The 144179-nt window shown below is 34.6% G+C and overlaps 2 protein-coding genes across 4 annotated transcripts; both read left to right on the forward strand.

Annotated features, from left to right (window-relative positions):
• Positions 1–315: 315 nt before the first annotated feature.
• Positions 316–71799, forward strand: LOC128997113 (facilitated trehalose transporter Tret1-like). 3 transcript variants are annotated; one of them, XM_054422690.1, is made up of 5 exons: positions 316–429; positions 65013–65087; positions 65880–66015; positions 68020–68205; positions 70305–71799. In XM_054422690.1, the coding sequence occupies exons 1-5, from the start codon at positions 379–381 to the stop codon at positions 71354–71356; spliced, it is 1500 nt and encodes a 499-aa protein (XP_054278665.1). In that variant the 5' UTR covers positions 316–378; the 3' UTR covers positions 71357–71799. The 3 variants fall into 3 exon arrangements, with proteins under 3 accessions (XP_054278665.1, XP_054278667.1, XP_054278666.1); XM_054422692.1 differs by lacking the exon at positions 316–429 and adding an exon at positions 24130–24182; XM_054422691.1 differs by lacking the exon at positions 316–429 and adding an exon at positions 50509–50768.
• A 25202-nt stretch (positions 71800–97001) lies between these two features.
• Positions 97002–128754, forward strand: LOC128997204 (growth arrest-specific protein 1-like). The gene is made up of 6 exons (XM_054422808.1): positions 97002–97136; positions 104956–105015; positions 123813–124064; positions 125575–125823; positions 126232–126464; positions 127158–128754. Exons 3-5 carry the CDS (start codon positions 123816–123818, stop codon positions 126457–126459), a joined length of 726 nt encoding a protein of 241 aa, XP_054278783.1. The 5' UTR covers positions 97002–97136; positions 104956–105015; positions 123813–123815; the 3' UTR covers positions 126460–126464; positions 127158–128754.
• Positions 128755–144179: the final 15425 nt, after the last annotated feature.

Below are 144179 nucleotides of genomic sequence, written 5' to 3' on the forward strand. Positions count from 1 at the left end.
TCTGTTCTGGCTGGTTAACCAGCCTAATGCCTGGTTATATGGAAATATTTATAAAATATGTAAATAGTTTTGATAGAATATTTATACTTGCTCAACCCACAATTACACCTATTTCTTTTAGTAAAAAAATCACCGGGAAAGCTAAAGTTTTTCCATCCAATCTAAAGTTAGAAGATAATAACCGATACATCCGCCTCAAGTTCAATGTGACATGCGCGTCAATTCCATGATAGGTTTCTGCTTGCAGACGAAAGCAAATATTTGCTTGTTTGTTCTCTCGAAAGCTTAACCATCTGTAATGCTAAGAGTTCATATCTTCCATTACAGGTTACAAGTAACCGTGACTTAGCAGTAACAGGTTCTCGTTAAACGTCAAGGATGGAGAAGCAAACGATACACGGCTTAAAATCTTTGCTCCGACGGTTTTCTGTGAGTTTTGATTAATCATTTTTATCTATCAACTAATTGGAATTGTTTACTTCATTGTGATGTTAGCCTCTGGATTGCCAAATAATAATAAAAAGATTTAAATAGGCTACCTGCTATTAGGCTACCGCTACCGTTACAACAAGTGGAATATACTTGTAGTGAAGCTGGCTTTTATTCTTGAAATGAGGGACCTCTTTCATATGGTCATGCGGCTTCATTGGCAACAAATAATGCAAATGAAAAAGTAATGCTGCATTTCCAAAAAGCAAATACTGTAAATTATCACATAAATAGATTATATGCATTGTTGTTGATCAACGTATCTTATAAAGGATGAGGAGATCTAGTTAAAAAGGAGCATGACTTTTCTGTCTTGACAGTAACTGCTTGAATGGTAATTAATCTTTGTGAAATTTGTTTTACAGTCAAAGTGTAGTGTTATTTTCAAAAATCTCACTTAAGGCCAACCAAGTGGGCCACGGTCCGTAATAGGCCAATGCAAACCATCTGTCAAGATATAGGTACTATTTTAAGGCAAGGTTTCTGTGTTTGGATGTTATCAGACAGGATAAGAGCACAATGAACTTCTTCTGCAGATGAATAATCCGTAGCTTAAGAGTAATATAAGCCAAATTAATAAATATAATATATTTAAATGGCTCTGGTCTGATCTGAACTTATTTTGTAGTATATGGTTTGGGAATTTTTTTATGTTACTATCTGGGTAAGTTACCGGTGTACTTAAAAACATGTCTTTTAGAGATAAATTAAATGGCTTTTGTTGCTGAGTAGCGCTAGTAAACATGCACAACCCTTTTCATTAGTTTAATAACATTCAAAGGCTCTATTGTGTTTTCACTAACTGAATTAATACATCTCTAGATAACAAGTGTGCAATAAATAGTAATTTTGCAGATTAATGGCTTTCTAAATTGTGCACATATTTCTTCATACAAATTATTAAAAATTTAATCCAGTTGCTGTAAACTACTATTAATTTAACAAAATATGGACACGGCTCATATGGGCAACGTGCCCTTCTGCACTTGTATTATTTTGTATTGTATTACACAATCGATATCTTTTCCAATAATTGAAAACATGTATGAAAATAATGTCATGAACCTATGATGATTTGTCTTGAATATGACCAAATATTGGTCAAAAAGGCAGAAACCAACCCGTACAATAGATATAAGTTAACTCGATAAGAAATAGTTTTAAGTGTTACGATTTTTACGATATTATATTACGATTTTCCACTGATTTAAAAATAAAATAAATAAATAAGGTCTTTATTCATGAGCGAATTTCAGTAACAATACTGTTTTACAAATTGACTCAAACATTATAAAACAAAATTTCGTAATAGAACGTTATATTACAAAACATGACATGATTCAGAAGAAAATCAATGTTAAAATCTGAAAAAAATTGCTAATGCATCATTTTGACAAATTCAGTAGGTAACTCCCTATAATGTGTTCATTAAAATACAATTTAAATATTAACAGCTGTTTCATTAAAAAGTAGTGACAAATTATCCATATGGCCAAAATGTAAACAAATCTGTGGAGGGATCTTTAAAGGCTTCTGGGGCAGAGCTATAAGGGAATTTACTTTGTTTTTCTTTCGATGGCTCATCTACAGATTGAGACCATTCTTTGGACACCTCTACCAAGTTTCTACGCCCAGCCGTTCTCTCAAATTAGTGGAGACAAAGTTTCCAATTAAATATTTAGATTCCCATGTTAATCTTTTGGGAGAAAACCCAACTTTGATGGAAGATTCTACCCAAACTAATAAAGATTTCAAATGAAAAACTCTTTGCAAAACTACAGATCAGGGCCATTTTTTTACACTTTAATCATCAAAATCGGTCCATAAATGAGGGAGGAGTTCTGTTCACAAAAATCGGCTTAGCGTACTATATATACAGGGTGATTGATATAAGTGTGCCAGCCGTTTTATTCGAAAACTATAAGAGATATCAAAAAAAGTTAAATGGTAAGTGCCTTGGATTTTTTATTTAAAAAATTATAGTCAAATCAAAAAAATTATTTTAGCCGCCATTTTTCCAATATGGCCGCCAACTTTGATTTTTCTTGTGGAACACCCTGTATTTTATGATGTATTCTGGTAGAAAAGGTAATTTTAAGACAATTTTATTCTTGTGATTTTTTTCATAAACCTAACCGTTTAAAAGATAATAATGGTTTAAGTTGTGAAATTTTGAATGGTTTTCGAGCAAAACAGCTGGCATGCTTGCTTCGAAACTCTTTCTCATGCAGAAATTTCAAAACTTTAACCATTATTATCTTTAAAACGGTTAGGTTTATGAAAAAAATCACAAGAATAAAATCGTCTTAAAATTCCTTTTTCTACCAGAATACATCATAAAATACAGGGCATTCCGTAAGAAAAATCAAAGTTGGCGGCCATATTGGAAAAATGGCGGCTAAAATAATTTTTTGACTTGACTATAATTTTTTAAATAAAAAATCCAAGGCACTTACCATTTAACTTTTTTTGATATCTCTTATAGTTTTCGAATAAAACGGCTGGCACACTTATATCAATCACCCTGTATAGATAGATATACACATATGTATCTGCAAGTTAAACAGATTAATATTTATACACACAGGGTTTAATGAAGTAATCTATAATATTAAAACGTAATAGGGTTTTGTATTTCACGATTCTAAATCTACCACTCGACGGATTTTCATGATTTTTGTGTTGAAAGAAAGATAATTTTGAGAACTAGGGAATGTCTAATCCATAATTTGAGTTTAGGGTCCCAGTTATTTAGAAATTAAGTTTTAATTTTTGAAAAGTCTAGCAGCCGACGCTAAGATTCTAAACTAGCTTTTGGTATAATATAACAGCTGTAAACATCCAGTGTTTGTAACACAAATTCTGCATTTGGATAAGACTAAAAGACATACTAAGGGTTGACTTATTTATACTATGTGTGATGCTAATCCTTCGATAAGAGGATGACAGATTATTTAAATATACAATAGTAAAATACTAGGATGTTCAAATTATTATTTTAAGTATTCTTTGTAATCTTTGGTTTGTTTTAGCGCAATATAATTTGTTTTAACTAACAGCTGGTTAAATATAAAAATGCTCTATAGAACTATGAGGTTATTTTATTTACTCAGATTTTGTCATTGATTATAGGAAATAAGTAAGATTAGTAGACCACCGGGATAAGTAACACCATCGAAGTATACAAGTCGAGGCTCTGTACACGAGTCTTAAAAAATGATATGCAAATTATTTTACTGCTCAACTTTTTTAGGAAAGGGTAGAAAAATCAAAATTTTTACATGTTTTAATTAATCTTGGTGGCTTTTTGTTTGCAATCAATGTTTTTGAATGCTTAAAATTTGTTTGGATTAGGCCCGGGAATATTGATGTCATAAAGAAGGAGATCAAGAATCATCAGGAATACGATTTTAAATTACCACCACAACCTCAGACGGGTTTTATCCAAAGATATACAGATGAATGACATAGATTGAACCATAGACTAACCAACACAAGTAGACTTCTCATCCCATTGTAAATTTTGAAGCACGTTTTTCGTGTCTATTTCATGTACGTGTCACGAAGGCGCTAGTGTCAACGAAACTTTGTTTCTATTATTTTAGGGTTAATTTCTTGATTTGTGCTTTACTGTTTGGTTATATAACTAGGGGACAAGTTATTGTTTATGATTAGATCGTATTATTTGGTTAAACGAGGTTTTAAATGGCTCTAATAACGGGAAACAAATTGTAAACAAAACACGATCTCTACAGTTGGACGTACAGAACTAACAATAAAATTGGCTTCAGCTGTTCCATAAGGATGAGAAATCTACTAAGGGAGTATGTTTTATCTATGATTGAACACAACGTCATCATTGACCTAGGATACTGCAATTATTAGACTTACCATCCTTTAATGAAATCTAAAAAGTTGTTTGGCGTGTGTTTAGTTGTGGTTACGTTTGGAGGCGCTGAATATTTTATAGTTTTAATAAATTAATATGGAGAATTACGATGTACATTGATTCAATGAGGGTGGTAGGCCTAAAATTATCAGGTTATTAGAAGTGACAACGGAATGGATAATATACATAGACAATTAATTACGTCACTAGCTTTACTAGCGTGTTTACGTGTTAAATTCCTTCAACAAGTGACCAGTTCTTTTTTTCAAATGAATATTATTTTATTTTCGTTTCAGCTGTTTACAAAAAAATTATATGTTGTTGTTTTTACTTTCTTTGTTTACACTTATTTATTTAGCAATTGATGCAGTGAAATTGATATAAAGGATATGTTTGGACGATTCGTTTGATGTCAGGACACCAACTTTATAATTATGTGTACTGTGAATTTTATTGGATGTTTTCGTTATATTTTAGGGCGATTCTATTCATACCTACTGGTAATTGTGTATAGTATGAGTAATTGTATTTTGGTGATATTGATTATGGAAGAGGCAGGTATGCGATGGAAGGTGATATCATTGACTAAGCCTATACACTTCTCAATTGATAATTACTCTTTCTACTGTAGGCTGCAATAAAATTTGTCTTTATACGTGTAAACTAGCTGTTCTGAGTTATAGGCCTACACAGTTTTAACTGACTATTCCCGTACGTAGGACGGGCTAACACCTCGTAAGAATTAATTACAATCCATCCAGTGCATCGATGAAACTTTATATAAGAATGATTACGGCCTCAAGCCAACACTTATAAATAAAACAAACACAATTTTAAGTAACTAGCACTAATAATAATATAACTAAAATTAATTACTTACACTCGGAATTAAATATTCAGGGTTTCTGGAACGATTTGTAACCTTCTATTGTATGTAAATATCCAACGGTTACAACGGTTACGGTAATGGCTGACCTGTTATAGCTACAAATCCGGGAAAGAAACTAGTTTAACGGCTGATCACGAAGAACCGTTCCACTCGGCCGTACATGTCAGTTTTATGCTCGGTTTAGGTAAATTACAACTAGTGAGTAAATAATTATTTCAGTAATAATCTTAGACAACTTTGTATTTACAGTTCCGAGTATGCTGTTCACAGAGTAGATTTTTATACGTCAATGTGGCTGCTATATTTTTAAAATCGCAGGAACGCTGTCCTGACGGTAACGGTTCAAGTCCTGTCTATCACCAATGGATTTAAGTTGAATAAAAATGACATTAACAAATTGTTTTGAGTCCAGTTTAATTTGGTGTATCCAGAAATCAAAATCCAGAGGTTATCAATTATAGGGGGAGTATCTCCAATTGAAGAACTCCTCCCACTAAAAGTCGACAATCATCCAAAGCAAGCATCTTGTTGCAACCAAGTTATTGGTATGATGCACATAAATATATGCAATATGAGATTTCCTTTAATTGACTATCTTATCGCTTTGGAGTTAGTTCCCTAATGCAACTAATAACGATAAAGGTCTGCTCGCATAAACACTTATCAAAGTTTGGTTTCTTCTGATAGGTAAGGCTTATATCTGGAATGGGTATTATAGGGGGGGGGGGGGGGCTATATAATAAAAAAGAATAGTTGATTGACTGAATGAGTTACTGGTGTAAATTACAATTAAACCACGCCAAACTGACAACTACTACCTATACGAAACAACAACTTTTATCTCGAAATAACTACACAGCAAGATAGTGATCGATTGATATTTAAAAGAACTAAAACTGTAGCATTAACAACGTTTCACTATATTTGAGTAACACAAATTCCTACAGCTGGTCCATGTTGATGAGATATATGTACTTCAGTATCCAAAGTCTATGGTTGGACAGAAAAAAGGATAACTACTTGAGGAATGGAGAGGTGAAATTGCAAGTAAATTACAGTGAAGGTGCACGAGCGGAACGTTAATTGTGTAAACAAAATGAGAAACGATTGTTGAAGTTTCAAAACATTAGTGACTTGGAGAAAACGTTAGGAAGAGTAAGTTAGCGCAGTGTTAAAAAAATAAACTTAAAAGTAGATTTCATTACGACTACTGAAATGTGGCACAAAAATTCATTATTAAGGCCTAATGTGGATCTATTTAACGAGTCCAACTTTACATCGATAAAGTTGGACTTTAGATGTATTTTATATGGATAGACTAGCTGACCCGGCGAACTTCGTATCGCCTAAGTTATAGGTTTCCCCTAAGACAGACCGATGGAAAGAAAGTACCGTTACGTTTAATTTTCAAGATGATCTCGTTCGCATCGCTCAATCACGTCCTGGTTGAAGTTCGTTCGCTACGCTCACTCACCTTTAGGTTGGAGCTCGTTCGCTGCGCTCACTTGCCTTCAGGTTAGCTCGTTCGCATCGCTCAATCACGTCCTGGTTGAAGTTCGTTCGCTACGCTCACTCACCTTTGGGTTGGAGCTCGTTCGCTACGCTCACTCACCTTTAGGTTGGAGCTCGTTCGCTGCGCTCACTTGCATTCAGGTTAGCTCGTTCGCTACGCTCACTCGCCTCCAGGTTGAAGTTCGTTCGCTACGCTCACTCACCTTTTGGTTGCAAATTAGCTGTTGTCATAAATGTAAAAGAAATAATAGTGCTGCACCCTGTTGGTAATCCTTGTAACTTTAATGCTATTGAACATCATAGAACAGAACCAACTTGTTTAATTGAAACAGCTGTTAAGATTCATTAATTCCATTTCTCATAAGGTTAACATGGGAAACTCCAGAGCCACTGGGGCGGAGCCCTTTTAAGAATTTCGAAACGGGAAATAGTTTACGTCCGATTTGCATACCTACAGAATTTACACACCAAATTTCATAACGATCGGTGAAGTCGTTCCGGAGGAGTTTGCAGACAAACACTGTGACACGAGAATTTTATATATTAGATATTTATAATAAATAGATAAATACTTAGATAGATTTTAGATTGTATCGACATTCTAGAACGAGATTGGAAAATGAGCAAAGGTTGAAAGATTCTTCTAGTCCATGTTATGATGACAAACCTTTCGCCACACTGCATCATCCGAGCTTATTAAATCACATTACGATAATTTTCCTATTTTTTGCGAGCTGCAGCCAAGCCATAAAATAGGCTTGGCATAATACCATGCCATAATACCATGACACCACCATCCATGCTTTTGTAGCATAGTATTCATTGGTTTTTGTAAAAATGTTTTTTTTTAATATTTTAATTTGTTTCAAACAAATTTCCTTCTTGTTTCACTCTTGTGTACTGTATTTAAAAGCAACACGTATTGCTACCCCAACTCCTCAACTAGAAGAGCTTCGGAAACCGAGGTCCTGGGTTTGAATCCCGCGACCATCTAGAACTAGCCTGAAGTAATAAGTTTTAAACAGTTCCGGACTAGAACCTAAGGTCCTAAGATGTGAGGTTAGAATAAAAAAAAATAAAACTATGTAATGTTAGCCAAACATAGCGTGTGCCCCACGATAACTAAAACAACATGTTGATAAGGCTCAATTTAATTTTTATAAATCGGGACTATTTTCTTCGGTAAATCAGCAATCTAATTTAAAAATCAGATTAATTCCAGTACAGCTGATTCCTTTTCAATACAGAAAAATTTGAGTTTAGACTACTAATTTACATTCCACAGTCTAAGTATAGCCATTGACTATCGGATACAGGAGCATGTTGTTGTATTAATAGTCAAAGGTATAGCCAAAGGGGAACTGTGATGGTGGTAAAAAATATACAACGCAATAGGAATGGAAACACAAATCCATTTTAACAAAGATATGATAATATACTGTAAGTGCAACTATATTCTTCGTCACAATCGGTCTACCTTGATTATGTTGATTCATTTTATTATTAGTACTCAAAACCCCTAACGCAGTTATCAACAACCAATTTTTCTGCACTATGACACTTTAGGTTTTATAGATAGAGGAGCCTAGTACATCGTACTATTGTGAGGTGGGATGCAATGAGGCGTATTTTAACCCAATCTGAATAACATATCAGTTGTAAAACGCAATGCGTCTAGAGGCCGCATGTTTCTGCGGCTCGTGCATCTATCCAGACGCATGGAATAAAAGCTCTCCAATGCACTTAACCGCAGGTCGCATTGGAGTGCGGCGCCCCGCAGAGTAGAAACTTTTGGAGCCTACTTATCGTTATTTTACCGATTAAGATCAGTTTGATCACGATCAGCTATAGCCATTTAGCCACCTCTCCAACACCGCGCCCCTTCTCTTCTTTCATCCGAATACTATGATCAGTGAACTTTCAATAAACGATGCCCAAAGAAACGTAGTCAGTAAAAAAACTGGCATTTCAACCATTCTATATTTATTGTTCATCTTTGTTTTAAAATATGCACCCAGATGGGTTTGCGTTTTAAAATATCTGTATACCTCTATCTTCCTAAAGTACCATGCTGTCACATCGTGTCAATACATACACACCTTATTATACATTACATCGAAGGTGCCTTTGGCATCACGAGACTTGGATCTATTATTAACCCGATTATATGTTTACTGCGATTGCGCAAGTGTGGAAAAGTTTGAGCGAAGGTTTATAATCATCAAATCGACACTGGTTACATAACGAATGTAGGCAAAGCTGGAAGGAAATGACGAACATTGTGAAAACACATAATTGAGTCGACAAAAAACGGCGGACATCACAACTCAAGTGTGTACAGCAGTGTCTCGTGCGTTGTAGCATTTGACTTGGCGATTAATTGGGTTGAATTAAAACCAAATTGGACGAGTTTTTGTTTACGGGTTGACCTATGCATGATGTGAGAAATCGATTTGAGGGGAAGTGATTTTGGACTAAAGGACATTCCACCATAAGTGATTGTAGGTATGTGATTTTATTTGGGTAAGGTTATAGGAAATTATGATAATTATTTATTTCAACACAAAAACATAATTTTAATTTCAAATGTTAGGTTATCAGCTCCTCCTAAAATAAAAACTGAAACAATCATTAATAACGGGAAAATGAGTTTATTTTAAAATAATTTATTGTTATAGATGCATGTTTGATGATCTTAAATTTATTTTTACAAAATGGTTAAATTAGCAAGATTGGTATTTTAAAAATGTATTACGACATAGTGGATTTATATATATATCTATATATATAAAATCCAATGTATGTTTGTTTGTCCTTTATGGACTCCAAAATCGCTCGACAGATTGTAATGAAACTTTCAGGCATTGTTAAGCATTATTCAAGGATGGTTTGTGTGAAGTTTGGTGCAGATCCGTCAAAAGGGCTCCGCCCCAGTGGCTCTGGAGTTTCCCATGTTAACCTTATGAGTACCGTACTCATATTTAAATGGAATTAAAGAATCTTAACAGCTGGTTCAATTTGATTCTGTGATGTTCAATAGCATTAAAAAGTTAATAGGTTTACCAACAGGATGCAACACTATTATTTTTTTAAATTTGTGACAACAGCTAATTTGCAACTAAAATGTCAGTAAGCGTAGCGAACGAAATTCAACCTGGAGGCGAGTTAGCGTAGCGAACGAGCTAACCTGAGGCAAGTGAGCGCAGCGACAAAAAACAACTATAACAAATTTTTACAAATTATAAAAAATTTTTATAATAGTTTGATTAATATAAAGGTGAGTGAGCGTAGTGAACGAACTTCAACCAGGACGTAATTGAGCCATGCGAACGAGCTCATCTTGAAAATGAACGTGCATTGACATAAAACCACATTAGGACAGGACGACGTCTGTCGGGACAGCTAGTATTATAATGAAATTGAATAAAAATCAGTCTATTCAAAGAATAGACACACCTCTCGTTCGATTTAAGTATTCTTCTGATGGTAAAACGTTGTGCCATTTTACATAAGTAATGTAAACTGAAATAAAATTACTATCTCAACTATTCGAGTAAAACTAGTTAGACGTGTGTTCCGATTTTCAGGCAGTTTTACTCAGACAAAAACTGAATGGATACTTATTACTTACTTGAAAGTAAAGCATTTTACTTGTTTATCATATTTATTTTGAAATATCTGTTTTGAATTGCGTTAGAAACTATTGAATTTATTTTGCATTTATTCTTTTTAAATGCGTTTTTGCTATAATACACAGCTTTCCAAAACATTCTTTAGTAAGGTCAAAATACAATCTAATAAATGACATTTCAAAAGTATTCGTTGATTTAACAAATATTGTTTAACTATGCCTGCTTGGTACTAGATTATTAATGTTTAGCATTTTTCCACATATTTTCTACAGAGTTAATTGTTGTTAATCAATGGATTCATGAAATCAGATACTATATTGAATCCGTGATAAAATAGGCTACCCTTACCTTTACAGGATCATATCTTTATAAGTCGTCAGTAAAGATTTGTTGAATGAAAGGTGTATTTTTGTGTAGATGAAACTACAAATGACGTTAAAGTTAAATTATAGCAATTAAACTATTCACGAGTTATACTTTAATTAAATGTAATTTCTTATCACCACATACGTGTAAACATAATAAATATAGTATTTTACAATCAGTACAAACATTTTACCACGCTCTTGAGTAACAGTGTTGCTTTTCGAAATGTTTAAAAGCGACTATGTTATGTTGAGATCGATTGAAAGTAATTATGATATCACCGGTTGTCAGACAATTAGGGGAAATTAGAGTTGGCAGTCAGTAAAATCGCGAATAGTGATGCGAGTGACATCAAGATAACGTTGACTCAGTTCTGCTAGCAAAATCGAGATATTTAAGATACTTCTGCTATGTAAGTAGGCCTAGTAATAAAAATCAATTCCTCGCCAATATTTGTATTTATAAATTATAAATCGTGCGATATTATAGTAGAATCAACCTGTTTAGTGCTTCGGTAAATTAATAAGCAATAAAGTCGTCTGACAATGTTAGTGGGGATATAAAGCAAATCAGTGATATCGGGACTTTGTGAGTAAAGGTATTCAAATCCGGGATCACAGTTACTAGTTTTAACGAACTATTTTCTATCGGGACTATTTAATTGTAATTTTATGACATGAGGACTAAATGAGAAGAAGAAATAACCATTTCCGCACTATCAGGACTAATGTAGAGCAATGCAGTTATCGGAACTAATGTAGAGCAATTCTGCAAATCAGAAATAATACACTGTAGATAATAATACTATAATAATAATAAACTACTGTAATGATAATAATAAACTGTAGAAATAATACTACTGTAGAGCGATTAAAAATAAAAGGACTTACGTAAAGCGATTCTACAATAGCAGGTTTAATGTAGAGCAATTCCAAGATTTCAGGATTAATGTAGAGTAATTCCACAATATCAGGATAAATGTAGATCAATTTCACGATATCAGGTCTAATATAGAGCAATTTTACGATATCAGGACTAATGTAGAGAAATTTCATAATATCAGGTCTAATGTAGAGCAATTCCACAATATCAGAACTAATGTAGAGCAATTTCACGATATCAGGACTAATATAGAGTAATTCCACAATATCAGGACTAATATAGAGTAATTCCACAATATCAGGACTAATGTAGAGCAATTCCGCGATATCGGGATTAATGTATTCTACAACCCAGTTTCACGACCGAGGCTGCGAATCAAGGTTTGCAAACAAAGAAACACGTCGGCCTCGCGAGATGTCATGGGCGTCGGTGATATTAGGATGGGGATGGTCTGCAATTAGAGTCAGCAGCCGCACGTGAAGCAGTGGTCGTGACTAGGGGTGAGGGGGCGCCGTGGAAGTTCATGTAGAAAGTTCCTCCAAGACGTCCAGAAATAAACCTGTGCGTTGTATGAAAGTAACTGTTACAGAGTAAATCAATATTTAAAGTTTTAATTTTTTTAAGTTGGAAATTTGACAATTTCAGGTATACGGCACAAAATAACTTTAATTTCAAAATAAACCTCAAGTGTCCATTTACAGTTCATGATGAATCAAACTCCAAGACTACTAATTAAGATTCTGAACTTAATTTTGAATAATTCTTCGGACGATTTTGTCGTAAAGCCCCACTGAGAAGAAATTCTTCGATCATATTAACAGTAAATTGGCCAAATACATTTAGTTGAATGAATGAATTTACAAAGGCAATTTATAAAATGTTAGGGTTTCTTAACTTATTTAACATAAATTTATTTATCTTTTTCAAAGCAATTAAGTTTTTCCTATCTACACCACAGGCTGTTTAGCGTAATGCAAAAATTTCTTTTCCTACAGTCACCCGACAAAGTTGGCTTCCTTGTACTGTTTATAGTACAGAAAGCTGCTAATTGCTGCATATTTATACTTTGCCGTACGGTTTATACTTTGCCGTACGGTTTATACTTTGCCGCACATCAGGATTCCAACGAAACAACACAAAACAGCGTGGTTCTATTATGCACGTAATCCGTGTACGCTTGGAAATAGGTTGGCAACACTTAACGATAATAATACTATGAGCAGCTGATTGACTATTATTACTACGATTTAACCTGTCATTTCGTGTTTATAGTTTCGGTATTTCTGAACTTTCTGGACTTTTCTTTTAAACGTTTTTAAAACATTCCTACGATCTTAATAAACAAGAAAATACCTTTAAAGCATTTTTTTTAGGCGCGGAAACCATTTCAAATTACAAAAACTTACGGAACTATATTCTCAAAACGCGGAGCACATTTCTTGCCGAGGAAAAATAGCGGAGTGATACGGACCGCGGGTACTACTTTCTCTAGGGCACAATTTGTGTTGCCAGCTGAACCTAAAAACGTGTTGTATAGTGTTTGAAAGACTAATTATTTATATGCTTTATAGTGACTGTAGGAAAAATATAATGTGTAACACGAGTGAAAAAGGCCTTTGCTGCACTCGAGATCATTCCGCACTCGCCTGCGGCTCATGCGTAAACATTGCTCTCGTGTGCAGCAAAGTGCCACTTTCACCACTAGTTACACAAATAACTATTGTGGCCTAAATAAGTTATTTGGTGATCGAATTTTCCTGGCATGAAATCATTATCCAATTAGTGCCATTCAAAATATTATTAGCACTGAATCGGATTGTACTCATATCGGAATCCTTACAACACATCACAATGTCTACAAGTACAGTGCTTTAAGAACCTTTATAAGTCAAATAAATACAAACAACGTAAGTAGTAATATTAGCTGCATGAGTCAAAATATTTAAATGGTACTTAATCAAATTCTCAACACTAAGCGTGAAATTTTAGCAATTTTGAATGGTTCTGTTCTATCTGTGAACGTGCCAAGTTTTTTATGAAGAACATCATGTTTATAAACTGTGATACTGTATTCCAATTTCAAATTTAAATTTTAAATTCAAGTATATTTATTTATGATACATATATGGCTTGGACATTAATAACTTTAACCCCTTCCTTTTGGAATATGAGCAGGTATTTTACTCCTTCTGTTAAAGTAAAAATTCCGTTTTAGAATATAAAGTACTGGATGAAGATTGATGCTATTAACTTAAAATCCAACTTATCCATTTGGTATTATAAGCAGGATTTATACATTAGGCATGGCTTTTAGTAGAGGCCTGTTACATATCCTAATCAAACCCTTCTTTCTTCGGGAATACAAGGAGGTATTGTCCATCTATCACAATCATAAGAGTATTTTAGAACACTAGCCAGATGGAGAATCTTCTTTAATCAACTTTCAATATAGGAGCTCTTTAGTTGCTATTTAAAACATATCAATTTAGCGTTACGCAACTCTCGTCGCGTGCGACAAACCACCGCTTGTCCGCGATGACCGCGCACGATCCCACGTCTTCTTCTTCAATTGTGGTTTTGCAACTTCCGGTTGGGGCCACGAAGAGTCAAAGTCATGGCCAAGGTTCCGGTCTGGTCATTGTTGAAGACAAATCACCAGGTTGGCACTAACAATCACGCCTCTTAATTATCTTCGTCAATTTCTCTTCGACTTGGGTGAGAAGTTTTTAGAAAAATGAGACATTGTGAAGCGTGCTTTTTGGGCTTTCATTAATATTCACATGAATCTTAGTTCAGGACTCTGTTTTGTGAGGTTCCGTCGAAGTTTGAGGTTGAAGAGTGGTGAGTTTGAAAATCATTGTTAGTCCATAAAGTAAAGTATTTGTGAGTTTTTTTATTATTATTACTTTGAATTGTCGTTATTGGATGCAGCTGTGAAGCCTGTAAATACCTTTACAAAACACTAACTGGAAAGTAATTTACTTAAAAATTCCAAAATTTGTTCGTACCATTTTCTCTATGTGGTCTCAGTTATTTTAAACTATCTACTATATACCTCATTTGGGATAAAAAAATGATTCTAACACATAGTCACCATGTGTGCAAATTCCTTTCAAGATCAGACATATATTTTAAAGCTAGGCCAAGGACTTAAGGAAATGGCAGGTCTATGCTTATCCCTTTATCAGCGTTGTTGACAACTGTGTAGCAGCATGTAACAATAGTCTCTAGTGCATACTTGTTCCGTAAACAAATCTGTGTAAGGCCCAAATTTGTATCGAAAAGCCAAGGTCATATGAAAGCATGATGTCATTACGTCAAAATCCAATACCGGTGCTGATGGAAGCTATAAGCATGGTAAAGATCTAAATAGTTCCGACGAATACTCTCTAAACGCAAACATTTTCTTAATAACCAAACATATGTTTGTAAGCTGGGTCAAGGACATAAGGAAGCTGTAAGCTTAATCCGTTATCGGGTATTGGCAGCAGTACAGCAGTGCGTTGGTAGGTGGGGCGGCCCTCAGGGTACGTTTGAAGGGCGGTGGACAACACAATACATATCATCACTTCCTAGAGTCTGGACTGCGGTCACCCTAGGACGGCCATGGAGTAATTGGTATTGAGGCCTCAGGGGATAAGTGTAGGTCTCAATAACATTGGGAATGCCCACCTCAGATATTACAAATGTCAAATATAAAATGGCAATTCATGATTTTCTTTGTATTTTAGATTAACTTTTCGACTTTATATTGTGCTAGCAGACTTCTCTTCCCAAACCCTGGTGTGGTTAACTGTTGGTCTCAATAACATTGGGGATGACCAGCTGTTCAAATTGTAATGAAAAGTCTAGCAAGTTGTAAAAGAGTGTTATGAATTTTATTGGCAGATTGAATGGTTGACTCTGAAGAGTGCTAGTAGACTCCTTTGTAATGCGTTTTATTGGCAGATTAAATAGTTTACTTTGAAGAGTGCTAGTAGACTGTTCACCCTATGTAAAGCGTTTCATTGGCAGATTAAATAGTTTACTTTGAAGAGTGCTAGTAGACTCCTATGTAATGCGTTTATTGGCAGATTTATGGTTGACTTTTAAGAGTGCTAGTAGACTGTTCACCCTATGTAATGCATATTATTGGCAAATTGAATGGTTGATTTTGAAGTGTGCTAGTAGACTGTTCACCCTATGTAATGCATATTATTGGCAAATTGAATGGTTGATTTTGAAGTGTGCTAGTAGACTGTTCACCCTATGTAATGCATTTTATTGGCAGATTGATGGTTGACTTTTAAGAGTGCTAGTAGACTGCTCGCCCTATGTAATGCATTTTATTGGCAGATTGATGGTTGACTTTTAAGAGTGCTAGTAGACTGCTCGCCCTATGTATTGCATTTTATTGGCAGATTGATGGTTGACTTTTAAGAGTGCTAGTAGACTGTTCACCCTATGTAATGCATATTATTGGAAAATTGAATGGTTGATTTTGAAGTGTGCTAGTAGACTGTTTACCATATGTAATGCGTATTATTGGCAGATTAAATAGTTAACTTTGAAGAGTGCTAGTAGACTCCTATGTAATGCATTTTATTGGCTGATTGATGGTTGGCTTTTAAGAGTGCTAGTAGACTGTTCACCCTATGTAATACATTTTTATGTGTGTTATACGTTGGTTTTTGTGAGAACATTGAAGTTTGATGACCAAAGTCATACTAAAGTTTTTAACTCCAAAGTTATCGAAGGATTACTGGCTTTTCACGCTAAATATGATTGCGTATTTACAGCTACGAAAGGATGATTGACAGGCATGGATAAATTATAATGGATTAGCCATTGATAAACTAAAGACAAAGATTCGAGGACCCTCAGGACAAGTTTACGTAACTTGTTTGTTTTCTTCTATTTGCAAAATCTGTATCTTTGACCTACTTACCGTTCGTTAACATCCATCCAATTGTTGACTGGAAAACCCTTTTACTGATGTTTCCGCGTTCTAAACTTACAAATTAATGTCAAGGTGAAATGCTGGGAGTAGCGGTGTGTTAGTTTTGGAAGGATGACTCATTCATTCAACACCGGGAATATTTAAAGTAAACGAGTTCAAAAATGATTTTAGTGCATCGTGATAGTATTTTGATAAATCGTCCATTTGTGGTAACAGTTGTTTTAGACCTAGCAGATTGTTGCATACTAAATAATTATTTCACTAACACGAAATTTGTCCTTTGAACTACTCCGCCATTTATTAACCGATTTTGACGCTTCACGCGTCACTGGAAACGTCCCTCAGGCTCTGCCCCAGTGGCTTTTAAAGTTCCCATGTTATCCTTATGAAGAACATATTTTTTTATTTTGCAAATTCAAGGAAACACATGTTAGTCCAGTCAGCAGGTAGTTTTGGATGGAAAAGGTCGGAAGTTAATGAAACTTGGGGATGTCTTTCAGGGATGATGAAGCAAAATTTTCCCAAAGTTTTGGACCTCGAGGACCCTGTAGAAAAAAGAGGGTGGGGGAAACTTAAACCTTTGACACTTTTTTGCTGTACTCTCAATAACTTTTCTACCTCACTTCCTAACGAAAAAGCATACCTTACACTTTGTAAAGCGTTAAATTTCCTACAATTCTACAGTTCAAACATGTTTGTACGATCCAGCAAAATATGCAGAAAATAAGCAAAATTCCAACTTATTTTTCCTATTACACACAAATTATCACGAAATTTCGTAGTAATTATGTGTAATTATTTCGTAGTAGATATTATTTTAGGAGACCATTTATTACAATCCCAATGGTCAAGAACAGCTGGGTCTAGTTTTAAAACATGAAACTACTTACTTTTCAAAAGATCGATGCTGGAAAAACTTTGTTGCAACATATTAACTCGAATTGAGGCAGATCGTTTAGCATTCATTAGAAGTTATCAGTTAAAATTGAGAGCAGAAATGATGTAGGTGAACCTTGGTGACGCCATTAGAGATATTTAAAATTAGTTTCTAATAAGTTTTCAAATAACTCTAAGATGTAACTAAAGTTACTAGAATTTAAGCATAAGGTTTTCCTCGGCGTTATGTTTCATACTAGGCGGCTCATTAAGCCGCACGGGTTCCCTAGTGTATTATATATGAGTTGAGAAGAGAGATTATGGACAATGTCAAAAAATCCCTTAAGGCTTCGTCGAAAACAAATTTTTAAGAGGACTTTTTTGATTCCGGTCCTATTCAAAGCTTTGTACTCTAATTGTCCTTTTTTTCAAGTACAGTACTATGGAGGTTAAGATTATGATAAATTCGTCTTGTAGAGGTCACGTTCGTCTTGTAGAGGTTTTGTGCTAAGAATATTCGTTGTATAGAGGTTAATCAGTCCTAGCCCTTGTCACAAACAAATTCGTATTATGGAGGTTTTTAACTTAATTACTACGTTGTATAGACGTGTTTTTAGCATTGACCTATATGAAAGTGTCAAGGGGATTAAAAAAAATTCGTCTTATCGAGGAATTCGTTTTATCGAGGTTCGTACAAACGAGGTTCAACTGTAATGAATTTCGACCCCGATTTTGCAATATTAAAAACTGTGCCTATTGTATCCACAATTCTTTGAATGCTACGAGAATACTTGGATCTTAAAGTTAAAAGGTATTTTAACTCCACGAAGCCTCATGGATTATTTAAATATATCATAGTTATAAAATCCATAACAATTAGAAAGCTGATCAATTTAAAAAAAAAAAAAATCGTGCAATCGACGTAACTCATACAAATTTACATACGTAAACAAGTGAAAAACTACTATTATTCAACCACTCTCTATATAATTATCAGCAATGCAAATTTCGCAGGCAAATCCCTGACAAGTTTTTTAATTATTTAAAAGACCAATCTTCCGTAGCCCACGTAACGTAAGTGTGATGACGTCAGAGCTATCTGCTAGGTTGTTGACAGACATTTCACGGCCAAGGACAATTACATTGTGCAAGTGCAAACCGCAACATTACCATTCTGTTTCCAGCAATTCGCTAACGATTTTATGTAACGTCCTCCGCGCATGATGTAAACAATACATTAGGTTTTATAAGTTTTCCGAAAGTGTTGCTTGGTTTTACTGAGAAATACTTGTAGACTGTTTCCTTTTTAGTTTTCATAGCTTTTACCTTTCCTACTAATCCTACTAAGGCTAATCGATTTCTTTACTTTGAACCTAGTTTTTCATTCCAGACAAAGATAACGACAAAAGTCGTTCATTCATAAAAATGAATTACACACAAGTGTAATTTTAAATTTTTTCATAGGAATTTGTCAAAAGTTTGTTTTAATAATATTTGAGGTTTTCAAGTTGTGCGAGTTAATATTTCTTTAATTTCACCATAACACAAACTAACTGAAGAAACTTAAGTCAACAAAAGTTATGGTAATTTTTACAGCCGTAGCTATTTGAACTTTGTTGTTATGTTGTTGTTTGTTGTATGAAATATAGTTTCTGTAACGATCTTATACTTACCATTCTATTATAAACAATCATTAAATAATTGATAGTCCAAAGCGGAAAATAGTGTCTGGGTCCGAAATCGACCTAACCTGCGGATTTCCAGAAGAACTCCCCAATCTTTGCATAATTTGTGTAAATGTTTTGGTACATCAAACTTTGAAATAGTTGATACAGTAGTTAGTTTATGTATTAAAAACACTAACTATAAGCATATACAAAGGTATTTTCTTATATTGTGCTAACATGGATTAAGAATTATTATTTTGAATATTATTTTTATGACAATTACTTGCTTTATGTCTTCAGTAAAATGTTATTCATTTAAGTTTGAAGCTCAAACTTTACTATATGTTGACTTTTTTATAATTCTTACTCTGAAACTATTGATTTTTAAATCGTATCAGCAAGTTTTAAAATTGCATTTTTTTATCCTAACAAGCAAAAGACATTACCTCGTTCATACCTTACGAGAGGCGAATACTCTGTTAAACCCAAAACCCTTTACAAAATCAGATACATTCTTAAAATACTAGTTGCTCTGCCCATGCTTCGCTACGGGGTGAGAATGCAGAAAAGAATGATTCGGTTTTACTTATAAGATACCTACTATAATATACTATGAGACACAGTTACAACACACTTACCAGGAAACATATAGGCAAAAGCTCAATCCTGCTTATTGATTATTTAAATTAGGATCTCTTAATGTATTACAGTACTATCATTTTATATAGTGTATAGCATTTAAAATATATGCAAAAGTATAATTCATTGACCACATGGCACCAAGAAACAATTCTCTTTGTAAACAAATTAAATTAAATAGCAGAACAGCATTTATGACAACAGCTGTAGTTTCAAAACAATGTTTTTTCCTATGTTAATCTTATGGAGAAATACGAAACTTTAAAGGGTCCCCATGCCTCACTCTCTAATTATTTCCCTAAAAAGAAAGTTTCCTGCACAACTTCACGTTACGCTCTTTCCAATGACACCAAAAACATGTCAATCGGCTCAGTAGTTTCGGAGGAATAATTGTCACAAAAAACCTGCTTGTGTATTAAATAAGTATAGAATAGACTAGCTGTAACCCGCGGGCTTTGCCCCGTTTAACTTCTTAATTTTCAAGATGATCTCGTTCGCATGGCTCAATCACGTCCTGGTTGAAGTTCGTTCGCTACGCTCACTCACCTTTAGGTTGGAGCTCGTTCGCTGCGCTCACTTGCCTTCAGGTTAGCTCGTTCGCTACGCTAACTCGCCACCAGGTTGAAGTTCGTTCGCTACGCTCACTCATCTTTTGGTTGCAAATTAGCTGTTGTCATAAATGTAAAAGAAATAATAGTGCTGCACCTTGTTGGTAATCCGTGTAACTTTAATGCTATTGAACATCATAGAACAGAACCAACTTGTTTAATTGAAACAGCTGTTAAGATTCATTAATTCCATTTCTCATAAGGTTAACATGGGAAACTCCAGAGCCACTGGGGCGGAGCCGATTGGACGGATCACGAAATTGATGGTGTATAAACCTATTCCATGACATTCTACACGTATGTACCAAGTTTCGTGGCAATCGGTTCAGCGGTGTCTGAGTTTATCACTGCCAAACAAACAAATATATATATATACTAGCTGACCCGGCGAACTTCGTATCGCCTAAGTTATAGGTTTCCCCTAAGACAGACCGATGGAAAGAAAGTACCGTTACGTTTAATTTTCAAGATGATCTCGTTCGCATCGCTCAATCACGTCCTGGTTGAAGTTCGTTCGCTACGCTCACTCACCTTTGGGTTGGAGCTCGTTCGCTACGCTCACTCACCTTTAGGTTGGAGCTCGTTCGCTGCGCTCACTTGCCTTCAGGTTAGCTCGTTCGCTACGCTCACTCGCCTCCAGGTTGAAGTTCGTTCGCTACGCTCACTCACCTTTTGGTTGCAAATTAGCTGTTGTCATAAATGTAAAAGAAATAATAGTGCTTCACCCTGTTGGTAATCCTTGTAACTTTAATGCTATTGAACATCATAGAACAGAACCAACTTGTTTAATTGAAACAGCTGTTAAGATTCATTAATTCCATTTCTCATAAGGTTAACATGGGAAACTCCAGAGCCACTGGGGCGGAGCCCTTTTAAGAATTTCGAAACGGGAAATAGTTTACGTCCGATTCTCATACCTACAGAATTTACACACCAAATTTCATAACGATCGGTGAAGTCGTTCCGGAGGAGTTTGCAGACAAACACTGTGACACGAGAATTTTATATATTAGATATACAAACATCCTCTTTTATACTTATAGATAAATCAATAGCTACATCCATTTTCATTGTTGCGTTTGGTAATCACTCAAACTTAGTACTGTAGTTAATACATGAAGATATAAATAGCAAAGCAATTAGGCCTACCCAACAATCCCGAGACGGATTAAAATGTTCACACGAAACATTAAATGTACATCAGATTGCGTTGAAGACCAGTGAGAATGCAGCATATCCTTCTTATCTTGACGTGAGAGAATCCTGGAATTACAAGTTCCCTGACTAACGAAGCCTAACCACAGAAAGTGGTTCTACTAAGATCCTGGAGGAAGAAACTGTCAGGACGCTCCACACTAGGAGGATATTAAACATAGCTGCGGCTTTTTGCCACTCCAGTGTTATGCCAAAGCTGGCTTCACCATAACATGTATATTCTTATTCGCGTGCCCTCTTCTTAATGTTTAATCCTCCTAGGTTCCACATCCTCACACTCAAAATACAATATGATTGTGTTTCTTGTTATCTGAGTTGTCATAAGGTGCTATTAATAAACAGAAAATCACCAAACATATGGGCTTTTTTTATTTATTGACCGATAAAAATCATAATTAATAATTTTTCATCCATCAAATAATCCCATATAACCAAACTTAATCATAGTTCATAACCACATACTATTTAGATAACCTATATGTTTGTAGTAAAAGAGTTATTAAAGTATGGTCAACTAATTTTATATAATACTTATTATAAATTCAATTCAGTGTTCATGTGTGCGCATTTTACCTGTATTTAAAATCCAAGTTACAATATTTGTGAACGCCACTACAACAATGTTTCAAGATTTACTCAAGAATACAGTTGTTGATTCATCTCCAACATTTATGAACATAGAAATTTATCATTGCAATCATTGAAGAATCCAAATTTAGTGAAATCTTAATTCTGTGACAGACATTTTCAAACAGTACAGTAAGCTACCATACGAAGAACTCTTTTAGTGATAATAAAATTTACTTATCTATTTTCACAGTTTTTGGTGTTTCTTATATAGCCTACATTTAAAATTTAACAAATTTTTAATCAATATTTGAATTCAAAACTAGTGTTAATCACCCACCGCATTTTAAGATTTAGATGTTAAATAACGGCTTCACTGAGAAAGCTGAAAACAATTGTAACTATAATCTGATTTTTAAATTAAAGTACCCTAATATTTCATAAATTGATCTATGCCTATGTTCTATAATCATAGTTGTAATTTGCAATTTTTGTTAGGATACAGACATCATTGTCACCAAGCCCAGAGTTCAAAACACGCCAATCACCTATGGCTTTGGCCAACTTATATTGGCATGACTCGGTGGTTCGGAACCCAAAATATTGTATTATCTAAGTTACGTACCTTATACAGTCAAAACAGTTCTAAATTCAGTCACTAAAGAATAATGACCAAATGATTGACCAAAATATTAGTCTCACTCCAATAAAGACACATTGTAGTTAAATTTAAATATTTTATGTTTATGAAATGGAGTTTACAGGGGATTATTAGTCAGTTCACTAAAAACTAGAATGAACATGAGAAGAGTTTTGGCAAAAGTAAACTGGAAATGTTTACTATTTTGTTTGGTCGTGCACTTATTAATTAAGATTTATATATGAGCTTTATAATCAGACATCGATTTTCCTTTTACCTCTTATGCATGATATTTGATTCAGAATGTTGACGTATTTTCATTTCGTATATTTTTGGAATACAAATATGCAACTGTTTGGAAAGGCCAGTTAAAAAGTAGTATTTGGCTTGGAAGTCAACTAAATCAGTTTGAATTGGTTTATTTATTAAGTTTTATTTTTCCGCGGCGAAAAATAATTAGGTTCAGTCCTAACATCCACACTAAAAATATACGGATGACACGGAAGTATACCAGCCAGGTTGAAGAAATATAAACAATTTAAAAGTTCCTACAAGAATAAATAAAAGGAAACGAGATACCATCATAATTGGCCAGCTATTTCAGTCTCGAAGTAAATAAGAACAAGCTTAATCTTTATAATTTATGATTAATTAAACAACGTAAATTATTCTGAAACAGCTATATTATACGTTCAACAATTAGCTTTCCGGTCATAAGTAGTGCTTGTCTTCGGTATTACTTTGCTTAGGTGTTGGGAAACCTGGCATTAATAATATTGCTAAAATTGGCCGATAGAACAAACCGTATGGAAACTTTTCTAGTAACTGAGATGAAAAATGTGATGAAAAACACATTTGTTCTTTCGAACACCTAATGCCAACACATTATTATCTTTAGAAAACTGCGGATCCTCCCTAAAACTACGGTGTTTCTTCTAGGATTACCTCACACTGTCAGTTAAATTGGACGATTTCGCTAATAACCAGGACCACAAATCCATAAAAACAATTCAATCCTACCCACCCGTCCTAACCATTCTAACCACCCCATCCTTTCATACCACGTATTTTTGTATTCATCCAAACCATGCCATTGATTAAATCCTTAAGATCATCTCATTAATTAAATCCATACCATTTATCCAATTAAACCAATGCCTCCAATGCATTAAGTCAAATGCCAAATCCCATGTTATCAAAGTCCAAGTTTGCACAATACTTTGCGACAAGTCGCATGGCATGTTTACATAGTTATGTAACTCGCTATCAGATTAACACTTGATATCCCATGGGTCAAGATGTGTTTTATGGTAGTATTTATACTGTTGTGGGGCGGGTGGAGCTCATCCTACTATTCATCAATCCCTAACAGGTATGTTGATGTGTTTTGGGTTTAGGTTTAGGTATACTAGAAATACTTTTAACCTAAATGTACAACATTTTATCATATCAGCTGATCAAAATTACCTGATATTGCACAACTTTATCATTGTTCAACAGTCCCTACACTCAGATATCCATATATAAAGCCCAAAGTACCCATGAACTTTTGAGAAAACAAGTCACACACCCATAAACCATATAGAGTAATTAAAATGTTTGACGAGAAACCTTGCGCAAAACTATCCATTATTTCATATATTTCCCTTTAAGGTCGTAATTGCTTTCTAAAGGGAACTTTCTATATACTGTACAGTACCTAATGTAAAAAATACCTCAGCTGTACTTATTTGTGTGTTATTCTTTCAATTTATTACCTTATTAAAATCAGGTGTGATTATTTGTTTGTATTACTGTATTCTGTTTTCATTTCAGCTTAACTTAAAACAATCAATAGTTTTATTAATACTTATGAAGTCAAACGGGGTGAAGCCCATGGGTAACAACAAGTGTTAATAACTCTACATGTATCTCTAGACTTTAGGTAATGAAAAAGATATCCCTTCTGGGTCAAATATTTGCTAGTTTGACCCAGGGCCGATTTACCGAATAGGCAAGGTAGGCACGTGCCTAGGGCGCGAGGCAATTGGCTTTTTTGGGGAGCGCCAAAAATTTGAAAAAAGAAAAAAAATTGTGGCCGTTTTTGCATGCGTTCGCGGTAAACTGATAATCCCTTGCGGCCGTGAAGACACCTTAACAGTTGTGTATTATTCCAGCTTCAAGAACGAATTATTAATAAACTAGTTTACCTTGTGGTTGCCAGATTCTTGAAATGTGTAGATATCTTGCTCGATGTACATTTCGCTACATTAATAGCCTAATGTGACAAACTGTGCTCCTGACGATGCTACACATGTAGCGAAATGTACATCGAGCAAGATATCTACACATTTCAAGAATCTGGCAACCACAAGGTAAACTAGTTTACCTCAACAGTCTCCCACATCTGCGGCAAGATGTTAATTATTTACCGCGGTTGTATATACGTCATCATCGTCCGTCTCCCGCGATCGCGTCAAAGTTCTGACTATTTCCAGCGGATGTGTGGACATAATTATCGTCTTCCTTGATCGCGGCAATATATGAACACATCCTGCGGTCGTGATAAGATTATCACCGTCTACCGCGAATGAGACAAAATTGTAATCTTTTCCCGGGGTCGTGTGGACATTATCATCTTCTTGCGTGATCACGATAAAATTCTGATAATCCCTCACAGCCGTGAAGACATCATCGCCTCCCGTGGTCGTGAGGCATTGTCATTCTCTCCCGCCATTGCGGCAAATGGTAATCATCTCCCGTGGTTGTTTGGAGATCATCATCGTCTTTCACGAATGAGGCAAATTTCTGATCTTTCCCGTGGTTGAGTGGACATTATCATCGTCTTACGCGATTGCGGTAAAATTCTGATCATCCCTCGCAGCCGTGTAGAGTAGACATCATTATTGTATAGCGATCGTGAAGACATCGTAATCGTTTCCGCGCGATCGTGAAGACATCGTAATCGTCTCCCGCGGTCGTGAAGACATCGTAATCGTCTCCCGCTGTCGTGAAGACATCGTAATTGTCTCCCGTGATTACGGCAAAATGTTAATAATATCCCGCAGTTATGTGGATATCATTATCGTCTTCCGCGATCGTGGCAAATTTCTGACTGTTTTCCGTGGTTGTGTGGACCATGATCATATCCCGCGGTCATTTAGTCATTATCATAGTCTCGCGCGATCGCGGTAAAATCATGATCATATCCCATGATCGTTTAGACATTATCATCGTATCATGCGATCGCGGCAATATTCTGATTATCCTTCACGGCTCTGTGGATCTCATTATCGTATTGCGCGATCGCGGTAAAATCATGATCATATCCCGCGGTCGTTTAGATATTATTATCATCTCATGCGATCGTGGCAAAGTTCTGATCATCAGAACCTCGAGGCCTTGTGGAGACATATTATCGCCTCCCGTCTCCCGTGGTCACGGAAACGTCACTGTTGTAAATTGACAATTCCAGGTAGAAAATTAACTCATAATTCCTGGTTCAAAAAAATTCACGCTTAGTTCCCGGATTTCCCGGTTGGTGGTCACCCTGTTATATATTGCAAAGGGGCGCTACTATTAGTTGTGCCTAGGGCGCTGACATGGTCAAAAACGGGCCTGGTTTGACCGATTATTGTAATTAGTTTTCATGGGATATCCATTGTTTGAACAATTCGATTAGCAATAACAAGTCATTTCGTTATTGTTTCAAATACAAGTCAAAACAAGAAAAAGTTTCGAACAGATATACCGTGTATATTTGATTCTCGTGGTATAAGTTGCCAAACATACCCGAGTAGAATTTTAGAAATTTTTGCCAATGGTACGCGTATATTTTATTTTTCTAAAAAAATAACGATTCCCAGTAACATTGGTTCTTTCGTCCCAGAGCCAAATCTCTTAAATATAGTTAACGGTGTACATCTGGGTTTTAGAGTTAAAGTTTATCTCCTTCACGATGGACAGTCGCTTATTATTTAGGCCATGGTCTGAGTTTAAGCCAACTTGCACAGTAATGTAAAATATTTATAAAACGAGCTGTTGGCCCGTCCTACGTACGGGAATCGAGTAGTCAATTAAAACGGAATAGTTCAGAACATCTAGTTTACACGCACAGTGACAAATTCTGGCAGTTTTAATGGGGGCCAACTGCCCCCAAAACAACCTAATTAACAATTAATTGTTATTTTTAATTGTTGACCTTATTAACAAATGTCACGTGACTACCTATTTCTTCCATCCGATTATATACCTAAAATATAGCGATATGCATTTTAAATTCGATAATTTTACCATAAAATAGCAGTTGCGTCGATTTGAAAAGACTTGAAGTGAGATTGGAGACCGATTCACACACACTGGTATTGAGTAGAGTTGCTACAATTGCATATACCACTTATATATATACTTACCGCACCTTTACCTCCGTGACCACAGACTGACACCTTATGAGGATTCTGGCCACCCATTCTCTTCCATCCCCTGTCTCTTCTAATTTAGATCCCGGTCTGAGGATTTATTTCATAACTTGGTCTTTCCACTTAATTCTTGGTCTTCCAAGTGGTCTTTTATCTTGTGGTACTATGGAATATACTTTTAAAAGTTGATTCATCTCCTATCCACCACGCATAGCCTGCCCATCCGCGCCTTTTACTTCTGGAAAGCACCCCTATATCTGGGTGTTTACACATTTCTCTTAGCTCTCTGTTTGTTTTTATCTCGACCTCCGTTATCTTGAACTGGTTAGTATATTTTGTTTGCACTTTTCAATACTGCGGGGAGAGTTATGGTATGGTATGAGTCGACTTTGGTTTCTACTGCACCTTGCAGCTCATTGGACAGTTTTATAGAGACCTACACCACTTGATGCTTTCATTACTAACCAAAATTATAGTATGACTCACATACATTCGGACATACAGAAAAAGAAGTATCAACACGTAAACCACTTACCTATATCTTAAACGATTAAGCAATAAATTAAAAAAAAAAAGATTTCCCAAATATGAGATGAAATTTCCATGGCATAAACTAAGTAACTTACTTACACAGTTTGCATTTACGACAAAACTTGATTAAACTGTTTGAAATGTATAGATCAAAATAACACATTTCCTGATAAAGCAGATCCTTCACGGTAGAAAAAAAACTAAATTTTAAAGTGAAATAGTATGCAGGCCAACACCGAAGAACAATATTTTTGTATACAAACAACTTGTAACATAAACATTTCAATGACAGTTTATAACCAGCTGTTAGTTTAACCAGCACTGAAAATACTGCTAGCGTCGGCTGCTAGACTTTTTAAAAATTGAAACTTAATTTCTAAAAAACTGAAACCCTAAATTAAAATTATGGCTTCGACATTCCCTAGTTCTCAAAATTATCTTTCTTTCAACACAAAAATCATGAAAATCGGTCAAGTGGTTGATTCAGAATCTTGAAATAAAAAAACCCTGTTTCGTTTTAATATTATAGATAGATACTAACAGTTCATTTATTCGTACAATACGAGAAGACACGGGTTTGATTTTAGCAAATTAGTAGAAACTCAGCTATTCTTTTTTACTTGGAACTTTTAATTTTCATCAATATGCATAAGGTGATAATAAACTCGACCTTCCAGGCGGAAGTGCACTTAAAGAGTGTATGGAACTAAGGTTTAGTTTAGATCACATTTATTACATATTATCAGTTTAATGAACATATTGTGTATTGGTTTTCGTCAAAATATAAATAACCATTTCTGTGTTTACATATTTTGTAACACAGCATTTACAACAGAGCGTATATTGGTACAAAACTATGAGTTACTCGTAGTGACGTGAAATGGCAATTGTTGTAATTATCTATGTAATTAATTGTTAATTATGTAAATCTCGCAAGAAGGACTAGTCGGTACTCGCTCTTCCTGAATTGAAACATAACCATTGACTTTTGCATTCCAAAGCAGACATTTCATCTATATGGCCAAGCTACAGCCAATAATCTATTAAAACAGATTATGTTTCAATTACTCACAATCTGTAAACACTATTTCTTCCTTGGTTGTTGAGATCAGTTTGGGTTGGTTAAATAGATCAAATTATTCGACATAAATCAACTGTCATCAGCAAAATAATGTCGGTGGTTGAATTCAACGGAGCGAATTAAATTCCATGGCTAAATCTTTAACATGGGCATGAAATAATACATATATAAACATTCAATAAACACTCATATAGGCCCTCTTAGATGTTATGTACACAAAGAATTTGGGGCCTCAGACCTTTCATTTGGGGAATGGTAAACTATTTTATAGAAATATTAACTGTGAATGAATCTAAAGTTTAAATACATTATATACAAGATTTTTTTTTTTTTTAAGAATTAGATGTAAATTGGATGAAAATAAATTTAAAGCTTTGGTCAATGGTAAACCCTCACAAATCAAGTACTTCAAAGGGCACTCTTTACGATGAGTATTTTCTTTAGAGAGTTTTGATCTATTTTTTGAATTTATTTGTTACTGTAAACATCTATTTAGACTGATTAAGGCAATTTGAAATTCACTTTTTAAGAAAAGAATCATAAAATGAATTTGTATTCAACCGCACTCTGCAGTTTCAGGGAATATTAGACGAAATCGTATCCCATTGTAAATTCATTCAACGCAATTGTTTTATTTGATCGATAATTATTTTTAGGTCGATTAATTTATCGTACAGTAGCCGTAATGAATTCAATAATTTATTTACTACAGTATTCAGTTGAAACGGGGAATTATAAGCTATAATTACCGTTATCAGCAACTTAATCGGTTCAGTCATCTTAACTGTACAACGTAGTATCGGCGTGAAGTTAAATAAACTACTGCAAGGAAACGAACAACATTCCATCCATCTAACATTCAATCTATCCTCTATAAACGGTTCCACATCGATATAAAAAATAGTGACGAGTAAAAACTAGTAAGATTAAATTACTGTAACACTGTAACAATTTGTATTGTGCATTTTTCCTACTGTTCCCTTATCTGTTTCTATGTTATCTGGTGAATATGTACATATTGTTTTAGAAGACACAAAAACCATTAACAACCTTAATGTTCAATAATTACCTTACTATTCGTGTAAAATATAATACACAGTGTTCGATTAGGTAGCGATACTCGAGGAAGTATGTCAGTAGTATTTTGCTTTGACTTATTGAAATATAAATCAGTTCTTCATGTTCATTGGGCATTTAATGAATGAATGACTAATCGATTAGCATTTTTCGGTACATCTAACTTAGACTTTTCAAGACGGTGAACATTTATAACACGTGTTACATTGGTGATTGCTTTGACCAGTCAAACCGGCTATCAGTAGACAGTCCAACAGAAACATCATCTTAGACAATGCTAAGTTCATCTCGCTAATTCTACAATCATCTTCATCTTAGTCTGTGCACTGTTTTGTGACGCTTTCGTAGTCGACAGATCTAACCTGAATACACTTCAGCGTTCAGCCAAGTTTGAATTGCAAGGCAGTTCAAGTCGACCCACTACTGTAGTCTCAGTCTACACATTATGTAAGAGCATTGCCCGACCTTTCCCAAGGATATTTCCGATTTACGTTTTGCCCCTTTGAAGCGGAATGCAAGGTTACTTCCGAAGATTTCCGGTGTCGTGAAGGATTGCAAATAGGCGAACCTCGCCTCAGTAAACCTTGTGGGCTTTCTGAATGGTCTCGAGCAATCTAAGTACAGCAAGCATAACTAGACATGTGATTGCTGCTATGTTTAAACTATAGCATTATGTACCTGCTAAATTCAGTATCATAGGCACTTTAGGTGACTGGAGTCAGAGAGTTGAGTTGAAAGCTAATCGAATAATAACAGCGAGGCACGAAATTCAAGGAATTGAGAGTTATGATACAGCAAATCAGAAAATGACATTTTACCTATGAGGTAGTGAATGGTGAATCAGAGCCTACCTCAAGCTACAATACAATTCTTAATTGATATTCCAAATCAACAGGTACTCAAATCGGAGTAGGAAACAATGACGGGTTTGTCAAATTGTAAAGTTTCTCACTAAAGATTCTCATGTTTATGATTTTTTGAAGTATTATGAATCACTAGTGTTTTCAAAACCTTGTGACTAATCTAATTCTTAATCACTCCTGATTGAACACCATACGAAAGTCGTTACTTTTATTTGCTAAGCGATAACCGAGACAGACCACTGACAATCTTACGATGATCGACTGATACTGTAACTCGGTGAGTATAGTAAGGGACTGGACTCAACATGTGTCTGTTGTATCTAGTCTTAAGTACAAAATCTAAACAACCAAAGTTGATGTGTTAAGTGTAAAATAGAAACCAGTTGTCAAGAGTCTGTGATACATTTCTTAAGTTTTATTGTTTTTAAAGACCGATTCTTTACCGTGCAAGTTATAGTGGTACTTTCTACCAAGGATAATTCTGATGCCTTGCTTCGCAAAATCAGTATGGAATAGTGTATGATTTGAGATTCCCCGTGATTAGTAAGTAGGCCTATTGAATTATTTATAATTTTCTTTTTTTTAACATCCATTGAAATTTTCGAGAGTTTTAACTTAACTTTGTTGGGTTAGTCGTAGGCCAATTGTCATAACAGTGATGGTATAGTTTAAAGACAAATAATCTTGTATAAAAAAAAAACTTTACATTTAAAACTTCCATGCCATTCTTATGAACAAAAAAACTGTTGTAGTTTGTTTAATTGAGGTTATATTTTAACAAAATTTATTAACAATATTTATTTTATCCTTTAGGCCTAATATTAACATTTGATAAAAACACTGTTAAAATTCCCTATTTCAGCAAATAACAACTCGTTAAACCTATTTTTTTTTAAAGGGAATAACTATGGATTCTTTATAGGAATACTGTTTTCTAAAATACTTTTTTCTAAAAAGTTATAGTTAGGTACTTAAATATATTTTTTCTTTAGCAAAATCTAATCAGACAAATTGAAATTGGCTTGGTCTTCAGGTTTGCTGCGGTGGGTGCTTTTAGTTTATCGTACTACGTTACAGGTTACAATATGACTGTAAATTTTGTTATGTTTTGAAAATTCAACAAATCTGGGTGGTTCAATTGAACTAAATTCTTATCTCATTCTTAAATTGATCACACCTTACATAGGAAGATAATATGTATAACTATGTATAACTAATATGTATATGATAATATAATATATCTTAATGACAGTTTGTCTATGTTTAAATCCATAGCTTAGAACTTACATCACAATATGCTATTATGCAGATTTTCAACGCTATCACACTCCAAATCCAAGAATTAAAATTCATAACAGTCTAATGTATTATTTATGATGTTTGATTTCATCGATAAAAACCACGCCTTTCTCAAGCTGATTTGTATCTAATATCTATCATGATCGGATCATGACAGCCATCAATATAGTAGGTAGTGCTTTGGCCTTGAAAGTAACTTCCTTGACGCATGACTTATTGACCTCAAAAATTACAAGATTAGTAAGTTTTATAAGGAAGTAACATAGTTGGCGTTTAGTATGACCGAAACCGTATTTCCTGATTTTTAGGATTTTAGTGAAATTTGAGAAACATGTTGGGGGATTTAATGAAAAACATTAATAACATAAAATACATAAAGAATTTAAGTGGAGGTTGATATTAATAAGTAGCCATCTTTGGCTTAAAATACCTATATTTTGGTTAGGTTGTTCCCCATCTTGAGACGATTGACTGTAAAATACTTTTCACGAAGAAGGGTTAAAATACTTTTGTGTTTTATGTTGAAGATATTTTGTTGCGGAAGACATATTAATTTGAATTAAAAACTAAGCACAATTTCACCAGTATAAATCAATGAATAGCCAAGTATTCATTTTATAAATCGAGCTTTGCTAGTTTTGTATTTATCTTCAATCTTTATTGACTTCTTACAACTTCGGAAAGATATTCGATTAATTTATAGGTGTAAAATCTTTTGGATAAATAATGACATTTAATAACAAAATAATGATATTTTTATATAGATATTCCTAACTCAAAGATGATACCTGATCCTATAGATAGACGGATCTACAGGTGGCTCCGAACATAGGTAAATCCTATTGCTTATCGTCAGGACTAGAACCCAAAGCTTCAATACATAAATTACATTCTCTAACCACTATACCAGCCGCACTCCCATAAAAGTAGAGAGGAAAATATAAACATCAAAGTAATAAATTTAGTGCAAATAACACATCATATTATTTATACGGTATATACTCACAGTCATTCAATCAAACCCGTAGATCCATCACTCTCCACGATACTGTGTGTACATTGATCCGAGGACCAAAACAGATTAAGTTAAATTCATGTTATGTTTTCGTCTCAGGTTTATATAGTGTGCAATGTTTACTACTATCTATCTGTACTATTATAAATTGAGGTGTTGTCTGTTTGTCTGTCTGGGCAGCTTTCACGACTAAAACACTAAACCGATACACTCAAAATTAAACACTGAAATGGTCCACATTTCTAGGAACGTCATAGGCCTATTCACTTCCCTGAAGTCCTCTCGGATGTCCAAGGTTTTAAGGTGAGGCTTTCAAAAGTAAATATTAATTGGTCTCCATTGAAACATGAGAAAATTCACAATATTTGTTTACCTTCGCGTTGACATTTTAATGTAAACAGTCAGAACTGCTAAATGCTTATTTCACAATTTCATAGCTGATCCAAACAAATTTAATAAACTATTTTACACAGCAGAGCTATATCATGGTTTTTTATGTGATTGATTATGGAAAATTGTGTTTTATATTTAAATGTTAACAGTACGGCAATTACAATGTAGGATATGTCATACTTTTTTGTTTAGATTTGGTTGCTTTTTATTTATAAATTTTAACTACTTAACAAATGTTTGGATTTGGTGGTATAGTACATCTTCCCGTTCCGAAGCACGGGTACAGCAGCTAGTGACTTATAATTTTGCAAAATTTTAAATACTACGACTAAATAGAACAATTTATCTTAATATTGTCCTTCCTCCGGTATCAGAAAAAAATTAATAAAAATAACACCTTGTAAAGAAAACTGATCATACTACAGGAGAAAAACATAGAATAGTCATCAGATAACTTCACAATAAACATAACAGCCTTCATATTTTAAATCTCATAAGCAATATTGTTGCTGTAAAGTAAATTCCGAAACAAAAGTCCTCGAAAAATTACATGATTATCAAAAATATACTAAGAAAGCATTTCTTCTATCTTTAAGCTGTCACTTCCTAACACAGGCTATAATAATTCATATCACGTCTAAGATTTTAGGCGCCTATGACGCAATGCATTAGCAAACAATGTGTAGTCATTATAATAGTACACTTATCCCATGACGAGTGCTTTATAAGTATCATTTGAGTTGGCTTTAAAATAAATATTATTTGTGGTTGAAGCTATCGTAGCTGGACCATCCTGTATAACATTAGAAAAGTTAGTTTTGTGTTAACTAACATGCATATACCAGACGTTTGTAACATGTGCAAGTCTTCCTTGTACTAAATTAAAAGATAATTCAGATTTTTGCTACTTATTTTTGCCTCTGCAAAAAGAAGTTTCTATTCAAAACACGAAAAATTTCTGCCTTGTAAATTTTTTAACTGTTACATTAAATATAATTTTAAAATAATATGAACGATATTAAAATCTCTGGATTACAATACATGTAGTCTTCCGACAATTTTCAAAGCAAGTTTAATTTTCAGCAATAGCCTTTAAAAATACAAAAAATAATTTAAAATGGTGGAATACAGATGTTAATTCCAAAATAAATGCCACAACAAGGCTCAGAATACAAAACTAATCTAATGAAACATAACAACAAATAATTTAAAGGTAAAAGAATATAAAAACTTTGTAGCTCATAAACTTTACTATATCTGTGCTAAATATAATATGAACAGCAATCATTAAAAATAGCTGCCAGTATTTCCACTGTTTTGCCTTAAAATTGAATTATTAAGAGTTTAAAGGGTGGATATAGTTAATTTTATTTAGGGAAAACACATTTTATGATTTACATAAGGAATTAATATTAGATTACTAGCAAATTTGTACTGATAACAAATAATCTATATGTGAACCAAATTAAAAACTTAGAACTACACAAAAATAAAATTTTTCATTTCGTCCAGACATGAAACTATTTAAATCCTAATCACTAGACTAGACCAACCATTTGTGATTCCCCATCGCAAACTTCTAGTGCAATGATCCTTACTCCTTACTACGTATGTAACTCATTGATTGACCTATTATCAGTTAAATAACGATTACGTTCAATCAACTGTTTCTCACTTCATTAAATAATTGCTTGGATTATTCAACGATGGACATTGCCTTACGTAACGTGACGACTTAAATACAGTTGTGATGGCAAACAAACAGTTTATATCAATTAACTTGATTAGTTGAGTGCAAAGTTACAGAATACATAGACGAGGATGTGCAATAAATAAGTAGTTGAGTCTCGCCAGTTGTATAAGTGGCCGATTGGCGCTATGAACGAGTGCGAGTAAAAAGTTAGATTGCCGGACACCTGTATAAATTTAAGATGCTTTAGATAGGTACCCATTATGGTAAAAAAAACAACTCCAAACCTAATATTTAGAATCACCTTTTTTACATTGTTTTCCCATAATGCTATATACTACAATTACATTTTAATTACACATTATTACAATAAACGTATAATGACAATAAATTGTGTAATTGAAGGGTTAATGATTAACTGGAATTCACTTTTAGGTTTTTGTGAGTCCGGGTAGAAATCCTGCCAATCGCCAATAGCTTCTAGCTTATAAAGTATTCACTCGGTCCTTCATAATCCTCCTTAAGTTTTAAGTTCACCTATCTTGAAGAGAAAAAAGATATATCTCTGGTGAAAAGAGCTTTCTCTCATTTGAAAAGCTAAAAGCGAAAAACGATGATAATTGCAATTATGAAACATTAAGACTGTCTAGGTAAAACTAAGTTCCACACTCTACATTTCGCAAGGTATTTGCATTTTTAGTCCAGCAATTCCTGTTTTGAACCCGTTTAACCTCTGCACATGCAATCACTACTGAGCTGACTTCCTGTAAGACACTTTCCCTACGTACGGAGGCGGGACTACTATGTTAATAGTTATAATTTTTCACTCAACAGTCCCGTGCATTATCCACTGTATTAGGAAGGATTCTAGAAATTGCGTGAGTTTAATTTATATACTATCACTTTAAGTAAAAAAAAATATCGCCTTTCAATCGCTTCCTGATTCTGTGTTTGTAATTATTTTGAAGGAGACAAACGTGTATAGTGCCGAGCTAAGCATACATTGGTAGTACACAATATCGCCAATATTATAATCAACACATTTAATAACCTGACATCGGTCTTAGTATCTCTTCATAACACAAGTAATCCGCTCGCGTTCGGTAGGGAAAACAACAATACAAACGCAGCGGCTCAAATTATTTAATAGAAAAATTCCATGTATTGCTGCAATTTCTCTAAAAACTTTAAGAGTTCTGGAAAATCACAAAACATGGAAAAACTACGTGATACCAGTAGTCACATACATTTTGACACTATTTTTTTATGTTTTAGTAATCCCCCAAACGAATATTTGTAGTGTCAATTAGTAATTAGGTATTTTATATGCTTCTCAAAGTCTAATTTCACGAAATACACAGAACAAATATGCCCCAGATTAAACTGTAGTATGCGGAGTCTACTAGCACTACTGTATCCAAAGTCAATGAAGTCTCTTATGAGATTAGAATGCACACTTACCTTTCCTAAAGTGCTTTTACTTCCCAAAATGGCAGTCAATGCTAATGAAATGGCCCAGATGACGCGGTTAGATCATTGATATTCAGAGGACACTGTGTATACTAAACTGAGGCACAACTTTGACTCTGACCTTCATGGCGAGCTGTAGTTTTCTCTATTCCAATTCATCGCTGGAAAAAGGATATGTATATCAGAGATTAAGTAATATACGGGGTTAAAATACTGTAGGTATCCTCTGTATGAAATATTAATATTTAGCACGACTTTAAACATATGGAAATAAATAAATAAACCACTTTTCTACCACAAAATTTGTAAAACTAGGAAAATACAATACCTCATGTTTTGAAACGAAAATCCTCTTATTATTCATAGTTATTAATATAGTTCAACAATTCGAGTGATATTCCTTGTGTCTCCGGACAATCATTACAGAAATATGTAACGTTTGTCCAAGACTCAAGTTGATGACTAAGACCCATAACGCCTGAATTGAAAAAGCCATTTTCGCTGACGTATGATGCAATCGCATAATTAATACACTTTAAGTGGCTCATTTCGATACAAGCTTAAATTTAAAGAACCGAGACGAAGCCTAGGTTGGAAACTTAGTGAGGCTCGAGAAACAATAATAATTCTGGCCCGTGTGCTGAACAATAATTTTTCGTCATACCGCACCAGTCTTTATGCGAAATGAAACACATTTACATTTTGTGTTTTCTTGTAATACTATTTTTCGTCAAAGTCAGCGTATGAATTTTAAAGTAAGAAAATGCACAGCTGATGTCTTCGATTCCAGCTCATTATTTCTCTAGGGAGTTAAGAGAACCCCTTTGCAACGCATGTGTTGAAAATACCCGTTTTTGCTGTTTTTGTATGACGAAAATGAGCTTTTTACTTTGTCAGGGTGAGTGATATTGAGCCAACGTGCGGATTGTTGACCGAGTCAGGAAGGTCACGTGTCTATAAACTGAGCCCATTTTTGACTTCCGTCGATTAAGCCACTTCAAAGACCCGCTTGACCTCACGTTTGTGAGCTCCAAGTCCTCCGCGATCGTCACTTGTCTTCAGCGATCTACAGATTGTCACGCGAGAAGGAAAATGGAAGAAACCTGTTTGCAGTTAGGGTCATGTCGTAGTTAAGTATTATGTAACGTGTTAGACAATAGGTGTAGATGCAAGTGTGCATCGTGTATAAGTTACTCTTCAAAAAGATTATGAGTTGAGTTTAACTTTTTGGGTTCTTATGAGAATATCGTCGAAGAGATCGAACTATTTAGGTCACTAGTAGGTCAAAAGTATGCCGATTACCTTATTTACATACAAAATTACTTGATTTACCTTTCGAGTATTCAATTGAACTGAAAACATTAGAGGTATGTTAACCTTTTTCCTATATTCATAATATATATTTCTACCCGTCCTTCGTACGGGGTTGGCATCTATAAGTATAAAAGAGGATGTTTGTATATATATTTGGCAGTAATAAACTCAGACACCACTGAACCGATTGCCACGAAACTTGGTACATACGTGTAGAATTTCATGGAATAGGTTTATACACCATCAATTTCGTGATCCGTCCAATTGGCTCCGCCCCAGTGGCTCTGGAGTTTCCCATGTTAACCTTATGAGAAATGGAATTAATGAATCTTAACAGCTGTTTCAATTAAACAAGTTGGTTCTGTTCTATGATGTTCAATAGCATTAAAGTTACAAGGATTACCAACAGGGTGCAGCACTATTATTTCTTTTACATTTATGACAACCGCTAATTTGCAACCAAAAGGTGAGTGAGCTTTTCGAACGAACTTCAACCTGGAGGCGAGTTAGCGTAGTGAACGAGCTAACCTGAAGGCAAGTGAGCGTAGCGAACGAGCTAACCTGAAGGCAAGTGAGCGCAGCGAACGAGCCCCAACCTAAAGGTGAGTGAGCGTAGCGAACGAACTTCAACCCGGACGTGATTGAGCCATGCGAACGAGATCATCTTGAAAAATAAGAAGTTAAACGAGGCAAATCCCGCGGGTTACAGCTAGTATAAGTATAAAATGCTTATTGCAGTTATATTCGTGCTTTGCGTTTGCAATGGGAGAGGACATGGTTTAAGAAAATTTGGTTCTTTTAATTTATGGTATGCTGTAGTATAGCACATCAACCATAGCCATAATGTTCTTCCACTGCACCTAAACAATAAAAAAGTAAAAATCTCATTTTCACATCTTTTTGTTGCAAGTTGATTCAAATTAGATGTTCTCATAAACGAAAAAAAAATAATGCTGCACCCTGTTGGTAAACCTTATAACTTTTTAATGCTATTTTTAATATCATAGAACCAACTCGTGTGGTTTAAACAGCTTACAAAATCCTTTATTTTCTTTTAAATATGAACAAGCTGCTATACCCGTGCTTTGCAAAGTGAAGAAAATGTGACCTAGAGCGCTATTAAAGTAATTCTGATGTGTGTTTTAAAATACGGCAACTCTATGATTTAGTTTGAAAATGTATTATATTAAAAAGTGTAAACCTACTTACTTTCAAACCCCTACTTTTTATGTTAATAGAACCAAAAGAATATGACAACATACCTTAGTGTAGCAACAGCATCAATTGCATCATATTGATGCTTCACGAATGACATGTTTTACCATAATTCTTCAACTTTAGTCAAGCCTCTTTACATGTAGCTTACAATATAAATTACAAAATGAAACTTTGAGCAATACTTTACAAAACGAATACAACCTTTCTTTAAAACCAAACATAACCCTACTAAATCTACATAAAGCATCACAAACATCTGTTTCGAGTAAACAAACACCAGTTCATTGTACTGACCAGCTGTTTCATTAACTAAATTAAATTAAATCATGTAAACTTTGAAAGCATGCCAGGCGTAGCCCTTTGGAAATCAGCCTGTGGGGCAGCGCCCTTAAGAAATTCGTCCATATCAATACTTTTCGGCAAATCTACACATTCAGCTTCATTTTGATGTGAAACATGCCTATATTTTTATTTGGTAAATGGCCTTAACCGTTTACATGACATTTGATTGTATCACTTTAATAATATAACTAGCTGTGAGCCCGTTCTACGCACGGGGATCTTATAGTAGTCAGTTGAAACCTTCTTATATTAAGATTAAGAACAGCAGTTAGTTTGCATATTTGCAGATATGCTGGCAAAACTATTATATATAAACCTTCGCAAATACAGTATCTGACAGTTCAAGCCAAAATAAATGCTTCGCAATTAAATGTCACCCGGATCGTGTTGGTCCATATGTCCAATGATTAAACTAAAAAATCTTTTATAGATCCATGAAGCGTAGCCCTAAAGTAGGCCTATAATTGAAAGTTACTTTCCACATCGGTTAACTTAAACGCATTTAAAGTACTACCTCAACCTCACCATTTAACACTTTATTCCGGTTGACATTTTCAGTATCAAAGGTGCTCTTGTCCATTCCGTGAAACACTGAGAAATAAGGACATTAATGCGTTACCAACATACAACAAAACAACACAATACAACAATCCAACAAAGGCCACGAACTATTGATACATAAACAATATAAAGGCGTAAACAATTCATGATGGTTTGCCCAACAAATGTTTTACTCAAATAGGTTATCATTTTTTTAGCATACCGGGTAAGCTAAGATTTGGAATCCAGACAGAAAAAGCAAAACTTATACAGAGTTAAGACATCACTTAAATTGAATACGGACGGCTCTAATAAATAAGGTGCAACACCAACGATAACTAATTTGTAAACTACAGTGATGTGTTGGTACCTACGTAAAAATGATTCTAGCAGCTACCAGCGGTTCTAAGGAAAAGAACCAGTACCTTCGTAAGAACCTACCTAAGAACTATAGTACATCCGACTGATTAAATACATTATAATATCTAGTACCGAGGTTATTGATCTCTTGCTTTTGGATTTTCTCGTAAAAAGTTATAGAGTAAACTTATCGGTGTCAGTTTGAAAAAAAAAAACAACCTTACCCAAACAACATTTTGTTATTTAATAGATTACGCATTCTCTAAACAATGATTAGTATATCTATTAACATTAGAAGGAAATGTGACGAAAATCACATAATGTTGGGGTTTTGGTCATTTGTAATTATATTTCTTAAGTAGGTAGGCCATGTATTCTATGGAAAAGTACCGGTATCAAGGATCGTCGTCAAAAAGGTTGTTATGAATAAATATGTAGGCTTACGTACCCATGATATGAGCTATGGGCCTATTGGCTGTATGGTCCAGCGATTGCATCACACGGTGAGTAGAAACAGAAAGTGACACATTGGAAAAGCGAGTTTAGCACTTCCTATGTTAAACCTCTGTTACAATCACCCACTGCAGTTGTGATTTTTTACTTTACACTTTACACAACCGCCATTGAAGCGCCGTCAATGAGTGGAAACCTTTTTTGTAAGCTATTGGCGACGATCATTTCAGTGTCCAGCCCTATACAACACTGATTCAAGGTCTTCTTTCTGGTTGTCAAAACTCAAGAAACATTTTATACTCAAAGAATTTCTGGTTCCGATTTGGACGATGTCTAGTTATTTAATTTCATTTACGGTTACACTATTAGACTATATAATTGCACTTGCGATTAATTAAATCCGTTATGTAAGAAAAACGTTTTTAATCTCACTTGGTTGGGATTTGCTTTCAAAACGTGATTCGAAATGGTTGCGGTATTTGTAAACAACATTTGTAAACATATCATTGACAGCTAGAAAAAATAATCTTGATCCGAACAGCTGTTCGTTATTTAATAGACGATTATGTGATAAAAATTGAACGAAAATTTGACAAAAATCGCACAAAACTGCATTTTTGAACGTCCGTAATTTTATTTACAAAGTAGTGAGGCTATATTTAAATTACTAAAGACACTCTCGCCAATCCAGTAAATACATTAAAATGACTTGGATCTTGATAGGTACTCTGGTTTTCACGGAGAAGATTGCGTAAAATGCCATCTTGAGTGTTACAGACAAAGGGAAAGACAGACAGACAGAAATAGAGATAAGACTTGTTTCTGCTTCTTTAATGTATAAAACGTAAAAATAACCTAAAAGTATATAATTCTGAGCAATGTACAGACAAAACTCTAATTTTATTTATATAGAAGAAGATAACTTACTCATAAGGTTAACATGGGAAACTCCAGAGCTTTTAAGATAAGAATGCGTCTGCATGTTAATCGGGAATGTGAGCTAAGATTCCACCAAATTTCAGCCCAATCCGTCCAGTATTTTTCGCGTTTACTTGTCACAAACATCTATACATCCAAACTTTCTCAATTTAGTAGGACTAAACAAATTCTTTTATTTTTATCGTGCGGTTACTACATGTTCCCCTTGTTATTTTAGCAACGAAATTATAAATATGTAAGTCTGTTTTATTTTTCAACATTTGGGAAAATTTTCTGATTTTAATAAATTGCGAACGACAATTATTTTAGTTTTAAGGTAAAATTATTAAAGTAGCATATAATACTGTAATCAGGTCGTATCAATCCTCTGTTCCTTTATAAAACAACATACGCTTGTAAATCATTTAATACTTCATTTCATTTTTACATACAGATTACAAACAGATGAAATATGACAAAATGTTGTTTCCCACAACTGTTCTTCGTCCATCTCAAAATGTACAATAACACCTTTTCTTATCTAACAACATTTCTTACTGTTGTTACGCTTTGTTACTTTTTCCGTACGGAGAATGGTCGTGTGGAAATGCCTCTTTATCTCACCTTCGGCGTCATTATAGGGTTGAATATTACGTAACTTCTACGTAATTGGTTTTATAGCCTTGACTTTATCGAAGGTAATCTCTTATAAGAAGGTGCCTCATCCGTTAATGGGGTGTCGAGATGTCGGTTATATAACACACCCTTCCAGAAATAGCGGTGACTATCATAAACATCGTTGACTTAGGTTGTATTGTATCATAATACGGTCTATTTGTCTCTTTCCTGAATCAATGTATAAGGACTAGCAGTTGAAGCATGGGAGCCTATGTATTGGCAGTGAGTGGTTCGGGGCCTACGGCTGTAAACTAATTAAAACAATGGTAGGGGTCTCACTAAAGAAAACCTTTTCTATGCTTTAGTTAACTCCCTTCATTAAATAGCTATGTGAAAATATGTTACCAGTTAAGATAGGGAAGTCTCTGGGTGTATTTAAACCCAAATTTGAGTGACGGATGAGTGTAGAATAGATTTGTGTGGTTTTGATATTTACTCAAACCAGACATTTTTATCCAGAACATTTGAACAGGACTTAGAAACAATGTCAGATCACAACATATACCATATTATTATCACCGCAACTTTAAAACCAAGTTACTCGAGACTGTTGGAAATCGAAATATCTTAAGCCCTTCAAGGGGAAAATAGGAATAGTTTCTGCTAGGGCTAGTTAATTATTAGTACGTAATATGCACCTAAACAAACTGCAATCAAAAAGCTAAACTTACCCTTAAAGCAGACTATGCATGCACAATAATTTTTTCCCAGCGGATTATTTAGTGTAATAATTTAAAGATTTGATTACACAATATCTTGAAGTAGGTTGATATGCATAGTTGGTTAGGCACATACAGATCATACTCGTTATTTATAATTTATGGGAATGTTCAACCCACGAGAATAAACTTAAACTACATCTATCTATCTATACTAAAATTGAGGCGCCTGTCTGTGTGGCTCTCATGACTAAAATACTATCCCGATACACTCAAAATTAGGCACTAAGATGGTTCAAATGTCTAGAATGTCCTAGGCATATTCACTTCCCTGAGTTCTTCTCGGGCTACGCCCCTTGGATGTCCAAATTTAAGGTGAGGTTTGCAAAAGTAAATATTAATAAGTGGTCTTCATGAAAGTGCGAGACAAATTGACAATGTTAACCTTTGTGTTGACATTTTAACTTAAACAAACAAAACTGCCAAATAAATTGTTATATTTCACAGTTCAGACAGCTGACACATTAAAAAATATAAAAATATACACAGCTCTATGTGATAGGTTTATTTATTTTAAAACTTAGTGTAGGTCAATAATTACAATGTACGTTATACTTTTTTGTCTACTTTTTATCGATTTTTGTTTATTAATTTGAACTACTTAACAAGTGTTTGGATTAGGCGGTATACTACATCTTCCCGTAGCGAAGCATAGGCACAGCACCTACATAACACAAGACTACAGCAAACGCCGCAAACGATTCTTTCGCGGAAAATCGTGGGTACAAATAAGGAAAACATACCTTAAGTGTGTTTCCTTCTTCAAAGGAATTACATACATGGAATGGTTCGAGCTTAATAACAAGAGAAAAACAAGTTTTTCAGTATGATCATTGCATAAGTTAGACGCCTTATCATTAATATTAAACAATAATCTCATTTAATTCGACAAAAAAACTGGTTTCCCCCCAACTAATATTTTAAAACAAGTTCTAGTGCAACACGTTAAAAGAATAACAAGGTTTCTCAAAACACAAAACACGATCCAAGTGTTTGAGATGTGTAAGACATGGAGCAAAAAATGATAAATAAAGATGTAAGAGATTGTAGAGTACTATCCGTAGACATATTCATATCATGGACATATTCAGCTTGAATGTAGGAAATGCGATGTATTTTGGTAAATAATGATGCTAAAAGTTTGCTTTAAGAAACTTATTTTAACATATTATACAAGCTACAAAACTGTAAAACCCTCATTGAAACATCATGTATCAAAGTAACGGTAAAAAAACCTAAAATAATTCATAAACTTACTTCATAACTTCTCATAAAGAAATTGGCTCAAAAACACTGAAATCAGCTTAAATACGTCAAACCTTCGGCTTGATTATGGATAAACGCTAACAGCTGTAATCGTGTGCGCAACATACAAAACATGTTTACCATTCGTGCATAATAACTCCACTCACGTACTCACTACTTAATTACCTCCTTACTACCTATTTACTCACTACACATCTATAGTAGTAAAGTAACCAATACTTGCCTCCTACTTATCTACTTAATGCTTACATATTTACTATTCATCTACAATAAGTTTCTTCTCACTACTGACCTACTCAATGCCTATCTCCATACCACTTTCCCGCTCAATACATATCTCCTATCACTCAATGTTTACATATTTACTTCTCATCTACTCAATAAAATCCTCCACACCAAACTACTCGATACATGCCTTCATAGTTCTTACCTAACCAACATTTACCTACTACTCGTCACTCACTGCCAGTAGCCTTGCGCATATCAATACCAATTACCCACGCTATACCCATCTCCTGACTCTTGCAGATGCATAAAATACGTGTCCACGTCTCACGTGAACCCAAGGTCAGCGGAGACATCCTCTTATACAAGCCATTATATAAGGCGCCTCTGTGTGCTACGTTTGCAAGTAATCGTTGCGGAGCCTGACGCCTAACTGAGGACGTCAGAGTGGGCAAAAATGATCGTAAAACATGCTTTATAGAGAATTTTCTTTGTAGGGAAGAAACTATTATGGTAGGTGGAATGGTTAGAGTTACCCGGGACAGGTTTAAATGTTCGTTTGAGGTCCACGGAGCGAAAAAATATATACGTTCAAATTCACCGAATACCTAATATAAAGCTCATAGTACCATTAAACTGGCTATGCAGGATAAATGAGCTAAAATTGAAAAAAATATCAAATTCTGTAGGAAGAATGCAATGTTAAAAAAAAAACCTAAACGAGTTCACGAGACTGTGACCGGATAATGGGAACGGGGTTGGTAAAAATTCGGGTTTTCAATTTTCTTTCAGAACATAAGCTTGGCATTTGGCTCTCAAATAGTTATTTGTGTGACTAGTAGGTGAAGTGGCAGTTTGCTGCACACGAGAGAAATTTTTAGGCAAGAGCCGTAGGCGAGTGTAGAAAGGTATTCGAGTGCAGAAAAGGCAATTTGTGCTCGTGTAACACATTATATTTTTCCTACAGTTATTATAAAGCATAAAAAAATAATCTTCCAACTACTAAACAACAAGTTTTAGGTTGTTAAATCCAAGCGTTGAACGAAATGGGAAACACTGCAACAGCTGATCGTAGTCGTAGTATATTTTTTAACCTATTTCCAATCGTACACAGAATAGGACTAACCTGAAGTAATGTGTAAAACAGTTTCAGGTTAGAACCTAGGTTACTAGGTTGTAAAGGTGGGACATAAAGGAAAAATAAAAAAAGTCTGTTCGATTGAAGAGATACCAATCACCGGTCAACTGTTTTTATAATATTTTAAACCTCCCCCGTGGCCATAGATTAAGTTTAATTTAATAATTCTATGTATTAGTCTTGCTATGTTATGTATGAGTAGTTTCGGCAGGCTCATCAATAAAGAAAGAAAAGTGGAATCTGAAACGAGGACTCTTTATTTGTAGGCTCCTCTCCATTGTTAAATGCTTAAATTTTACCGACAATTTCGTACTTAAATTACTCATTAAAAATGTTCCAATTCAATAAATTTAAATCACAATATTTTAAATCCCAGTTTTTAATTTTGTTTTTTTAAGTTGACGTACTTTTTTAAACTTGCATTTGCAACCCTTAAAAAGCCTCGAGCCTGTGCGTCGGATCTATCCAGTAAAGAAAATAAAAAGTCGTGGAAGGTACCAAGAAGGATCCACGACATCGCTGCCAGGCCCGTAGTCCATGGCTCTGCCGACAGTCACCAACTCACTCATTTCACATGTACTGCTGAATTCTTGAATGTCACAATTGTATTTATACCTCCTAAAAATACGTTACAATCACAAAGTGAAAATAAATCCGACATAATGTATATGAAAGTCGCCTTTGCTTGTTAGGCAACGCTCCCATTCTCATTGACGTCACGACATTGGATTATACACATTCACTCGGTCAATCAACTATATCAGCTGTTAGCTCAAGTGTAGGGTTAGGGTTGCTGTACACTGTACAGTATAGCACTGACATTGGCTTTGTAGTTGACATTGTAGTTTTAGCACTACTTGATATTGTGAAAGTGAAACGATTGGTTGAGAAAAATTCCAAAAATAGTGATTCGCAATAATTATTCCTGGTTTAGAAACTGTCCAAGCCTTGTAAACTATTTACTTCTGGTTGATTAACAGTCCAAACTTGGTTAACCATTTACTTCTGGTTGATTAACAGTCCAAACTTGGTTAACCATTTACTTCTGGCTGTGAACAGGCCAAACTTGGTTAACCATTTACTTCTGGTTGTGAACAGGCCAAACTTTGATTCACACTATTTAACTATTTAAATTTATGTCAGTTCGCAAACAGATTAACGATGAGGGATTGGCTGATGATGTCTTAGGGATGTTGTTAATTAAGCAAAAAAATAAGCATTGCCACTTAAAAATAAGTAGTTTTTTGGTTAGTTGTGTAAGCTGAATAGCTCGCCTTAAGTAGAAGAAAGCTCCCGGCACCTGAGTATAGTTGGTAGATTTTGGATGGTTCGAAACTTGACACTGCTGCTGCTTGATTATTGGGTTTCAATTAAATGGTCTTAGTCATCTATATCAAAAATGTACATAAATAGTATCCGTAGATATGCTTTGACATAAAACAATTGATTCAAAACAAAGGTGAACTACATAACAAAATATTGTTTAATTAAACACGTGATATATTTCCAAATTAAACCAGCAAACAATAGATTTAATACATCTTAATAAGCCGTTAATAGTAAAAAGCCGTTACTTTAAAAGCGACTTTACTGCTGTAAAGATTATTACAACAGTCAATCTGTCACATGTTGGATCAGCTGTTTCCATTGTTGCATTGTTGTAGTTTTAACAATGAGTTTGGTTACGTGACAAATTGGCTGGTTATCTCCCATGTTATAAACGCCCAGTCTTGCTTGTTAACGCTTTCAAATACATATTATTTTGTGTTTGGTTGTTGATATATATAATTTTTTACCAAATGAAGGGAAGGGGTACTTTTCAATCAGCATGCAAATTATTTTAAAATTTATTTTTTATTTTTAGACGTAACAATTCCAAAGTGGAAAACTGTATTTCTAACGCTAATTTATTGAAATTCTTGTTATTTTACTCTTCTTCTAGTTTTTTATTCGTGTTGAGATTTCAACTTTCTTTTAATCTTCTCCCTCTAGTTTTGCTACTAATTTTAAACGTATATTTTAAAACCAACATTGTAAACTCGTTTGTTCGTACCTCTGGCCACTTCTCGGCATTTTGATAAAGTTTTGTATCCTTTTATCTCCACTAACAAGTAGTGCTAGCATTGTGCACTTTGTAAACATATGGTGAGGAAGCTACATTATATGTACATTAACGTGTGAATAATCTACAATCGCAAACTTTTTTGTAATGAGTATTTGTTTATCTGTTTATCTCAAGGCAGCAATGGCATACAAATAAGAACTAATCTAAATTGCAAATAATCAATGATGATTCTTAAAAAAAAAACCTGTCAAAAGAAAGTATAAATTACCAAAACATTCTGGAACCCCGCACATGGGGGTAGCAGCATTATCACTTCACAATCTATTGGTGATTGGTGGAATTTGAACCCGGGAACTCGTGAAACGAAGTCCCGCGCTCTACCACTAGAACTTCTATTTTTACAATGCTATTAGCATTATACTTCTATTGAACAATCCAGGAAGCACTTACGTAATGTTGTTATAATATAATGACGGTATCAAGTCAGTTTTTTCAAGAGGTTTGTCCGGTTTTTATATAAATAATACGTTTTGCTTTAAATATCGCAATTCCCTCGAATAACAAAATGTGATAAACAAATTAATATTTACTTCTTACAAATTACCCTTCAGGGAAGTGCAATTGATGTAGTTTTCATAATAAGACCTTGATATTGAATAATTAATTGTAATATTTTTTCACAGTCCAAAGTAAAAAAAAAAAAAAAAAAAAAAACACTGTTCATTCTAGGTCCATAAACACGTTAATTCTTAAGAATTGTACGATTTTAAATCCATTTGGATAAAAGCGTAAAACAAATGTATATTGATGAATTGAAATTTATATAGGAACAGTTAAGTTGGGTAAACATCTCGAACGATTTTGGACGTTGGGTTTGGAAAAGGGCTTTTAAGCGAAACATCATGTTTTTACAGTACTCGTGTGATCAAACTGTGTGAAAACTCTTTTTCTACAGTTACCTGACAAAGTAGGCTTCATTGCACTGGTTATAGCACGCAAAGTAGCTAATTACTGAATTAACTTACTTTTGCCGCACACATTTTTTTCTGCACTCCAGTATTCCAATCAAACAAAGCAAAACAGGGTGCTTTTATTATGCACGTAATACGTGTAGCTTGAAAAAAAAGTTGGCAACACGTGCAACGCTTGGATTTAACCTAGCCTATAACGTGTTTTATGGTGTTTGAAAGTCTAATTATTTACATGCTTTAAAGTAACTGTATGAAATCGTTATGGTGTAACTAGTGTGCAAAGTTTCTCGAGTGGCTAAAAGTTGCAATATGGAAAGCCAATATTGCTGTGATGTGCAGTATTGTTTAAGCATCAGTATGCCAAAGTCAATCGCAGTACACACGAGGTGTTTGAACTTTTACTTCTCTCTAGATCCTCATTTGTATCAATCACAAGTGCAATCCATGACAGCTTCATTACACGTCGATTTGTGGAGGTGATTCACCTGACAATCTACAACCTGAAGTGAACCAGCTGATCGATAATTGTGAGCCAACCAGTTTGGTTGGTGAACCTGTTGGTTGTTGCCATAGACTTCTAAACCAGTCGGTTGTCAGCTGTATCAACCAGCTTGGTTGTCAGATCTAGTCTTCAACCGGTAGATTGTTGTCCTAGGATAATCGATCTGGTTGTTAGTAGGTTACCAGATAATTTGGTTTCCATTAGGTTGTAGATCATCCTGATTGTTGTTTCGGGTTGTAAATATTTTTTTCTGGTTTGCTGATGACTTTTTCTTGGTCTTCTGTAGATCTTTTTCTGTGTTTAAAAAATCATTGTTTTTAGCTTGTCACTTAATTTTGGTATCAGTGGTCTTTGGTTGTGGAATTTCTTGGTTATAATTTCTGGTTGTCAACACATTTGGTTAGTGTTTACTAGATAAAATACTGGTACAAAATGTATATTTCACGTGTCAAAAGCAGTTAGATCATCAGCTGTCACACTAGGGCAGAGTTAAAATGATTTTACATAAAATCTTTAGAAACCCTCCCTGTTATTTTAGTCATCAGTATACTTTTAGCTGGGCACTACTAATTTTGTCTGTGTCAAAAAGTCAATACAAAAATGTTACAAAACGGACAGGACGGATATGTAACAGGAAAGGAATAAATGAAAGTGGATTTCAATAGAATCGGAAATCAAACGAAAAATAATTGGAGTGAATCTAATATCCATACAGAAATTCAAATTATAAATTTAAAACAGTGTGATTTGAGAATTATTTTCCCAACAAGAATCTTATTGCAAAAGCACAGAATCGAAATCCATACGAAGTGGTGAAAATGCATGACTAATTTACGGGAAGAAAATTTAGTCTTTCCCAAATCTTTAGGGTTGGCTGAATTCATGTTTACATAAAAGTACACTCTAAACGAATATTACTACCAAACAAGGTTAAGTAGCACTGTATTAATTCAGCGCTTAAACATGTTGTAACACTATAAGCCATCAACATCCATTGGACAACGATTAACTTATGTTAAACTCTAAAAAAAAAAAATAATTTGTGTAGCCAGAAAACTGTCTCCCGCGACTGCCACTGTGTCGCTGTTGCTGTTGATGACGGTGACTCAGGCGAGTTCTGTACAAAGCTCAGTCTCCGCTCGTCGCCAACCAGTCTATCTCCGGTGGTCTGATTAGTAACATTGAAAGTACCCCTCCAGGGACGTATGTTAATGTACTGTACAGTGCACAAACCACTCTCCCAGTATACGGTGTGTCGCACGAAGATGTAGTATAACTGTGTCCGCGGTGCCAAAAACTTCTTTATTCGCTTTTCAAATTCAAACATTTTACTAGTGTGCATTAACATTTATTGTGACAGTGATAGTGTTTTTCTTATATATTCAACCGAGGGAATTGTCAACATGGTGCCTACAGTTTCATCCATAGTCAAGGTAAAGTTTGCTTTCTCCTGGTGAAATTTGATTGCTTTCTTCCACTTTCGCAATTTTCTTGCCGATATAGATTTTGTCGTGTTTGTGAAATGTGGGCATTGGTTCACAACAGTGTGATAACTGGTGAATTGAATCGTGAGTATTTTTATTGGTTCGATTATAGTTTTGTTGAATATGCTATTGAAATTATATATCGCTAAATTTGATTTAAATCGCGAGTAAAACCAATTACCGTAGACACTGCATGTATTTTATCTGTGTTTCATTTTAGAGTAAAAGTTTTATTTAAAACATGTTTAACGGAGTAATTATATTTTTAAAATAATAAAAACAAGATTTTTAGAAACCCATCAAAAAGTATTCATTGATTATTTTTTTTAACAAGAAGAATTTTTTTATAATCCAAAACAAAAATTATTAACATTTAAAGTGAGCAGTTTAAATCTTTCCTAGATAAACATGAAGTGGTTTTTATTCACTAATATAAGTAGGCCAACTACAATGACGTGTAGTAAACACACGAGGCTTCCAAGTGTTAGGCCTACTTATGAACAATTAATAACATGAAATCCTACTTTTGCTTATAACTCTTCATTTTAGTGATAATAACATGAAAATTAAATGGGATTAAACCATAGACAAATATGATTAAAGGTTTTACATTATGTTTAGTAAACAATTGCTCCCTAATTTTAGCTTTTGTGTAAAATTCTGTATCATAATCCTCAAACAGTAGAGAGCAGACTAAGCTTACTTATAATCACAACAGTAGGCCTATATTATATCTTTGTTCACGATAAATATCAATACTTATTTAATGCGCAAACAGGTTTTTGGGACAATTACTCCTCCGAAACTACTGAACCGATTGCCATGATTTTGGTGTCATTGAAAAGAGCATAACGCGAAGTTGTGAAATTGGGGCCCTTTAAAGTTTCTTATTTCTCCATAAGATTAACATGAACATGGGAAACAAACATTGCTACGAAACTCCAGCTGTTGTCAGAAATTAAAAGTGAGAAGAAGAACATATGTTAATTGTAACAGTCAATAAGTTTGCTAATTTAACAGTTTGCTGCAAACATTTACTGACTTGGTTGACTTGAAATATTTACTATTTGAATTTGGGTTGGCGTAAATATTACAATGGAAAAAAGCGAGAGAACCTGGATAATTTATATAGGTACTAAAAAGAAAACTGAATTGACACTCTGCTGAATTTCTTAGTAATCATTGAACGAGCCGATTCGTAAACTATGGAAACATAGGAAAGTCACAGAATACCACCAAGGAGAATAAATAAAAATATTTTTGTTAAATTTATAATCATGTTTATAGACAACCTAATGTGGCTATGAGTAAGGCTATTTGTAGAAAACGCTTAAAAACAAGATCAACTTTTGAAAAATTATGAGATATTTACAAGAAATGTTGATTATATCGATCTGTTATGTACATCTTGAGTATTTCCATAATCTTTGAGTAGAATCTTTTAAAGTCATCAGAAATTATGATTGTTATTCGTTTTAAAATAACGCCTTCAATCCTACTTAGCAATTGCTTGAATTCGAGCAACAGGTACCTAGTATTTATTTCCTTAAGCTCTATCTCTTAAGATTTGCTGTATTTTTTGCATACAGATGTATAATTAAGTTTTTGTTTATTTGGAAGTATTTATTGGTTGTTTTGGTATTGTAATTATGATGTTTGCAAACCTACTAGTTTTCGACATAGTTCAAAACTAAATTATCTACACAAAATTATTACAAATGTACACTAAGAAATAACATTTACGTCACTTACAGTGTTAGACGGAGGGTAATAACTATTAACTTAAAAATATTATTGATCTTTATTCAATTGAAAACAACTGATCACACTGACAAAACTGCTCGTTGTTGAAATGTCCACTATGGGTAGATATCCAAGTATTGCTGATTATTTGGATGGTCAAGATTATAAGATTATTACGGTTCCAAATCAAGTCTGATGCTCAATTCGAGCTACAAGGACAGTAAATAATTAAAAATAAATATCTTATAGAGATCATGATTTATATTTCATTGTCGTGATAATGAAACTATGTCAAATGTTTTTAAGGCGTGGGAGTTACCTGAGTCTGAGATAGTGCTCCTTACCTAAGACACTTCTCCTTTGCCTTCTACATGAGTTGACCATACGGTTTAATGCGGACTCTTAACACCAATGCAGAATTTGAACCAGGACCCAAAATAAAGGTTTACGGGAAAAATCGTACGCCCATTATAGCCCAGTAACTTAAGTTAAAAATCAAGGCCAACAAAGACATGAAAGATGTAAAGCTGATTTTTTGCATGGTGATAGTGTATGATAGGAAGGGTGTTTTCTGAAAGTTCCCCGAATTTCCCCCCCTTGCTTCCCCTTAAAACCCCCCCTCCCCCAAAACACCAGGTTGAAAGTGTAGTGTTTTACTAAATCACCTATATCTTTTGATGTAAACGAGCTATCAGCATAATTGTTTTTTCTTTGAACTCCCCGTTAAATTTACTTTAATAAAATAACCTTACATGTAGCATTATCTCTATTGGGTGGGTTTATATCTGTGATATAACAAAAATATTATTTTTTTTACATAAAATTGTAGATTAGGTCAAACCCTGGTTTTTGCAGTAGATCGTACGTCAATGTGTTTGAAACAAAACTTTTTACCTATTTTATGAGCTTTCCAAAAATGTATAACAATATATATTTTAATTTAAGTTGTTACCGAATGAAGCTATTTAAATCCATGCTTCACTTAGCACATCATTCCAAATTGTTCAGTAAATATTACTAAATGATTACTTTTTATTTATTTATTGTTCACACACCCTGTGTGAATGCTTAACAAGCAAAATAAGAACACTGAATTACAAAAATAGTAAGAAAATAAGTACTCACAAGGATTAAAAATTAAGTAATCGGTAGTTATAAGAAAAGGCAAATATATGCTCAACAGGTTTAATTAGCCTACAGTTAAAAAACACTTAAGTAAGGCATAAACAATACAGTACATATCAACTTTCTTTTCCCTCATCATCGTCAGTTCCTTCGTCAATGAAGGGTGGGAGTGAATTTATACAATCAATGCTTTATACAATCATTTATACAATCAATTTAGTTGTACAAAGTTAAAAAAAAAACAATTTATTATTTTCTCACCAATTAAAATTTGTAGATCACTTAGCTTATTACCAATAACTTTTAAATGGAGGGAAAATCTACCAAAGTGGATGTGATATTCTGAAAGAGAATACAATTTACTACAAATAACTACCATGCATTTTTTGAAAATTCTTAATAAAGGCAGGCAAAAGCTGGCTACAAATAGAAACTTGAAAACAGAAACTTGAAAAAATAAACTTTCACCACAAATATTTGATAAAATCGCACTTTCATAATTATTTGCAAATCTACATGAATTAGGCTTTCCAATGACCCATTAATTAACAAAATCGGTCTAGTAGAAGTCTAGATTTAGTTGTACAAAGTTAATATGCTGTAATATGTTGTATTTTCGTTAATATCCCTTACTCAGTATTTTATCATTACTATAAATTCAGAGGTTGCTTAGCCTTTTAGCAAATAATTTTTAAATGGTGAGGAAATCCACCAGAGTGGAAGGTGATATTCTGAAAGAGAATAAAGTTTCCTACAAATTGGTACCATGCACTTTTTGGAAATACTCAAAATAAGTAGCCAAAAGTCGCACCCAAATAAAACGTGTGAAAAACACAGTTTCCAATGTATTTCCTATGGAAAACATTTTTTTTTCACCATAAATCATAACAAAAACAAACTTTCATAACTATTTGCAAATTTACATGAATTAAGCTTTCCAACGACTCAATAATTAATAAAATCGGTCCAGTAGAACTCTAGATTTAGTTGTACAAATATTTTTAAAACTGAATTATACAGGGTTAGTAAAAAGTGTGGAGACCCCCTGTTATTTTTTTAACGGCCCATACTAGAAAAACTAAACTGGGCACACCTTTATGGCATGTTATGAAGTACTTTTTGGGCATAACCACCACTTGGTGTACATCCCCAAAATGGGGGATTTTGGGGGAAACTCAAACAACCCTTTAAAAACAACATTTTAAATGTTAAGCCCCATTGAGTGGCCCCTCATTTTGAAGGTCCTGGTCAAAGAAAACTAACAACGCAAACTAGAGGTTTCTATCTCAATCCAGTAAAAAAATGGAAGCTGATTAAAATCTTTAGAAATCAGAAATAACTTGCAATTTAATATTAAATTGGCTGCCATATTTTACTGTGTTAAGATAGAGACCTCTAGTTTGCTAGTTTTCTTTTATTATGATCTTCAAAATGAGGGGTCACTCGATGGAGCTTATAATTTAAAGTTTTTGAGTTTCCCCCAAAATCCCCCATTTTGGGTTTGGTAACCAAGTGGCTATTAGGCTTCAAAAGTACTTCATAACATGCCAAAAAGGTGTGTAGAGTTTAGTTTTCCTAGTGTGAGCCGTTACAAAATTTACAGGGGGTCCCCAGACTTGAAAAGCTGTAAGTTAAATTTAACTTCTGAGAATTTCAATTGGCTGCCATTTTTTACTGGATTGAGGTAGATACCTCTAATTTGCGTTGTTGGCTTTCTTTTACCAGGACCTTCAAATTGAGGGGTCACTCAATGGGGCTTAAAATTTGAAATTTTAGAGTTTCCCCCAAAATCCCCCATTTTGGGGATGATCACCAAGTGGCTGTTATTCCCAAAAAGTACTTCATAACATGCCATAAAGGTGTGCCGAGTTTAGTTTTTCTTAGTATGGGCCGTTAAAAAAATTAACAGGGGGTCTCCACACTTTTTACTAACCCTGTATATAGAATAGATATTTACTGGACAAGTTGGAATGGTGCGCTAAATGCGCTTTGTGGCTGTTTGAAGCATGGATTTAAATGGCTTCATTCGGTAACAATTTAAATTAAAATATATATTGTTATACATTTTTGGAAAGCTCATCAAACAGGTAAAAAGTGTTGTTACATTGACGTCCTACCTACTGCAAAACCGACGTTTGGCCTAATCTACAACTTCACGTTTTAAATAAAATAATATTTATTTTGTATCACATATAAAATCCCACCCAATAGAGATAATTCTACGTGTAAGGTTATTTTATTAAAGTAAATTTAACGGGGAGTTCAAAGAAAAAACAGTTATGCTGATAGCTCGTTTACATCAAAAGATATAGGTGATTTAGTAAAACACTACACTTTCAACCTTTTGTTTCGGGGGAGGGGGGTTTTAAGGGGAAGCAAGGGGGGGAAATTCGGGGAACTTTCAGAAAACACCTTTCCTATTATATACTATCACCATGCAAAAAATCAACTTTACATCTTTCATGTCTAGGTTCTTACCTAAAGTGACTGGGCTATTAAATATAATTGGTTCTAGGTATATTTTAGGTAATTCGTAGGACAATTTAATTTATTTCGTTAGACAGCTAAACGGTACGGAAAGTAAATAAAAGAAACGTCTTATAACACTTAAAACATATGTTACGCTTATACTGTTATTCCCAAGACGGTAAATATACAAAAAATATGGTAAGTGGTGATCGATTACGATTAGACACTCCAATCGAAATCGATCACCACTTACCACCTTTTTTGTATATTTGCCGTCTTGTGAGTAACAGTATAAGAGTAAATATATGTTTTAAGTGTTATAAGACGTTTCTTTTATTTACTTTCTGTAAATTTAATAACACGTACAATGCTGATCAAGAAGTTATTTAACTAAACGGTACGATCGAGGACAGTATATGCTGTACTCAAGTGCTTAATAATTTAGACTACCAATAAAAAATAATTTTACAGCAAATTTATATGCCCTAAAACAAAAATTAACACTAAGTATAAACTAAACTGGGATCGAATCCGCATCAGATCACCGATGGCTATCAACCCAGAAGATCAGAACCCACCCACATAACAAAGGAATTAATGAGCTAAATTTAATGGAGATCTATATGTTCAAGCTTTAGCCTAATCAAAAAGTAGTCGAGGGCGCTGCAGTGACTAGTTGCCCAGCAAGGCAAACGTCCTCCCACACAAAGAAGAAATGGCCATACGATTTCCCAGTTGATCCTTGCCAGTTTTTACAGCAAGGTTTAATGATCAGAAGGAAGTATTACGACTGTCACTGTTGATGTATGAGAGCAAGGATCGCTTCCTGGGTATGACTGTTGGAGTACTTGCAAACATTGACCAAACAAGACTAAAACACATGTACGGCCTTGGTGTGTTTACTGAAACGGACAAACAATCGGAAATACAAAAATAGTATGAATCATTTGTATGGCGTGTTTTCGTATAATGTGTTTCATCAGGATGAATAACTTTTCTGGTGTCAGTGGGTCAAAATCCGTCAGTTTCATAGATTTATTAAATGCAGGTTGGGTAGGCTAGGATGGTTACATTTTTATGAGGGAAGTGATATAGTTGCCTTACCTAACCCTGCAACACTTGTATTTAAAGTATTTGGGGACAGTTTATAAGCAAGTTCGTGGGTTTTTGTTTTAATTCATACCTTGTGTTTCATATTGGGTTTAAGTAGATTGAGCTTTATTACAATAATTTATTTTAATACTTTAGTGACGTAGTTTAATAAACCAGCATGTTAAGGATTAAGCTGACACCTAGATACAAATATATTTTAAATCCACCTTACGGGGTTTTTTTCTCGAGATAGTTTGTACGTATAAGCGCTATACTAATTTAATAAACAAACTATTCAAAAACTACTCGAAATACTTACATTTTATCTGCCCTTTTACAAGACTATATTATACAGTATAAAAAGTGTTACAGTCCTGAAACGGTATAAAATCCTGGTGTTAGGGTAAGACACGGCTATTTTATCTCCCAGAACTGTGTGGTTTCGTGTTTAAGGCGAGTTGATTAATAGAAAGTCCACAAGCAGACGACAAAAAAATAGATGTTAATGTTTTTACACGTGTTTAAACTGTAACTATGGCAACGTTTGTTCTTTAAACGATTATTTATTTGTAAATACAGTAATATAGCTCTATACTGTAAAATACTCTATATTGTAAATAATAAATAGATGAAATTACAACAGCTCTAGGCACGCATTGTTACTTCAGTATTGAGTAAAGTTTTATTTTCTGAAAAACTGCACTCAGTAGTTCGAGTACTGGGCTAAGCCTAGTAAGGTTATGAAAGCGAAAGATGACTTTGGAATACGTTATGTACTTATAAAAAACCGGAACTGACAGATTTTATCAGTTGAATCGAAATGAATCAGATACTTACTATATTAATCATAATAATGGGTTTTACGAAATACTGTAGTATCTTTTATGCTTATTGCAAATGTTGTGAATTTTGAAATAGTTTATTTAAAATTACAATACAAAACGCAAAAAAACAAACTTACGTTAAAGCTGTGGATACATTTAATTTTATATAAATTTTCAATCCATATTTTACATACGAATTTAAAACAAAAAAAATTAAATGTCAAACTGATATTTCCTTTTACTTGTGCTGGATTATCTTAATCTTTGGCTTAAATTTGTGGAAAGGAAAATTTCTGTATACATTTAAACATCCTATATAGGCAAGCAAGCATGTTTCTTAAAACCTTTTTCTCAGCTCGTGTTCATCGCAGGGAAAATCTCCGCATACTGTTAGAAACATATTTACCTGTAGATGTGCAGAATCCCTTTATGAATTAAAATAGGCTAAAAAAAACACAAAAAATGATTATCAAATTAAGAAAAAATACATAGCCTTATGTTATGTCATGCTGGTGACGACATAACAACGAAAATAACAAGAAAAACAAAACAAATGGAAGAAATTCCAATCACATCTTTTATACCACGTGGGATAAAAATAGAGAAGTTTGCACAATACATATTTTTTCGTGGGATGAAAATAGAGAAGTTTGCACAATACATATTTTTTCGTGGGATGAAAATAGAGAAGTTTGCACAATACATATTTTTTCGTGGGATAAAAATAGAGAAGTTTTCACAATACATATTTTTGCGTGGGATAAAAATAGAGAAGTTTGCACAATACATGTTTTTGCGTGGGATAAAAATAAAGGAGTTTGCACAATACATATTTTTGGATGAGTTTTCAACCACGGGTCGACTTCTAATTCAATTTATTACCTAACGAGTTTTACATTCTATTAAATCAAACCCCAAAGTTGTATTTTACACATGTTTTATCCCTTGTGAAATTCCGAAGACAAAAAGTTATCATCGTTATAGTTTTGTTTGCTATAACACACAATAAATACTGTTTATATAACAGTCCATGTCTCGAGTCATCTCGAAATAGCTCACTTTGTGTCAACTAGAGTTGCAATAGCACAGGGAGGTTGGGTAAAACCATTATAAAATGAACCCGTTAGTTTTACAACGTTGCCAATAATAACGTATTGTGCTATTGTACTGTGCGTATGATATATTTTTAATTGAATTAGCACATAATACTGGCGCCATAATCTCGGTGTAAAAATGCGGTCGTAGTTTTATCTATATAAATAAAATTAGAGTTTTGTCTGTACATTGCTTAGAATAATGAACTTTTTGGTTATTTTTACATTTCATAGGTCAGAGAAACCGAATCAAACCTTATCTCAATTTCTGTCTGTCTGTCTGTCTGTCTGTCTGTCTGTCTGTCTATCTGTCATTCTCTTGGTAACGCTAAAATACGCACTTTATTACAACTACTCCTCAATAACTATAGCACTGTCCCGCCTGAAACTTATTTTCCAAATACTATACATATATGAGATGGTTTTAGACGTATTTCATCGAATATGAGACAGTTAGATATTTAACAGTAAACCCTTGAAAATCAAGTTTTTGTCGATTTTTGACGTGGAATTTCTGGAAGCCCATGTTAACCTTATGAGAAATGAAATTATTGAATCTTAACAGCTGTTTCAATTAAACAAGTTGGTTCTGTTCTGTGATGTTCAATAGCATTAAAGTTACAAGGATTACCAACAGGGTGCAGCACTAGCACTATTATTTCTTTTACATTTATGACAACAGCTAATTTGCAACCTGGAGGCGAGTGAGCGTAGCGAACGAGCTAACCTGAAGGCAAGTGAGCGTAGCGAACGAGCTAACCTGAAGGAAAGTGAGCGCAGCGAACGAGCTCCAACATACAGGTGAGTGAGCGTAGCGAACGAACTTCAACCAGGACGTGATTGAGCCATGCAAACGAGATCAGATAGTAAAAATAAAAGTAAGCCTACCGTTATAGGATCGACCGGCAGACACAGAGGTAATTTAACCTTTTATTGATTGTCATACCGATCCGGAACAACAAAAAACAACATAAAATAAAGCTATGTATAATAGTTTGGCCAGCATATCTTAAAATATGCAAACCAACTGCTGTTCGTTATATAAGAAGGTTTCAACTGAATATTATAAGATCCCCGTGCGTAGAACGGGTACACAGCTAGTTTATAGTAAAGATGTATTATGAAATATCCTGTTAGTTTTTGTTTTACAGCTTAAGTCTATAACCATCCCTGGATTAGGTCTAATCATTTGGGTTTGAATCTGATGAAACAACAAGTATATAAGTAGGGAAAGTTAAATTTAGCTGTAGCAAACACAGCTCGTTAGTTTAATTTACTGCATTATATAATTTTTTTTTAATTACATGAGTGCGGAAGGTTCAGTCGTCTAGTGGTAAGGATAAGCATGGGGGAGGGGTGGGGGCAGTCCCCTAGGCGTGGGTTTAATTCTCACCAATCACTAATAGGCCTAGTTATAAAATACTAATGGCCCAGAGGTTCGGAACCCTTTAAAGCTGTTGGTTGACCTATCTGGAAAACAAAACAAAAATAGAATTTTCAGGCATGGAGGACCTTCTTTGTTGGATAAATCCCACTCAAGTCCATGTTTAAATCAAAATTTAAATAGCGCCTAACGGGCTTTAGTTTCATTAAAAAGCACAGTTTTAAACCGGTATGACGAATCTTCTTTTATGAATTTTAAATTAGAAACACATTTCTTTCGTTTAGAGGATTTCCCATCGATATCACATTCCATTGACTTGTAACGTTTATTTAAACATCGACAGAAGAGTTTTACAGTATGTTAAAAATAGATTTTCTTTTGAGAACTATGGAATGATGGAAGGTCGTTTCATTGATGCGACGTGTGATTTTGAAGATTCCTACCCGGTTTGTATACGTCTTCGGTCATTCTCCTTTCCTAACCTCTAAACGTAGCCTTGATGACGGCATGTACACACGATGAGCGACACGTTGCGTTTATATAGCTGCTAGTGTTTAGATGTGCCTAGTCACAAGTGAATATGTTTTATGAGTTATTATACAGGATTATACAAGGAGTGTATTGGAGTTATATGTAGAAAAAAGGAATTCTTAAGTTTTAGAATGACGATTAAAGCTTTTTACTAAGCTTGTGGGCAACTTAACTATACAATATTACCATATTAGAGTTGTTTATAGTAGTTAGTTAGTTTCGTGATGTTTCAGCCCAGGGAGCCGAAACGCCACTGGACTGAGGCTGTACTAGGACCATGTCCTCTTCAGCCTGCAAAACATACAGTTTTCCAAAAAGTTAGATTACATAACGGTTTAATAATAAAAGTTATAGCGCTTGAACATTCGCCGTTGTAAGGAAATTTACCAGACTGATGACAATAATTAAAACAATCTTTCTGCAATTGTTTGTTTGATTTAAAATGTTGCTTCTCCCACAGTAAAATCAAACTTGTGATTTTTTTTAATTTTACATAGAAAGCTGACGACAAATAGTTTTATTATATGGCCTTAAAAGGGTACTTTGTTAAAGATGTTTTTGATTTTTATTTTAATATATATATATAATGACCTTTAATTTTGTGAAAATATAGTTGAAGGCTATTTCTGTTTTTTTTTATTCAATATAGAAAGATTTCTCTTTGTTATTAACAAAATATTCAACCATCTAATGTCTTAGTTTAAAGCCATAAAGTCAGTTAAAAGTTTAAACTACTTAGAATATTTTGACTCACATAAGTTTCAAGCTACATCTTATCCAGTCTCATACTAGTATTTATTACTTCGTCTATGCTGTGTTTACATTAACTGATGGGTTTCGTCTAAAAAAAAATAAATAAAATAAAACATAAATCTAAATTTGTATTACTGTACATTATTCAAGGCAGGGATATTTCCTCAATAGAGGACTCCCTTCACCAAAAGCCACATGCTAATCCAACATAATACAACAAATCTCAGTTTTTTTTTAATCAATAGAATATGTATTTTGAAACTACTTCTAGGCCTATATCTAATTCATTGTTAACTCCCAGTTGTTGAAGAGAGATCAAGCAAGTGGTAGGCACATATATATGTAACGATCACAGGACTATCTAAGTGACCAATCTTGCGTAAAGCCATTCTAAAAATCCAGGCCAAAACTGAAAGGCACGTCCCATACAAACCCGGTCATAACTCCTTCGCCGATTGTAAAAGTTAAGACAATGTTCAACTTTATGATCAGTTATTTAGCACTAGTAGTCTCCCGTTAAGGTTATATTGACGTTAGTGCAATTACTGATAAGGTGCTTAACAGATAGTTTAAAAGTTATTATTCTGTAATAAGCTTGGACCTTTAAGGTGTTCCTTAGTTATATAAACGTTATGGAGCTGTTTCCATTTTATGACTTAGTAATAAGACTCACTAGTTAACTAGTTAAGTAGAATTCCCGTTAATTCCAAGAAGTAAATGTTATTTAATTTGATTTGACCTTTCTTTTAAACAGTACAATTTTTATTGTATTTGTTAAGAGACTAGGGCCGTTCAAAATGTATACGGCATTGAAAGCTTACCTCAATAATTATTATATCCTGTCCTCCAGATTATTATTTGCATTCATAGGATTATCTCGTATAAATTGCATTCAATTTTTACCTATAAATTAAATTCTGAGTCAAAATTATACTATACGAGCTGTCAAAACCGTGCTTCGAAACGGGAAGATAACGCGAAAGAGAATAATGCTGTTCTTATAAATAAAAACAACTTGTTTAAAGAAGATAAACCCAGAACTTATTTATAAATGAAGACCTACTTACTTTAAAACTTCTATTTATATTTGACGTCAATAGATCAAAGGGAATCTAACAACTTACCATAGTGCAGCAGAAAAATCATTTACTTGCTATTGATGCTTCATGAAAAAGGTGTTTGGTCAATTTTAGTCAATCCTGGGTCAATCCTTTCAATACCTGGTCAATACCTGGGTAGTTTAACTTATTTGCTAATGCGAATTTCAAACAAAACTGTCAGCAATATTCAACAACACTTTATACTACTTTATTCCTTTATGTAACTAAACATACATAACCCTCTTCCTAAATAGCTCACTTATGACCACAACGTAAATAAAGCACCATCAAAATTCCCGTAATAAACAAACACTCTTCCTCTTCTTAATTGCATCAACCAGCTGTTTAATGCAATTAATTCAATAATTTAAACTCTGAAAGCATGTGAGGCGTAGCCCTTTGGAAATCAACATGTGGGACAAAGCCCCTAGGAAATTCGTCCACACCAATACTTTTCGGCAAATATACACACTCTAAGTTTTTTGATTTGCCATATGCTTATATTTTTATTTAGTAAATTAAATTGCGAAATAAACAATAATTTGATCTGCATTTTTTCAGATAACTTACGTTATAACAGTAACTAGCCAAATTAATGCCAATTGAAGCAAATAAAATTGTGATATACAGAAAATCAGGCAGCTCTTAAGTAATGTAAACAAAATGTTATCGCTATAAAAAATGACTGAAATTTGTAAACGTACTGGCGACAGTGCGTTCTATCTATTGATAGTGCGTTCAAACAGCCGTGGCACCTGAGGGATTAGGATAAGGGTTTCCATGAGGTGTCCTAATCCGTCAGGTGCCACGGTACTATGCAGACTACATTATAATTGACATGAACAACCAAATGCGGCTATAAGTGGGAACGATTTGTAGAATACACTTCAGCTTTTGAAATATGATAAAATATTTACAAGAAATGTTGATTGTATGGAACTGTTAGGTACGTAATCTAAGACGTGAGTCTTTTAAACTCATCGGGAATTATGACTTTTATTCGTTTTTAAAATAAGTTATTTGTTTTTAAATACTGTAACTACTTTACTTCTTTGCAATTGCTCCTTTTCGAGCAACATGTACACTAGTAGAACTATAAATATACACTTAACAAATTTTAATTTGTTACATACACCATGTGTTCTAACCTACTAAGTATACTGAATGTTTGAAAACCCATAGAACCAAGTAGTCAAGTGGTGAAGTGGTGATGTGGTCAGTGTCTGATATCTGCTCAAGTTGATGATTACAAAACTGTACAGTCAGTGACCCCATCAAGGCCAGTCCCTGGTGACCTACCTACTGTATGTGGCTGTGTGTCCGTGTGTTAGTTCGCCGGCTGACCGATAAGAGCCGCCGGCGTCGTTGCGGCTGCACCAACCGGCTTCATTTTTTTAATGATCCCTAAATTTTTTTTCAATTTTGGTTTCAGTTTAATCTTTTAGCAGAATTACCAAACCTTAGTAACCTAGTTCGTATAAAATTTTTTAAATGTGTATTCATATTATTGAAAATAATTACGAGGATGTGTTACTGTTATTCTATTCTATGCCAAATAATTTGTATTACTATTCGCATTATTTAACTGCCTGGTAAAATTTTCAAATCATAGCAAAGGATAAGGATTTTTTAAAATTGTAAGATCTTTTAAGAGAGTATTGTTATCTTAAATTTGGAAACAATAATTGCGTTAATGACTTTATATTTTATTGAGATGTAACATTTTTAACCAGAGTCTTAGATTAAAAATAGTGTATGTCAGTTAAAGACAAACTCAAACACATGTTTCCGTCCAGTGTATGTAGATTGCGTATATCTTCTTACTTGTTAACCTAAAAAGGAGTAAAAAAAAAAATAATTTGAATACTGATGCTTGTTCCCCCATTACAGTTACATAATGAGTACTTAATGTACTCCCAAATAAGAGAGAGAAAAAAAGAGAGAGAGAGAGAGAGAGAGAGACATTCATTTCCAAGATTTAATTCCAATATAATCCAGTCCAGCCCTTGTTGATTGTGGTGCCTAGCGCTACTTCTCGATGTCCAAAGTCAATGCTGAAGTGATTTTTCTTTTTCCAGGCTACGGGCAGAACCATGATCGACAACTTTGGCCAGAAGTGGTCAAATTTCAAAGATCTTGGAATCGGCAAAGCTGTGAGTAAAAACTAAATTTGTTTATATAATGCTTCTAATGTCAATCACACTTCGTGACAACTAATTATTTCAAGGTTCAAGCTTCAATACATACATTAATTCCTTGACACCTTTCAGAAAATATAATTGTAATGGAAGGTTGCGGGGTTTCTGGTGTTGGAGTTTTACTAGAATGTGGTTAATTATTAATGTTTTGCGAATGTATATCGCATACGTGAAACACGATAAGTGAAAATAAGTAATCCTTTAGTAACCCCAAGTCACGCTTACCGTTTTATAATAATTTACAATTCCTTTCAAGAGAAGAACACATTCTCTATATTCTACTGAAGTTGTTGAGATCGTTCCTTCCTATATGTCATAACACAGTATACAAGAAGTACAGTCGACAACATCCACTAATGTTACCCTAGTTCTTGACTGCAACTAATTTGACGTAGGGTTTAGTTGAATTTCGTCTGCACTTGTCAAATCCCAATCGAGATTTGACAATTGCAGACGAAATTCAAATATTAATCAAATATCGATAAGTCAAATCGCAATGGCTCTGTGATCCTCGTAATTATTACTGCATTATCAACTAACAAATGTTATTAAAAAACGCAATAGATTCGTGAAAATACTACTGGTTCCGGCACCTCTAAAAGTACCATTGCAAAATTCCGAACTAAAATCATTGCTGAAATGATTTAAACACAATCAGACAATACAAACAAAGAGTTGCATGAACGAGGTTTTCTACTCCAAATATTTGTTTACAATAGACTAATGAGTCATAATGTTTTATTCCAGTTAGCAGCTACGGTGGCGACCCATATCAACTCGGTGTCCGTAGGGATGTGCCAAGGTTATTCTGCCATTCTTCTTCCTCAACTACAGGATCCATCCAGTCCGCTACATGTGGATACCGAGGAGGCTTCTTGGATAGGTAAGCCACTTATATCGACAAGGGTATTGATTAATCACTTACTATACAGCCTATACGGGAAAAATAGTGGACAAAATAATGTACGGTACTGCAGTGATGACCATGTAGATACAGCCTAGCGCTAGCTCTCGAAACCTGTAGGGCAATTGGCACTCTTTTAGGGAAACGTTAACCCACAAATCCTAGCTCACACAAAATTAACTTTAGGGCGATCGACATAAATTGGATTTCTAGTTCGATATACATATCAATAAAGTGAGAATACGTTTAATTTTTTTTTACATCAGCACCTTTATCATTAGGCGAAACACAATAAATCTCTTTAACGCTTTAATGTGGCAATCCCCTCTGGTTATAGGTGTAGATTTTCTATGGTCAATCACTTAGATTAAATGTAAATGGAGGTCACAAAAATAGCATTTAAAGGTTTTATGTATTAGTAATACATTCAAAAAAATCTTGTTATTATGTAAAATACCTGTGGCTTACTGTTTCAAACTAATGTTTAAAGTTAAATACATAAACGTTACGTTTCATAAACCTACACACTGCAATTTCTACATTAACTTCGAGCTCCGCCCACATCAATCATATTACCGTATATTAATAATGTCGGGAACGTGAATCATATTTCACAACAATGATTTCACCCTTCCGTTGCGGAATAGTATCACGTATATCCATTGCCGAGGCCAAGGACGCAATGGATCACGAACACGCCAAAACTCAACGGAGAATGTAATGTGTAAGGTCGAACGGTGAATGCTGAATGGACGAATCATCAGATGAGTCTAGTGTGGGTCGTCTCGTCAGTGAGGACTTCCGCGAGGCAATTGACAACTGAGAACTAGTCATAACTACAGAAGTGTATAGCAGAGAATAAATTATATTATGACATTCCTAAGACAATGGACAGCATAGAAACATGGACAAAGTAATATCATGATACAAACCTCTATCAGATTATACTAAACTGTCACAAAAATACAAACTCATTCGAAATATTCATGGAATTTTACTTGTATTTGATCGATTTCTAACCAAAATCACATTTATCTTCATATTTATGTATAATACTTGGCTTAAAATACCTACATTCTTATGATCACCATTTCAATAATATTAAAAGTATAAAATGTATAAAGTAAAAAGCATGGTATTTAGACAGGAGGTATTTGTATACGCTTATTAAAATGTACCTTCCAAAGAGTCATATTTCCTTATAAACAATCACTATATGTATGTAAACCTTTGTTAAACGTTATCTATATTAAATATATAGTTACGTTTAAGGCTATATACTCACAGGTAGCGTATTTTAAATTGAATATGGTGAGAGTAAGATGGACTTAAATGAGCTACTGTGAACTGTAGCTTTGTAGCTGACTAAATAACTATTTAGCTACTAAAGGCTCAATGATGAAGGTCAGCTGGACCCAGTGTACAACTATCAAAAGGCGTCTGTTGTCTCAGAATAGAACCGGTGACATTTCGATAGATCATTTAATAAAACGATCTCCTTATGTAGGAACAAATCCATTAATTTTTTTAAAATAGCAGTAAAAGTTCAATCGTGAAGTACAAATCAGTTAGCAAACCTCTTTGTGTATATTCTAACCGACGTTTGAGAGATTTCAAAATAATTTCTCATTGCCTGTTCATGTACATCTCCTTCACCTACTCAGTAGCAAATGGCTAAAAACAGCTGATTTAAGTAATCAAGAAAGCCCATCATCATGGAGCTACCATCATACCTCATTCATCACTGAAATTTGGGTCAAAATGGTTGCGTTCCATCTCGATGACTAAGATAATAGGTAACAATCTCCTTCATTATCTGATGTCTTGAGTTGCAGCTAGTCTGGGGGTCATAAGCAAACCCTGGGAGCCACCTTGTCTGGTCTGCTGATGGAATGGCTGGGTCGAAAGAGGGCTATACAGCTAGTGTCCATCCTCTTACTATGGTTCATCATCATCTAAATTATCTGATGTCTTGTGTTGCAGCTAGTCTGGGAGTCATCAGCAACCCCCTGGGAGCCATCTTGTCTGGTCTGCTGATGGAATGGCTGGGTCGCAAGAGGGCTGTACAGCTAGTTTCCATTCCTTTTCTTCTCGGATGGCTCATCATTGCTTGCTGCAATAACCTCTTCTTCCTCTGCATTGGTCGAGCCATAACTGGAGTGGCCATAGGTAGGAGTGCTTAGTGAATCAGCTTAAACGTAGCATTTATCGTAACATTCTAACATCAGTTGGTCAATCAGTATGTTTGGAGGATGCAGTCATCCTCACTTCTCTTCAAGCTTCGACTTGTCCTGAAGTCATGGCTTGTGGGATATTTCGGGCCTTTATTATATCAACTCACTTTAGTTAGCAATTGGAAGGAACAGAAGATCCGTCAAGTAATTGATTCTTATAGACGGTTGAATAATGAATGACTGGTATCAACATAGTTAATAATTGCCCTTTGATCTCTTTTCCTGTGGATTCACCAAACTTAATTTAAATTTATATTATCAGTTGACCCTGAAGAGCATAGCTTTTTGAAATTTTATTTGAAGATGCGTCAACGCAAGTAAATTGTACCGAAGGATTTTTTCAACTTTAAATATCTTTGGAGAATAGCTGAAGAAGTCATAAACCTCGTATGTATAAAACATATTGCTTTGTTTCTTTTTATTCGTTTCGTATTTCCAATGCAAATCAAATTTTGAGAAGGCTATGCCAATGTTTAACATCTGTATCAGCAGCTATAGCAGAACAAACAGAAGTGATGACATCATAGGGTAATTTTAGTTGATAAATCATGCCAAACATAAACTTTAGCTCGTAAAGATAACCCGGTCTCGTTAGTGTTCATTGTAATAAAGTAACCACAATGGTGGATGAAATTGGGTATTTAAAGAGGCCAGATTGGTAATTTAATGTAGTTCGACAATCTGAGTCCTAGGTGACGGGGACTAAATATTTAAAATGTTACCGATTGGCTAAGTAAAAATTTACTAAAGCAGTTTTCTAAAATACGAAAACGCTTATCTTAATACCTTTTATATTATTTCTGCACAGATTAATTATTTAAGTTCAGTACTTACCATCATAGTTTGATTGTTATTGACAAGTTCGTGAAATCTAAAGTTCTTATATTAGGGAAAATTAAGTTTTGGCATTTGTAATAATAGGTTATGTTAAACTGGAGCTCTCAGAGAAGTTGTGATATTGCTGATATTTTAGTACTGCGTCTAATACATTGAAAAATGACCCCTTTGACTTAGACCTGACACAAAGTCGATTTACGCAACGTAAGGGTCATCTATGGTATCGTGAACCTTTTTCTGCTGATTTGCTATCTCAAGTGCAAGGTTTTGTGTTTTGAGTTCGACGTCAGCTGAAGCTGTTTTGGTTTTGACTAGTTACACTGATAAGCTATCTACAGTGTCTACTTCTTAATTCGTTTTGATGAATAACCATTGTAGTAGTATTTGAGCAGTTATACTAACAAAACATATACAATTATGGTAAGAAATTTACTTGGAATGAATGTTATTGAACTAACAACAAGGGAAATGAACAAAAAGGCAACGAAGAATTACATTTTTACAAAAAAGCCCATGTACCAAACGTTTATGGAACACCTATTATAATGGGTTCACGAATAAGAAAAATAAATGTTTTACAATGTTTTTCATCATTTAATACCTTAAAAAGGTAAACAATTAATATACGAGTACTAACTCTAAACTAATATAATATTTTTTTGTTTATTGGTTACCAAGTGCTAAACACAACTAGTGTGTTGCCTTGTTGTTCTTTAGATTATAGGCTAAGTTAATTCCGATGAATTGAATGTTTGTAGATACATCTTTATAAAATATATTTCAATTTGCTTGATTGAATTGTTTTTTTTTTTGTAGCAGTCCAAAAATGGAAAATGTTCCTATAATATAAAGGTTTACTAAACCAGGGTGTTCTCCTTCTATAACTGGTCAACGTTTATGTCATTTAAAATATATTTATGGGAACCATCAATTCCATGTCATGTCAATATCTGACGTCAATCTGTTTTTAAATTCATTGGTAAACAGCCTACAACTAATCCCTCTCGTGATTCGAAGGCGACCGCTAAAAGTATCACTATTCTCACTACCCAGATCAATTTATAGATTTGCTCACTACCCAGTTTTACTACCCTTGTCACCCACCCACTACCCACTACCCAGATTCATTTTCCTCACTTAGTTACTAATGCTTAATAGATATTTATGTTGACTTATGCTTGATTCCACTCATTGCAGGTATGGGTGCCGCCTGCTACGTATACGTCGCAGAGATTAGCCTACCTGAACACCGAGGCTTCCTCTCCGCCTTCGGTCCCATCTTCGTATCACTGGGGGTGTTGCTCGTGTACAGCTTCGGCTACATGTTCAGCTGGCAAGTAGCGTCTGCCGTGTGCGCCGTGTTCGCGGGCATCAGTGCCTTTGTGATGTCGCTCATCCCAGAGTCACCGTCGTGGCTTTTGGCGCACAGCAAGGAGAAGAAAGCGCGCCAAGCAATCGTGTGGTTCCGCGGTGACAACGACCAAGCGGCCCAAGAGTTGGCGGACCTTTCTGAATCTCTGAGAGAAAAGAACGCAGAAAACGAAGGAAGAGGCAACCAGTGGGGGCAATTCTTGTCGCCATCAGTTTGGAAACCTTTCTTGATCTTGATCACCTTCTTCGCGTTTCAAGAGGGAAGCGGACTCTACATAATGCTTTACTACGCGGTCAACTTCTTCCAGGAGAGTGGAAGCACGATGAATAAATACGTGTTGTGTATCATCGTAGCTTCTGTGAGGTTGGTGATGAGCGTCGTGGGAACTGTAGCCATCAAGAAATTCAATCGAAGGACAATGGCTTGTGTTTCTGGAGCAGGGATGGCGTTATCAATGGGAGTCGCTGGAAGCTACGAGTTTCTCTACGGGAGATTCGAGGTCGCTTCTCGCCCACTACCTTGGCTTCCACAAGCTTGTATTGTCGCCAATGTGTGTGCCTCTATGTTGGGAATGCTGCAACTTCCGTGGGTCATGATAGGAGAGTTGTTCCCCACGGCATTCCGAGGTATCATGAGTGGAGTCGTGTCTTCGCTGGCTTACTTCTTCATCTTCGTTATAGTCAAGGTCTACCCACAGTGTTTAAGAGTGTTGGGAGTGCACGGGATGATGTTCACCTTCGCCGGTATTTCACTCTTGGCAATCTTCTACGTCGTCCTCTTCCTACCAGAGACCCAGGGGAAGACACTGTTGGAGATAGAAGCGAGGTTCAGAGGTGAGAAGAAGAGTCAGAAGGAAGCGGAGGCTAGCAAGTCGTGAGATTGCAAGAGAGAGTTGAAACTCTCTATCGCACTTCGTTCAGGAGACCGGCAAGAGAAGTGACAATCGAATAGTTCAGTGGAACAAACGTTTAACGAGAACTACTGCCAAACCTGGCCAGAAACTGTATTTTCGTTTCTTTTATTCGTTTCACTAACCTGTTCAAATTCCTCCGGGATTCAACCTCCCTTGCCGTACTCCTAAGCAATATCAGTATTTAACTAGTATTGATCGAGCAACATTAGGCTAGAGGTGTGCACAGATACTAGGGTTGATGGACGTTAGACGAGACTACCTTGTGATATTCTACCGTGCTGAATGTTCGAGTAGGTTTAGTTGTACGATGACCGTTGTGATACAGTATTTATTGATTACGACTCTATATGAGAGTTAGACTGGTTGTTATTGATTTATATTGTTTTTAATAAACTGTGTTTATAAAATGCCGTTTCATTCATATCCTGTTGAACTAGCCCCTAAAGAAATATGGCGGTAAGTTATTTTTACTAGTTTCAGCATTTGATTAGTCCATGTGATTGAAGAAATTGTAAACCTATGAAGGCTTCGAAAGATTTCGAGATGCCACAATAAGTATACCCCTTCCTCGAACTTAATTGTCTGTTTATCAAAAAAGTATGGTTTGTGATCTGTATTTTTCAGTTAATTTTTTTCAGACAAATTTATGTTGAAATGACTTTCGACTACTACAGAATCTAACAGTCAATGCTTTTACACAATATTATTTTCGAAGCAATAAAGTTAAAACACCAGACATTATTGGACCAAATATTTTCAAACACAATGAACATGAGTCATTCTGCAATAGCTATACCTCAGAAGATTCTGCAAGGTCACAGGTCTGTATCCAGGGCAAGGTTTGCACAGGGAAGTCTACTCTAGTCTCATTCATACTCGACAAATGACCTGAATCACAGTCTGGACCTTGTAAGGGTGGGAGTAATGGCTGCAGTAAAAAAACCCAATGAATATTTTATAAACTTGTTAAATGACTTGGGCAGTTGAAATGTATTTCCTTTAAGTTGCTTAGTGTCGTTGTGTATTTGCCGCTGGTCTAGAGGGAAATGAGTTGTTAGTGTATTTTACCTGGGTAGCTGAGTGGTGTTGTGGAAATCATCGACTCGATGCTTAGAAAAATCAGTAGTCCTTGATCGTAGGATGTTTTACAAACAGTCCAGACTAAAAAATCAACTAGACTAATTTAGATTTTTGTGAATTATATATATTAACACAAAGTGTGCCGATTAAGGAAGTTATGAGGTTAAGTGATTACAAGATAAGTTTTTGTTTACACTGACCACATATACTGGACAAAGTGGTCAGTTAATTTCCGAATTGCTGTTTTTATAATTGGTTGATTTTGAGGAAATAAATTCATTATTCATTTAATTAGATAACGAGTTCGAGTTAGGATGATAGTTTCGACGATTATTTGAAAAGTTAAGATAGAATTACAATACTTGCTATATTTTACTAATTAACGTAGTAAAGTAAGCAAAAAAATTAAACAGTAATCTTTACTCGGCCAAATAAAACTATAAAAGTTCAACATGATGAATTAAAACCTTTTCTAGAATTGAAGACCTTTAAAAACTATCATTTGGGTTTTTATGCACATTTTATGGTTCATAGTTACAAAGTTTCAAAGTTAGTAATTATTCACTTCATTGTATTGCTCATTGAAAATGAATCCAAATATTTGAATTAATAAGGGTAATTTCTTATAACTCGCTACTAAAATATACTACTTTTTTATCCGGCAAGAGAAATTCATTTTGCCGGGCTGGTAGGTACTGTGGTAATACATTAGTCTTCTATGCTGGGAGGTAATCCTGGGAGTTTCCGAACTTATCAATATTTTTGTTCCTTTAACCTTCTACACAAGTCATTAGACTTAAGCCTTCTACCTTACTACAGTACCTATCAACCACATACTGGAATAAATGGTCTTGATGTGAATTTCCTCTTAAAATATCAGGTTTATGATAAACCCTCTCCTAAAGGCACGAATCTCAATTAAAGGGCTTTATATAATCACATTTTAAATATAGAAGATGCATCAACTGTTGTAGTTTTTTTTTAACTTTTTCGCTGAGTTTATCTTTTGATTCTCATTATAGATGTTTATATTACGACCATTCTTACACTTAAATGCAAAAATAGATGAGGGTTTCATTAAAATAAGAAACAAGTACGATTGGACTTTACTTTTATAATAATTCATAGTGTATTAAGCACGTATTAGGGAGTAACTTTTTTTTTAAAGTAAATGTATCGACACACATTATTCTCGCACGGACAGTTAATATTCAATATCCTACTTACTTCTGGTTTGACTTATTATAGTTTGCTAATACAGTAATATTGAATAGGAAATGTGCAAAATAACATGTTAGTCTCTGTTCCAGTGATGCGACATTCAATATTTACAGGACTATAACTTATTGGTCTCCAACTCCACCAGGGAATATGATTATCCCGTGTGAAATTGCCTCCCGAAAATCGCACTCTTTCGGGTTCAAAAAACTCCCTACTTTCAAAATTTGGTAAATTTATTTCAACTTTTTACCGGTTTTCGCTATTTTTTCATACTTAAATCATTCCTTTTTGCAAATATTATTATTGCTTTGTATTCTCCTTACTTTAGTTTAAATTTTACACGATACGTGTTTTTTCGTAACTTTACTCCTTAACCCCCAAAACTTAGGTTTAATGTCAACATTTGAAAGTTTTTACGAGCCCCATGTTATTCTTATGGAGAAAACATTTACCCCATAAAAACCACCATAAGTCCCCGTTCCCATGGTCCGTTCATGCTATAGATTTACTCTGGTTTACTTAAGGTTTTATCCCCCTATCGTATTTACAACCCCCCCCCCCAAATATTAAATCCCCCCAATGTTATTCTTAGAGGTGCATAAGTCTAAATCACGTTTACACATTTCTAGATTAACTGGATATCTGAAATTTGGCATGATTGTTGATCTTGCGCCCTTTTCTAAAAGTGACATTTTACAAATATAACTCCCCCCCCACGAAAATTAGAATCCCCCCCAAATGTTATTCCTACAGATGCATCGGTCTAAATCAATTTTACCCACTTCTAGATTAGCTAAAGATCTGAAATTTGGCTCAATTGCAGGTCTTGTGCCATGGCCCTTTTCTATTTACCCCCAACCAAAAAAGGGGGCCTGGGGGCGGAGCCCCCAGCGAGCCAAAGTCGAGTTATAGTATACTAGCTGTTGTACCTGTGCTTTTCAACGGGAAGAGGACACAAAATAGAAACATTTTAATCTTTACATCTGCTGCATATAATATTTACACATCGACCAATGCTTTAGAAACAAAATTCAACTTTTATGGCCTTAATAGAAATGTTTAAGTTATGACTTTTAAATCTGGTAAGTAGTGGATACCACCCAAGGCCCCACTAGTTTTTCTAGGGGAGCCTTGATACCACCATTTTGATTTTGATTAATTTTAAATCTTGTGTAGGCTGATATGAGAAAAAACTTACCAAATCATTGAATACAACTTCAAATACCTGATTTACCTTCATCTCCCTTAGTTACATATCTTTTTTCTTTATTTTTTGACATTTTAAATTTCAATTTTAAAGTTGCAAAAAAACTAATTATTACATTTAAATGAACATTTTTTTCAATTTCACTCTTCTTCATATTAAATCACAATTCCTTCCATCTTCAGTTTTTTCACTCACAATAAATCATTAGCAAAACTAAGTCAGCTGTTAAAATAAACTTTAGAAATATTGTTGTGCCTCATCAATAGTCTTTTGAAATGTTAAAGAAACTATATCTATACTATAAAAAATTTCAAACAAATAATTTAGCATTAAAGACAGCAGACAAAACTAATATAATTATCAAAGCATCAAGGACTAAAAAATTTACCTAATTTAGTAATTACAGTAAATGTTTCATTGCATCTCAATCAGTTCTATCGTTCATTGCCTTTACATTTTCACACTTACCGGTACCATTAAGCAAACATAGTAACAGATATTTAATTGGTTTTAGAAACAAAAGAACATTATGTACTGCTTAGTTTTATGATATTTTCCTTGGTTTAATGTAATCAGTGGTGTGGCAAAACACAAATAATAAATTTATCAAATATAGTAATTGTGAACTGAAAGTTGTGTTAGGATAAAAGAAGAGTATTTTGTATTACCATTTGATTATTAAATATAGTTACACATAAACAACAGATTTTAGAACACAAAAATCAACGACGACTTACAATTTAGTTATTGATGATATTCTTTAGTTTAATTTAAGCATAGGTTTAGCAAAACATGATAACTAAATTTACCTAAATATACAGGGTGGGGCAGGGAAATATCCCTACTTTTAAGATGGTACTGTGAGTAGTGGGGGTGTGCTGGAGGAATGGGGTTAGGCTCAAATAAAGCTATTGTTTTGGGAATTTCTAAAAATATCACTATCAGTAGTAGATATGGCTTGTTCGAGTGACCAATGTGCTTTTGCACTCGAGATGTATTTTTTCAAAAATCTGTCTATTGTTGCTGTGCAGCTACCGTTGGCTGCAAACTTGTTATCGGGTGGCCTGTCGCAAAGTTGTTACAATTTGGTGTGGGTGAATTACTTTCGTGTATTTGGTGGTGTATTGTGAAGGATATTTGGAGCTCAAAGAACCGTCCGAGGTCCTGAAAACATTGAGCTTGTCAGAAGATCGATTTAGCAGTCTCCTCAAAGTTCTGCTTGTAAGCATGCATCCGTGCTGGCGTTTTCTAGTCATACTGTGCCTCGTATACTCCATGAGGACTTACACCTCCATCTATACAAGAGGGTAGTTGCTCATGAACTCACACAACGGGACTGGCAACAACGAATGCAGGCATGTGAAATCTTAATTGCGGGACTACCTCATGCTGCTCGGGTTTTGTTTAGTGACGAGGCACACTTCCATATTTCTGGAGCGGTAAATAAGCATAATGTGCTCTATTGGAGTGATGCTAAGCCTAGGGTAGTTAAAGGGAAGACCCTAGATGCATTGAAGGATGCAATTCACCTTGAATTTTGCCGCACTCCACAACAAATGCTTCACAAAGTTATTATGAGCTCCAGAACCAAAATACAGCAATGCATTTAAGATTAGGGACACCACTTGCAGGATACCGGTATGCTGTTTAAAATTAAGTTAAGTTATATTAAAATAAACTCCCAGACGTGACCTTTTAATCTCAATAAAAAGAGTGGTTATAACATTATTGGTTGTCTTTAAATGCACCTTCAAAATTAGGGATACTTCCCTGCCCCACCCTGTACATATACAAAACGAATGTGATGTGCAGGTTATGTAAGTTAATCTAACACGTGTTAAGCAGTTCAAATTTATTTAAAGTAGCCTACAAATTCATACAAAACATCTATAAATTGAAATTTTCTTACTGTTTCCATGAAAATATATCAATAACATTATTTTCATAACACTTGAGACACTTAAAGAATCGAAAGCAGAGCCTGAGTTGATACAGCAACGCTTTTAGAATATTTTTTTAATTCCTATAATCATTGACACAGTTTTGAATAAATAATGATCTTTGATACATTTTTAGATTAAACGAGCTGGTAGCCCGTCCTACGTACGGGAATCGACTTGTCAACTAAAACGGAATAATTCAGAACATCTAGTTTACACGCATAGACACAAATTCTGGCAGTTTTAATGGGGAAGATCACCTTATAAACAAATGTAACGTGACCACCTATTTATTCCATTCGAATGTAGACCTAAAATATGGCAATATGTATTTTAAATCCGATAATTTTACCATAAAACAGCATTTGTGCCGATTTGAAAAATCTTGAAGTGAGATTGGCGACCGATTCACACTGGTTTTGAGTAGAGTTACATGCCAGTTTGAGTAGAGTCATTGAGCTACATGCCACCCCCAATCGCATACTGTACTACTTATGTACTTACTTAATATATGTACTTACCGTACCTTATCTTACCTCCGTGACCACTGAAACTTTTATGAGGATTCTCTTCTATCACCTGCCTCTTCAAAATTTAGATCCCAGTCTGAGGATGCATTTCATAACTTGATATTTCCCGTCTATCGTGTGGTACTCCTTGGAATATACTTTTTAAAAGTTTATGCACAGCCTGTCCATGCAAGCTTTACCTACTTCTGGAAAGCATCCCTATATTTGGGTGTTAACACATTTCTCTTAGCTCTCTGTTCTTTTTTATTTCGACCTCCGGGCCGTTATCTTGAACTGGTCTGTATATTTTCTCTGCACTTTATTATCTAACCCCTCATTAAGGTTTTTCGGTTCTTTGGTCAGTGCCCGAGTTTCTGAATCATCAGTATTACGGGGATAGTTGGTATGGTATGAGTCGACTTTGGTTTCTGCTGCACCCCGCAGTTTATTTAACAGTTTTATAGAGACCTACTACACCGATTGACCATCGAAGTATTATATACTTCGATGCGATTGACGCTTTCATTAGCCTACTAACCAAAATTTTAGTATGCCGACATACTCACATTCAAACATACAGAAAAAGAAGTATCAACACGTAAACCACTTATATCTTAAACAATTAAGCGATAAGCTGCTGAAAAAATATTTCCCAAATATGAGTTGAAATTTGCAATGCATAAACTAAATACTTACATAAGATTGCATTTACGACAAAACTTGATTAAACCATAGACTAACCAACACAAGTAGACTTCTCATCCCATTGTAAATTTTGAAGCACGTTTTTCGTGTCTAGTTCATGTACGTGACACAAAAGCGCTAGTGTCGATGAAACTTTGTTTCAATTATTTTAGAGTTAATTTCTTGATTTCTGCTTTACTGTTTGGTTATAATACTAGGGGACAAGTTATTGTTTATGATTAGATCGTATTATTTCGTTAAACGAGGTTTTAAATGGCTGTAATAACGGGAAACAAATTGTAAACAAAACACGACCTCTACATAAACCGTACATGAACTAACAATAAAATTGTCTTCAGCTGTTCCATAAGGATGAGAAATCTACTAAGGGAGTATGTTTTATCTATGATTAAACGCAAGTGTTTGAGATGTTTAGTTAAAAAATAACACATTTCCTGATAACGCAGATCCTTCACGGTAAGGGAAAACTACCTACATTTTAAAGTGAAATCGTATGTAAGCAAACGCAAATACCAACGAACAATATTTTTGTAAACAAACAACTCGTAACATAAACATTTCAATGACAGTTATAAACCAGCTGTTAGTTAAACCAGCATTGAAAATACTTTAAATTGCTAGCGTCGGCTGCTAGACTTTTTAAAAATTAAAACTTAATTTCGAAAAAACTGAAACCCTAAACTAAAATTATGGCTTCAACATTCCCTAGTTCTCAAAATTATCTTTCTTTCAACACAAAAATCATGAAAATCCGTCAAGTGGTTGATTCAGAATCGTGAAATAAAAAAAACTCTGTTTCGTTTTAATATTATAGATACCAGCCACATAATTGTGTGAAATATTATATTTAATTCAATTGGGTCAGCTGTCTTCAAATGTGAAATATGCAATTTGGCAGTTCTTCTTGTTTACATTGAAATGTCAAAGCAAATGTAAACATTGTGAGTATTCTCATTGCATCCATGGAGACCAATCAATATTTACTTTTAAAATCCTCACCTCAGAACTTTTAAAGCCAACGGTGCAAAGCCCACGGTCAGTATCGAAGTGTGAATAGTCATATAATGGTCTTTGGTATGGTAGCTATATTTTTGTACAATTTAAGCCCAGTTGGTTCATTAGTTTTTGTACCTATTAGTAATACACATACAGACACCATTAGATTTTTATATAATAGTATAGATACTGTATATACAATTATTGATTATAAACAATACCATATGGTTTATAGTCAGTGTTAATATTTACTACTTACAGCGCATTCTAGCGGCTACAGTATGAACTCCACCGTGTACTGCCTTACCGACATCTTCATATAATGTGAAAACTCTTTAATATACCATTAAACTAGCAGAGTACCCGTTCTTCGTACGGCGTTGGCGTATAAGTATAAAATGCTTATTGCAGTTATACTTGGTTTTGTGTTAGCAATGGGAGAGGACATGGTTTAAGAAAATTTGGTTCTTTCAATTTACGGTATGCTAGTATAGCATAGCACATCTACTATAGCCATAATGTTCTAGCGCTGCAACTAAACAATATAGATAAAGTAAAGTTCTAATTGTATATCACAGCTTTTTGTTCCTAGTTGGTTCAAATTAAAAAAAAGTTTAATAGTGCTGCACCCTGTTTGTAAACCTTATAACTTTTTAACGCTATTTATTATCATAGAACCAACTTGTGCAGTTGAAACAAAATTCTTTTTTTCCTTTTATGATTACTCATAAGGTTAACATGGGAAACTCTAGAGCCACTGGGGCGGAGCCCGAAAGGACTTTTAAGATAAGAATGCGTCTATATGTTAATCGGGAATATGAGCTATCATCACACCAAATTTCAGCCCGATTCGACCAGTATTTTTCGCGTTTACTTGTCACAAACATACATAAATACATCCATACATCCAAACTTTCTCATTTATAATATTACCAGCTGTTGTACCCGTGCTTTGCAACGGAAAGAGGACGCAAAATAGAAACATTTTGATCTTTAAAAAATATTCTATACTGAAGTTTTATATTAAAATTAATAGTAGTCTACTGCGCCCTGTTGGTAAACCTTATAACTTGTTAATGCTATTTAATATCATAGAACCAACTTGTGTATTTGAAACTGCTGACGAAATTATTTTATTCCTTTTAAACATGAATACTCATAAGGTTAATATGGGAAACTCTAGAGTCCCTGGAGCGGAGCCCGAAAGGACTTTTGAGATAAGAATGCGTCTATATGTTAATCGGGAATGTGAGCTATAATCACACCAAATTTCAGCCCAATCCGACCAGTATTTTTCGCGTTTACTTGTCACAAACATACATACATCCATACATCCAAACTTTCTCATTTATAATATGAGTAGGATTAGAATTATATATTTATATCTTTATATATTTCAATTGTTATCTATCTATTCTATTATATACAAATCTAATGGGGTCTGTCTGTATGAGTACTACGTTGTAAGTCAACGGTACTACTATTAGGCGCTAAAACTACTGAACCGACTGGGCTTAAATTGTAAAAAATATAGCTACCATACCAAGAATGGTAATACGTAGGACTATTCACACTTCGAAACTGACCTTGGGCTTTGCCCCTTTGGCTTTAAACGTTCTGAGGTAAGGATTTTAAAAGTAAATATTTATTGTTCTCAATGGGTACAATGAGAACACTCACAATGTTTACATTTGCTTTGACATTTCAATCTAAACAACAAGAACTGCCAAATTGCATATTTCACAATTTCAGAAAGCTGATTTAAAGATATTATATATAATATTTTACACAGCTATGTGGTAGGTGTTTTAAAATCTAAAACGTTATCATAGATTATTTATTCTAAAACTTTGTCAATATTTATAGAAATTATAGAGATTCTATTACCGTATCAACTCAGGCTCTGATTTTGATTTTTTAAGTAAGTGTCTAAGTCATAATGTATAGAAGTTTTGTATGAATTTGGAAGTTGTTTTTTATAAATTTGAACTGATGCTTGACATGTGCTGGATCATTATGCTATCGATATGTGGAGTGTCTAACTGGCCCTTAACATTGACTTTTTTATATTTAGGTAAATAAATTTAGTAATTGTTTAGAGAATATCATAAATAACTAAATTGTACACAGTTGATTTTTGTGGTCTAAAATCTATATGTGTAACTATCAATATATTAATAGGCAAGCATGATTCTTTAAACCCTTTTTCCTCAGCTCGTGTGCATCGTAGGGAAAATCTATGCGTACTGTTCGAAAGATATTTTCCTGTAAGTGTGCAGAGTCCCTTTATAAATTAAAATAGGCTCAGAAAAGCGCAAAAAATGAATTTAAACATCTTAAAAAATTAACAAGGGCCTTATGGGTTGCTATGCTGGCAACGAAATAACATCGAAATATAAACAGACAATCAAAACAAAAGGAAGAAATTCCAATCACATGTTTTATTTACAGCGTGGGGTGAAAATAGAGAAGTCTGAACATTAGATATTTGTGGTCGAGTTTTCGACCACGGGGCGACCTCTAGTATTTATTTATTAAATGGTAAAACAAAATACTCTTATTTCATTTAACATAGCTTGCAGTTCATAAACCAGTGAATGTATGTATTTTATGTATGTAAGGCAAGGAAGTGCAGTCCATTTACTTGATTACATTTGATAAATTTATTATTTGTGTTTTTGCTTCACCACAGATTAAATTAAACCAAGGGAAATATTATAAACTAAGCTGTACACAGTGCTCTTTTTTTCGAAATTCTAAAATCAATTAGATATCTGTTACTATGTTTACTAAGTGTGAAAATCTAAAGGCAATTGACTGTGGAACTGATTAAAAGAACTGGTTTGTATATTATGTTGTTCGTTGATATTTTTGTAGAGTGGAATCTGAGATTCAATGAACAATATACTTGTACTGTATTTACTATTACAACTTTTAGTCCTTGTTTTGATAATTATATAAGTTTTTTGTCTGCCGTTTTAATGCTCAATTTAATTAATAAATTAGATAATATGTACTAAAGATATAAACAAGGTTTTCTTTATTATTTCAGAAAAATAAATCCTTATTGGCATTACTACTTATACGAGTTAAATTAATTATTTACAACTTTCTTTAGATTAGATATATGTTTTATATTTCAAAAGACTATTTATAGGCCACAGCAATATTTGTAAATTGTATACCAGCTGATGTTAGTGGTGCTAACCAAATTGTGAATAGAAGAAAAAATGTTTCATCCACCGGAGTAGCGAAATGAAAATTAAGGTAAACTCGAGGCCATCAGATTCAAAACAGCCAAAACATAATAATCCCACGTTCAAGTAGCAAAACTAATCTGTTTTACGTCAAGTTAATTTTATTCATGCATAGCTTTAAATAAGCTCTTATTTAATCATCAAGAATCAGGTGGGGTGTGGGTGGAATTGTGGTTAGAAAGCGAGACTTTCGTATTGGAAACCCCGGGTTGAAATCCTCCCAATCACTAATGACTTTTACACGGTGGTTCAGAGCATACTAAGCTTAGTGGCTAGTTCTCAGGAGTGGCAGCGAGGTGGCTTCCAGGGTCGACTTCTTCCACGGCTCCCCATCTTCATTTAGAAGGTGTTTAACTGGTGTAGTGTCAGTGGAAAGTTAGGTGGTGCCTTTAAAGGGCCACAAAAGATGTTTTTGAGTGGAATATGCATATTATCCTTCGCCACTGCAATTGCCTATCTCATCAGTGATCGTAGCTTTTTTTTCTTTTTCAAATTACACTATCATGTTATTACACGCTTATGTTCCCTATTTATCATTGTTATGTGTCTTGTAGCTTCCTTGTCGTCATGTTATTTATAAGCTGTTATTTATATGTTGTTATTTATTCTTTGCCAATCTATTATTGTTATTGCATATTACCATGTTAAATTAATCTGTTGCCAAAGTCAATTCTTGCATCTGCATAAGTACCTGTTAAACTTTCACCTCATTGTTCTTGTTCTTGTTGATTCTCGTTATGTTTGTTGTTGTTATTCTTGTTGTTATTGTATAATGCTATTTTTCCAATCTTTTTGTTATTGGTATTATATTGTCATGCACAACAGTGCAATCTGCCATTGTATATCATTGTAATAGTGGTGTTTCCGTATGAAATAAATAAATAGATATACGTACAAAATAAGATAATTAATTTCAGTCTTGAACTGTCCTGCATCTCCTCCACGAAAAGCCAATTAATATATCAAGGCATTAGACTACTAGGTCCAAAGAAGGATGCTACCCGGGGAAACGTTGTCAAAGTGAAGGATGGGGTTTGCGACAGCCTTACAAAGAGTGACGAATCACTTCCAAAATCCTCCCTGACCATTCAACAGTCTACACGGAACACCCCGCAGACCGTGGCATTGTCAGATATCTGGAGAAAAGACTACAAAACATTCTATTGTCGTAATCTGTTTTCAAGTGTATCCCTGTGAAACGGGCAAGTGATCAGTTATCTTTCAACAGCTGTTTAAAGTTTCAGGAGATTTTTTATTTCAAGGAGATAATTTACTGTTGGTCCAAACATCACGTCGCAACCAATGTCGGAACAAACTAAAAACAAGCAAACCTACCACTGGATAGTACACAAAAAGGTGTACATTTTTACCAAAAGTCCCCTATAATTCCACCGGTGCTCCCCCCCGTTAAGCTATGAATTGGTTTTACTAAATCGAGCCCATCTTTCAAAAGATTATTAAGTTTTCAGGAGCTTTTTTTATTTTAAGGCGATTATTTACTGCTGCTCCGAACAATCTTGTCGTATAATTGTTAGTTGATAAACAGTTCTAAGGGAAAATTCGTAAAATAACATTATAATTTGATCTAAAGTAGCCTGTTTCAAATATAAATAACACTAGTCACTGGTAGGCCCTACATATAAGAGACATAGAACGAGAGTAAAACAAAAGTATAATTTCATGTACAGATTTTTTAAACCAATGATAAATTGATAACTTCTTATCAATTTATCATTGGTTTAAAAATCTGTCAATTTATTTAAATTCAATTCAAAATATAGAAACCGCATCTAAGATTACAAGTAACCCATGAACTACAAATCAAATTTATAGTTTAATATTTATTGTTACATGTTATACTGTAAAGCTTTGGTTTTGATAACGTAAGGTTGGTTACATAAGTTAAAATAATCCTTAGGCCCTAATACAAGTAATATCACCAATTTAATTATAGGAAGGAACCTGAAACTTCCTATTACCAATCTACTTGCTGTGATACATTGAACGGTATACAAATTAAACACTCTAAAAGTAATATCTTGAGATTACGGATCGCCTTCAAAACTGTTGCGGCAGCTCATGCACTAGTGTGTTGTGTGAGATGTATTTACCTTCTTGAGGTTACTCTGACGTTTCCTTCTTAGCATAGAACAGTACATACGCACATAAATAGACTAAATAGATTAGAATAGTACCATTATTTTATTTTAATCCTGATTAAATTATCCCTCATTTAAAATTAACAGTATTATTCAAAAATTCTAATCTTTCAAATGTGACTTTTAAAAAAGGTAAGTTTAATTGAATAAGTTTTATTTCTTATCTTTGAAAGGTACATAAGGTTTAGCATTCATACATAATGGACACATAATACACAGACGTACACGACCTTTTATTGATAATACAACAGATAACAATAGTAGCCTATATTATTTTATTTCATCACTAGGCCGTATAGTGTCAACTAACGACCCGAGCTTAATTTCTAAAAAAATAACGAGGGTTGAAAAGACACTTTTTGCCTGGGTGATGTATTTTATTTTTTTACATATTGCAACATTATTATATTAAGGAAACCAAGCTACAAAACGAAAATATGTTTCAAGTAAAGATAGCCCGTTAAAACAACTACCAACTTGCTTGTTACTAATGCGAACAAGCAGCTGTTTATGAAGTTATTCAATAATTTAGTCTATTGCGATTGTGTTAGTGTACATTATACTATCGATATGTTGTATTGATATGTAATTACAAGAATGTAGCAATAAGCTATAACCTAAGTAATAAATCGATACATAACTTTGATGTATGTGATTGCTTACAATTGAAGTTTATTACAGAAGAAATCTATTCCCTGGGGACAAAAAAGCTTTTACTCCATAGCGTGTTAGCCAATAGGGAGTAAAAATCTGCTGTTGTATATAGTTGTACGTTCTAAGAACAGGAAAATGTATGCTGTTGCATTTATGTTGCATATTTATCTGTTTGGGTTAGGTTAGGTTCTAGGTTATGTTTGTACCTAGAGACAACCTAAGACTTCCATTCTTTGTTACATCGTGATACTTTTCGCCCTGTAATCTCCGTTTCCAAGTGCGTGCAAATGTTAATACTACTGTATGTACATCTTACTTTTTTTCTAACCTGGTCATTGAAAGTTCACCGTCCAAAAATACGCGGGCACCTGTGAATGTGAAGACAGGTGAGGGTTTATTAGACCGGATTATTCCAGCGGCTGAACTCCAAGGCAGGCATAAGTCTTTTGTGCACGGACAGGCCTTTGGCGATTTCAACACCAGGATTCAATGGGTGTCCGCTCTATGCAGCGGCCTGCGTCTTCATTAGTGTCAGACTTATGTTCGCTCTAGCGGCATCAAAGCCGAGAATATACAAAGCCGCCGCCAAGCGTGGGAGCTTGGAGTCTCATATAGAGCAGAACTATGGAGATGGCAGAGTAGGATGCGTTTGGTCGATGAAAGTGGGAACATCATACCATGTATTTATTATTTATATTTTAAAATGCATTATTATTTTCTCGGGAGAACCATTGGCATTTTGGCTACAGATATTAGGGAAATCGTACTCCGTATAGCACTTTAAATGTCTGTGCTAAAAGGGGTGGAGTAATTCAGCTACATTCACAACCCATTATATCTGACCAAAGATTCCACAGATGCCTTGTAGTGTGATTGCTTCCTAGCTAATAATACATTTGAAGTAATAATCTTACTTTATTAATTGTTAATAAGATTAAAGATTAATTGAATCAAATGGTTTGAAAAATTCTGTAAAATACATAAACCACCTTTCATAGATGAATCGTGATCATTGTAGATCACTATAATTCAATAATTGTCATTAAATAGAGATAGGATCGCAATGCTAAGCATTTTAACCTGAATATGAATGAGGGATCAGTTTACAATTGAAAGAAATTGAAGAAACTGAAATTGAGAATTGAGTGAGAAGTCTTGCTGTTTATTTAGCAACGAGCATTTATTGAATTTGCAATGATAAAAGACAGTTTAGTTTAGTTTGGACAATCAAAATGCTGCTGACCTGCTTCAGTTATTGCTAGGCTACTTTCATTATTCAACGTTAATATACGTATACGAACAATAATACATGGTAGTTTGGCAACAGTAGGTTATAACTAATAACCAAACACAATAAGGAAAAACTGTATTTGAAAACATTACCTTAAGTGAAAGATATATTTAGAAATTAGAATATCATCAAAATCATTTAGCGTTGAACTTACTAAACAACACGGATACAATTTACAACCTTAAGAGGCCATCAATTCTGGACCTGCCCTTCAGTTTTTTTGTGAAGTGTTTTATCGAGAATTTGTTGTTGACAGTGCTTAGCAGCAATTTTTAATGCTAAAAACTTACTTTGTTGTATTGTATGTAATTTACTTATTGTTCAACTTTATAGAACAGATTGTAAAGTAAACAAAAATATATCAAAAAAGTGTCCTTAAAACAAGTAAAATACATGTACACAAAAATAATAAATTAAAACTATGACTAACAGGGCAAAGTAAACGGACAAAACACATAGATGACAACATGGTCCATTTGTAATTCAAGGCACATAGACGTTCTCTTCAAGCAGAATGAAGTTTTAGGATGTCAATCCTGAATAATAGGAAGCAATGAAATGATTAAACTCAACGATAAAATCTTAACGATGTATAAAAAGTTCAATGATGATCTCCTATTAGACCAGGGTCTGGGCGTGGGCATCCAAAACCGTAAACTCATGCTATAAAATAGACGTGCCTTCCCTAATTAACGTTTTTGGTCGATTTAGATTCATCCTAGACCATTGTGGCCTGGAGAAGCTAGGATGTATTGTGTCACGATGTCTCATTAGAAAACAAATAGACGATCAGCTGATCGCACCACAGCTGTTACGTCAGATGGTCCAATCAACAATTCAGCTGGTTGAAACAACTGCAATATTTCTAATGGTTTACTTTTAGGTTATGTTAATGATTTTGTGTCATGAGACTGAGTCCAATTCAAAAATAACTTGAAGTAAATTTGAGGTTTTCGTTTATAAAACAAAATTAAACAAGACCCCCAATTAGATTACTTTTGGAAATAATAGTTGATATAATATACTATACAAAGATTACTATACATACAGTGAATAATAAGTTTACTCAATTGAAATCATCACTAATTTCTGTGGCTGTATGGCTATGCCAAGGAGTGGGATTTACATGTTGCGTTTTGCCTGTCCCTATCAGTGATTTTCCTTACATTTTCTACTTTGATACATTGTTATGAGTATCTCCATCACTCCCTTCAATCTACTCAACCAAAGATGTCCAAAGATTTCAGAGACGTCCTGTCGTGTGATTGCTTCCTAGCTAAACAGTTGTAAATACTGTCGGAACATATAGAACATATGACAGGTTGTAAATTGACCGGTTCCTTTGCCATAGTTCAGGACTGTTGGATGTGCTAACAGTAAATCACTAGTGTCGACAGCGAGTATTGTTCCATTCCGGGAGTCGCTTTCTCGCTCAACTGTCCACTGTCCCTTTGCGTTCTAGGAATGATGGGTTTGAAAGTAGTTTGTAGCTCTAGGTTTCCTACAGAAATGGAAAATTCTGCATTTAAAGTGTTTGTTATTGCCTATTACCATAGACAAAAAGTCTATGCTATTACGTAGATTCTTTAGGTTATACCTAGAAGGTTTGAGTACGGTTGAATAAAAGTACATGCCAGATTTCCTAGGGGTTGGGCTCAAATTTAGCTAATCGTAATTGGCTAAGCAAAGTGATAATGCAGTATCCTCGGTCACCATATTTATCTGCTGATCCACCATAATAGTAAAGGACAAGTCGTGGAAAACTATTTCTTGAGTAGAAAACTCCCTTCACTAAAAGCTGTACAGTTATTTAACCTAAAAATCGTAGCTGATGTAGACAGCAATTTATAGATACTTTTTAGGACGATTTTGAAACCAGTTTATATCTGTAGCCTCAATATTGTTTTAGAAAAGAAAAACTCTCTCCAGGTATAAATTATATTTGACAATTTAAGAGAGGCCTCGTGATATCTGAATCAAGATAAAACCGCTATGACAGTAATTTAGAACATCGCATTATCTTCAAAAAGTTATTTTTTTGACTAAATTAATAGTTAAGTTAGCCCCAAAAATATTAAAAGGTTACAAATCGTTATATTCGGATCTGATCCCCTACCGAGAGGACCCTTGAGAATGTGTAAAAAATTGAAATATTATCATAAGACACCTGATAAAAATCCAACCCAAACCTGACAGAGACACGTATGTATTAAGATAGGGGAATGCAGATATACTGGTGAGTGAAGAAACAAATCGTAGGCTACAGGCGAGAGGAAGATTTGTATTCCCCTTATTGTTTAAGAGATTACAAAGTCGGACGGTCTAGCAGTCAGAACGGATGTTTGTATGGATTTGTATTTTGAAAGTTTTCAAATCCAGCTCATAACCATATGATAATGCCACCATTTAGTAGTTTGTAGCCCGGCTTTAGCTTTAGGTCTACATATCTAATAATTTATTTTTTTTTTTAAATACAACCGACTTCAAACGCTCTAAAAAGAATGAAATAATTTCAATTAAGTAAACTTTTGTATTAGGCAAGCTCACGTATTTTAAGTCGGCGCGGCTCTATGATGATTTTTGATACAAAATTGAAAGAGGGTGTCCATATTGCAGGTGACTATCTATAACTAAAGGTGTTAATCTGCATGTCTTTTTCATAGTTATGCGTTAAGTGTTATTTTATTACCGTGATCAGAGATCGGCATTATAGTGGTATTAACGAGTATCTTGAAAAAGATTATAACGCATTTAAATGTTTCTAACTTGGAAAAGTAACGTTTCAATACTAAACTAGCTTCTTTTCCCTATCATAATATCAAACTAAATTATTTTTCTATTCATATAGAACATTAGTGTGTGTTATTTTCATAATGCATTTATTCTGAAGTAAACATAAAATACAAGGAAATATTTCCTTTAATATATAAATAAAACAGTTCAGTATGTTTTTTATATATTTATGTTATCCAGCTACAATTTATCGATTTTCAAAATACACTCACAATATTTAATTTCGATCATATTTGCAGTTTGAGCCGCGCCGACTTGAAATACGTGAGCTTGCCTAATACAAAAGTTTACTTAATTGAAATTATTTCATTCTTTTTAGAGCGTTTGAAGTCGGTTGTATTTTTTTACAAAAATAAATTATTTCATAGTTTTTAGTGACTGTATAATTTTTTATATATTAATTACTTGAGGTTTTTTGATAAGCAAAACTGTTTGAAACAATCAAAAGTTCCACAGAACAATCATTATTTTAAAACTGCTTGAGTCACCTGTTCAGGTTACATAATCAATGGGTATGAAAATACACATTTTTAGATATTCCTTGAGAAAGAAAGAGTTGTCCATTACATTAGGCCTGATGAAAAACTAATTGTCTTTTCTAGATACATTGAAATGTCAGACATCATCGTTTCCTGCAATCGGTGTACTTCTACATTATAAAAATAAATACAGTAACGTCTCAAAAGCCTTTTGGAACAATATGAAAGTTATTCCTCAGCTACCAGCACTAAAAAATCTCCCAAAAGTGGAAAATTGGTCGTTAACACGTATATAGTACCTTTGGAAAATATTATATGAAAGATTGGTTCAGCTAAAAGTGGTGTAAGTCATGTAGGGGGTTTTGTTTGCTCAAGATATAGCCTAGTCAAAATTGCAAATCGTCTTCCTCTAGGACTTTCCGAAGCAGGCATAATAGTATTGATATGATATAGTAACTGGGTAGAGAATATCAATAAACATTCCACATCTCCAAATGCATGTTTAGTAATTAAAATATTTAACACTTTTAAGACAATTGACGATTATGCACTGTCAAACTTCTTAGGTCGTGTAAGGAATAATTGCATTTAATTTATATTTATACCTGATTTACGAATGCTTTGGTTTTCACAATACACCTTTATTTGTCAATATCATACAGCTATTCACTGAAACATATATGTTTTTTGTAAGTCAGAATATTCAATACTAAAAACAGAATTACTGTATACACAAATCAGGTCAAACGTTAAAATACATTTTTTATAGTAACCAAAACAAAATGCATTTTTCTCAATGTAATTAATTTAAGCTCCATGGCAAGAAATAGTTTATTGGTCAATATGAAGCAACTGTTTCATTAAGAATTGTCTGTAGCTTCATTTAAATGGTTTCAACCAACAGCTGTAGGAATGTTATTATTATTTATTGCCTTCTCTGCACAAATGTAAACAATCTGCACAAATGTAAACAAAATAAATGTTGAATATTTAAGGTTTTCAGAATTTTTCACCGAAACAAATATTATACTTAAACATATTATATAAGGTACCAAATAGAAGCTCTCCTGGTTATTTTGGTGGTGGAACCACACTGATCGGTAAAAGAATCACAGAGAAATTGGTGAACATACATAGAAAAAAAAAAAACATCGCCACAAACAAATTGAGAACCTCCTCCTTTTGTTGGTAGTGGGGAAGTCGGTTAAAAATATAAATTTATATATATTTTTCTTCTATTTACTAAACACCTATAAAGAGAATGTTTAACTATTAAGGGAGTATAAGAGCAAAAATGAGGTTGAAACATTAACCAAGGACAGCGTCTTGGACAAGTCCCTTGATTTGTTCTGCCTTTTACATTGGCTACGCAGGCTACCAACGTAAATAAATAAATTTTGAGTATGGAAATATAATAAAACTCGCAAGTTTCTAATATCTATGACGTGTTCAAGGGGATATCAGACTAATTTATAATAAGATCGTACCAGGAATCAGACGTATTGCACACAAAGAATCAAATCAATATAATTAACTAAAAATACGTGGTCTTTTAAAAACCAGATTTCGTGTACGGTATTATTTTTCCACGCACTATATTTAAAATCAATTTTATGCTCTCTTCTCAGTTTGATTTTGTAACGTTGAGACAACAGAGCACAAGCATTTCTGTAGAGATATATCTATTTCTAAACCTCAAAAGGCGCGTCTTGATTTTAAAGAACTTTATGACATTCAAGACATGACATACATTTTCTCAAGAAACTTCTACTCTTAACAGAACCAATTAAGGTTCCCTGCTCTGCCCTGGCACTCAGTGTGGACAAAAAGCAGGTCCCCAGTAGTCGTGGGGTTGAACAAAAAGCAGCCATGTGATGAGGCGACCTTGTCCTAGGTTTATAGTAGTCGGTCCCTGCCATAAACAACCCCCTGTGTCTGATGTTATACAGCGGGGGACATCTGGGGACCTCTCAATCTGTCTACCTGCCGCCTGCCCCGCCTCTGCTGTCACACGTGCAGAATTGTAAAAATATTCATCAGAGCTCTCAATTAAATATTAATAGTTTATAGTATCAGGAAATATATGTATAATAGGTGATTATACCAAGGAACTCTTCGAAACAGCAAAGATTGATCCCATAGAATCACGTTTCAAACCAAAACAACAGTTGCCAAAAATATAAAAAGTGGTTTTATATGAATTTAAAATTGAGTTCGAAATTATTAGAGACGGCGACACGACACACACTTGGGACTCAATACGCAATGTGTACTTCGTTTACTGACTAGACCAGTTCAGTCAGGACCAGTCCTATTATCAAGTTTAGAAATGCCAAAAAACAAATGACTTTTCTCAGGATCGGATAGGCGATAAAGGATGAGGTCGATGATTGTAAAAGCCCGAATACAAAAGAGCACACACTCTGCACCCTCAAATAGAATTTGTAATAATAGCTAACTACTAAACAGATACAGTGTTACGACTTCGCCATATGTGATACGTTAATCAAAACTTGTATATCGGTAAACGCCATACTGAAAGGTTTTCAAGTTTGCATCCATTATCGTGACTAATCAAGATCTCACCAGAAGAAATTAACGTTATCATAATTGAAGACCTAATAACACAATGTCAAGGTCAGCAACAGCTCACCTCAAGCTACGGATTGAATTTCATCAAGTCAACCAGGTACAGAGTCAACGTCTGGCATTTGTCACATCAGCAGTCGACATCAACTCAGCACTCATCTGCCACATGCTGCATCTGCGTCTTCCCGCCAAGATAAGTCTCTTCGCGCCACTTCCGGCCTCCAAAATGGCGGCCAGGCGCCGTCGTCACTCTGATGAATTATCCCATCTGGCTGTCAGCCATTATCACATGTTCAGGTGATCAGCCTTCGCCTTTACTTTAGTCGTCTTTGCCGCCAGGTGATCACGCGTCAGAGGTCTTTGGTTCTGTCAAGGAACCTTTCAGAGGCGGCTTTCTAGATTGATCACAGCGGGTTTGTTATCGTGTCAGCGGTTGATCTTTGAGTGATGAAAAGTAGTTAGCAAAACATTACAGATGTGAGTCTCAAATGAAATATATGTCTCAAAAGAACACATGAACGAAAGAAGTATGACTTATATTTTAGAAAACGGAATTGCTTCAAATGCATAAATTATGTTGAATTATAATTTCGATATTGAGGTGTATCCAATAACTTGAGTTTGATTTAAACGGGCTGTTGCAAATCTTACACATTAACTTGATAATAGACTGATGATGACATGTTTTAAGATCGAACAAACTAACAAATAAGTAATGAATAACCACTAATGAATGATCACTTTCTGCATGACACGTGTTGTAGATGTATCTATACATATTAAAGACGTGATTGAGTCATGCGAACGAGCTCATCTTGAAAATTAATAAGTTAAACGGGGCAAAGCCCGCGGGTACAGCTAGTCTATATATACAGGGTGAATAAAAAGTCAAGACCCCCCCCTCTAATATTTTTCCAAGTAAATATACAGAGATATCCTTTTGGTGGTCGAGCAATCTTAGCAGGAAGTTTCATTTTATCATTTTGAAATGTTTGAGTGTCCCCCCAAAAGGGGGGATTTGGGGGGCAACTCAAATATTTTAAATGTAAACCCCCTTCAAGTGACACCTCATTTTGAAGTGTTTACAAAAACCTAAAGAATGGTGAAAACTAGAGGTCGCTATCTCTTCTCTATCCAAAATGGTAGCCCGTCAAATGTTGTGGAAAATCAACGGTAAAATTGTTAATATTGGCTGCCATTTTGGATAGAGAAGAGATAGCGAGCTCTGGTTTTCACTATTCTTTAATTTTTTGTAAACACTTCAAAATGAGGTGTCACTTAAAATGGGGTTTACGTTTAAAATTTTTGACTGTCCCCCAAAAGGGGGGATTCGGGGGACAACTAAAAATGTTTTAATAGAACCCCTATCAAGTGACACCTCATTTTGAAGTTTTTAAACAAACTTAAAGAATGGTGAAAACCAGAGCTCGCTATCTCTTCTCTATCCAAAATGGCAGCCAATATTAACAATTTTACCATTGATTTTCCACAACATTTGACGGGCAACCATTTTGGATAGAGAAGAGATAGCGAGCTCTGGTTTTCACCATTCTTTAAGTTTTTGTAAACACTTCAAAACGAGGTGTCACTTGAAGGGGGTTTACATTTAAAATATTTGAGTTGCCCCCCAAATCCCCCCTTTTGGGGGGACACTCAAACATTTCAAAATGATAAAATGAAACTTCCTGCTAAGATTGCTCGACCACCAAAAGGATATCTCTGTATATTTACTTGGAAAAATATTAGAGGGGGGGGGGTCTTGACTTTTTATTCACCCTGTATAAGGCAAAGCCCTCACTGACTCACTTATCACTAATTCTCTTACTTCCCATTTACCTAGGAGGCTGAAATTTGGTACACTGATTCTTTAGGCATTAAATAGGAAATAGTTATTTGTGCAACTAGTGAGAAAAGTGAGCAATTGTACTTTGAACTCGAGTTGCACATTATACTTTTCCTACAGTTACCATAAAACAAATAAATTTGTGAAGAAACATAACCTATTTTTACACAGAAGTGAACTTTTAATATAACATTTAATGTGAAGTGACAAATACAACAGTACAACAGCTGACCAGCTGATTTACAGCCAGTGCTGCCAACGTATTTCGCGCGCATACGACGTTGCCTGCATGTTACGCGCTCACTATTTCGTGCCTTCACGTTGCAAATCTGGAGTGAGTCAAAGTAATTAGAGTGAGACAATGTTTACATTGTCTCACTGATGAGCGAATTGGCCACTTTGCTTTCTCAAATCAGTGAGAGAACATGTACATTGTTAGGTAACTGTAGGAAAACTAAGTTGTTTTTATTCTGATCGGACTCTCGGGCTCCGCCCCAGTGGCTCTGGAGTTTCCCAAAAGTCGAACGATCAGATTAAACGTACTAGGCATAGATGGTTTTAGTTTAGACTCCGAGGTAATTAAATTTTCGTTGTTGCACAAATAACATTTCCTGAAAGTAAAAATAATAACGAATAAATGACATTTGCGCATTGACTGTGCTTCAAATTTATTATTCTAGAAAAAAAAAAATGCTGTACCCAAAACCTCTAATACCAGAGGTTTAACAACAAAGAAATATTTTGACTAGTTACAAATTAGTTCTCTGGTTACACATTTTTTTAAATTAGATATTGAGTATTTACAGAGCTGGTAACATCTTCATAACTAGACAGAAATAACTAAGTAAGTCGAGTAGAGATAGTCAGATTGTTTTGTGGCATAAACAAACGAAGCTTCTCAGTCTGAAATGATTTAGACCAGAGACTCTCAGATAGAAACCAGCACTGAATACAGAGATATACCACATGCATCATACTAACAATGAACAGCTGTTGTTTTTTTAACGTTATTGTAGGGTGTTTTTTTTTTGTAACATATTAATAGGCAAACTTATTGTTTTAGTCAATAATAATATTAAATATAAAAAAAAACTGTATAATCATCAAGTTTCATGCATCACAACTTGAACTTTGAGCTTTGAGTTGAGGACAACCCAGTATTTCATTACTAGGGCCCTTAAACTAAACGTGAGAGTTTGGTCCATTAATTGGAAGTATATTTACAATGTTTTCAATACTGCACACCCTTTAAACTCTACTAACTAAAAACAAACAACAACAAATCCATCAATGGGTGGTTTCTCGAAATAAGGTCACAATTTTTTCATATAGTTTTGCTATTAAGTACGAACATTAGACTAGGCATATGTATATTTTTGTTGCCGCTACATAGATGCATTAGCCATTTGTCTTCAAACACAATGATACATAGAAATCACTGAAATATTTGACCATTCAATCAGTTTCAATCGATAAATGGGTTTTTATGATAGTAAAATATACAATGTATAATGTATTTTAACAGAAATAAAGTTGAATCACGATAGGCCTACCCTATTTTCTTATAGAAACTATTTCCTACGTTAACGTAGGCCTAAATTTGTTAATGGAAAATGTATATCCGATGGGTCATGGGCTAGAATCCAGTTAAGACACGGGTTAACTGCCGCAAAAAGTATATTTTCATCAACGAATAACGGTTTGGACAAGACAAAGGGGTCTTGTGTGAAAGTGTGAGAGCAAATAGTATACAAACTAACTACTAGCTGAACATAAAAAGGCAAATTCCTTTTACTCAATCCATTTTATACCACCTTCAGTAACTGAATAAACTGCAGAGCGTGATCGCAATATAGATAGCAGAAGCAGAGAACATTCCGACGAGAAGCTAAATCAAATCAAACGTGTTCCTCATAAAGGGAAACGCAGGAATGTTGCTGCTCTGGTGATGGTAATGTCTCACTCGGCTCTCGACTCTGTGATGAGTTGTACGATCATACTCTTGTGTTTGTACGATGAGCGATGTGCGAGAGTTATTTTGAACATTTAATAATAGACTAAACACAAACTGGACAAAGTGAACCATATGCAATGCTAACACATGCGCACAGTGCCAACCTATTTTTGCCATTTCCAGGGTGTAATAATTGTGTTTATTTTAATTGAGTCAGTATGAATTGAACACACATATACAATTGTATATTGGTTGGAAGCAAGATATTAGATGCCTAACTATCTACATACACCGATCACCTCTAGCTCTAAAAATTATACGATTGCACGTGCGCACTGAATCGCCATTTATTTATGTCAGGTACGATAGACCAACTATCGGTTTTAATAGATTTAGTGGTTAGGGCTTGGGCATTTAAAAAATAATGTACCACCAATCACGGGTTTTTAGGTACGTACGAGGTACAGTAACTGCTTGATGCCGTGATTTGGTACCTACCACTGTATATCATACGCGGTTCCTTAAGGCCAAGAAAATTGTCTCTTAATTACTATTCCGACTTCGTAACCATTAGTTACGAATTAAGAGGTCGTGCATCAAAATACATCATCACTTGACAGTACTACAGAGTATGTCAACTAGTCAACCTTATTTAGTATAAACGCAATCCACAGACAACAATCAAACAGAACACTCTACAGGCCTTAATCGCATCAGATGAATCCTAGGCCATTTAAGAATTTCAAAAATCAAAGGTCATCTTCTTTGTTTGATCAGGATCATTTCCCCGATTGACGATCCGGGAAGAATCGGAGTAGAAAGGACGAGGATGAGGATGAAGATGCCGCGTAGGTATGAGGGGAGGTTGGGGAGAGCGAGAGAGAGGGAGAGAGAGAGCGAGAGAGTTTGAGGGGGGTGAGTGGGGGAAGGCTCTCGCCTCGCCTCTTCGCCTGTCAACCACGGCCCGAAGGTTCCACATCTCAATCGAGTAGCGGAGTTTGTCGAGAGTGGATGTGTAGTGTAGTGTAGTCAGTGCTGGTCACCTTCCTAGAGACTACAGCCACCAGGTTTGTAACACAGTATAAACATTGTATAGCAAATAGTTTTATTCTCAGAGTTGATTCCAGAGATTTGGAAACGATTTGTGAAAGCTTGTACAATGAACAATACGGGAGAAAGTGTGTGTGCAAAGTAAACAAGTTGATCGACCGTCACATTTTACGTGAATACAATTTAGTTCCTTCGTAACGCTTTATTTTAAAAACATTCTGTTAAAAACATTACGAGCCTCTTAAGCGTTAAAATACTTGAATTGAATTTTGTAAATTTTTTTTTCTAGTGGCATTTGTATTTTTTCAGTCATGGTGTATAATATTTTATATTAAAATGTAAATTCGATAAAAGTTTTTGATGATAACAGTTTCTTTCCGAAGTTATGTTTATTAATGAGATATTTAATGCAGATTTATTCCTCTTTCAATATGATTTTATTTTGTCGTTAGATTGTTATGAAAAAAAAAAACAACAATATTTATCATAATAAATTGTGCATTTCGTCATTCAATCGTAAAATCAATCATTATTACGAACATTAAACAAAAACAACACTTTCGCCAGTCATTATCATCCAATCAAAATCGCGCTTTGCCGCGCCGAACAATACTGTTGCGAAATGAGCCAACCGCATCACAGTTTGGATTGTTGACATCGTCAGCCAATCAGCAGCGAGAGTGATTGTTGTGTTAATTGTTGCGTCGCGGACATGCGCAGTGGGATGAAGACGCTGGCTGGAGCCGGACCCCCCACGATGATCGCCCTACGCCTGCTCATTTATAATCTTTCTTACAGCGTTATTACTAAATTCAGCCACACGGGCGTAAAAAAACGCGTATAAAATGTTACAACGGATCGTAAAAACCGGCCCGGGACAGTGATCGGTGGTGGAATGGTAGAAAACCGTCGGGATGGAATTGGGGGTAATAGTGACAAGAGTGTGTTAAATGAGGAGGTAAACACGAGAAAATTCGATACTGTTACCAAAGAGAAAAGCACAGCATGTAAAAGTGACCCTGAAAAAGAGAGAAATATTTAGGCATAGTAGCATTGAGTATACATGTAGTAGACATGAGCACACTTATAAACCAACGTGAAACACGCATTAAATCAGTCTCTAGGTCGAGACGTGTATACTTGCTGCATCGAAAGGCAATGAGAATACTACAAATATACTGTATAGCATGAATGATAGGAAGTGTACTAGAGACCTAGAGACAAAATAAATAACTGAACCCTTTTGAGTGTTAAACTGAACCCAAATGTCCTTGTTCAACGGGCTTCGAATGAGAAATAGCTGGTCTGAGTCAGTAACAAAGTGATACTGGTATTTCCAGTAATTCCACTCATCACACATTCGTGTTGTAATCACATTTGCGTGAAAATACACCTTTTAGCGTTAGATGCAATGATCAAACACGAAGGGAAGGGTTAGATGCAATGATCAAACACGAAGGGAAGGGTTAGATGCAATGATCAAACACGAAGGGAAGGGTTAGATGCAATGATCAAACACGAAGGGAAGGGTTAGATACAATGATCAAACACGAAGGGAAGGGTTAGATACAATGATCAAACACGAAGGGAAGGGTTAGATACAATGATCAAACACGAAGGGAAGGGTTAGATACAATGATCAAACACGAAGGGAAGGGTTAGATGCAACAGGAAATAAATCGTTAACCCTGTAATTTATGCGTTCAAAGTTCAAGCAACGCTACAATGCAAACAAATTGCTTTAACAAGCAATTTCATAAAACAAAGCAAATTTTTATCAAATAGCCTAGTTGAACATTTAATTCTCAATAGGTAATTTTTGAATTTTAAAACTCATAAACTGTTTAATTCTTTAACAGCCAATAACTCCGCTCTAAGTGTCAATATTGGTTTAATGTGATAAATTAATATAAATAAAACTGACTGACGGATGAAACAAATAATAAATGCAAACGAATGTATACTTACACCTTTGACATTATTTGTCTAACGGATGTAAACATGCTTATTTAATTCCGTTTATTTTTTCCATGTATTGTGCACAAACTGAACTAAATTCACATAAAGTTACAGTCATCAGACCACAGTTCGTTGAAAGAAATTAAATATATACCTTGTAAAGATGGGGGTCCATTGTCAAGTCAACATCTCAAACAGCAAAACCAAATACCGCAGAATGGTATTTCCCAATCACGTTGATCAAACAATAAAATTATATCATGCAGATCCTAAAAATGTTGTAAATGTTCGGTCAAGCGAAATCTTGAATTTACATTCATAAAATAATAGTAAAATCTCTAGGCATATGTCGTTTCCACCTGAAAATAACACAGTTCATTTATCTTATAAAAGTTTTTCTCTTCTCGCCTAATATTTGAATTTAAATCTGATCAGTTTGTTTTGTATTCTACAAAATGGAAAACTTACGAAAACAAGTGTTATCTTACTCATAATCTTAACGGTAATTAAAAATTTAAATACAACATTTTTATAATTGAAAGGATTTTTGAGATAAGAAAATGCCTTAATGTTAATCGGGAATGTGAGCTATCATCATGCCAAATTTCAGCCCAATCCGTCCAGTAGTTTATGCGTGATTGAGCAACACACACACAAACTCACACACTTACACATTTATAATATTAGTAAGATTGATTGAATAACCTGATTTATGAATTTCATTAAACCCAACCCTGCATCAGCTGTTTGTACAAAGCCATTAGTGGACAATAAGGTCAAACAATAGTAAATTGCTGACATCCTCAAGTGTAAACGCGTCGACGCTATGAGAAAATGAACCTCGAACTCTGGGGAAGCACATTAAACAAGTAGGCAAACTACAAACGTATCATAAGAAAACTTTTGGTGGGAGATTTTGTCGTAAGATGAGTATGTTTTATTAGCGAATTTCCCCTAAGGGAATAAGCTATTACCGTAGTACTCATGGTAAGACCTGGACCCGGGACCGATTTACTTTTTCGTTTTGAGGTCCCTATAGGCCAAACACACCATTCGTTCAAATTCATATGTATATATATTTTAATATTTACAACAACATTTATTTAATTCGTAATATTTGGTACCAGCACGAAGCTAAGGTCGTCTGCGGTCATAACCGATTGAATAAATAATGTACTTATGTGAAATGATGGTTTCAGTGATAACATGTTAATCCCAATTATTATACTTAATAAATGCATATTTTCGTCAACTCTTTGGAGCTTGTTTAAAACATGCATTTATTATATTTATTTATTGGTCTAGGCCTAACAATTTTACAATAATGTTTAACATTCATTCATACTTGAATGAAAATGTGATACTTACCCTTAAAAATATCAGTGTTTTGACAAACCCTCTCTTAATCCCATTTAAAACATTGAAGATATATCAGCTGTTAAATTGTTTTTTTTGTTTTAGTTTGTTTGTTTACTTTTCCTTGAGTTAACCTTTTGATTCTACTACAGATTTTTATATTGCATCAAGAGAAGTGACAGTAAAATTTTCTCATTATGTGGGATGGTGTTTAAACCTTTAATTATGTTCCAATTGTTTATTTATTAGCTTAGTATTACCTATAAATTTTTAAAAACACAGCAATAGTTGTTGCGGACAAATGTTGTGTACCTATACAAAGTGACAGAAGAGTTTGGACGGAGTTGTAGGCCTATGTGTCTCAACTGGGGAAAACGCATCCGTAGAGTATTTTTCCTTGTGAAATGGACATTGATGATATAAATTAGTTTACACCAAGAACAAGTAGTTTGTAATGGACAAGGCGGTGAAGAACAACAACTAGTGTGTTTAATACTTCATGCGTGGATAAATGAATAGGACTCACCACCAACTGTACAGTATGAAGTTAGTTGCTACTTTATAACTTTGCTGACCTTCTATATATTTTCAGAAATTAAGATTCATACCCCTGCCCTTTTGGAAGGGAAGATTTTTCGATCAAAGTTTTACCAAGAAACGTCGACTAAGCTCTCTATAATTTTTTTTCACCAAACTAAATTCAATACTTAGCGCAAAGCCTTGAAAAATGTTGCCTGCTTACCCCCGAAATAAGAACAAAACGAGAAAGTCCGATTTCCATGGTCGAAGCGTTACCTGTTAATCCCAACATTTCCTGCTACAACCCTTCAGTTTAATTAATAGCCAGGCTCCGCAGAGCGTATAGTTACACTTCCTGTCAAATGTAAATGCGATCATCAGCAGAAAGCTACAAGATGATTCCACGCTATAAATGTTTAACAGCTTCCATTTCACACCGCTACGCGCTTTGCAGTGGGATTTAAAATGGTTTCGAATCGGAGATTGTGTAATTCAGATGGGTTTACACGCTGGTTTACACATATTTGGATTTGGACGTGAATCAGTAATCAGTTTATATTAGTTTTGCTATTAATTTTTTAGCCTATAATTAAATTTTTGACATTTTCCTGATAACTTTGCCTGTCACAATAGGTACTTCATATACACCTTACACAATTTTTTTAGTCACCCATTGCAATGTGAAAGGGTTGTTAGTATTATTATAAATAATAGGCAAGTCTCAAAAAGCGTTTATCCGTTTTAGCCCTGCTTGTGTATAAAATATAAGTTTGCTACTGCACCGTTCAACTAGGCTGCAAATTATCTGCACTGCTGCTAGTTTTAGGAGTCGATCACAGTTAATAATATAGGCTACATTCAAGTAAATTTAAACAATATATATAACAGTGACATCTGCAAAAGCTTTAATCTGAGTCTACTAAATTGTTTCGAAATAAAATACGCTGCTCAAAAAAGGCACCAGGTTAAGAAGGGGCTTAGTGATGTATATATTCAGTTATTCTTGACGATTGTTCTGAGCAATTGCAGTTCTTTGATGAGTTTCATAAAATCCTCGGTCTCCTACGACGCCGGATATGTAACTTAACAACTAACGCAAGACAAGAAAACGCATAACGCATAAACTCGAAAGACTGTAAAATAAAAATAACATATAGTTCAAGTTTATAAGGGATGAGTCAAGGTCAGCCATTTTTGTTCCTAAATTTATTTTTTCCACCGTCTTTATCAATATTTCTAAGACTAACAAGATACCTGTTGCCTATCTTATACAATGTACGATAGAAAAACATACACAGGGGAAGAAGATCGACAAAAGTAATACTAGAACATCAAAAGGCTGCGTCTGCCATGGACAAAGCTTCTAATTTCTTTGATGCCGTAAGTTTGAAAAGAGAATGACAATCAGTGAAAGTTTCAATCAACGTTGATTCCAAAGACAGTAGTGAAAAATTAATTATATACATTTTATTTCTTACCTTGTATTGTTTACTTTTCTTTTAACCGAATGGATTAATTCATACAATAATACGGTACCAAAATTCAATCTTATTCGTGCGAAAACGCACAGGTCCCCCTTAACATTATATAAAGTGCGTTTTGATGTGTATTATTTACTGTATTTCCAGTTGGTTTACCAACATTGAAACTATTCAGACCATGCAGAATGATTTGTTTGTAGTCTTTTTAACCGACTTCCCCACTACCAACAAAAGGAGGAGGTTCTCAATTTGTTTGTGGCGATGTTTTTTTTTTTCTATGTATGTTCACCAATTTCTCTGTGATTCTTTTACCGATCAGTGTGGTTCCACCACCAAAATAACCAGGAGAGCTTCTATTTGGTACCTTATATAGTATGTTTAAGTATAATATTTGTTTCGGTGAAAAATTCTGAAAACCTTAAATATTCAACATTTATTTTGTTTACATTTGTGCAGATTGTTTACATTTGTGCAGAGAAGGCAATAAATAATAATAACATTCCTACAGCTGTTAGTTGAAACCATTTAAATGAAGCTACAGACAATTCTTCACGAAACAGTTGCTTCATATTGATCAATAAACTATTTCTTGCCATGGAGCCTAAATGAATTACATTGAGAAAAATGCATTTTGTTTTGGTTACTATAAAAAATGTATTTTAACGTTTGACTTGATTTGTGTATACAGTAATTCTGTTTTTAGTATTAAATATTCTGACTTACAAAAACATATATGTTTCAGTGAATAGCTGTATGATATTGACAAATAAAGGTGTATTGTGAAAACCAAAGCATTCGTAAAACAGGTCTAAATATAAATAAAATGCAATTATTCCTTACACGACCTAAGAAGTGTGACAGTGCATAATCGTCAATTGTCTTAAAAGTGTTAAATATTTTAATTACTAAACATGCATTTGCAGATGTGGAATGTTTATTGATATTCTCTACCCAGTTACTATGTCATATCAATACTATTATGCCTGCTTCGGAAAGTCCTAGAGGAAGATGATTTGCAATTTCGACTAGGCTATATCTTGATCAAACAAAACCACCTACATGGCTTGCACCACTTTTAGCTGAACCAATCTTTCATATACATATTTCATTTGCAGATGTGGAATGTTTATTAATATTATCTACCCAGTTACTATAACATATCAATACGATTATGCCTGCTTCGGAAAGTCCAAGAGGAATATGATTTGCAATTTCGACTAGGCTATATCTTGAGCAAACAAAACCCCCTACATGACTTACACCACTTTTAGCTGAACCAATCTTTCATATAATATTTTCCAAAGGTATTATACGAAAGGCACTATGGTTTTAACGACCAATTTTCCACTTTAGAGAGATTTTTTAGTGCTGGTAGCTGAGGAATAACTTTCATATTGTTCCAAAAGGCTTGAGACGTTACTGTATTTCTTTTTATACCGGTAATGTAGAAGTACACCGATTGCAGGAAACGATGATGTCTGACATTTCAATGTATCTAGAAAAGATAATTAGTTTTTCATTAGGCCTAATGTAATGGACAACTCTTTCTTTCTTAAGGAATATCTATAGATGTTTATTTTCATACCCATTGATTATGTAACCTGAACAGGTGACTCAAGCAGTTTTAAATTAATGATTGTTCTGTGGAACTTTTGATTGTTTCAAACAGTTTTGCTTATCAAAAATAATCAAGTAATTAATATATAAAAAAATATTCAGTCACTAAAAATCATGAAATAATTTATTTTTGTAAAAAAATACAACCGACTTTAAACGCTCTAAAAAGAATGAAATAATTTCAATAAAGTAAACTTTTGTATTAGGCAAGCTCACGTATTTCAAGTCGGCGCGGCTCAAACTGCAAGTATGATTGAAATTAAATATATTGTGTGTGTATTTTGAAAATCAATAAATTGTAGCTGGATAACATAAATATATAAAAAACATACTGAACTGTTTTGTTTATATATTAAAGGAAATATTTTCTTGTATTTTATGTTTACTTCAGAATAAATGCATTATGAAATTAACACACACAAATGTTCTATATGAATAGGAAAATAATTTAGTTTGATTTTATGATAGGGAAAAGAAGCTAGTTTAGTATTAAAACGTTACTTTTCCAAGTTTGAAACATTTAAATGCGTTATAATCTTTTTAAAGATACTCGTTAATACCCCTATAATGCCGATCTCTGATTACGGTAATAAAATAACACTTAACGCGTAACTATGAAAAAGACATGCAGATTAACACCTTTAGTTATAGATAGTCATCTGCAATATGGACACCCTCTTTCAATTTTGTATCAAAAATCATCATAGAGCCACGCCGACTTAAAATACGTGAGCTTGCCTAATACAAAAGTTTACTTTATTGAAATTATTTCATTCTTTTTAGAGCGTTTGAAGTCGGTTGTATTTTTTTACAAAATAAATTATTATAACTATCTGGTATTACTATCAAGATATGTTAGATCGGGCACTGTACGTAAAACTAACTCTCTCATGTTTATTTTCAGAGACCTGGGAATAACCCTGCCGATTGGAAATGCCAACTTTACTTTTCGTCCTACATTGAGGTAAGATATCCTTTACACTTATTATTACTGAATATGTTTTTAACGATATGCAACGTATTTAAAATTCTATTAATAACTAGGGCATTCACATTGCTATTAGTACGTAAAGCTTAAGCTATACCGTTGTAATATACGACGTTCAATGGGAGTTAAAAATGAAAACTATGAAATATGCATATATTTAGAGCATTCACAACCGCTCTTTAGTACGATTAAGTTAATTGTTTGAAATACAGTACATTAAAAATAACCCTTGCATTTTCGTGGTGTTTGACGAATATAAGAACAACATATGAGGAAATTAAACTTTCGCTAGATATTCTTACTCACGAAGATATATATTAATTTAAAATTGAATATTATATAACTAATAATCGAGGTATATTATGGGAATCAAGTATTAATGGGTTTAGTTAGAGAAACCTTAGTGGAATACATTCATAGCCATACAAATCTGAAGCATCCGTCAAGGACTCTGTTTTTGTTTTGTGCTCGCCATGAAACCAGTTCGCTGCCAGCATCAGCTATTTACAAACTAATGACTTAATTATAATGAATCGCCTTTATTTGGGTATAATTACAGACAATCGTTGTCAATCAAGGTCCAGAGCGCCCTACCGCGGTGTCGGGCGCAAAGGTGGTGCCACGGAGCGTCCCAAGGGTTCTAGAAGCCTCATGGGATGCCCTAAGCCCTAACCAGATACCGTAGGATGTGCAACAGTTTGTCGCTGTGGCTCCACAGTTCCACCACGTACCGTTTCGTGTAATCGTAACACATTTTGGCAATATCAACGCAGTTCTAACTTATCCAAACACGTCCATTCAATGTCAACACCTCTTAACGCACTTGCAACTGTATTTGAACATTCTGTGGCCTCATCAAGGTCAATATATTAAATATATCTGAGTTGACAAAGTTTCGATTTAAAATCTTAGTCTGAGGCTAAATTCAGAGAAAATGTAAATCTCTACAAATTTAGTCCTGCAAAGTGCAAATTGGGGATTTTTGCCCTAGTAAACTTTTAATAATACACCCCCTACCCTCTTTCTGTAATAGGTCCATTTTTCCAGTTTGAGTCTACAACCTAGACGGTAGTTAATTTGCTAGTATATATTATAGATAAACCCCTCCTACAGTTTCCAGTCAATTTTAAAGATTTTCGTGACATTTGGCAGAGTGTGACAATCAGTAGGTTTTCGTCGTTGTGATGATCCCTTAGTTTTTACTTTTCCATAAGACTGTCATGCTGGGATTATTATCCTTAGAAATACCATTAACATCTAATAAAAGAATAATTTCATACAATTCTTCTGAGGTCGTGTCAATCAACAAATATTAGGTGACGTGTTTACGTGAAGGACCTCGTTAGCGCGTGTAGACGTATCCAGCAGCTATGTGTACATAGAACATCTACAAACACTCTGATTTACATAGGTAGACGCGTGGCGGTGTTTGTTCTTGGAGTGTTTGCTCAAGGATTACTGCCCTCGTGGGCTACTGTGGCTCTTGCTGTGTCAACAAAGATCTTCAACCCACTTGTTGCTTCAGTCCAGTCCCCAGAGCTACCTGAACCTGGAGTTGACCTGACGCTAATGCACCATCTTCTGCTCGTATCTTTAGTCGCAGATTAGTAGACAAATCTTCAATGGCCCCACCATCATTGAATCATGATCACCAGCTCATATTAGTCGGCATTAACTTTGATGAAGAACAAACTTGTCTGCATTCCTATTTGTCAAAATTTATCTATTGTTAAGTTCACGACGCCTTTACGATTAGTGACTCTCAGTCAGAATATCACATCGTGAAAAATACTACTATTGCTATTTGCTTAAAATTAATAACACACACAAACTTGTCTTGGGTTTTCGTTGGCCAGGTGGATAATGTGAGAGTGTTTCTAGATCACAGCTCACTCCTTGCTCCAAGTATTATCTTGACTACTCGTTCATGATAGGACCTAACAGAATAATTTCCTGAGGCTATTATAAAATGTGTAACAAGATAAAGTGCTGATTTAGTCTTCATTACCAAAATATTTTCATAAGCTCGATACAAGCTACCATTTACCGATTCTTACTTGGGGCATATTCAGAGAGAGAATACAATGTATACTACTAGACCATCTAGGGGTAAAACCTCTTTGGCAAAATACAAAACTGAAAGTCATACCTTGTTTTAACTCCCTGATTGGCTTACACTATCACTGGTAGGTATATGACTCATGCACTAGACAATATTCTTTTCACAGTCTTTATCCAGCAATCACGCAAGATAACTCAAAATGGCTTTGAACTTATGAACTCTTTCCGAGATTATCCTCAAGCATTTCATGCGATATCCGAACAAACACCACACTTAGCGATGCAATCAGCTGAACGGAATGTAGAGTTTAATTTGAATGGGTAAAATACAGAGTTAATTGATAATAGAGACCGCGGAGCGGAGGTCAATGTGAGAATAGCTGCCAATAACGAATCAATTGAAAGGAACGCTTCTTCAGACCAGCTGTTGCTGACTCATCAACTTCTCCTCACGACTGTTGATTCTGTTATGATGTTATACTGTAACTGGGTAGCTGAATGGTTATAGTACTCGCCTGGTTATCAAAAGTTTGCCGGTTCGATCCTGAGTTAGTATCTTTTGAAGGTCTGGAACTGGACCTTTCTATCTTTTATCTTTTCTTTATATTTTTTTACCTTTTCTTTATCTGGATCTATCTTTTATCATTGTCTTTTATATGGTCCTGGCTAATGTAACAGCTGATCTTAGTTAGTAACAAAGCTACACAAGGCATCTCACTTCATCCTAGACTCACCCTTCACTCATATTTGGGTTAAAATACACTTTGGGTAGTGTCTCATCTGAATTAGTAATACAAATTGCTAATAATAAAAATTAGAGACTCGCTCCTACGTAATGAAGTACTAGATAATTTTGCGATTCCATAACAACATTTTTACGGGTTTATTTATTACTAGCTGTTGTACCCGTGCTTTGCAACGGGAAGAGGACACAAAATGGAAACATTTTAATCTTTGCATCTGTTGCATATAATAATTACACATCCGCCAAAGCTTTTAGAAACAAAATAATTAAACTTTTATGGCCTTAATAGAAAGGTTTAAGTTATGATTTTTAAATCTCGTAAGTAGTGGATACCACCATTTTGGTTTTGATTAATTTTAAATCTTGTGTAGGCTGATATGAGAAAAACTGACCAAATTTTCGAATTAAACTTTTACATACGATTTACCTTCATCTCCCTTAATTACATATATTTTTATTTATAATTGGCATTATAAATTTCAATTTTGAAGTTGCAAAAATACCTATTATTAAATTTAAATGGACATTTTTTTTAAATTTCACTCTTCTTCATATTAAATAACAAATCATTCAATCTTCAGTTTCTTCACTCACAATAAATCATCAGCCAAACTAAGTCAGCTGTTATAAACTTTAGAAATATTCTTGTGCCTTATCAATACAGTCTTTTGAAATATTAAAGAAACTATATCTATACTATAAACAATTTTAAACAAATATTTTAGCACTAAAGACAGCAGACAAAACTAATATGATTATCAAAGCGTCGAGGAATCAATGCTTCTGAATGGGAAAAGATTGTTATGGGGGTGCCTCAGGGCTCTATATTAGGACCGTTATTGTTTTTGATGTACATAAATGATCTACCTAAGAATGTTAAACCTAGTTTGTTGTTATATGCTGATGATACGACAGCCATCATTAAATTAAAGACAGTCATGAACTAAGTTTAGCCTTGAATCAAGCTCTTCAAGATCTGTCAAAACGGTTTAAAGTAAACGGTTTAAAAATGAACCACATTAAAACACAAATAGTAAAATTTCAAACTGCACAGTGTAGGGACGATCTTGAAGGCTTTGTTTATTTTGATAATGAAAAAATAAATCTCAGCAACACAGCTAAATTTTTAGGAATTGATGTAGATAGTTTATTGAATTGGAAGAATCACATTCATAACACCTCTAAAAAGTTAAATTCAGTATGTTTTCAAATGTTGGTCTTAAGAAATGTTGTTGATTTAAACACTAGACTAATGATTTATCACGCTTTATTTTCGTCAATTTTACAGTATGGAATAGAGCTTTGGGGCGTCACATCTGATTCGTATCAACTTTTTAAACTTCAAAAAAGAATACTTAGAATTATGACTTTTAAACCCGTAAAACATTCTTGCAAACAACTTTTTAAAGAACTAAAGATTCTAACCGTCCCTAATTTGTATATTCTTAAATGTTTATTGTATGTGAAATCAAATTTTGAAAAACTCCACAGTGAAAATAATCAACACAATTATAACACTAGATTTCATACAGATTTTCAATATCCTATACACAGATTAAATCTTGTGGAAAGGACACCTTCTTATATGGGTAAAAGATTTTTTAACAATTTGCCTGGGTACTACAAATCTATAATAGGATTAGTATCTTTTAAAGAAAAAATTTTTGAATTTTTATTGGAAAAGAATTATTATAGTATTGGTCAGTTTCTTGAAGATAAATCAATGTGAATTGTTTGTTTTGTTACCTACTATGTATTTATTTTTACCAATATAAGCTAGTTTATTTTAGTATAGTTTGACAATGTCACCTGTTTTGTCTGGCTGTGCCAGAGCATAAAAAAAACGTTTTGTGACAATAAAGATGACTTTGACTTTGACTTTGAGGACTAAAAATGAAATAGCAAATACAGTATATGTTTCATTGCATCTCTGATTCTACTCTACAAAAATATCAACAAACAACTTACAAACCAGTTCTTTTAATCAGTTCCATCATCCATTGCCTTTAAATTTTCACACTTACCAAAAAAATGAAATGAAATGTTTTAAGTAAACGTAGTAACAGATATTTTATTGATTTTATAAACAAAAGAACACTGTGTACTGCTTAGTTTTATGATATTTTCCTTGCTTTAATTTAATCAGTGGTGTGGCAAAACACAAATAATAAATTTATCAAATAAAGTAAATGTGAACTGAAAGCTATGTTAAGATAAATAAGAGTATTTTTTGTATTGCCATTTGATAATTTAATATAGTTACACATATACAACAGATTTTAGAACACAAAATCAATGACGTACAATTTTGTTATTGATGATATTCTTTAGTTTAATTTAAGCATGGTTTTAGCAAAACACAATAACTAAATTTACCTAAATATACATATAAAAAACAATGTGATGTGCAAGTTATGTTAAGTTAATCTAACACATGTTAAGCAGTTCAAATTTATTTAAAATAGCCTCAAAATTCATACAAAACATCTATAGGGATTGTAATTTTCATACTGTTTCCATGAAAACATATCAATAACATTATTTTCATAACTGAGACGAAAAATCCAAAGCAGAGCCGGAGTTGATACAGCAACGGTTATAGAATATTTTCCTTCTATAATCATTTACAGTTTTAGAATAAATAATCCATGATAAAAGGTTAGATTAAAATAAACCTACCTCATAGTTATGGAAAATATTATATTTAACTTTTTTGTATCAGCTGTCTGAAATTGTGAAATATACAATTTAGCAGTTCTTCTTGTTTACATTGAATTGAAGCAAATGTAAACAAACATTGTTAGTGTTCTGATCACAGTCATGGAGACCAATCAATATTTACTTTTATAATCCTCACCTCAGAACTGTAAAAGCCAAAGGGGCAAAGCGTACGGTCAGTATCGAAATGTAAATAGTCCTATAATGGTCCTTGGTATGTTAGCTATATTTTTGTAAAATTTAAGCCCAGTTGGTTCAGTAGTTTTTGCACCTATTAGTAATACACATACAGACAGACACCATTAGATTTTTATATAATAGTATAGATTAAAATAGTTATGGTAAGCTATACCATAGGAGAGATTAACAAATACTTTTTAAGAAAATTGTTGTATTCATGGACCAACTAATGCAACCGCCCTGAAAGTAGAGTGCGTTTTTTGTTTACTATAATTCATGGTAATACAGTACAGTATTGCTATTTAGACCACTATAACGACGAAATAGAACGGTCTTTATGTAAACTGTTGCTTATGTAGTATTTTTTCTGTGGAGTAAAACGCACTTTAACATTTACTTTACTCTGAAATAGAGAAACAGTCGACATCAGCAAACCCAAGCATAACTGCACGTGAACACATACAAGAGTCTGCTTGTGTTCGAATGCAGTGTCTATATAAATTAGGCTAACATTGCTCTGTTCAGGCCCATGTTAAAACGTCTGGTGCAAATTGAATCAGTGGTTATATGTTATGCCGTTTTGTTGACGAAAATTGTATCATAGTTTACAGATTCTATATATCTTGTACAATTGTTGTCCTGTTATTGTAGTAATTTCTCTCCCTATTTAAACGTATCCCTAGATTTTGACATTACGTACAGTTGCATATACGGGTTGATTTCCAATCAAAACGTTGTAAGAACTTAGTTTACAATGAATTCATATTCTAAAAAAAATATATTTCTTTATTAGGGATGATTTGTAACTTGTTTTCGCCTTTTCAGGAGATGTGGATCGTTTTCATAACTACAATTTATTTGTCATGTTGGATTTGACACATATTATTTGCTATATAGTATTTAACCCTGACTTGGCAAACAGTATTTTCATGTTCTAAGTGGCCCAGAATCATGTACCGTACGGTAATTAATTTGTAATAGGTACAGTCCACTTACATGGTATTTTTCAAATTCTTTTTGGATAAACCACTTTTCTAGCACTGAGTAGAATTCCGTCAGTTTGATAGTGATGATTCAGTATTTGAGATTTCTTGCATGATTTGTCGTGCAATTTACGTCAGTAAAATTAATTAGACGTGCATTTTTAAAACATTTTTTTACACAGATTATCGTAATTATTTTTGTTCACTCATCAGTGTGTTACTAAAAGTCACTAACGTCGCGTAGACCATGTATCCAAGTTAAACTCTCCAGGATGGTCCCAGTTCTCCAGCGTCCAGAAATAGACACAACAGGAAACCAAGACATCCACGTGCGGAGTCCGGAGTATGGTGTAGACACTGTAGAATGTAGCGACTATTCCAGACCGTCCGCTCCTCCTCACTTTGGCAACGTGTTGGAACCTTTTTAGACTCGCTCGACAGTTGATTGTCTCTTTATAGTCTCTAGTCTCTAGTCTCGGAGGATCACTAGATCTGGCCTCTAGTTTTAAAATCACTAGGATTGGTCTATTTAGTCTTTTGTCGGATCACTATACTTTGTCTAAACCGTAACAAAATTTGTTTTCGTTAGTATCAAAAAGTCCTTTACGTATTTCATTGGAGGTACCCAGACTATAATTAAGTGGCTGGAATAACAAAATACCACAACTTACAACAAAGACGACAAACACGTCAAACAAGACAAAGAAATCCCCCAAAAAATACAAGTCTATCTTCTATTCGAAAATAAAATGTTGAGATTTTTACAAAACAAAGAAAGAAAGAAAGAAATCTGTTTATTTTCCATATTTACAAATTGTATATACAAGCTTTGTGCAAACATTTGTGGAAAATATAGGTACCTCTTTAGGGGGGACCCTGTGTTGAGGTTACCATCACTTAATTATACACTATTAAGATTAAGTTCATCCAGTGCAAAAACTAATTTTGTAACACAAAAATATACATTTAAAATAAAAATAAAAAGAACTCTTGCGAGCATCAGAAACAAAGAAAGATACTGTAACATAAAAAAAATCAAAAGAAGATACTTTTATTTAGTTAAACTTAACTACTAGAGACACAAAATAATAAGTAATTAATATGTTTAATACTATTTTTCTAAGACGCTTAAGTAAACAATATTGAACAAGATTTAGATTCTCTACGAGTCGAAACATAATATATCTTTCACATCATTTATTGTAAATAACATGTTTTTTTACCCTTTTCGAGAATATGGAAGCATTTAGGGCTGTCTTAATATTTTCAGGCAAATTGTTAAATATTCTTGGAGCGATATATGAGAAAGAATTACTAAAACATGTTCTCCTAGACCTTGGAATACAATAAGACAACCCAGAACGTAAACCATCTCTATTAATTCTAATTGGCATATTTCCACTTCTGCAGTAGAACATATTTAATACCTTATAAATGTACAAATGTCTTAAGGGTAAAATCTTCAAACTAAAAAATAAAGGCCATGAATGTTCAAATTTACTTTTTTTCAAAATTAATCTAATAAACCTTTTTTGTGCAACCTGTAAACATGTTAAATTGGACACATAAGCAGCTCCCCAACAAATAATGGCATATTCCAGTCTACTTTGTACCATAGAAAAATATAATTTTCTAGACGTCTCCAAAGGAACTATATCATTGAGAAAATAAAATATTCTTAGGACAGAATTCAATTTTTTCTGTAGCTAACTACAATGTGCATGACTAGCTAGCAACAATTAGAAGAACATGATATTGTTTGTTTTTATTAATCTTTCCTCGTCGAAGCAAACAGTCAAGAAAGAAATATAACTGTACCAATATGCATTCAAACGCCTTACGTACATAACTTTAATGAATTTCCTCACTTAACTGCCTTATAGAATATTTTAATGCTTTATTAATGCTACTACATCTTACAGATGATTTCAGTACTTATATGTCGCTTTGCTACAACTTTCCGTTAAGGTATAATGAAAACTAGATAACCTGTTGCTCTAAATGTAAGCCACCACTACAAAGTTAATTTGTCCGAGTTTGGATGGGTCTATACATATAGTAGTCTATATACTGCCGCTCTTGTTCCATCCGTCAATCGTTCCAATGGGAGGGTGATGCAAGCGGTCACGTTCGTGTTGCCTCCGGTCACTCACAGTTCTTTATCTTATAGGTGGCATTTCATTTTAAATTAAAATAAAATCAGATAGTTAACCAAACAGCAAACAAAACTTCAAAGACATTTTGATACACACAGTAAATTACATGATAAAATGGTAAGGTAACGGGCAATTGCACTGCGAATAAGCACTTTTAAACATTTATTTAAACATCATTCTGAACTGTGACCAAAACTACATGATGAATGGATCAACATTACTAACAATTCGCTGTCAAGTCTTAATTAGAAATGGAAATACTTTATTATTGAACCAGACTTGGTAAACGGATGTTAAAATATAAATATTAATTCCGGCTTTGCTCTGGAAGTAGCAATTCCTGTATTGAACTATTTCAAACTATGTCCTTATATGTTTAGTTGTAAACAAAGTAAATTGAGTTTGATCCAATGATGACTGATAGCGCCACTGTTCCGGAACTTTGGCCCTTAACTGTTCTTAAGTGATACCCTTCCTTAATATTCTGAGACGTATTTGCACATCTACGTGAAAATACCTTTTAAGTTGACATCTCAAACGTTAAAATCCATCCAGCCGTTGTTATGGAGTTATGACTGTGAAAAGAAACGGCTTGCGTATTAATTATATATCTAATTTAAATATATATATATATATATATATATATATATCTAATGCGTATATATATATCTAATTTTTTGACATAACCCAGGATAACTATCGTGAAGGACACGTGCAAGAGCTCGACTAAAATATGGTGACCCATTTTGACCCAAGAGCGCTTTCTGGAAGACTTCCAAGAAACAGGTGGGCTGGTAGGCATTTCGATTTCGAGAACCCATAAAATTCCGTGCGAGAGATGGTAAATGATTTCCGGGATTCGAAGTAACACCCGTAAATTTGATGTCGAATTGGAGTCATTTCCGAGTAACGCCAAAAAGGCAATCATAAGTGGCCGAATAACTACGTCCTCCTGATTCCTCACATTGTCATACTTTTCCCCCACGCTACCCAGTACGTAGATGGACTCTTTGTAGACCAGAAAGTCGTTGTTTACAGTAAGTTGAAGGAAAAAAGTTAATTTTACTGTTCAAAACTTACTGAGATTTATGTGATTTTTTAAAAAAATCTCATTTTCACTCTCGCTGCCTACCAATTACTCTATAATTAGGCTGACGAGTGGAAATATGTATTACTTTGCTTTTCCGCAGTTGCATCTGAAGCATCAACAAAACTACGAGTAAATATATAAAGGTACGGGTTAGACTTTCAGAAGGCCTTGTCTTTGAAGGTTTAAGACGTAAGGATCGGTGAAATAAATGATCCGACGACCGCGATGATAGTTTGATAAGATTAGTAAAGTTATTATGCCGTCTCCTCGCCTCTGCCATATATCGCGCCCACACGCTGTTGTGTAGAGATGTGGCGCGTGCTATGTGTGGGCTTCGGACGTGTTTCTGTTTCTGTCCGAATGTAGGCTTGCCCTCTGGAAATGTAAAAGATAGTTGCCATCAAAACGGGACAGAGGCGGGCCATGTGGTATATAAAATAGTGAAGTAAACAGTAGTCTACAACATGTAGTTTTAATATTAGGCCTGCTTCGCTTAGGTCTTGAATAGTTCTCTCTGAAAATGAGAAACATAGTCGACATCAGCACAATCACTCAAGCGTAACCACACTAGGAACATACACTTCATGACAACAAAACGAAGCATTTCTTGTGATCGAATTAAATGGAGATACCTACATTGTTTTTAAATTGCTATTTTCAGGCCTATGCTAAAATTGGCTGCAAATTGGATCAGCACTTACAATGCTGCATCGTTAACAATATGCTAATATAATAAAAAAAATATATTTTCTCCGACGTTCTATCTACTGCATTATACAGTTGAGGGACAACGGTAGTACGTAGAGTTAATGACCGAGCGCACGGGTGAAACTGGTTGCTCGATTGAGATATTCTGTACTACTCGCTGTATGGTTGTATACACAGTAACGGTACGGTAGTATGTAGAGTTGTATGACCGAGCGCACGGGTGAAACTGGTTGCTCGATTGAGATGTTCTGTACTACTCGCTGTATGGTTGTATACACAGTAACGGTACGGTAGTATGTAGAGTTGTATGACCGAGCGCACGGGTGAAACTGGTTGCTCGATTGAAATGTTCTGTACTACTCGCTGTATGGTTGTATACACAGTAACGGTAGTATGTAGAGTTGTATGACCGAGCGCACGGGTGAAACTGGTTGCTCGATTGAGATGTTCTGTACTACTCGCTGTATGGTTGTATACACAGTAACGGTACGGTAGTATGTAGAGTTGTATGACCGAGCGCACGGGTGAAACTGGTTGCTCGATTGAGATGTTCTGTACTACTCGCTGTATGGTTGTATACACAGTAACGGTACGGTAGTATGTAGAGTTGTATGACCGAGCGCACGGGTGAAACTGGTTGCTCGATTGAAATGTTCTGTACTACTCGCTGTATGGTTGTATACACAGTAACGGTAGTATGTAGAGTTGTATGACCGAGCGCACGGGTGAAACTGGTTGCTCGATTGAGATGTTCTGTACTACTCGCTGTATGGTTGTATACACAGTAACGGTACGGTAGTATGTAGAGTTGTATGACCGAGCGCACGGGTGAAACTGGTTGCTCGATTGAGATGTTCTGTACTACTCGCTGTATGGTTGTATACACAGTAACGGTACGGTAGTATGTAGAGTTGTATGACCGAGCGCACGGGTGAAACTGGTTGCTCGATTGAGATGTTCTGTACTACTCGCTGTATGGTTGTATACACAGTAACGGTACGGTAGTATGTAGAGTTGTATGACCGAGCGCACGGGTGAAACTGGTTGCTCGATTGAAATGTTCTGTACTACTCGCTGTATGGTTGTATACACAGTAACGGTAGTATGTAGAGTTGTATGACCGAGCGCACGGGTGAAACTGGTTGCTCGATTGAGATGTTCTGTACTACTCGCTGTATGGTTGTATACACAGTAACGGTACGGTAGTATGTAGAGTTGTATGACCGAGCGCACGGGTGAAACTGGTTGCTCGATTGAGATGTTCTGTACTACTCGCTGTATGGTTGTATACACAGTAACGGTAGTATGTATAGTTGTATGACCGAGCGCACGGGTAAAACTGGTTGCTCGATTGAGATGTTCTGTACTACTCGCTGTATGGTTGTATACACAGTAACGGTAGTATGTAGAGTTGTATGACCGAGCGCACGGGTGAAACTGGTTGCTCGATTGAGAGGTCCAGCGCTCCACCTCGCCTCTGGAACAACCGGTCCTTGATATTTGATGTTTTAATCATGACAGTGTTTTTACCGCTGGACAGCCGTAGCTGGCTCGACAGTACTGTCCACGTACCTCGCACATGGCATGAGGTCGTCCACATTTTTCGGATAAATAACATGCTACCGGATCTTTCGACTGTGACCTGACTTATTATTTGGTTTTATTGTCTTCCGAACTTTATATTTACCAAAGAGTTTTTTTACAATTGTTATGGATTCTCAATATTTTTGCTGTAATGAGTGTCGTAGTTCTACTCGTGTGTTTTTATTTTCACAGTATTGCCACTTTCTCTTCTCACAATAATTAGATGTTTGAGTAGTATAAACTAAATTTGTATTTATGTAATGATTTAATGGGAAACGTACGATTTGCATAGTACATAAATGAAAACTAACCAAAACCAAATCTGTAAACAACTCTCAAGCTGTTTCATAACAGGAGAGACTAGCTGTGTGCCCGTTCTACGCACGGGGATCTTATAGTAGTCAGTTGAAGCCTTCTTATATTAAGAGTAAGAGCAGCAATTAGTTTGCACATTTGCAGATATGCTGGCAAAACTATTATATTATAAACCTTTGCAAATACAGTATCTGACAGTTCAAGCCAAAATAAATGCTTCGCAATTAAATGTCACCCGGATCGTGTTGGTCCATATGTCCAATGATTAAACTAAAAAATCTTTTATAGATCCATGAAGCGTAGCCCTAAAGTAGGCCTATAATTGAAAGTTACTTTCCACATCGGTTAACTTAAACGCATTTAAAGTACTACCTCAACCTCACCATTTAACACTTTATTCCGGTTGACATTTTCAGTATCAAAGGTGCTCTTGTCCATTCCGTGAAACACTGAGAAATAAGGACATTAATGCGTTACCAACATACAACAAAACAACACAATACAACAATCCAACAAAGGCCACGAACTATTGATACATAAACAATATAAAGGCGTAAACAATTCATGATGGTTTGTCCAACAAATGTTTTACTCAAATAGGTTATCATTTTCTTAGCATACCGGGTAAGCTAAGATTTGGAATCCAGACAGAAAAAGCAAAACTTATACAGAGTTAAGACATCACTTAAATTGAATACGGACGGCTCTAATAAAAAAGGTGCAACACCAACGATATCAAATTTGTAAACTACCGGTTCTAAGGAAAAGAACCAGTACCTACGTAAGAACCTACCTAAGAACTATAGTAAATCGGACCAATTAAATACATTAATATCTAGTCCCGAGGTTATTGATCTCTTGCTTTTGGATTTTCTCGTAAAAAGTTATAGCGTAAACTTATCGGTGTCAGTTTGAAAAAAAAGCAACCTTACCCAAACAACTTTTTGTTATTTAATAGATTACGCATTCTCTAAACAATGATTAGTATATCTATTAACATTAGAAGGAAATGTGACGAAAATCACACAATGTTGGGGTTTTGGTCATTTGTAATTTTATTTTTTAAGTAGGTAGGCCATGTATTCTATGGAAAAGTACCGGTATCAAGGATCGTCGTCAAAAAGGTTGTTATGAATAAATATGTAGGCTTACGTACCCAAGATATGAGCTATGGGCCTATTGGCTGTATGGTCCAGCGATTGCATCACACGGTGAGTAGAAACAGAAAGTGACACATTGGAAAAGCGAGTTTAGCACTTCCTCTGTAAAACCTCTGTTACAATCACCCACTGCAGTTGTGATTTTTTACTTTACACTTTACACAACCGCCATTGAAGCGCCGTCAATGAGTGGAAACCTTTTTTGTAAGCTATTGGCGACGATCATTTCAGTGTCACAGCCCTATACAACACTGATTCAAGGTCTTCTTCTTTCTGGTTGTCAAAACTCAAGAAACATTTTATACTCAAAGAATTTCTGGTTCCGATTTGGACGATGTCTAGTTATTTAATTTCATTTACGGTTACACTATTAGACTATATTATTGCACTTGCGATTAATTAAATCCGTTATGTAAGAAAAACGTTTTTATTCTCACTTGGTTGGGATTTGCTTTCAAAACGTGATTCGAAATAGTTGCGGTATTTGTAAACAACATTTGTAAACATGTCATTGACAGCTAGAAAAAATAATCTTGATCCGAACAGCTGTTCGTTATTTCATAGACGATTATGTGATAAAAATTGAACGAAAATTTGACAAAAATCGCACAAAACTGCATTTTTGAACGTCCGTAATTTTATTTACAAAGTAGTGAGGCTATATTTAAATCACTAAAGACACTCTCGCCAATCCAGTGAATACATTAAAATGACTTGGATCTTAATATGTACTCTGGTTTTCACGGAGAAGATTGCGTAAAATGCCATCTTGAGTGTTACAGACAAAGGGACAGACAGACAGACAGAAATTGAGATAAGACTCGTTTCTGCTTCTTTAATGTATAAAACGTAAAAATAACCTAAAAGTATATAATTCTGAGCAATGTACAGACAAAACTCTAATTTTATTTATATAGATATAGTGTACAGAAACTAAGGTGTTGCTATACATTGAAGTACAAATCGGCCAACTTCAGTTTCATTTTAAAGCTTCTAAAATTAGTCATTGCACCGTTGGTAATAGTATCGTGACGTCATCATTAGAAAGTTCTCGTATTGCTAATAATATCAAAATTGCTGCAGGAAATATTTGTGACAGGTTGAAATAGAACTAAATAAACCTTGCAAAATAAATTGAAAGTTAGAGACAAAGCACTAAAGGAAATTTTATTTTTAATTAACAATTGCATGTGTGCTAGATTTAAAGCTTTAAAATGACACCTCAATTAATAAGTAGGACGGCTGGAAAATGTATGTAACAGGGAAACCCCTTAGTGTATCAAGTATATGACCAACCTAATGAACACAGAGTAAAAATATTTATAGTGTACTCTTTTTTGGTATCCACAAACGGTGTATACCAACATATTGTACTGAGATTTACAAAATGTGTTCTTTCCATATTAATAATATGGTGTGTTCACTGTTTTAAATTCAATCATAATATACATTTAAATTTACCAATAATATTCATATAGTATAACATCGTTAATCATACGACGGTGAAAATTTGAGTGCGTGGACACTTCCCTCTTACTTCAGAAACTACTTTAATTAAGCTTACACAGTTGTCCAAACCCCAAGCCAGGATTAGTGCCAACATAATAAAATAACACAGCTGTTTCTCGTCAGACAGTTACAAACTATGCCTCGTTAGCTCCTATTGTCTCTGCGTTTACTCATACCTAACTTGTTGATTTGGTTCAGCTTACAATAACAGTTGAGTTCCTTAGTTCTTTGTTGATTTACATACTTTATCACTACTTAGTAGATCCTCAGTGTTTGTGAATAGACGAGCTGTCAGTGTTGATAATATGGGTGGACTAGTACCTTAGTTCACAACATGAAAGGAAAATCTTTCAAGTAACTAGAATAAAATTTCACTATAGTTGTTTCGAGATATTAGACATTAAGGGGGAGAGCCTTCTATGAAACATACTTTGGTATGGATTCATAAACCTGATGGATCAACTGAAGACAATTTAGAAGCATGCTTTTGTCCGGTTAATGCAGAAGGTGTTTTGATACTTTATATTTGCTTCTTTTTGTTTAACCAACTTTAACAATTTTATCCGGATTCAATAATGAACCATGAAAATAATAGTATTTTAATGAAAGAATATAGTAAAAACTGTACAATATAACCTTAAACCAGGGAAAAGTATTTATTGATACCAACGCACTCAAACCTAACCGACTTATACACGCTTAAACCGGACAAGAATTGCACTATTCAAGCCAGAGAAAAAAATGTTTGTCAAAAAACGAGAAAACTGAATTCTGTCAAAACTATAAAGACAATATATGGGTTTAAATTGACTAAAATTCTAAGGAATGCATTCGTATTCGAGGAGAAGGAATGCATAAACGACTTAACGCAGAACAGAAGGCTTGTCTTGCCTACAAGGTCAAGCCACGATAATAATCAAGCCTTGGTAAGATGCAAATACATTCTACAAGCTCTTGGCATTTCGTTGTCACGCTATTAAATTATTTATACATTTTTTGGTAGTTACGGGGGTACTGTATAGTGTGTAGCCTACAAAGTGAAATGTTGTCCTTTGCACTGCCAATTGAATTTGACTTAATGAAATGTATGAAAGTTATGAAGTAAGATACTGTACACCAACACGGAAAACTCAAAATGTTAAAAGAGGACTTATCATCTAATTTTAAAGTTTGAAATTGCTTTGGTGTGTTTCTCGAGTCAAAGCTCAGTGACCCGTGAGGACGTGTGGCGGCGTTGGATTGACACTTGGATATTTAATACGTCCCTCCTCTTTTAGGATCAATGTTAGTGCGCACTTTATTATTTGGTTACAATACTAGAAGTCAAGCGGGAGTTTAAATATATCTCTTCTATTTTGATTGTAACCATTCCAAAGTTATCTATCTATATCTATACTATTATAAAGAAGAGGTGGTGTCTGTGTGTGTGTTTGTATGAGCTAATCTCAAAAACTACTGGTCGGATCGGGCTGAAATTTGGCATGATGATAGCTCACATTCCTGATTAACATATAGGCATATTTTTATCCCAAAAAATCCTTCGGGGCTCCGCCCCAGTGGCTCTGGAGTTTCCCATGTTAACCTTATGAGAAATGGAATTAATGAATCTTAACAGCTGTTTCAATTAAACAAGTTGGTTATGTTCTATGATGTTCAATAGCATTAAAAGTTACAAGGATTACCAACAGGGTGCAGCACTAGCACTATTATTTCTTTTACATTTATGACAACAGCAAAAGGTGAGTGAGCGTAGCGAACGAACTTCAACCTGGAGGCGAGTGAGCGTAGCGAACGAGCTAACCTGAAGGCAAGTGAGCGTAGCGAACGAGCTAACCTGAAGGAAAGTGAGCGCAGCGAACGAGCTCCAACCTAAAGGTGAGTGAGCGTAGCGAACGAACTTCAAAAAGAACCGAAATTTCTTAAACCATGTCCTCACTCATAACTGCTATAAGCATTTGATACTTATATGCCAACCCCGTACGAAGGACGGGTACTCTGCTAGTACTATTATAAAGAAGAGGTGGTGTCTGTGTGTGTGTTTGTATGAGCTAATCTCAAAAACTACTGGTCGGATCGGGCTGAAATTTGGCATGATGATAGCTCACATTCCCGATTAACATATAGGCATATTTTTATCCCAAAAATCCTTCGGGGCTCCGCCCCAGTGGCTCTGGAGTTTCCCATGTTAACCTTATGAGAAATGGAATTAATGAATCTTAACAGCTGTTTCAATTAAACAAGTTGGTTCTGTTCTATGATGTTGAATAGCATTAAAAGTTACAAGGATTACCAACAGGGTGCAGCACTAGCACTATTATTTCTTTTACATTTATGACAACAGCAAAACCTGGAGGCGAGTGAGCGTAGCGAACGAGCTAACCTGAAGGCAAGTGAGCGTAGCGAACGAGCTAACCTGAAGGAAAGTGAGCGCAGCGAACGAGCTCCAACCTAAAGGTGAGTGAGCGTAGCGAACGAACTTCAAAAAGAACCGAAATTTCTTAAACCATGTCCTCACTCATAACTGCTATAAGCATTTGATACTTATATGCCAACCCCGTACGAAGGACGGGTACTCTGCTAGTATAGTCTAAAATAAATAACATAAAAAACAAAAAGAGACATATATTGTCTGATTCAATGGTTCACAAAGATGCTAAATGTAGGCCTATACACATCACACTTAAGTACTGATAGAGCCATAATTCTATAAGGGATTAATATGTGATAAAACTTTAATCCGCAGCAATTTATTTGCCTCAAAGACAAAATTGCTGTCTTTAGAAATGGTAGTCTTGCATTATACGAGTAATCTAAATTATTTGCGTTTGGGTTAAAACAATAAATTCCGTGCACAGCTACACGACCAAATATCACGTACCGTTAAATGTGAGAATTACTTATGTTTGTTGAATAAATCAACTAATTGTGTTAACCTACTTTGATAGATGCAAATGAAACACATAATTGTTGGCAGTATAGTGTTTTTTGTGTGAATAGTTGTAGCAAAATCAGTTGTTTGAGTCCTTTGGGGTTACGGAACACCTTTGGACACTTAAATAGTTCCCCTCTTCCAGGTGATGACACCAGTCTCACATGGTGAACGTCGTGTATAAACCACTCCACCCACATCAACGCTAACAAACAAATTCGCCTTACAGTACATAGACAGTTGATGTTTCCATTAATTTTTGATCAATTACTTCTAAACAGTATAATACTAAATACTATATCCAGATAATACTATACAAAGGTTCAGCACCTTTTGTCTTGTAAAAGTGTGTTTGTAAGGGAACTCTTCATCTGTCTAACTTTAACTATGTAAAAAGGGTAATACCATTCCTCATAGATACTACTCGGTAACATATTATTGAGTACAGATACCAGTCACTTCAGTGGACATATTACTGAAACAAATGTATCACACTTGGTTACATTACTATCAATTAATGCTATTTAACAAAGGACGGCGTTTGATGTTAACAAAACCATAATATGGACCGTCCCCTTGCAGATTGTACAATGCCACTGGCGTAAACACAAAGTTTAATCTTGCCACTTTTTCAGGTGATGTTTCTCCTGGTGGTGGCGGGCGTGCTCCTGTGTACCAGCGCCGGTGGATCTGAGCCGCACAGGAAGGTTAGCTGCGAGGAGGCGCGGCTCAAGTGCGCCTACAGGACGGGCTGCGGCATGGCGCTGCAGAACTACATGGTCGGCTGCAGCAGCGTGCTGAGGGACAGCGGTGCTCATTGTCCTGAGTCTTGTCAGCACGCGCTGATAGCTCTCACCTCCACTGACGAGGGCAAGGACCTCATGTCTGTAAGTAGTCCACATGAGGAAACTTGGGTAGATTATACTGGCCTATCTACATGAGCTTTTCTCTGCTACGCCATGAAACGACTAGTTAAAATCAGGAGTCATACAAATTTTGCAGTTCGTGCGTAAGTGCAAAATCAAGTGAATTTTTGGAATTTTTTTCTAAATTACGTTTTCTGTGGTTAGAGTTGTAACTTAGCACATTTTCTTTCCGACGATATTGAGGCGATTCCAAAAGTCACAACAGTTAGAAATTAAATTTTAATTAATTGTTAGCTAGTATTTTTTTTTACTGTCAAGAGTGTAATATTCGGTATAGATTTGTTCTATAGTTTCCAGTGTACCAAATACGATAAGAAATATACACATTGTGCTGCTGGCCGGGGATCCCAGAGTAGTTTGATTTCTCCTTCACGAAGTAACGAACCTTTCCTCCAATTGAAAATCCTTCGGTAAAGTGCGTTGAATTTAGTGACAAAATTTTCTAAGAAAGGGAGTGAAATTGAAGTTGAAATATCCTATAATTTTTACTAAGCTATACGATAAAACCTGTAGAAGTGTGCTGTTCAAAATTAGGATACTGAATGCGCTTCTTTTGCAACTATGTAGCTTTCTCCTAAATAGCTATAAATGTAAATCCCACCGTCCGATTATTTGAAAATTCTAGCAGAATGAAAATGGGTATAAAGTTGTAATCACTCATAGTTCGCTCCTCATATAGTGCCTTCTTGGTTTTACCTTCCCTTCTCATTCCTCGCCTTGTCAGTGACAGTGACAGTGAAGACCTAAGTAGGCCATTTCTAGTCACGTGATTGTCTGTAACGCCACCCACGCCCAGGTAGTGTAAGCTGCCCCGTCGTGTTCTGGTCTCTGGCCTGCTCCAATAGAGCTGTCCCGTCAGCTATAAAGCAGCTGTAACGTAATCCGACCCAATGGTAGAGACTGTCTAGAAAGGAAGAAAAATTGTAGGGACTATCTGGAAAGGGAGAAAAACAACTTGGTGCTAAAACTGCCATCTCTTACTATAAACTCTAATTTAAACCTTATCAATTTCGTTCAAAGTAATTTTGTTAGTTTGTACTAGTTACATTGTTATAAAAATTGAAAATGATGTGGCTCGACTTGTGTGTTTCAATAAACTTTGAGTTTAGTATGCAACAACTATAGTAAAATATCGTCAACAGTTTAGTTGACCATATTTTTGCATTAACCTAAATAAAAATGTAAGCGTTTCATTGTCTCATCATTGAAGAAAAATAAACTTGATTCCTCTACAGACCTCCTTCGACTAATACACTTCTCGGAAGTTATGTCAATAATAATTGCTGGTCTTTGGAACTTTAATGGTCATTTGACTTGGTAACATAAAACTTTCCGGAAGAGGATCGAATCATAATTTAATGTCTTCTGTCATTGATTAATTAATTATAGGTAATGAAAATACCCTTGGCTTTCACTTAGTCTATATTAATGGCACTTTCCAACACATCCTAACAGTGTAACCATGTTTCAGTGTGAGTGCACGGACGAGTTGTGTAAAGAGACCAAGGAGCGTGTGGAGGTGTGCAGACCTCATGTACTGAGAGCCACCAGGAACGAGTCCATCGTATCGTGCAGAGTTGCTGAGTGGATCTGTGGAGCTGACGGAGTTTGCAGCACGGCTCTGGACTACTACCATCGATACTGCCGCAGCATGTTTCTGGGCCGCAAGTGCTCCAACCGCTGCAAGAACAGCATCAGTATCCTCAGACGACAGGAAAAGGTAAGGTTCTGAATCTTCACAAACAATTAGATTGGAAATTTATATATAAAAAAATACAAGCAAATATATTGTTTATGAAGTATACATATTTCCTCTTATTAGATTTTCCATTGTGTACTCATATTATTGGATTACTGCTGATGAATAGGCTCATATACATAGGCTGCTAAAGGAAATTTATGAACATTTAAAGAAATTGAAAGTCTTTCTACCTAAGTAAAACATGTCTTCAAAACGAAGGCTCAGATCAACAAATTCCATACTTTTGAAAAGTTCTAACATTCACTGAAAGAATTGACCCTTTAACCTCCAGAACTCATTTTACATCCTAACTTCCCCTTTCACTCTCAAACCTCACCAATCGTAAGGAATTAATTCTCTAGATTTACAACCCCTAAATTGTTTCAGGCTGCCAAGCTGACGACCTGTGTGTGTGACGGAAGAGAGGAATATGACTGTGAACAGATCCATATTAACATGGCGAGGCTATGTTTCCACAAGGAGCCCGAGCCTCCGCCACCCCCGGTAGATGAGGAGCCTACTGCAGGGGTGGAAGAAGGAGGCAGTGGGGTCATGGTGCAACCTCGTTGGCTATTTGTGTGTATACTGATGTTGACCTGCCTGCTCGCCACATGACCAAGGTAGGTTTATGTTTATTGTTTAAGCTATTAGCAAATTTGTAACTCTATTGGAAACAAAGCGCAAATGAAAGAATTTCCATTGCTTCAGCAAAAAAAACCACACATCTTATAGGAGTAAGACACTTAGCAAATCTTGTGGAAGAACGTAAAAGTGTATTCTTATCTCATATCCGTCAGAGGAATTCTCTGTGAGTTTTTTGTTTTGGGCGTGCTCAGGGATGTAGCAACGAAAACAGAGACTACACGGTTCTCTTCAACTATTCAAGGGACCTCCTGTTTGTTTTCAAATTCTCTTGTGTGATCTTGTCCCAGTTCGACCAAATTCCCACAATATTTGCCGAATGTGCTACATAGAAGCAGGAGGAAAAACTTTGATATACTCTGTAAACATAAACTAGTCTTTCTCTTTTACTGACTGATGTACTTTTTGCCTTACTAGTGTCCAACACTTAGTCCATCCTTTTTTGTAATGGTTGCCAGTTTGATCCCGAGAAAAGCCAGTAGCTTTTTGAGAAATTTACAGTGTTACCCAGTTTTAAGCCCCATCGATGTACGTTTAATTTGGTTTCTTCTATTTTCTAAGAATACCTTCATTTTAAAATGAAACGAAACCATCCCAAACCAAGCTCTTAAGAAAAAATCCATTGGTCAGGATAAAATTGACAACTTCTAATTTTTGCACATATTCTGCAGGCCTGCTTCCTCATGTGAAAACAGCTTTAAGAACCAATGAAGCCTACCTCAGTCCGCAATCACATCGCAGTTCCGCAGCAGTTTCCGCAGTTCCGCAGTTACCATCCGCAGCATTAGTTCCTCTCACACAGCCTTAACTCAGTATTTATTGCATCACTTCTGACCTGTACAGTTGTCTATATGTATAGCCTATAAGTGTAAATATTTGTGAATAGTTTGTATCTTGTATATCTTCTCAATTATTGGACTGTTTATCTTGAAACCTTGAAACCTCTCAAAGAGGTCCGAGGACAATGTATAAATTTCAACACCAAAGAATAGTATATGTGGATTTGTAAACTTTTATATGGATTTTGCAAATCTAGAGCTATTTATTCTTTACTTTGTTATTTTTTACAAATGTAAATGTTTACGATGTGTTGGAAAATGTTTTTTGGAAAAATACAAAATGTACTTAACTTTTTAAGTAGAAATCTATTAGGCTTTCTAATCTTCAGTCTATGTTTTTCATAATCTAGCCTATTTGTCAAAATTATAAATTTTAAAAATCTGTGGAAGGGTAAGATGTTGAGAAAAAACATTCATTACCTACCTAGAGAAAATAAGATGAACCAGTTACAGATGCTTTACATATTGGTAATGAGTTTAGTTCTTGTTGTAGGCTACCGAAAGTTATTATTATGTAAGTCCATTCAGGATTCAAATTGATAGAATTTTAATCTCATATATTTTAATTAATTATGAAATATAGGCCTAAAAAGTTATCCTTAAATGGTTTAACGGTACAAATATAATATGTGTTCCTGCTCATTCTAACTATCTAACAAAATGATTTCACCAAAGAATATGTTACTTTTTTATCTTGATAATATTACAATAAGCTGATTATCTCAAACTAAAAATCAACTGTAAAATTTATAGTGAATATTTAAAACCAAGTTAAAATTGTGGTAGCTATTAATAGTTGATATAATCTTGAAGTAAATACCCAAACAAAAATTAATTCATGATCAATACAATTTTAAAACTATATTTATTTTATTGAAAGACATATTTTGGTTTTTTACTGCAGTTTTAATTTTTAATAATTTTTTATATTTTAAATTTGTTTTTCTTACTGAAAAACAATGTTGTTAATAAACATCACAAGCAGACTGTGAAATTTATGAGTAGATTTACACTGAATTGTTATAAATGGTATAACAACTTTGGATTACAAAATTTAAGTCTCATTATTGATAATGAGTATCTTATTGTTTGTCTCCAACTGATTTGTTAGTAAACTTATACTTTCTCTTCACTTTTTACAATTATTATTGGCAAGTAAGACAAATCTGCAACATAAATCTATGGAATTATCACATCAAATAAGTGTGAAATTTCGATGCTCAATGTAAATACAATGTATTTAAGAAGGTACGACATAGTGTACAATATTTATTTTTGTTAACTATTTTGTTTTAAACAAATTTTCTAGAGCCTGGAGCTGTTTTGTTATGTTATTTTCATTTGTATATTGTAGATTTTGTTACATCAATATAATTGTTTATGATTTCCTGGAGTAATGCAACATCATGATTCCGATTGGATTTTTAATAAAGACATTTTGTAGTAAAATTGTTTGGTATTTTCTGAGACCTGCTGGACTGCTGGTAGAAGACTAGATAGAGTGAGATGGAAAGTTTGTGTGTGTGTGTGTGAGAGAGAGAGAGAGAAAGGACAGCTGAGTCCAGACCACCCATGATCTCAAGATCCTGAGCCTACAAAATACATCTTATCATAAATACTATACTCATCAGCGTTTAATCTGCCACTTTGAACAGTTTTAAAACAGTTCTTAGTAATTTGTATGTACAAATGACTTAAGGCTTGAGTAGTTACAGTTAAACATATAAATATTATGCTTAACAAACTCATAATGGTAATTTGATTTAAGTTGATTCCTATAACCTTCTTAGCAAATTTCCCAGAGGAAATAAACTATTACTACGGGTCTCATGGTAAGATGTAGACCCAGGAACAATGTGCTTTTCTGTTTTGATATCACAGAGGCCAAAAACACTATCTGTTCAAATGCATATGCATATTGTATGAATAGAATAAATAAACCTAATATTATATACCGGTACTAGTAAACCCGTGCGGCTCAATGCGCCGCAAAAAAACATATGGATTTAGAAAACAAATTCATCGTGTTATACATTGACTCTTAAGTCGTTAAATACAGTAAAATACATTAATGAATGAAGCCTTAGAAGGAAAGCAGACCACCCATTTTCTAGCTGTATATGTCTTATATTTAGTAAATTGATAAGTTATCAAGCATTTTATAGTTATTTTAAGATTTCAAACACATTTAATAAAAGATTTTAATAAAACCAATATATAGCATATTTGAAGAACATAAAAATGTTTCTTGAAGAAACCCCTTTTAAAAATAATCACAAAAAATCTACTTTATGTAGGTACAAAAGAACTTCCTTGAATAACTTAGGCTACTAAGTTTTTATTCATGAAATCACCCGGTCAGAAATTTCCGCGATGAATATACATACACCATCAAAATGTGTAGCCCTACTTAAAGCAACATATAGTTGCCCATGACTGAAAACTGGTCTGGGTAAGAACAGTGCTAGGGTACTCTTTTAAGTGATTGCCCTTGTGCTTTATTGATTGTCATTGCAAATGACAAAGCTTATGGAAATTGGCATCTTCCCATTTTAAATGGTAAGTTTGTTTCAGACGAGCACATTTTTATCATCGGAATCAAAATATGTCCCTCTCACTTGTTCCAGTTAGGACTTTTCATCCTATTAAACTGTTAACCATTTTGTTCACTTTCGTTCCATTAATGAGGCCCGGTGTATAGATATTCTTCAACAATAAAACCACTGCCCCCTTGTTTAAGATCTGTGTCTTGGCAATCCACTGACCTCTATATTGTTTAAAAACTCTGTTGGGTATTCTAGATGGGCGTTTAAATTATCTGCAAGCAAACTATCAATGCTTTCGTACACCTTGGGCTCACCTGGCAATTTATGCAAGACTTTGTTGTTGATCAAATCACAGTAACTTTTTTTGGCGCTAAAATAGCGGTCTTTCATTTTACCATTTTGTATACTTTCAACGACGTTTGGGTGGATGAAATCAACAGGGCATCCAACTCTAAACAATCTTGCTGGCAAAATAGGGAATCCATCAGCTTCCCATCAGCTTTAGCCTATTTGAACTCTTTCATTTTCTGCTCGTGCACGTATTGCGTCATGAAGGTTCATATAGCTCTGCTCGAAGTTTTGACTGTTCCCTAAACCGAGACGTTCACCTTCAATTCTCGTAAAAATGTCAACTATATATTGAAGTGTAACCTTACCACAACAGCAAAATACTGAAGCCTAACAGATAGCCTGTGGGCCGCAAACTGCAGTTGTGTTAACAGTGTTCCTGCGTGTAGTTGCCCGATCAATCAGTGGCTATGGCTATTGGATCAAGACCTGAACAGTGTACAGCCAAATCTTCTGGGGTCCCATTTTTAGAATACACGACAAATAATTTATATATTTGTATAGCAACAAACTTGTAGTAGGGGATTTGTTTTGTTTTGATTTATAAATAAAATGTCTGGTAGATCAGCTGTTTCATGTCAAAATAATGAATGTCAAAGATTTGTGATTTTAAATATTACAGTACAGTTGTAAATCATGGTAGCTTATTCTCAACGAAATTTTACTATTCTCGGCATTAAAATAAAGTAGTATGATCCATTATGAGTACACTTTAATTTACCCAAAACATTATTAAACTTAATATACATTTACAGGCATAATACACACCAATTTCTTATGTAGTAGACTTTGACTATTTTAAACTAAAAACATATGTTTTTATAAATAAAAATTATCTCCCGTGTTATCCTTATGGAGAAAAAATTGGCTTTAAGGGACTCTGACGCCCTTACCAACGACTTTATAAAAAATCTACCATTGGGCACAACTACACGTTTTAACCTTTATTTTGAGACCTCAAACGTCAAAATCGGGCGAATAATAACGGAGGAGTTCGATTAACAAAAAAACGGCTTAGCCTATTATATATATAGATAGATAGATAGATAGATAGATATAGATATATAAATATATATTTAAAGTTCTTTTTACTTTTTATAGCTACTTTTTTATCCGATTGTTCTTATCTTTTTCTCTGTACGGTTTGTAATGAGGTATTTTAGATGATTCGTTGACTAAAATATGTTTACCTTTTTATTGTTAGCTCGCAAATAATGCCATGGCAACCAATTAACCCATAAGGCCCATGTTAAATTTCTAAAAGTTTAAATTCACATAGGGAAAAGCCCTGTGGTCCGATTTGTACCATTTCAGATTTATACCTTCCCATGGTAGGTTACTATGAGTATGACTGTGCTAAAGTTCTTGCAGATCGCTACAGCCGTCCAGGAGGAGTATTTGTAAAACAAAAGTAGGAGTGTAGTTAAGAGGTTCCCTTCGCTCCGCTCAATAATTGAAAACCAGATGTTAACTTTCACCAACTGTTTTGTAGGTTTAAATAATCACAACATTCTGTATTAGTAATGATTTGTAATAGTTCCACACTGTTTCCACAGAATGCAGCGCAGCAAACTATTTTACTTTTGGATAAGTCTTAATATATTAAGACGCAATCGCAGCACACCTATGCACTCAACAACGTTTAAATATAAAAAGTTATATATTTATACACCTAGTGAAAAAACAAAAAACATTGTTTATCCACTGACAATTAATTAATTAAGTAAAATAAATATTCTATTTTTGTTTTTGGTATACATTTCATAATTACAAGTTACCATTTAAAATAATAGTTGTTAAGCACAGCAATACACGCCTGGTAGCTGCATATACAGGGTGAATAAAAAGTCAAGACCCCCCCCCCCTTTAATATTTTTCCCATTAAATATACAGAGATATCCTTTTGGTGGTCGTGCAATCTTAGCAGGAAGTTTCATTTTATGATTTTGAAATTTTTAAGTGTCCCCCCAAAAGGGGGGATTTGGGGGGTAACTCAAGTATTTTAAATGTAAACCCCCTTCAAGTGACACCTCATTTTGAAGTGTTTATAAAAACTTAAAGAATGGTGAAAACTAGAGGTCGCTATCTCTTTTCTACCCAAAATGGTAGCCCTTCAAATGTTGTAGAAAATCAATGGTAAAATTGGTTCGTAATAGTTATATTGGCTACCATTTTGGTTAGAAAAGAGATAGCAACCTCTAGTTTTCACCATTCTTTAAGTTTTTGTAAACACTTCAAAACAAAGTATCAAAAAATGGGGGTTTACGTTTAAAATTTTTGAGTGTCCCCCCAAAAGGGGGATTTGGGGGGCACCTAAAATGTTTTCAATGTAAAACCCCATCAAGTGACACCTCATTTTGAAGAGGTTACAAAAACATAAAGAATGGTGAAAACCAGACTTCGCTATCTCTTCTCTATCCAAAATGGTAGCCAATATTACCATTACGAACCAATTTTACCATTGATTTTCTACAACATTTGACGGGCTACCATTTTGGAAAGAGAACAGATAGCGACCTCTAGTTTTCACCATTCTTTAAGTTTTTGTAAACACTTCAAAATGACGTGTCTTTTGAAGGGGCTTTACATTTACAATATTTGAGTTACCCCCCAAATCCCCCCTTTAGGGGGGACACTCAAAAAATTCAAAATCATAAAATGAAACTTCCTGCTAAGCTTGCGCGACCACCAAAAGGATATCTCTGTATATTTATACTTGGAAAAATATTAGAGGGGGGGGGGGTCTTGACTTTTTATTCACCCTGTATATGCTTGTGTGTGTAAGATAATTCCATTAGAAATAAAACTTAAGTAAAAATCGTTCGCTTTTTGTTAAATTCAGCATGAGAAGTAAAATGGGATATCTATCTGATCATGCTGGTTTGACAAGGTTTACACGCAGCATGATCAGATTTCTCATTTTTGACCCCCAAGACATCAAACTTTAAAATTTATTCCTAAACTATTTTGTAGGGATTAAAAAAAACTAATTTTACTATACTGTACTAAAGAATTCTATATTAAAGAAATGTACGGGTGGCATTTTAAGGAATTGTAATAAAGGAAATGTGATAAATGCTTGGAAAGAATTTTATATTTACAAGGAAAAAATGTAAAAAATATGCTCATTAATGAGCAAGTAAATCTTGACTCCAGTTGTACTTATAGAAACTTATTGGCCGGTACTTCCGGTAACCAATAGTAGGCCTATATACGGGATGCCATTTTGATTCTTGCCATTCTCTGATGATGATGGAAGTGTCCAATCAAAATCGATCACCACTTAACTTATCAACATTTATATGTATTTACCCTCTTGTGAGTCAACAGTATAAGTGTAAATATGTATTACTAGTGTTATTAGACGTATATATTTTAGATTTTTTAGGTATCTCTTACCAAACAACATACACAAATTAATAAATTAAAATAATGATCGCACATAAAGATCCACCGAGTAATAAAATAGCACACGGCCCAAGCAACGCACCTGTAGCCAATTTAAACTGAGTCATTGACCATTTGGTCGTGGACAAGTATCCGGTCCTATGTCATCAGCAGGCTTCACACACACTTTGTGCGTGCCAGTCATCACGTAAGTACTGTGATGATCCTTCTGGTAGTCTTAACGAACGCCACGAGCACATCTGCTTTGGAGTAAAGCGTTGCTCACTAAAAGTTGGAAAACACAGTTGTTTTTTTTTCAATCCACAAATATTACAAAAATACAAGTTTATTTATTTTACATTACCAACAGCATACACAATTTACATTTTACTTTCTTCCCCTATACATAGTATATGGAGAAAATATTGTTTTCGTCAAAAGTTTTGAGTTTTGAGTGGATATATCCGTTTGGGTCCCTCTGAACCCAAAAAGTGGTATTCGAAACGATGTCTGTGCGTGTGTGGATGTGTACAGAGCACCAGACATGTCGTCCGATTCTGATGAAATTTTGGGTCGTAGGTACCAACCCATTATTATTAACTCCAAATATTTTTTCATTTTTCAAAATTTTTATTTTTAATTGTGATTTCTCCTTAAAAACCCATAAAAAAGCTATTGGTTATGGATAAATTTCATAAGATTGTAAATTTAAAATTCTAATTCTTGAGAAGGTAAACTGTTGTAGTTAGCTTGATTATGGATGTATTTTTATCAAACCTGGCAAATTTGTTTTATTTTATTTTACTAAAACACACTTTACTACCCTCCCTGTAGTAGCAAACCTAAGTACTCGTTAAACCTCATGTTAAATTAACAAGATAATAAATTCGACATGTCCAAGGAAATATTTAACTGGAAATTCAATCAGGCAAATGTAAATTCCTTTATTATGCAGGATTGCAGCGGAGAGTGTATTACAAAATCCGCCTGTGTATATCTTAATTCAAGACATGTTCTAATAAATAGTTATGTGGCTGCATGGATTCTTAAAAGAACTAGAAGGGAAGAAATAAAAATAGTATCTTATTCCAGTAGTAAAGCTGAATCATTTCACCAATGAATTATCCAATTACTAGTTCCTAAACTGTACGAGCATTAAACTATGGTTACTGACGATAACACATTTTGTACGAATAGATATCTTTCAGCTTTTCCAAAATGTCTTCTCACAGGTCTTCAAACAGGCCCGGACTGGAACCATTCAAGGCTCTCAACTGTACTAATCCCCATAAAGTTCTTATCCTGGAGTCTATGTGCATTTTCAAATACGTTATAATGTTTTTACCCTAAGATTCTTCATACACATTACCAGTTTCCGATTGAGTTTCAAGTGTGTATTTTTACAGCAACGACTTTGTTTCTGAAAACGGCTTTCACACTGACCAATCCAAAGGCCAAAGGAGATTTTGGATTCGAACACATTGAAAACGAACAAACCAAAAACTCGTGAATAGTATTGTTAAGAAAGACGTCCACAATATTTTAAATGACAGATGTAAACAAAATTTTCAAACTGTCCAACGAAGTAATTTTCAATCGCCATTTGGGCTGACAGTCGAGTTGAAAGTATAACCGCCACGCCGCAGTGCTGGTACCGCTGCGGTCGTGCCGTGGTAGAATGCCAAGCACCGCTGGCCGTTCTACCTGCTTATTACACCAACCTAATGTCTCTATCAAACCAGGTTCAGCTGAAATTATAACCCCCTGCTCCCCCCCCTTACTCCCCCTACAATTCAGGAGCCGCTGTGGCGGGCACGGTAACTCCCGGAGCAGCTTTTCTAAAAGCTCCGAGTTCATGGAGGCTTTGTATTGTGTCTCGTTGATGCTAAAACATTTCTCTGAGTTGCCACTTTCTTTTTACATTTACTGTAAAAGATATTTATTTTTCAGAGGGAATGCTAAAAGCTATAAGGAAAGCAGCAGTTGAAACAATTCAAACTTATTTGAATCTTTGTCAGGTACTGTATATCTCAAGTCGCAATCCGATTCGTTGACAATACTACAATCTGTTATTGTTTTTGTTCTGTTTTGGCCTCCAAGGCTGTAGGAAGTGAAAGGGTTAAAGGAGTTCAGAGAATTACTTCTCTGTGTAGGGACTAAACTAGCAATGTTTCAAACTATTTTTTTACCACCAATAAAACCTTTTCCGACATAGAAAAGAACATTTATATAAGAAACTAGCTGACCCGGCGAACTTCGTATCGCCTAAGTTATAGGTTTCCCCTAAGACAGACCGATGGAAAGAAAGTACCGTTACGTTTAATTTTCAAGATGATCTCGTTCGCATCGCTCAATCACGTCCTGGTTGAAGTTCGTTCGCTACGCTCACTCACCTTTGGGTTGGAGCTCGTTCGCTACGCTCACTCACCTTTAGGTTGGAGCTCGTTCGCTGCGCTCACTTGCCTTCAGGTTAGCTCGTTCGCTACGCTAACTCGCCTCCAGGTTGAAGTTCGTTCGCTACGCTCACTCACCTTTTGGTTGCAAATTAGCTGTTGTCATAAATGTAAAAGAAATAATAGTGCTGCACCCTGTTGGTAATCCTTGTAACTTTAATGCTATTGAACATCATAGAACAGAACCAACTTGTTTAATTGAAACAGCTGTTAAGATTCATTAATTCCATTTCTCATAAGGTTAACATGGGAAACTCCAGAGCCACTGGGGCGGAGCCCTTTTAAGAATTTCGAAACGGGAAATAGTTTACGTCCGATTCGCATACCTACAGAATTTACACACCAAATTTCATAACGATCGGTGAAGTCGTTCCGGAGGAGTTTGCAGACAAACACTGTGACACGAGAATTTTATATATTAGATATTTCAAATTGAGTTTAAATTCATATTTTGAAGTTTACAACTTAATAAATCTTTTGCTTATGCCTGTACAAGTGAAAAGTTTTCAGTTAAACAAGGTTATAAATTTAAGGAATGGACTTTTGTTTTAAGCAAGTTACCACTGTATGAATGATCTAAAGACTAAACTATAAATTCAGTTCAAAATTTATAGAAGTATATTTCACTATAGATTATTGGTAGCACATATTCGTAATCAGTTTATTAACGGAATATTAACATTAATTTAATTGATCCGCTAAGAAAAATAAAATTTTACAAGAGATTTCGGCGTTTTTCGAATATATTGGGGATTTAATAGTACAGTGCCAGCGCCAAAAATATCATTCAAATACTGTAGAAGCGTGTGTATAAGGGCAAATTATAATTGCTTGAAACAATGTAGTCTTAGAGGAGTAAAAAGCTTTTTTTTGTGTTGGATCTGTTAACCATGAATGCATAAGGCAAACTAAAGTTAAATACCTAGAGAAACATTCGAGAGCTACTGCAAATATGTGCTCATAAAATGCCGTCTCCTTTCTATTCCCCAACTTTTTAAACATGCCTTAACTGATGGCTATAATGTGTTTGTGTAATCTGTCTCATATTTTATACCACATTCAACCATCACAGAGTGAGAAACCCGGCACACAAATACAAACAGTGAGTAAAGGATGGTGTAATTAATTACAACTGGAAAATGTTTTTACGAATACACATTCACATGTTTTAGAACGCGTCTTTAATCTAAAAACTACCAACATCACTGATACAAAATATAAGTATAAGTATAAAAATCAAAAGACTATTGGATCGTTTGCAATGAATCTCAATACACGACCAACTCCAAATATACTCATCAAGCGAGCTGGAGCGGTTCCAGCGTTCTGTGCAGGTGTGTAATAAAACACCTACAGACGATTGCTATAATAACACATGTGGTTATGTCTGCTTGTAGCCACAACCGCAATTTGCATTTCCCGTGTGTAAAACAAAGTTATAGCTAGATTAAGTGGCGGAAATTTAAACTGGCCCTCGTAAAGACTTAACGTGTTTCCAAGTGGGAAGTGGTATTTGTACTTATCAAACAAAAATGTTATTGGTTTGAATGTTTGATGTTTTTACATCACTTAACTTATATTTCCCTATAAATTTGGAGAATGAAAATCAATTCTTTGTCGGTAAACATCTAATCAAAATAAGACGTTTGGATTAATCTGGAAAAGTGGTAAGCTATGGATATTTATCGCAGTTTATTTAATAATAGTATCAATGTGTAAACATAATAGTGCACACATATTCGGACGAAACATTGTAAAAAGGTAGAAGATGAAACATACTACCTTATAGATTTATCAATTAATCAAGTTTCAAAACAAAAGTTTACAGACTAAATTTAAATTTTAATTAAAATGACGTATTGGTCATCTTAGTATTTAAAATAAAAACCCACGCATAGAACAGATCAAATACTAGTACTTTATAAAGGCATTGCTACATAAAGTTCCTTGCCTCGCAATATCCCCTCCAAAAACCCCGTGTGTTCCCTTTAGACTGAGTTAATCTAAACAGTTCTCAGGTGACTCGCAGCCTCGCCAAGTGTGTAGGACGGAGTATGAAGAAGTGCCTGATACTGGAAATGTTAATTAAATGCACTAGATCGCCGATAAAATGCGTTATAAATTACTTAAGTGTAAATTAATGTAAATTACCATGAACAGGTTATTTTGATTTTTACTTATTTTACTGGTAGGTAATGCCGCTTGACAAATGTGTTGTTAGTCTATATATTGGCTTGGTTTCTCAATATAATTTATGTATATATTATAATGTATGTAGTACTTTTTTTGTTAGTAGACCATAACTAACTTACTTATTTCTACACCAGTTTTTATAAATGAGGTGTCATTTTAAAGCTTTTTTACTTACTACCCGGGGGAAATACACATATCACTCTTTTTTCAGTAGTATGTCGTAAAAACTATTTATTATAATATAATTCTGCAAGTAATTAAAACTTAAAATGTTTATTTACTTTATTCGATCAGCTGAAACATGTGAAATAAATTATTCAAAACACAAAAATATTTATTTCTCAAATCTGAGTGTTTTGTTTTGACTTCATCAATGTTGACCAACATACTTAGTTTGTTCTTTTTACGATGAATAACTCCGTAGATAAAATGTGAATACTGTATTCACTTTAAAGAAGTCTAAACAAGAACAAGTCAAAAGTAAGTACCGCATGTTTTTATATTTCTTTATTCACGTCATAGCATTCATTTTGACATACATACCAACCGTTCTAGGTATATTTAAGAAGTCTGTCTTCAAATATCTTTTATTTACTAGCCTACAGGTTTCAATGAATGGTTATATTGTGTTGATTTTGTTACTGACAGAACACTGTTTATATAAGTTTTGATTCGGTTCTATACCAAGGGACGTAGAACATTCTATTGTTCTACTCGAGTTTTCCTAAGCCCTTTGGGTTAGTTACGGTACCTCATACACCCATGCAAAAAGGAACTCTATGTTCATGTTGATGAGAAACCTAAGCATTGCCCAAGATTGGTTTTAGCTCACTTGGGCACTCTACACTATCAAAGCGAAGTTGGCTGACTCTGAAAAATTTTTTATGCTAGGCAATAGTCCGTAGTCCTTTCAAACTAAGAAGGAATTTCCCTTAAAAGTTACCTTTTCCACGACTTTATAAATAAGACACATGGACGAATGAAGGATTGCACATGCCAGACCCTGTTTTTTTACACGGTCAGTTTTTGTGGCTTTGTCAAGGTACGGTTTTTTCAGTAAAAATGATTTCTGTTTAAAAACAAAACCATCTAAACAAAAATAGTTTATGGCCACATTATTACCATAGATAAAACATACTCCCTTAGTGTTGGTTAATCTATGTTATTACTTAGAACATAGAGTAAAATCTTTACATTTAATTTTGAAAAGGTTAATTATCTAAAACGTAGAACCACTCCTATTCCTGAAGTAAGGACCCATAACTAAATCAACGATGAGCTTACTACGCAGAATTAACTGTATGTTTGTTTTGTACCTCAATAAGTGGGATTTTAGAAGGATTCATTGCGAATGCTTCGTACGGGTCGGCTAGTTTAAACATAATTTAAAAATGATTGTTTCAACTATATTTACACTGATAATGTTATAGATGCTCACAGTGGTTTTTGATAACAAAAATACACAAGCATTTTTCCCCCTTCTACACTGATCCTTGACTTCCAATAGCCCTAAAAAACGCAATAAATTTAGCATCACAATGCAACAATACCTGTACAATACAACACAATAGAAACAATAGGTATAACAAAGTTTACATTTTTCTTCCATTCCCTGCCAAACCTTACACAAAGAAGTGTTAGCTAAGGATCTTAGTAGTTTTAATTATAGTTTACTGAAAGGATAGTGACTGAGACTTGTACGTTTACCAAAGATTCTGACTGTTGTTAGAGCAAAATTACAGTTTATGCGCCATCTGAACTTGTTTCTGTGAGTCTATATTTACCGTATCTTTCTATTTTACTTTTGAGTGGAATGCGAATGATTTATCTTTGTTTATTCGTTTTTATTTCGTTGAATGCCAATGTTATTGTACTTTTATCATCGTTTACCATTACCAATTTACTTTGGAGTGCGTTACGCAAATTTTTCATTTTGTAAATTTATTTACTTTATGTTTTACGAGAGGTACTATGTTTGATTGTAATAAATCAAAGACTCAACTCTATTTCTTTGTAGTGTGAACTAGAAAAGTGTTCTTCGTTTCTTTGCATTGTCATGCTAAGTTGACTGTAATATGTAATATTAAGCTATTTTTCGTGGTGTGCTAAGATTCTTAATTTTAATATTTTTTACATAGCTAAATTTAACGGTTTACACATAGTTCACAATTATTTTAATGCAATATGAAAGTTTATACTCCGTTTAAACGTATTTTTTTGAAGAAATATGCAGCAAAGGTTTTTATGCAATATTATTAACGTTTTCAAGCGAAATGTTCCCCTTTCACCTTTATCTAAGTTGGTTCCCCTCACAGCTGTGTTGGATTCTGCATCAGATGATCGTCGTCACACTCTAGCTCCGACGACGCATGTGGTCCTTAATATCCGTGGAGCTATAGAAGTTACCAACAAAAGGAAGCTTTTCACGCGTTCGACCACGTGCTGTCACAACATTTCAATCCGAACAATCAACTCGCATCTGCCAAGACTGGACTGGACTGAATCAGAGTGAGATCGAGGACTGGATGGAGCAATCAAGAGGGAAATTGATGACAGTTGACCGCAAGGGTGACGAAATAAAAGGTGGTCGTTGGTGAAATCTGTAGCAGCTGATCTGACATTTGGACCAGGAGGGTGTCGGTCCCCAGAGAATGTAGGGCTAGGCCTACCGCAAATAATGCTATTGACTGAATTAAGACAATTTACGATGTCTAGCTATGTATTTCTCAAGTACAAGATGTTTCAATAGATAAATTTAGGTATTTGTATAACAATAAAAAAATTGAAAACTTAATCAATTTCCAGTACTGTTCGGACAACGACCAATGAGTAATTAAACGCATCGTCGGATTACCGAAGGTATCAAACAAAATAAGTCAAGTGTCGTCTTGTCTAAGGGTAGATTCCCTACCTACATTTAAAACATATTTGCAGTTCAGAGGGGTAAAATTTCTTTTCACATCCATGAGCAAAAAGCAATACTTTTCAGTGTTTTTGCTCCCGATAAGTGCAATGCTAATGAAGCTACTGGGCTGACACAAACTTGAATCATAAGTCTGGCCAACAAATGCATTTCTTTGAGCCCCTGGGCTACTCCTAGTTTAAATCGAACATTCTAACTGAAGCTTTGGAAGCTATCATTGTATCCTTGCATAGTCTTCATGACGGAAATAACTTTATTGACAGTATTAGCTTACGCCCCTACTAATATACCTATTTTGTTCCCAATGAGTAGGTGGATGTGTAACTATTTTCCTCAGTACATTTAATAACATTTTTTTCCCTGTCACAAAACCTGGAACTGAGCTAGTCTTAAAAAAAAATAAACTTAAATCCAAATTGACTTTTTACATGTTACAGGTCATTTTACAATACAGTTTACTAGTATAGTATACTTTTAATTGACGTATTTGGAATTTTGATCGCTAATCACGTAGTTGTGAACACATTTTGTATACTAACACAAACTCCTTTGTTCCCAGAAGACCAACAAGGACTTTATGTTAGTGATTGTGACCGTGGAAGCCCTACTTTCTACATTTTGAATACGTCCACATACTTTTTAGCGAGCATTAAGAAATTTGTTTCTTAGGAAACGCAACTCTTAGTAAATGATTTCATTTCAAACTAAATCAAATTTAACATTAGTTTAGTTCTATTTGTTCAAACACCGATACACCGGTTAGTTTACATATTTAACCTCAGTTCCTGGTGAAACTGGCCGCCCTAGCCCCTCAGAATGATGTCATTCACTCAATGCACTCAGCCTACTCTCGCACCGTAATAACAGACTAGTCTACCATTTCATCGTCTAAATATTATGAATAATAACAGATTCTTGGTGCATAAATTGCGGTCCTTGTCCAGTAAGAGGTATGAAAACCGCAATTAAAAGCTATTAATTTCGATTGCAAATAATGCAGAGTGGGCATTTTGATGTGTAGATTAACATAATGATGTGACGGTTTGGTTTGGTCGAGTTTTATTTAAATTTAACAAATATTTTAATATTTTCGTTTATAACGGAGTGAAAAATGGTTATAGTTGGTTAATTTAGACAGGATATTTATCATCATCATCATCCTTTTTATTGATTTCCCTCAAGGGGTACATCAAAAAAATACATTTACAAAATACAATTACATGCAAAATAACCAAGGTTGGTAAATAAGTTTTACTAATAACTAGGCAAATAAATAATCATATAAATATTAACATGCAATAAATAACCAATAAATATCTCATAAATAAATACTGTATAAACATAGAATACCAGTAGAAGAACAATAAATATTTACACTGATAGCTGAGCCAACATTAAAAATTAATTATATTCAAAAAACATTAAAAGAAAGAGATCCGCATTGAATTTTTAAACCATACATTTAATGTATGTATGGATATTTATACTTGTATATACCATAGATAAAAAATAAGTCCATTATAGATTTATCAAATTCATTCATCAGCTGGAGACAATAATTTTATTTCAATGTTAGTTCTGTCCAGTTTAGGCGGAGGGCATTTTATGTTATCCAACTTCACAACTGTTATACATAAATATAACAATGTGAGCTATTCTTGTCCTCTGATGATATAACCAAGGAGTAGAGGACAAAACGTTGTCAACAGTAGCACACTCAAACGTCGCCAACATGATAGACGCTCCAGATTTTACCATGGAGTGAGTAGTCTGTCCATGTAACGTGAGGATACTGAAAATGATACTAACTCCAAGGAGCGAAAAGATAATTAGAAAAAGTACCTGTACTGTGGATAGCTGGGTAAATGGTTTACACAAGCGTATCTGAGTGTTAAACAAAGCTTGCCTACCAATCAGAGGCTTCTGGCTTGATCGTGACAAAAGCCAACAGCTTTTTGGTGGTTTCTGTATTGTACCTACGGGTTCTATGCCTCTGAGCTTTTATAAAACCAATCTGGCTTAGTAAAGGGTGATAAGTGTACCTTCACCATCCAAAGTCAATGCTGCAGGTGCTCTATACTAGTATAGATGGAATGGCTACCCTAGGATCTAAGTGAATAATGATACTCTTCGTTTTAGGTGCTAGATACGTTTTTAGTCATGTTTTTTCTGCGATGTGACTAGATTGTTAAGTTTCATCGGATGAGTCCAGTGGGGGTGTTATGATAATTTTTAATCGTCAAAATAGATCTTTTCTATGAGATATCCTAAAAAAAAAACAACAACACATAATGCCGACTTCCAGAAGTAACATAGTAGTGACCCAATGTCCACTGAGCCGGTGGCAAGTGTATAACTCTAAAGAGCGCTGTCCCGAAAGATATATGCCTCTAAGGCACTGCTCCGAAAGGCTTATCGAAAAAGAATTGGATTGCGAAGCTCTGGGAGAATGTTTCTAGCGCATGCTCGGTATTTTCCAGACCACCAGGAGTATATTCTGTTACACGCAACTCCTCACCTGACATCAAACATCAGCCATCAGAGATCACGATACTGCGTGGCCCACAGCGCCCCGCAATTATACTTAAACACTCTGTTTCAAACATTTAAACATCTGAGTTAAATAAGTGGTGTTATATAAACATGTTTGGTTTCTCATGGAGTCTGAAAGATGTTGTTGTAAGTGGTAAAGAAAATATGTCTTTACCTCACCTGTATTGGGAAGATCATGACTTCACGTTGACTTGGCGGATTCAATATTAGCCCTAAACGTGTTGTCTAAATCAGAGCATTAACATTGCATGGAAGTTGAATGGGTTTCTAGCTTAGTACCTAACATTTTTTTGGCTTGGTGAATAATGGACGGTATATCTACAAAAAAGTTTAGGGGTTTGAACAGCTTTTCTCTTATAAATCGTGTTTATACTCACTTGAAAAATGTAACTGGTATTGAAACTAAAAAGGTTTAATCATGTTAGGGATTATCTGGTAAGTTAAAGAGGTT

Source organism: Macrosteles quadrilineatus, unplaced genomic scaffold (genome assembly GCF_028750875.1).
Source record: "Macrosteles quadrilineatus isolate MER2022 unplaced genomic scaffold, UCM_ALF_1.0 Scaffold_6__1_contigs__length_79288215, whole genome shotgun sequence".
Lineage (NCBI taxonomy): Eukaryota > Metazoa > Arthropoda > Insecta > Hemiptera > Cicadellidae > Macrosteles > Macrosteles quadrilineatus.

Excerpts from the sequence above, each read along its gene's own strand:
- LOC128997113 (XM_054422690.1), top strand. The coding sequence starts at position 379 with ATGGAGAAGCAAACGATACACGGCTTAAAATCTTTGCTCCGACGGTTT. Across the intron at positions 430-65,012 it reads CTTTGCTCCGACGGTTTTCT|GCTACGGGCAGAACCATGAT; the intron begins GTGAGTTTTGAT and ends TTCTTTTTCCAG. Across the intron at positions 65,088-65,879 it reads ATCTTGGAATCGGCAAAGCT|TTAGCAGCTACGGTGGCGAC; the intron begins GTGAGTAAAAAC and ends GTTTTATTCCAG.
- LOC128997204 (XM_054422808.1), top strand. The coding sequence starts at position 123,816 with ATGTTTCTCCTGGTGGTGGCGGGCGTGCTCCTGTGTACCAGCGCCGGT. Across the intron at positions 124,065-125,574 it reads AGGGCAAGGACCTCATGTCT|TGTGAGTGCACGGACGAGTT; the intron begins GTAAGTAGTCCA and ends ACCATGTTTCAG. Across the intron at positions 125,824-126,231 it reads TCCTCAGACGACAGGAAAAG|GCTGCCAAGCTGACGACCTG; the intron begins GTAAGGTTCTGA and ends AAATTGTTTCAG.